Source organism: Telmatherina bonti (assembly GCF_933228915.1).
Source record: "Telmatherina bonti genome assembly, chromosome: 7".
Lineage (NCBI taxonomy): Eukaryota > Metazoa > Chordata > Actinopteri > Atheriniformes > Telmatherinidae > Telmatherina > Telmatherina bonti.
In genome coordinates, this window is record NC_136625.1 from 312,831 (window position 1) to 457,009 (window position 144,179).

General features: G+C 45.5%; 2 protein-coding genes across 2 annotated transcripts in view; one reads left to right on the forward strand and one right to left on the reverse strand.

Annotated features, from left to right (window-relative positions):
- Positions 1–4,478, reverse strand: part of inhbab (inhibin subunit beta Ab) — a gene marked incomplete at both ends in the record, with an annotated part of 7,994 nt that extends 3,516 nt beyond the window's left edge. The window contains one exon of the mRNA XM_079243280.1: positions 4,076–4,478. Coding sequence (XP_079099406.1) covers positions 4,076–4,478 — 403 coding nt within the window. The remainder of the gene's footprint in view (positions 1–4,075) is intronic.
- Positions 4,479–30,318: 25,840 nt separating this feature from the next.
- Positions 30,319–100,339, forward strand: amph (amphiphysin). The gene is made up of 21 exons (XM_079244450.1): positions 30,319–30,410; positions 36,948–37,028; positions 41,246–41,300; positions 41,417–41,511; positions 49,753–49,848; positions 49,919–50,026; positions 61,877–61,962; positions 65,288–65,363; positions 66,343–66,425; positions 76,030–76,168; positions 78,514–78,633; positions 78,708–78,791; positions 80,878–80,904; positions 85,165–85,188; positions 87,159–87,677; positions 91,010–91,051; positions 91,929–91,973; positions 92,994–93,044; positions 93,236–93,424; positions 97,789–97,890; positions 99,891–100,339. Exons 1-21 carry the CDS (start codon positions 30,342–30,344, stop codon positions 99,993–99,995), a joined length of 2,196 nt encoding a protein of 731 aa, XP_079100576.1. The 5' UTR covers positions 30,319–30,341; the 3' UTR covers positions 99,996–100,339.
- The last annotated feature ends 43,840 nt before the right edge of the window (positions 100,340–144,179 follow it).

Genomic DNA, 144,179 nt, shown 5'->3' on the forward strand with positions numbered 1-144,179 from the left:
TTTAATTCTTGATTGTTTCTGCAATTGCAATAAATTTATTCTAGACTATATAAGATTGCTGTGAAGTTGGCATAACCGCTGGAGCGGACAGAGCCGTTCCAAGAGATCTGGAGATTCATTACAAACTGATCAATTATTTATTGTTTAAACAATATAAATATGTTATCTGCAGTGACTGATTTCAACTAACAAACTTGGTAGGAGAGATTGGAGACTTTTATTCCTTTTCTACTCAGGTTATTGTTCAACCGATTGTCTAAATGAACCTGGAAAAATAAAATAACTTAAAAACTGGTAGATCAGATACATTTTTTAGTAACCATGGGCTGGTGTCTGACATAGTCAGTCCACATATTCGCTGCTTTCTGTTCTGCCCGTTTGTCACTAACATTTCTGTTTCCACGGTTACCAACTGGCGTTTGAGCCGGTGCAATGATTTAGATTTATTGGGCTTTTGCAGAAACTTTTTTAAACTGGTGTCCCATATGGAAAGATTAAACAACTTGGAGCCGTGCAATAGATGGTTAGAATGCACGGTGCAAAGTCAGGAACACCATGGAGTGACCTGAACACACCGTGATTGACCTTATTTTACCTCCGTGATGTGCCCTATAACCATCTAATGCACAGTTCAGAGGTGTTTTATCCACTTACACCAACAAGGTCCCACACAGTAAAGATTTTATAAGAAATGTTTATTTCTTTTCTATAACACTTGCTAAATATGTTTAAGTATAGGAACTATTTCATGTTGGCCTCCACATACTTTTTTATACTTAAAAACTGCTGTCAAGGCATTTTTCTCATTCACCTGTCAAAAACAGCTGATCTGAATAAGTTGATTAATGCGTTGCTATGGTGATGCCCCGTAACTTGCCAAACTACCTGTGCGAATATACAGAAATAATGCAGCCAGTTGTCATTAGTATTATCACAAAACATGGTACCTCACTTTTTAACTGACACCTGCAGGGAATCAAAATTGGGTATTCATCCAACCATGGTATAAATGTATATTAATATTTGCTGTACATCCATGCATCCATATATCTTCTGCCACTCATCCGGGGTCGGGTCGCGGGGGCAGCAGCCTAAGCAGGGAAGCCCAGACTTCCCTCTCCCCAGCCACATTTGCCAACTCTGCGGGGGGATCCCGAGGTGTTCCCAGGCCAGCCGTGAGATATAATCCCTCCAGCGTGTCCTGGGTCTTCCCCGGGGTCTCCTCCCAGAGGGACGTGCCTGGAACACCTCACCAGGGAGGTCCAGGAGGCATCCTGACCAGATGCCCGAGCCACCTCAACTGGTTCCTCTCGATGCGGAGGAGCAGCGGCTCTACTCTGATCTCCTCCCGGATGACCGAGCTCCTCACCCTATCTCTAAGGGAGAGCCCGGCCACCCTGCGGAGGAAACCCATTTCAGCCGCCTGTATACGAGATCTCCTTCTTTCGGTCACGACCCACAGCTCATGACCATAGGTGAGGGTAGGAACGTAGATCGACTGGTAAATCGAGAGCTTTGCCTTCTGGCTCAGCTCCTTCTTCACCACGACAGACCGGCGCAGAGTCCGCATTACTGCAGACGCCGCACCGATCCGTCTGTCGATCTCACGCTCCATCCTTCCCTCACTCGTGAACAAGACCCCGAGATATTTAAACTCCTCCACTTGAGGCAGGACCTGACTCCGAACCAAGCTCTGACACCTGTCGTACAGGGACCGGACAGCTCGTACAAGGGGGTCCGGTACCCCATACTCCCGGAGTACCCCCCACAGGAGCCCCTGGGGGACACGGTCGAACGCCTTCTCTAGGTCCACAAAGCACATGTAGACTGGTTGGGCAAACTCCCATGCCCCCTCCAGGACCCCAGAGAGGGTATAGAGCTGGTCCACTGTTCCGCGACCAGGACGAAAACCACACTGCTCCTCCTCAATCCGGGATTCGACTATCTAGCGGACCCTCCTCTCCAGGACCCCTGAATAGACCTTACCAGGGAGGCTGAGGAGTGTGATTCCCCTGTAATTGTAACACACCCTCCAGTCCCCCTTCTTAAAAAGGAGGACCACCACCCCAGTCTGCCAGTCCAGCGGTACTGCCCCCGATGTCCACGCGATGCTGCAGAGGCGTGTCAGCCAGGACAGCCCCACAGCATCCAGAGCCTTAAGGAACTCCGGGCGGATCTCATCCACCCCCGGGACCTTGCCGACAAGGAGCTTTTTGACCACCTCAGCGACTTCAGCCCCAGAGATAGGAGAGTCCACCCCTGAGTCCACCAGCTCTGCTTCCTCATCAGAAGACGTGTTGGTAGGATTGAGGAGGTCTTCGAAGTATTCCCTCCACCGACCCACAACGTCCCGAGTTGAGGTCAGCAGCTCCCCATCTCCACTGTACACAGTATTAATGGAGCACTGCTTCCCCCTCCTGAGCCGCCGGATGGTGGACCAGAATCTCCTCGAAGCCGTCCGGAAGTCTTTCTCCATGGCCTCGCCGAACTCCTCCCATGCCCGAGTTTTTGCCTCGGCGACAGCCGAAGCCGCATGCCGCTTAGCCTGCCGGTACCCATCAGCTGCCTCCAGAGTCCCACAGGCCAAGAAGGCCCGATAGGACTCCTTCTTCAGCTTGACGGCATCCCTCACTGCCACCGGATGCTTGCTCATGTGCCCCACCCCCAGGCCTGGTTCCAGAGGGGGGCCCCAGTAACCCACGCCTGGGCAAGGGAACATTTCCGCCCATGGTCATTGTCATCATGGGGGTCTCATGAGCCACACTTAGTTTGGTCCCTCCCCTAGACACCTGTTAGCCATGGGGGGGACCCTATGAGGGACAGAAAGCCTGGATCTTCAGGACACACAGACACCTCCACCACGATAAAGTAGCGGCTCATATAAAATCTCTTGTATAAAATAATTTATATAAAAAGGCAGATCGCTACTCTGCCGTTTTGCACTTCACAACGGCTACGGTCTACGTACGTTCACAGAGAATTAGTGAACTGTTGCTTCAATCATCATTGGTTGACGTTCCTACCTAGAGGAATGATCCTGCTGGAGAGGCTTAAACAATATCAATGTACACTACTGGTTGTTATGACATACAAAGTTAAATAGTCTGAGGACTGCTATTGAATCATTTAGCTTTGCAAGTTTTTAATGGTGTTTTACTATCTTGATTATGTTAGATTAAGCACGCTCTTACCTGCCTACACATTTAAAGTATTTTTTGTGTGTCTGTCTGCCTCCCAAACTCTGGATCTCATGGCATGTGCCCAGTCTGTACTCATATGATTGCTCACAGTTACGAGTCCACATGGATAGGAGTCTGTACAGTTAAAAGTCTGTTTGTTTTGAATGAATCTTTTTTAGAATGAGTTTGGTTGTCTAGATATAAGACATCTCAGTGTTTAGAAATCTAGATGCACTCTTCATATTTAGTAATTTGGACATTCAGAAGTCCAGATGTTAAGATATTCAATTCTTCAGACATTTAGAATTTTAGAAGTTAGCATGTTTAAAAGTATGTACATTCATCCATCAAGATTTTTAAATATTAAAATGTGTTTTATTTATTTTCTTTTTAGCATTTGTCAACTAAGTTTAAGAATTTTTTAATTATCAACAGAAAAACCCAATTTCAATGATCATTTGGACACAGAAAGGTGAAAGAACTTGAATCAAATCTAAGTTTAGTGCAGAGCAGCCTGACCAGATGTCCATGTGCAATGGAATCCAAAAACAAACTATGAATATTTTAAATATTTCTGATTGAAATGAAATAATATGCCTCGAGCAACTGTGAAATCTGAGTCTTTAAAACACCAAAAATTCAGATTTCTACCAACAATCAAACAGAAAACGTAATGTTTTGGGTTGTGGGGAAAAGTGCAGATGGTTTTCCCCACAACAGTAGTTGTTACTGTAATGGTAGTTAAATTAACTGATAGTAAGCTGTACTGAAGAGCTGCCAACACTCAAATATAACAGGTACCTAGCATTAGTTAAACAGACCCCTTTAACTAGTGCTGGTCTCAATCAGGAAAAAGCTAATAAATCAAAACATTTGTTATTGACTCTTGGACTCACCTGCCTTTCCAAATGTAATGATTTCAGATGCTGACTCAGGTGGTGTTGGGTTTCTGGGACCCTGACTTTCCTCCTGGATCGCCACACTGCCATCATCAGCAACATGGCCAAAATGCAACTTCTTAATGACGTTGAGCAGTGCAGCCCTAGAAACCGGCTGTGTCAGGTTGGGCCGAGCACTCAGGTGCAACATGTTGAGAATGTGATGCTTCACCGCCTCCACCATTTCATTTTGACCTCTGGATGAAGAATTCTTCCTCATCTGAGAAAGCGAGCAAGATGGACAGTCCAGTGATAATGCCTCTTCCTGGAACTGTGATGCCACCTCAGCTGGTGAAGAGACAGTCAGGGAGGTGTCGACCAGAAGAAAGACAAAGAACAATATGGCAAACTGAGAGCACATTGTGATGCTAAGACCTCAGAGCAGAGTAGGTATAGTAAAGTCTCTCAGTGCACTAAGTTAAACCTATTGATGGAAAACACAGCCCCTGTGTGTATAATCTTATCGTCTAATCTAATGGTAGAGTCTGAATCTAGAATCTGAAAGTAATTCTAGTGTCTGACAGTAAAAACTGATGGTAGAATCAGATTCTTGGGTCTGCGAGTAGTATCTGAGTCTAACAGCTTCCAATAGTAAACTGAAAGTAGATTCTGACTGTGGCAGTAAAGTAAGTTGGCAGAATCTGAAAGTAGAATAACAGTAAAGTCAGATGGAGTTGGAGTCTCTTTCAGCTTTTTGAGGAGCTGCTGCGGGAACCAGAAGCAGACGTTGTCCTGATAATCTGATCCTGATCAGTTGAGATCTTCAGACGTTCTGTTTCCCTGGTCTTCCGTCTGGTGGTTTTGGTGCTACTGGTCCCAGTCCTCATTGGTATTGAAGATCTATGCTGAATGAACACTGTAGGGCCACTCTCGTCTCCCTCTCTGCTTTCTGAGAGTAATTATACCTCTCTGCCGGTTTAATCCCTCCCACCGACCACAGAGGTATTTCCCTGAGTCACACAGGGTGACACACAAAGACACAAAGTTAAATCTCAAAATGTCTCAAACTGCTTGTGATGTTTTCTCCTGAGTGGATGTCACGACAGAAGAGGAGGAGGAAGGAATGAGGAGGAAGAGTGTCCCTGATTTATTCATACCACACACAGATTAATCATCCCAGCATCATTGTCACCTCACGTGGAGGAGAAGCTGTTGGTGTGAAAAGAATTTATAGATGGAAGCTGTCATTACAACTAATGGTTATGTCATGTCACACCATCACACACTCCCTGACGTCAGCACGCCCTCTGCTGTTAACAAACAGGAATTACAGGATCACCGGAGAACTGTCTTTCACTCACTTTTCTTTTGTGTTTCTGTAGCAGGACAACAGTGTTCTCCTCATATCAAACCCAGCAGCAGAGATGACTGCGGGTCACTCTGATCAGCAGGTAGCCGTCCTTAAGGTAAGGACAGGCATCTTCCTAATGTTTTTTTCTGCCCAATCTGAGTGGTGTCTAGAAATCAGTGTGTGGTAAAGACAACTAAATACTCTCATTAAAACCTGCTCTGATCAGGAAAGATTCAGTCCACTTTGGATGAAGCAGATCTGGCACAAAGACAAATTGTTCATCATCTAAGTGTAACTCTTTCCCCTTCTCTCAGTAAGTGTGTCTGCCCTCCAGCATCCACATTTTATAAATAAATTACTTGACTTGTTATCATCTTGTTTAATAGTGAATGCAGCTGATTCAATGAAAAGAACTTCAGCTTGTTTACTCTCTCCTTTCTTCGCTGGTTCTCTTCCTGGTGGGACGTCCCTGGAACAAGTCACCCTGGAGGTATCAAGGAGACATCCTGACGAGATGTCCAATCCACCTCATCTGGGTACTCTGCATGTGGAGGAGCAGCAGTTTACTTTATTCATTTTTAAATTATTTTAATTTTATTTGATTTCTTTTTAGCACATTATTGTAAAGTCCTTTTATATGTTTTTTTTTTTTTTATTGCTGTTGATATTAATTCTTCTTTCTGTTTCTAACTCCAGTTTTTCCTAATGGGGATCTAACACATCGGGGGCCCTGCCTGTTTGGTCTGAGGGCTGTTGTCATGGCGACTGCTACTGATTGCATGGCGCAGGGTCCTGCACTGCAGCTTCACGGCTGCGCGGTGGGCCCTTGGCTGCATGGGAGTTGTGCGGTTGCTGTGAAGATGGCCCCAATGAGCATGGGGGGACTGACTCCTGGTGTGGAGGGATCCCTAGGTATCGTTTCCTCACATCAGCACCAAGTCAGAATTTTATCACTCAATATTTTATCTGTTCTATTAATTACACCTGCGTTCGGTTAAAGAGACAGTATTCAGGGAATGATGTTATTTGGGGAATGTGGGGTAGTGGTGGTTACTGTCTGTCCTTGTGTGTGTGTGTGAGTGTGTGGAAAGAGCTTGCATTTTTATTGTTTTTAAATTTCTTGTTATGTACTGTTTTAATCCTTATGAATGGATTTTATCTTGTAAAGCACTTCGTGTTGCCGCGGTGTGAAAAGTGCTCAAGAAATAAAGTTTGATTTGACTTGAAGATACAGGTAAATCCCAGAAACTTAGAATATTGTGAAAAAGTTCAAAATTTTCATGACAGAATGTGAAACCTGTATGTTATATAGATTCATTTACACATAAATGGTTGAAATGTTTCACTCCATTTGTTGAAATGTTGATGATTGTGGCTTATATATAATGAAAACGCAAAATACAGTGTGTCAGAGAATTAGAATATTCCATAAGATCAATGAAAAAAATGATATTTTAAACAGAAATGTCAGGCTTCTGAACAGTATTGTTGTGGTGTAGGACAATACAAGGACCCAAGCGCAGATTAGGTGTAGATTCAAGGAGGGGTTTTATTATTTTCCTGGGCAGAATGACAGGTTGACGGGCAGAGAGGCAAGAATCACGCACACTGATGAAACAACAATCACGCAATGACTGAGGAACTGAGCCGGGCTTTTATTTCGCTGCTGCTGATTGTCAGATGAGAACCTGGTGTGGACATTGTTGCCGAGGGAAAAGGCACACTCACTGCAGCACACGCCAGAGCAGGAACCACAACAAGTATGATCATTTCCATGCCTCAGTACCTGGTTGGGTGTCCTGCATGAATTACTGCATGAACGCGGCGTGGCAATGGAAGCCACCAGCGTGTGGCGCTGCTCAGGTCTAATGCAAGCCCAGGTTGCTTTGATAGCCTTCAGGTCGTCTACATAGTCGGGTCTGGTGTCTCTCATCTTCCTCCTGACAACACAGATCCTCTACGGGGTTCAGATCAGGTGGTCTGTTGGCCGATCCAGCACAGTAACACCGTGGTCATTGGAGCAGCTTTTATACCTTTGGCAGTGCAGGCAGGAGTCCTGCTGGAAATTAAATCTGCATCTCCATAAAGCTTGTCAGCAGAAGGAATGTCTCTAAAATGTCCTGCTAGATGCTGTGTTGACTGTGACCTTCAGAAAACACCGTGGAGCAACACCAGCAGATGACATGGCTCCCAAACCATCCCTGACTGTGGAAACTTCACTCTGGACTTCCAGCAACATGGATTCTGGGCCTCTCCACTCTTCCTCCAGACTCTGGGACCTTGGTTTCCACATGAAATGCAGAATCTGCTTCCATCTGAGAACCAGTCCTTTTCCTCCGTAGTCCAGGTGAGACGCTTCTGTCGGTGTCTCTGGTTCAGGAGAGGCGCGACACGAGGAATGGGACGTCTGTAGTCCATGTCTAGGATCCGTCTGTTCATAGCGGCTCTTGATGAGTCCAGCTTCAGTCCACTCCTTGTGAAGCTCCCAGATTCCTGAATGGATGCTGCTTGACGATCCTCTCCAGGCGGTTCTGCCTTCCGCTGGTGCAGCTTTTCCTTCCACTCAGCTTCCCATTAACATGCTTGGATCCAGCTCTCTGTGAATAATCAGCTTCTTTAGAAATGACCTTTTATGGCTTTCCCTCCTTGTGGAGGGTCAATGATGGTCTTCTGGACTTTTGTCAGGTCAGCAGTCTAAGCTCACATTACCACGTGTCTCCAACCATCCCCGTCTGATACGGGGACAGACCAAGGCCTGTCTCCCACAGACAAGGCAGTCCTCTAGACCTCTCTGGACCACCGTCTCCCACACTGTCCTCATCCTCTGTCACCTCCCGTCTCTGGAACTGTCAGTCCGTAGTAAATAAAACAGAATTCATCAGTTCTCTGATGTCAGTCTCAGACGTTCAGGTCCTGGTCCTGACTGAGACCTGGATCCGTCCAGAAAACACCGCGACTCCTGCTGTCCTCTCCCTTAACGCAGATTTCACCCAGACACCTCGCTCTGCTGGACGAGGAGGTGGAACGGACGTCCTGCTTCCTAAAACATGGAGCTTTACCTCTCTGTGTCCCATGGCTTCCTGCTCATCATGTAATCCAGGTCTCTGCTCCGACCGATACATACATTCTGGTCATATATGGCCTCCAGGAGGCAACATGAACCACTTTATCTCTGAGATGGATGTGTTACTCTCTGACACACCTGATGATGTCACACCCCTAATTGTCATGGGAGACTTAAATATTCACACTGGCAAAACTCAGATCAATGACTTAATGAACCTCCTTCAGTCTCAGACCGGTCCAGACTCCTCCGACACACAAAGCCGGCAGCACTATGGATCTGGTCCTGACCAGGAACTGGTCCACAGCTGATCTGCCAGTCCCCCCCTGCACCTGTCAGACCACCTCCTGGTCACATTCTCAGCCCTCCTTCCTCATGACACTCCGGAGGCTCCAAAGCTGGTTTCCTAGCACAGAAAGCTGAGATCTCTAAGTCTAAACCCTCCCAGTCCATGGCTCACTGAGACGTCACAGAGCAGGTCTCAGGCCAGCAGAAAGAAAAGAAGTCCCTGACTTGTCAGAGTCCCAGCAGAACCTCTCAGTCTTCACATCCAGCCTGACGGCTGCCAACATAGACTTCTATCAGAAGCAGATCCACAATGCTCCCAACACACGGCAGCTGTTAATGGCCTTTAACTGTCTTCTTTCTCCAGCAGCTGCTCAGCCTCCCGCCACGCTGACTGCAGACATGTTGGCTTCCTGTTTTACTGAAAAGGTTGCTACCATCAGGAATCACTTCTCTGAGCCTGACCAGCTCAGTCCACCACATCCAGCTAGTGGTGCCTCACTTTGCTCTTTCTGCCCTCTGAATGAGGACCAAGTCTCTAAACTTCTAGTCAACTCTAAAGCCACTATCTGTCCTCTGGATCCGGTCCCTACCGACATCCTGCAGAGCATTTTACCTCCAATCAATCTGCAGTGACCCATATTATTATCTCCTCTCTGGAATCCGCTGTCTTTCCCTCTGTCTTCCAGCAAGCTCGGGTCACCCCGCTGCTGAAGAAACCCACACTCAACCCAGTCCAGGTTGGAAACTACCGGCTGGTCCCACTGGTGCCGTTCTTGTCCACACTACTGGAGCGGGTCGTCTTCAGTCTCCCAGTTCCTCCATGATAGAAACCAGTTAGATCCACATCAGTCTGGCTTTAGGCGAGGCCATTCCACTGGAACTGGTCTCCTGTCTGCTACTGGTTCCCTCCTGCTGGACCAGATCCACCTGTCAGTCCTGGTCCTGCTGGACCAGATCCACCGGTCAGTCCTGGTCCTGCTGGACCAGATCCACTGGTCAGTCCTGGTCCAGCTGGACCAGATCCACCGGTCAGTCCTGGTCCTGCTGGACCTGTCTGCTGCTTCTGACCCAGCCAACCATCAGGTTCTCCTCTCCGCTCTCTGAGCTCGGGATCTCTGGATCTGTCCTCTCCTGGTCCACGTCCTACCTCTCAGGAAGATCCTTCTTGAAAACAGGGGAGCCTCAGGGATCGGTGCTCGGCCCTCTTCTCTTTCCACCATACACCTCCTCACTCGGTGCAGTTAGAAGCTCTCACGGCTTCTCCTACCACTGCTATGCAGATGACACTCAGCTTTTCCTCTCCTTCCCACCAGACGACACAAGGTTTCACTGAGAATATCAGCTTGCCTTGCTGATATCTCTGCATGGATGAAGGATCGCCACCTTCAGCTCCATCTGTCCAAGACAGAGCTCATTGTCTGTCCAGCCAATCCTTCCTTACATCCGCAGATACGTGTGAAGCTCCACTCTGTCACACTTGTTCCTACGCCTGCTGCCTGGAATCTGGGTGTCATGGTGGATGACCAGCTGACCTTTAAGGTCCATATTGCCTCGCTTGCCTGTACCTGCCGATTTGCTCTCTACAACATCAAGAGAATCAGACGTACCTGACAGAACACACAACTCAGCTTCTGGTTCAGGCTCTGGTCATCTCACGCATCGATTACTGCAGTTCCCTACTGGCAGGTCTGCCTGCATGCTGGTTAAACCTCTGCAGATGATCCAGAACAAGCAGCACGTCTGGTCTTCAACCAGCCCAAACTGGTTCATGTCACTCCGCTGCTAATCGCTCTTCACTGGCTTCCGGTTGCAGCATGCATCAAATTTAAAGTTTTGCTTCTGGTTTACAAAACAATAAGTCAAACAGCTCCCGTCTACCTTCACTCCCTAATCCAGACCTACACTCCCTCTCCACAGCTACGTTCCACCAGTGAAAGACACCTTGTGTTACCACCACAACGTGGGACTAAATCACCATCCAGACTCTTTTCCTCTGTTGTTCCACGATGGTGGAATGATCTCCCAAACTCTGTCCGCTCTGCAGAGTCCCTGTCTACTTTCAGACCCAGCTGAAGACTCAGCTCTTCAAGGAGAACTTCAACACTTACTATAGCTGTATTTGTTGGAAAGTTGGAGAACTTAGTCCAGTTCTTTGTAACAAACTTTTATGGGGTGGAAAGGGAGTCAACAAAAAAACAAAACAGGAAAAGAAGATGCCTGCAGCACTTCATGGAATGACCTGCGTCCAACTGGACAGTCCACTAGCACCTTCCTGCCATGTCCTCTACTGTTTGATTTCCTGCTTGTGTTGTTCTCACTCAGATTTAAGTCGCTTTGGATAAAAGCATCTGCTAAATGACTGTAGAATAGAATAGAATAGAATAGAAGTCCTTTGTCTGAGGCCATAAGAAGGTTTGTTTGTTTGTTTGTTTATTCATTTGTTTCAAACCAAATTCACAATTTGCAAAAACAATTTTACAAAAACAATTTTACAAAAATTTTTTTTTTTTTTTTTTTACAATTTTGGTTTGAAAAGGGGGATGGGAGAAGCAATGCTTATTTTAGTCCACCCCCTTCACACACCACGCAGCATAACACAAAACAAAATTACAAAATTTACACAATAATCAACACAGACAAGACAAGACAAGACAATGACAAAGACAGGCCCAACGCACTCCCGACCGCCCCCCGCTCTTCCCGATCACATGACTTCAATACATTTTAACATGTTGTTATCAACCATGTGTTTTACACAGCAAACATAATCAGGTAATACACTTCTAACACATAATACATAGACAGAAATTTGACACTCGGTGCATGTGCCTGGCCATGAAGTTTTCACTGCCTCATCTCCTCCTGGTACTCACTCATTACCTTCCTTTTAAACATACTTTTAAACAACAAAAGATTTTTACAAGTTTTCATTTCCTCAGATAAGTTGTTCCATAGAGTGACTCCCCTCACAGAAATACACATAGCCTTTAGAGTTGTCCTTACTTTTGTCTGATATAGTTTATGACTTCCTCTCAAATTATATGCATGATGAGCATCTCTATCTTGAAATAAATTTTGAATATTGACAGGCAGAGAATTTGTTGATGCTCTGTACATGATTTGTGCCATTTTATAATTTACCACATCATGTAATTTTAAGTTAAATGTGTTAAGAAAAAGTGGGTTGGTGTGATCATTATATTTAACTTTATGAACAACTCTAATGGCTCTTTTTTGGAGAATGATCAATGGTAACAAATTTGATTTGTAACAATTTCCCCACACTTCGATACAGTAATTTAAATATGACATTATGAAGGAATGGTAAAGGATAAGCAAAGCACTCTGATTCAGTATCAGACTACATCGCTTCATCACACCCACACACTTGGCAACTTTTGAGCGCAAGTAACAGATATGGGGTTTCCAAGACATCTTTTCATCAATAACCACACCTAAAAACACAATTTGCTGTACTCTTTCTATTACTGTATTTTGTATGGTTATTTGTATTGGCATATCCTTTTTCCGGTTACCAAACAGTATAAGCTTCGTCTTTTTTACATTCAATGACAGCTTATTTATATTAAACCAGTTTTTTAATTTATACATTTCTTCATTAACATCTTTCAGAAGTTTCTCCAGGTCATGCCCTGAACATAAAATATTTGTATCATCTGCAAAAAGTATAAATTTCATTATTTCAGATATTTTACAAATATCATTAATGTAAAGTAAAAATAGTGTTGGCCCGAGAATAGAGCCCTGAGGCACACCACACTTTATATTCTTACAATTAGATTTATACTGTTCAACCTGGACAAACTGACGCCTGTCCCTCAGATAACTCCCTATCCATCTATGTGGTAGTCCTCTAATGCCATATTTTTCCAATTTATCTAGTAATATGCTATGATCAATGGTATCAAAAGCCTTTTGTAAATCAATAAAAATTCCCATAATAAATTTAATACCTTGTGATTTCCTCCACTAATTCAATTAAGGCAAGTGATGTTGATCGATTTTGTCTAAAACCATATTGGCTATTAGAGAGCAATTTATTTTTTTCAATAAAAGTATGTAATCTTGAATTAAATAGTTTTTCTAATATTTTTGAAAACTGTGGTAAGAGAGAGACAGGACGGTAGTTTGTAAAGGTGTGTTTATCACCTGCTTTAAATAATGGAACTACTTTTGCAATTTTCATTTGAGAAGGAAATTGTCCATGCTCAAATGATAAGTTGCATATATGTGTAAATGGTTTAACTACAGCCTCTGCAACATTCCTAATTGTTCTCATGTCGATCCCATTAAAATCCTGAGATGTTTTATTACTACATTTTCGTATTGCCTCTAAGACTTCCTTCTCGTCAGTAGGGGTGAGGAACATTGAGTTTATATTTGTTTCTATTAAATTACACACAGGTTCACTATCAGTTGGGATTTTTCCAGCTAGTTCAGGTCCTATATTTACAAAAAAATTATTAAATCTCTCAACAATTTCCTCCTTATTAGCTATAACATTCCCATTCTCCATAAAAAACTCTGGATAACATGAACTTTTAGAACCACCACCAATTATACTTTTTAGTATATTCCACAAACCATGAATATCGCTCCTTTTACTGTTGAGTAATTTAGTATAATAAGCCTTTTTACTTTCTCTTAAAATACTTGTTAGCTTGTTTTTATATAGTTTATATTTCAGCTCCGTTTCACTTGTTCTGTGCTTAAGAAACTGTTTATGTAAATTATTTTTCTTTTTGCATGCATTTAACAGTCCCTTTGTGATCCAAGGAGTTTTTGAGTTATTTTTCTTTCTACATTTTCTAAGTGGACAATTCTTTTCATATAATAAACTGAATATTTCACTGAAAGAATTGTAAGCTGTGTTCACATCTAGCTCCTCATAAATAAAGTTCCAATCATAAGATGCTAAGTCATTCTTTAGGTTAATTAGTGATTGCTCAGTTTTAATCCTATAGTAATTGACACCATCATCCCTGATTGCTTTGCAGTTAACATTGTACACCATAAACACTGGAAGATGATCACTGATATCGTTTAACAACAATCCACTATGAATTTTATTATCTAATATATTAGTAAAAATATTATCAATTAAAGTCGCACTATGTGCTGTTATTCTGGTTGGTCTTAAAATTAATGGATAAAAATTATTACTAAACATCATATCAGTGAAGTCCTCCGTAATTTTGTGATTATTTTTATTTAAAAGGTCTACATTGTAGTCTCCACATAATATAATTTCTTTGTTAATTTTTTTATCGAACAGCCGCTCGATCCAGTCTTTAAAAAGATTAATATCTGAACCTGGGGCCCTGTAAACACAGCTTACAAGAATTCTTCTCCTTTTTTGTAGCACAATTTCCACAGTTATACATTCAAATACATCCTCCACAGCCATTGACATATTTTCTATAATTTTACAACTAATAGCTTCGTCAATATATAAAGCCACACCCCCTCCATTCCTATTCTTTCTGTTCATACAAAACATTTCATAGCCGTTCATCGTAAAGTCCATACCTTTATCCATGTTTATCCATGTTTCTGAGACTGCTATTATATTAAAAGGTGATTTGAATTGGGACAAATAGTCTTTGATACTTTCAAAATTTTTATAAAGACTTCTGCTATTAAAATGGACTATTGATAGCTTGTTATCCAGTGTAATAGTTTCATTAAAAGTTGTGTTAGTGTAGTATGCACAATTATTGTTAATATTTTTAAAAATATTATTGTCAGGATCCATATCATTCAACCCCTTTCGAGATTCATAGTCAGGAAACTGGAAATAGTTTAAATTTAAATCAGAAACATCCTCTAATGAGGACGAATTATCACTATCATAACTGTACATACTACTCTGTCTCAGAAACATAGAACCGGGAAGAGCGGGTACACGATCTGGGAGCAAGGGCCACAAACGAAAAGACAGACAGACAGACAAACGGACAAGGACAAAGACACGCAAAGACAAAAACACACCACAAAACAAAAAACTCACATTTCCACAAACAAACACAAACAGCCACACTACACACATCACACACATAATAGAAAAACAAATCAAGATCATAAACCACAAGGAAAAAGAAAAAAATATATATATATATAAAAAAAAAAGAGGATGCCTGTAGGCACTGACTTTTATGCTAATATATTTATTAGAAATTCATAATGCTGTTCTTTTAAAAAAAAGTTTACAAAAAATAATCACTCACTGAGCAAAAATAGCAAATTATACACCAACAGCTCATAGTCCGCTGCCACTTTGCGACATTCTATCGCAGCACACACGGTTCACAGCAAGCCTTTTACGGCAAACACTGCACTTGCCTAGCCAAGTTGAGTTAAGAAAGTTCACTAACCGGTGTGTTTATCATTATTTAACTTAAACTGCCATTTGCAAAATAGTCAATAGTTCCTGGAACAGACAGTTAAGTACCAGATCGCTCAATCAAAAGTCTTACTTACGTCGCCGATCCAGAGGGAAGATCTCGAAAGAACTGCTCAGCTTCTTTGGAGCAGCGGAAAATTTTTGTCTTTCCTTCCACCACTACCCTCAGCGTACTGGGATAAATCAAGGAGTACTTCACATTTGCGGCACGGAGCTTCTTTTTAACATCATCATATTCACGTCGTTTCTTGGATGTCTGTGGACTAAAATCCGGATAGATGAAGACGGCTGCTCCTCCGTATGAAAGATGTTCCTTCTCCCTGGCCAATCGCAGAATCTTCACCTTATCCTGGAAGTTTGCAAACTTCACCAGGATAGGTCTTGGAGGGCCAGGTCTAGAGGTGTTATTGAATGTCGGTGTGCGGTGCGCCCTCTCCACCACCGGTGTCGAAGGAAAGTTTTCCTTCCCAAGGAGTGAGGGGATCAGTTGCTGACCCACGAAGGCCACCATGTCATCCTGTTCACTTTTCTCTGGAACATTGATAAAGCGAAGATTTAGTAACTTTCACCAATGTCATCTCAGTGCTATGATGAGCTCTAAATCCTGACTGAAACTCTTCAAATAAATTATTTCTGCTCAGGTGGGCATGTAGCTGAGCTGAAACTATTTTCTCCAGAATTTTGGACATAAACGGGAGATTAGATATAAGAATTACTTCAGTCTTATCGGAGTTTAAGAGGAGAAAATTTCTAGACATCCAAGTCTTTATGTCTATGAGACAATTTTGTAGCCTATTGGGCTGATTTGTTTCATCTGGTTTAAAGGATAAGTATATCTGAGTATCATCTGCATAACAATGAAAGTTTATTCCATGCTGTCTAATAATTTTGCCTAAAGGGTGCATATATAGCGTGAAGAGTACTGGTCCAAGTACAGAACCTTGAGGAACTCCATGACTTACTGTAGTTTGTGAGGAGGACTTGTCATTTACATGAACAAACTGAAGTCTATCAGATAAATATGATTTAAACCAGCTTAACGCTGTACCTGTAATTCCAATCACCTGTTCTAGTCTCTGTAACAGAATGTTATGATCGACTGTATCAAATGCAGCACTAAGATCAAGCAAGATAAGTACGGACACAAGTCCTTTGTCTGAGGCCATAAGAAGGTCATTAGTAACTTTCACCAATGCCGTCTCAGTGCTATGATGAGCTCTAAATCCTGACTGAAACTCCTCGCATAAATTATTTCTGCTCAGGTGGGCATGTAGCTGAGCTGAAACTATTTTCTCCAGAATTTTGGACATAAACGGGAGGTTAGATATAGGTCTATAATTTGCTATCACCTCTGGATCCACAGATTGCTTTTTAAGTAAAGGCTTGATTACAGCAGTTTTAAATGATTGTGGTACATATCCTGTCACTAAAGACATATTGATAAGATTTAGTAGTGATGTATTAATTAAAGGGAAAATGTCCTTAAAGAGGCTCGTTGGGAGAGGGTCTAAGATACAGATGGATGGTTTAGATGAAGCTATTATTTTAGTTAATTCAGAGGGTTGGACAGGACAGAAACTATTTAGACACAAGTCAGATCCTGGTTCTAAGGATGCTTCGGAGACCACAACAGGCTCAACATTATAGGTAGAAGGAAGAATATTGTGGATTTGATCTCTAATGGGATCAATTTTATTCCTGAAAAAATACATGAAATCATCACAGCTAAGTGAGAAAGGAATACATGGCTCCACAGCGCTCCGGCTCCTAGTAAGCCTAGCTACAGTGCTGAAAAGAAACCGAGGGTTGTTTTTGTTTTCCTCTATCAATGATGAATAATAAGCTGTTCTTGCCGTACGTAAGGCTTTTTTGTATACGATTAAACTTTCTTTCCAGGTTAAGTGAGACTCCTCTAGTCCTGATGAACGCCATCTGTTTTCCAAACGCCTTGACGCCTGTTTTAGAGCTCGAAGCTGGGAATTAAACCAGGGAGCCTTCATAATCTTACTTAATTTCTTCTTCTTTAGGGGAGCAACATTATCCAAGGTTGTACGCATTGAAGCTGTTATAGTATCAGCATGCTGATCAATCTGAGCAGGAGTAAGGCTTAAAGGGGGACTCTCAGTCATGCTAACACATGGTAGAGGGGAAAAAATCGATTCAATTGATTGTTTAAATTTTGTAATATTATTGTCTGATAAACATCTACTATAGTATAATTTATTTTTGGTCAGTGAGTAATCAAATAAAGTGAATTCAAAGGTTAATAAGAAGTGGTCGGACAAGACAGGGTTTTGAGGAAATACTTTGAGCTTATCAGTCTCAATACCAGATGTTAGAACCAGATCAAGAGTATGACCATGAGAGTGAGTGGCTCCATGGACATTTTGTGAAAACCCAATTGAGTTTAGAATAGAGCTAAAGGAAATGTTTAAACTATCATTTTCATGGTCAACATGAATATTAAAATCACCTAGTACAATGACCTTATCAGTAGTCAGCACTAACTCAGACAAGAGATCAGAGAATTCGGTCAGAAACTCGGAGTAAGGTCCAGGTGGGCGATACACTAATGCTAAAAGGAGCGGTTTCTCTCAATTCCATTTTGGATGAGATAAATTTAATGTCAGGAATTCAAAGGATTTATAGTTAGTTTTGTGTTTAGGACTAATTAAAAATTCTGACTTAAAAATAGCTGCAACACCTCCTCCTCTGCCTGTAGTTCTAGGAATGTGAAAGTTTAAATAGTTAGCTGGCGTAGCTTCATTAATACTAACATAATCCTCTTCCCCACCACCCTGAACTGGATTAGGCAGTTAGGAAAATGAATAAATTATTATCAAAATGTTCAGGATTGAATATTTGAAATGTTTCATGTTATGTGCAATGAATTTATAGAATATATAGGTTTTACATTCTGTAATGAGTGACAAAAAATATTGAACTTTTTCATAATATTCTAATTTTCTTTAATTCTTTAATATTCTAATTTTCTGAAATACCATACCATACCATATTTATTCATAAAGCACTTTAAAAACAACATACAGCTGACCAAAGTGCTGTACAGAAACAGCAAGTGAACCAAAACAGCTTAAGAAAATAAAATAACAACAAAATGGTAAAATAGGAGATACATGAAAAAGAACTGTTAAAAATAAAATACAAGGACACAGATGACAACTCAGTCTTGCTAAAATGCCAAAGAATAAAAATGTGTTTTTAAACGGCTTTTAAAAACGAGTGAGTTCTCCTGCCTGACCTGCAGAGGGAGGCTGGTCCAGATGTTCGGAGCTGGTCCAGATATTTGGAGCTGAAAAGGCTCCTCTGGTTTTTCAGCGTGACGTAGGGACAGTTAAAAGCAACTGGTCTGCTGATCTAAGAGTGTGTGTACCTGTACCTGTATGTATGTACAGCTTTAGCAAATGTACCTGTATTAGGCAAATGATTTAACATGAGTTGCTCTGATGGACCAGCAGAAGATGAACTCTGGTAAAGTCTTCCCTGCTAATATGATTTCTAGGAGGAGCACATAATAAATAGTGAACTAACCCTCCTGAATGTGCCAGCAAAGTGCCCTGGGATGACACTGATATGAAGTGGTTCTATACAAATAAAGCTGAACTGAACTGCATTTAAAATCATATTGCTGGATTGGTAACACTATTTTTAACTTCATAATAATACCAGTGAAGCAGGCAAAACATGCATAAGCCGTGTAGCACTGGATTAAAGACAATGCTATTCATTTCTTTACGGTGATATTTAAACACTTTGTTATACACAATTAAAAATTTTAATTTGCCACTATGCTTTGTTATTACTTTAGAAGAATTTAATTTACCTGTAAGTGACTGACCCAATGATAACCCCAAATATGTAACACTACATGTTTTTAAGAGTGTCTAAACAAACTGACTAAAATTGTCAGTTAAAGTTTTCCTTTTGTCCATTGGGCTAAACTCATCTGTTTATAGATTCCTTTGATTGCATTGGTCCATGTATTCTGCAAGTGATGAATACTTCCCTGTTTTTTTCTTCCTTAGTTTTATACATTTTATACTGTTTTATACTTTCTATTTTTATTTTTTTTACTTGCTCTTTTATTTTATTGCCATTTTATTATCAAGTTTTTATAGTTATAACATCTCACGTTTTGTTTTGTTGTTTTTTTTCTATTTTTATCCTATTTGTGATTATTTTATTTGTATTTTCTGATCCGTGAAGCACAAACAGCAGGAGATGTTTTTAAATGTGCTATATAAATAAATCTGACTTGAATTGAAAATTAGTTTAGGCACCATTTCAGTTCCACACATGACCTTTAAAGTATTACATTTTTCCAGTTGTCTTTTTGGTCCAAACGGGTTCATTCATTTTCTAAACCACTTGTTCCACTTCAGGGTGGCGGGGAAGCTGGAGCCTGGAACACCCTGGACAGCTGGCCGGTCCATCGCAGGGACACACAGATCAGAACTTCTAAGATGTGACGAGAACAGTCAAACAAAAACTGTTTATAACATATATGTGGTAAATTATTTCTCTAAAACCAACGAAAAACCAACCATTGCGTGGATTGAAGAAAGGACTATATGACTGAATGATCAAATGTAGCAAGAATGAAAGGAGGAGAGGAAAGGAGGAGAAAGGAGGAAAAATGAGGAGAGGAAAGGAGGAGAAAGGAGGAAAAATGAGGAGAGGAAAAGAGGAGGAGAGGAGAAAGAGGAGAAAGAGGAGAAAGAGGAAAAGAGGAGAAAGAGGAGAAAGAGGAAAAAGGAGGAGAGGAAAGGAGGAGAAAGGAGGAAAAATGAGGAGAGGAAAAGAGGAGGAGAGGAGAAAGAGGAGAAAGAGGAAAAGAGGAGAAAGAGGAGAAAGAGGAAAAAGGAGGAGAGGAAAGGAGGAGAAAGGAGGAAAAATGAGGAGAGGAAAAGAGGAGGAGAGGAGAAAGAGGAGAAAGAGGAAAAGAGGAGAAAGAGGAGAAAGAGGAAAAAGGAGGAGAGGAGAAAGAGGAAAAGAGGAGAAAGAGGAGAAAGAGGAGGAGAGGAAAAGAGGAGAAAGAGGAGGAGAGGAGGAGAGGAGAAAGAGGAGAAAGAGGAAGAGAGGAGAAAGAGGAGGAGAGGAGAAAGAGGAGGAGAGGAGGAGAGGAGAAAGAGGAGAAAGAGGAGGAGAGGAGAAAGAGGAGAAAGAGGAGGAGAGGAAAAGAGGAATGAGGAGAGAGGAGAAAGAGGAGGAAAAGGAGAAAGAGGAGAAAGAGGAGGAGAGGAGAAAGAGGAGGAGAGGAGAAAGAGGAGAAAGAGGAGGAGAGGAGGAGAGGAAAAGAGGAGAAAGAGGAGGAGAGGAAAAAGAGGAGGAGAGGAGAAAGAGGAGAAAGAGGAGGAGAGGAAAAAGAGGAGGAGAGGAGAAAGAGGAGAAAGAGGAGGAGAGGAAAAGAGGAGAAAGAGGAGGAGAGGAAAAGAGGAGAAAGAGGAGGAGAGGAGAAAGAGGAGAAAGAGGAGGAGAGGAAAAGAGGAGAAAGAGGAAAAGAGGAGAAAGAGGAGGAGAGGAGAAAGAGGAGGAGAGGAAAAGAGGAGAAAGAGGAGGAGAGGAGAAAGAGGAGAAAGAGGAGGAGAGGAGGAGAGGAGAAAGAGGAGAAAGAGGAGAAAGAGGAGAAAGGAGGAAAAATGAGGAGAGGAAAGGAGGAGAAAGGAGGAAAAATGAGGAGAGGAAAAGAGGAAAAGAGGAGAGAGGAGAAAGAGGAGGAGAGGAAAAGAGGAGAGGAGAAAGAGGAGGAGAGGAAAAGAGGAGGAGAGGAGAAAGAGGAGGAGAGGAAAAGAGGAGGAGAGGAGAAAGAGGAGAAAGAGGAAAAGAGGAGAGGAGAAAGAGGAGGAGAGGAAAAGAGGAGGAGAGGAGAAAGAGGAGGAGAGGAAAAGAGGAGGAGAGGAGAAAGAGGAGAAAGAGGAAAAGAGGAGAGGAGAAAGAGGAGGAGAGGAAAAGAGGAGAAAGAGGAAAAGAGGAGAGAGGAGAAAGAGGAGAAAGAGGAAAAGAGGAGGAGAGGAGAAAGAGGAGAAAGAGGAAAAGAGGAGAGGAGAAAGAGGAGGAGAGGAAAAGAGGAGAAAGAGGAAAAGAGGAGAGAGGAGAAAGAGGAGGAGAGGAGAAAGAGGAGGAGAGGAAAAGAGGAGAGAGGAGAAAGAGGAGAGGAGAAAGAGGAGGAGAGGAGAAAGAGGAGAGGAGAAAGAGGAGAAAGAGGAAAAGAGGAGAGAGGAGAAAGAGGAGGAGAGGAGAAAGAGGAGAAAGAGGAGAAAGAGGAGAGGAGAAAGAGGAGGAGAGGAGAAAGAGGAGAGGAGAAAGAGGAAAAGAGGAGAGAGGAGACAGAGGAGGAGAGGAAAAGAGGAGGAGAGGAGAAAGAGGAGAAAGAGGAAAAGAGGAGAAAGAGGAGAAAGAGGAAAAAGGAGGAGAGGAGAAAGAGGAAAAGAGGAGAAAGAGGAGAAAGAGGAGGAGAGGAAAAGAGGAGAAAGAGGAGGAGAGGAGGAGAGGAGAAAGAGGAGAAAGAGGAGGAGAGGAGAAAGAGGAGAAAGAGGAGGAGAGGAGAAAGAGGAGGAGAGGAGGAGAGGAGAAAGAGGAGAAAGAGGAGGAGAGGAGAAAGAGGAGAAAGAGGAGGAGAGGAAAAGAGGAATGAGGAGAGAGGAGAAAGAGGAGGAAAAGGAGAAAGAGGAGAAAGAGGAGGAGAGGAGAAAGAGGAGGAGAGGAGGAGAGGAGAAAGAGGAGAAAGAGGAGGAGAGGAAAAGAGGAGAAAGAGGAGGAGAGGAAAAGAGGAGAAAGAGGAGGAGAGGAGAAAGAGGAGAAAGAGGAGGAGTGGAAAAGAGGAGAAAGAGGAAAAGAGGAGGAGAGGAGAAAGAGGAGGAGAGGAGGAGAGGAGAAAGAGGAGAAAGAGGAGGAGAGGAGGAGAGGAGAAAGAGGAGAAAGAGGAGGAGAGGAAAAGAGGAGAAAGAGGAGGAGAGGAAAAGAGGAGAAAGAGGAAAAGAGGAGGAGAGGAGAAAGAGGAGAAAGAGGAGGAGAGGAGAAAGAGGAGGAGAGGAGAAAGAGGAGAAAGAGGAGGAGAGGAGGAGAGGAGAAAGAGGAGAAAGAGGAGGAGAGGAGAAAGAGGAGAAAGAGGAGGAGAGGAGAAAGAGGAGAAAGAGGAGGAAAAGGAGAAAGAGGAGGAAAAGGAGAAAGAGGAGAAAGAGGAGGAAAAGGAGAAAGAGGAGAAAGAAGAGGAGAGGAGAAAGAGGAGGAGAGGAGAAAGAGGAGAAAGAGGAGGAGAGGAGGAGAGGAGAAAGAGGAGAAAGAGGAGGAGAGGAGAAAGAGGAGAAAGAGGAGGAGAGGAGAAAGAGGAGGAGAGGAGGAGAGGAGAAAGAGGAGAAAGAGGAGGAGAGGAGAAAGAGGAGAAAGAGGAGGAAAAGGAGAAAGAGGAGAAAGAGGAGAAAGAGGAGGAAAAGGAAAAGAGGAGAGAGGAGAAAGAGGAGGAAAAGGAAAAGAGGAGAGAGGAGAAAGAGGAGGAAAAGGAAAAGAGGAGAGAGGAGAAAGAGGAGAAAGAGGAGGAGAGGAGGAAAAGGAAAAGAGGAGAGAGGAGAAAGAGGAGGAAAAGGAAAAGAGGAGAGAGGAGAAAGAGGAGAAAGAGGAGGAAAAGGAGAAAGAGGAGAAAGAGGAGGAAAAGGAAAAGAGGAGAGAGGAGAAAGAGGAGGAAAAGGAAAAGAGGAGAGAGGAGAAAGAGGAGAAAGAGGAGGAAAAGGAGAAAGAGGAGAAAGAGGAGGAAAAGGAAAAGAGGAGAGAGGAGAAAGAGGAGAAAGAGGAGGAAAAGGAGAAAGAGGAGAAAGAGGAGGAAAAGGAAAAGAGGAGAGAGGAGAAAGAGGAGAAAGAGGAGGAAAAGGAAAAGAGGAGAGAGGAGAAAGAGGAGAAAGAGGAGGAAAAGGAGAAAGAGGAGAAAGAGGAGGAAAAGGAAAAGAGGAGAGAGGAGAAAGAGGAGAAAGAGGAGGAAAAGGAGAAAGAGGAGAAAGAGGAGGAGAGGAGGAGAGGAGAAAGAGGAGAAAGAGGAGGAAAAGGAGAAAGAGGAGAAAGAGGAGGAAAAGGAAAAGAGGAAAGAGGAGAAAGAGGAGGAAAAGGAAAAGAGGAGAGAGGAGAAAGAGGAGAAAGAGGAGGAAAAGGAGAAAGAGGAGAAAGAGGAGGAGAGGAGGAGAGGAGAAAGAGGAGAAAGAGGAGGAAAAGGAGAAAGAGGAGAAAGAGGAGGAAAAGGAAAAGAGGAGAGAGGAGAAAGAGGAGGAAAAGGAAAAGAGGAGAAAGAGGAGGAGAGGAGGAGAGGAGAAAGAGGAGAAAGAGGAGGAAAAGGAGAAAGAGGAGAAAGAGGAGGAAAAGGAAAAGAGGAGAGAGGAGAAAGAGGAGAAAGAGGAGGAAAAGGAGAAAGAGGAGAAAGAGGAGGAGAGGAGGAGAGGAGAAAGAGGAGAAAGAGGAGGAAAAGGAGAAAGAGGAGAAAGAGGAGGAAAAGGAAAAGAGGAGAGAGGAGAAAGAGGAGGAAAAGGAAAAGAGGAGAAAGAGGAGGAAAAGGAGAAAGAGGAGAAAGAGGAGGAAAAGGAAAAGAGGAGAGAGGAGAAAGAGGAGGAAAAGGAAAAGAGGAGAGAGGAGAAAGAGGAGAAAGAGGAGGAGAGGAGAAAGAGGAGAAAGAGGAGAAAGAGGAGGAGAGGAGAAAGAGGAGAAAGAGGAGGAAAAGGAAGGGCAGACAGGTAAATTGGGTTTTGTGTGAACCATGGTGTTTTGACTCCTTCCAGAGATTCCTTTGGTCGTCTGTCAGTTTAGGTTTATGTCGTCACAAACGATCTGACCCTCAGTGCTTCCCATCCAGTTGGGAACACTCACAATGTCTCCTGAAACACTGAATTTAAAATATAGCTTTAGTTTTTACAAAATGACCGTTTCATCCATGTGCAGACATGAAAGAAGAAAACTAAAATCTGTCTGTGTTTGTCTGGTGTTAATCATGGAAAAAAGAGCCCTTCAGATTTTCTTTTCTTTTCTAAAGGGGCCTTTCATTGGGTGATAAATTCCCGATATTGGAAACAATGTGCAAATATTATATATTATTTACAAAACTAATCCAGGTGTACAGTTTTCAAGAAGTAGTAAACTCTGTGGAGTAAATGATGTCAGTGTATACCGAGTACAAAAAGCCGTGGACCGGGCTTCATGACGGGTCCACGGCTTACATATATATATATATATATATATATATATATATATATATATATATATATATATCTTTTTAATGATATATATTTCTCCTATAAGAAATATATAAAATTATTTCTTTTTGTAGAGGAAGACAGATTATATATATATATATATATATATATATATATATATATATATATATATATATATATATATATATATATATATATATATATATATATATAATCTGTCTTCCTCTACAAAGGAAGACAGATTATTATTTCTTCCTCTACAAAAAGAAATAATTTTTCTTTTCAGAAAAATTCTCCTTTTTGGCAAGGGTTTCTTTTTTTCTATAAAATTCTAAACTTCCTCTTCAAGAAAGACAATCCCTCTTTTAGAAGAATTCTGTTTCTTGGCAGGTCTTAATCTCAAGTTTTTTTCCCCCTCAATACTATTATATCTTCCTTTTCAGAAAAAAATGCTCTTTTTGTCCAGAAAGAACCACCTTCTCTGCAGGACGAAATCTCCAGAGTTTTTTTTTCTGAAATCCTATCTTCCTTTTCAGAAAGACCACTCTTTCCGTCCGGAAAGAACTATCTTTTCTGCAGGGCTAAAATTTTCAAAGAGTTACAGATCCCACACAATGATAAGTTCTCCATGGTCGTTTCCAATTCAGTCCAATTTCTTCCAAGTGATGCGTTGGGACCGCAGCGGAGCTGCAAAGCCGTCTCTCAGTTCTTTGTCTAAAGTTCTTATACCAAAAATCTAAACTCCACCTTCTAGGAGCATAAATTTCCCGGTTATGTGGAATACTGTAATATGATTTGGTTTCACACAGAAAACTTCACGTTCAAGGGACAATGCATTTTTCGGGCGAACGAGAGAGCGGGAGAGAGGAAGAGAGAGAGTCACACAAAGAAACTTTATTTTTAATGAGCTAAGACGTCTTCTGGACCGGGTGATGCAGAGTTGTCCAGCGATAAGATAAGCGTCTTCCTTCCTCGCCTTCTTCAGGCCAAAGCTGAGAAGTTAGAAGGAGAGTTCCTGCCAGGTGTCCGACGTTATGAAATTCATAGTCTTTAGAACCTGGTTTCAGCCTGAGAAAGGGACCCCGTTATGGCGTTAAGCATTTGAAACTTCATAAAACATGTCAAGTCTGGATGCAGCTTCTTATCTTAAAGTAAGAGCGCTGCGGAGAGGAGGGGGGAATAGGGGTGAATTCTCACCTACTAACTCCTTAAACACACCGTCTATAATACTGTTCTATAATCCTTTATATGGTAAATATAATTTCACAAGAATTACTACTAAAAACCAAAGGTTTATAAAAGTTTACTACAGTTAATTGAGCTATTGTATTCCAAACAGCATAAAACATCTCTATGTTATCCTCTCCACTCTGCAGGGTGAACTACGAGGGGAGATTCCTCTCGCCTCCCCCCACAGCTGCATACAGGGCCTGGAGAGGCTCCACAATCTACTAACATGAATTTATAAAGTTATGAAAGTTACTAAAAAGGATTATAATAAAACTATCCAACTACTGTGTTACAAACAAAATACATACAGTGTTGAAGCTTCTGGTAATCAGAAAACATTTGTTAATCTGCAGTGAAAATATGATTTCAGAGTAACTTAGGGTCAGACCCAATCTCCAGGTCCCCCCAGCGCTCGCAGAACGCTGCAGCCGTCTCCTGGCAAAAACTAAGCGATGGGAGGACTACTCCGGTACTGGTCTGGCTCCACTGGTTCCCAGTCACTTTTACAGTCCAATGAGATTTTATTCATTGTTTTTAAAAGTTTGCATGTCATTACCCCGCCTTATTTACCTGAGCTAGTCCTAACCTCGTTACGCTCCCTGGACCGGTTTAGTCTGGTCTGGAACCCCGTTACGCTCCCTGGACCGGTTTAGTCTGGTCTGGAACCTCGTTACGCTCCCTGGACCGGTTTAGTCTGGTCTGGAACCCCGTTACGCTCCCTGGACCGGTTTAGTCTGGTCTGGAACCCCGTTACGCTCCCTGGACCGGTTTAGTCTGGTCTGGAACCTCGTTACGCTCCCTGGACCGGTTTAGTCTGGTCTGGAACCTCGTTACGCTCCCTGGACCGGTTTAGTCTGGTCTGGAACCCCGTTACGCTCCCTGGACCGGTTTAGTCTGGTCTGGAACCCCGTTACGCTCCCTGGACCGGTTTAGTCTGGTCTGGAACCCCGTTACGCTCCCTGGACCGGTTTAGTCTGGTCTGGAACCCCGTTACGCTCCCTGGAGCGGTTTAGTCTGGTCTGGAACCTCGTTACGCTCCCTGGAGCGGTTTAGTCTGGTCTGGAACCTCGTTACGCTCCCTGGAGCGGTTTAGTCTGGTCTGGAACCTCGTTACGCTCCCTGGACCGGTTTAGTCTGGTCTGGAACCCCGTTACGCTCCCTGGACCGGTTTAGTCTGGTCTGGAACCCCGTTACGCTCCCTGGACCGGTTTAGTCTGGTCTGGAACCTCGTTACGCTCCCTGGACCGGTTTAGTCTGGTCTGGAACCCCGTTACGCTCCCTGGACCGGTTTAGTCTGGTCTGGAACCTCGTTACGCTCCCTGGACCGGTTTAGTCTGGTCTGGAACCCCGTTACGCTCCCTGGAGCGGTTTAGTCTGGTCTGGAACCCCGTTACGCTCCCTGGACCGGTTTAGTCTGGTCTGGAACCCCGTTACGCTCCCTGGACCGGTTTAGTCTGGTCTGGAACCCCGTTACGCTCCCTGGACCGGTTTAGTCTGGTCTGGAACCCCGTTACGCTCCCTGGACCGGTTTAGTCTGGTCTGGAACCCCGTTACGCTCCCTGGACCGGTTTAGTCTGGTCTGGAACCCCGTTACGCTCCCTGGACCGGTTTAGCCTGGTCTGGAACCCCGTTACGCTCCCTGGACCGGTTTAGTCTGGTCGGGAACCTCGTTACGCTCCCTGGACCGGTTTAGTCTGGTCTGGAACCCCGTTACGCTCCCTGGACCGGTTTAGTCTGGTCTGGAACCCCGTTACGCTCCCTGGACCGGTTTAGTCTGGTCTGGAACCCCGTTACGCTCCCTGGACCGGTTTAGTCTGGTCTGGAACCCCGTTACGCTCCCTGGACCGGTTTAGTCTGGTCTGGAACCTCGTTACGCTCCCTGGACCGGTTTAGTCTGGTCTGGAACCCCGTTACGCTCCCTGGACCGGTTTAGTCTGGTCTGGAACCCCGTTACGCTCCCTGGACCGGTTTAGTCTGGTCTGGAACCCCGTTACGCTCCCTGGACCGGTTTAGTCTGGTCTGGAACCCCGTTACGCTCCCTGGACCGGTTTAGTCTGGTCTGGAACCCCGTTACGCTCCCTGGACCGGTTTAGTCTGGTCTGGAACCCCGTTACGCTCCCTGGACCGGTTTAGTCTGGTCTGGAACCCCGTTACGCTCCCTGGACCGGTTTAGTCTGGTCTGGAACCCCGTTACGCTCCCTGGACCGGTTTAGTCTGGTCTGGAACCCCGTTACGCTCCCTGGACCGGTTTAGTCTGGTCTGGAACCCCGTTACGCTCCCTGGACCGGTTTAGTCTGGTCTGGAACCCCGTTACGCTCCCTGGACCGGTTTAGTCTGGTCTGGAACCCCGTTACGCTCCCTGGACCGGTTTAGTCTGGTCTGGAACCCCGTTACGCTCCCTGGACCGGTTTAGTCTGGTCTGGAACCCCGTTACGCTCCCTGGACCGGTTTAGTCTGGTCTGGAACCCCGTTACGCTCCCTGGACCGGTTTAGTCTGGTCTGGAACCCCGTTACGCTCCCTGGACCGGTTTAGTCTGGTCTGGAACCCCGTTACGCTCCCTGGACCGGTTTAGTCTGGTCTGGAACCTCGTTACGCTCCCTGGACCGGTTTAGTCTGGTCTGGAACCCCGTTACGCTCCCTGGACCGGTTTAGTCTGGTCTGGAACCCCGTTACGCTCCCTGGACCGGTTTAGTCTGGTCTGGAACCCCGTTACGCTCCCTGGACCGGTTTAGTCTGGTCTGGAACCCCGTTACGCTCCCTGGACCGGTTTAGTCTGGTCTGGAACCCCGTTACGCTCCCTGGACCGGTTTAGTCTGGTCTGGAACCCCGTTACGCTCCCTGGACCGGTTTAGTCTGGTCTGGAACCCCGTTACGCTCCCTGGACCGGTTTAGTCTGGTCTGGAACCCCGTTACGCTCCCTGGACCGGTTTAGTCTGGTCTGGAACCCCGTTACGCTCCCTGGACCGGTTTAGTCTGGTCTGGAACCCCGTTACGCTCCCTGGACCGGTTTAGTCTGGTCTGGAACCCCGTTACGCTCCCTGGACCGGTTTAGTCTGGTCTGGAACCCCGTTACGCTCCCTGGACCGGTTTAGTCTGGTCTGGAACCCCGTTACGCTCCCTGGACCGGTTTAGTCTGGTCTGGAACCCCGTTACGCTCCCTGGACCGGTTTAGTCTGGTCTGGAACCCCGTTACGCTCCCTGGACCGGTTTAGTCTGGTCTGGAACCTCGTTACGCTCCCTGGACCGGTTTAGTCTGGTCTGGAACCCCGTTACGCTCCCTGGACCGGTTTAGTCTGGTCTGGAACCCCGTTACGCTCCCTGGACTGGTTTAGTCTGGTCTGGAACCCCGTTACGCTCCCTGGACCGGTTTAGTCTGGTCTGGAACCCCGTTACGCTCCCTGGACCGGTTTAGTCTGGTCTGGAACCCCGTTACGCTCCCTGGAGCGGTTTAGTCTGGTCTGGAACCCCGTTACGCTCCCTGGACCGGTTTAGTCTGGTCTGGAACCCCGTTACGCTCCCTGGACCGGTTTAGTCTGGTCTGGAACCCCGCTACGCTCCCTGGACCGGTTTAGTCTGGTCTGGAACCCCGTTACGCTCCCTGGACCGGTTTAGTCTGGTCTGGAACCCCGTTACGCTCCCTGGACCGGTTTAGTCTGGTCTGGAATCCCGTTACGCTCCCTGGACCGGTTTAGTCTGGTCTGGAACCCCGTTACGCTCCCTGGACCGGTTTAGTCTGGTCTGGAACCCCGCTACGCTCCCTGGAGCGGTTTAGTCTGGTCTGGAACCCCGTTACGCTCCCTGGACCGGTTTAGTCTGGTCTGGAACCCCGTTACGCTCCCTGGACCGGTTTAGTCTGGTCTGGAACCCCGTTGCGCTCCCTGGACCGGTTTAGTCTGGTCTGGAACCCCGTTACGCTCCCTGGACCGGTTTAGTCTGGTCTGGAACCCCGTTACGCTCCCTGGACCGGTTTAGTCTGGTCTGGAACCCCGTTACGCTCCCTGGACCGGTTTAGTCTGGTCTGGAACCCCGTTACGCTCCCTGGACCGGTTTAGTCTGGTCTGGAACCCCGTTACGCTCCCTGGACCGGTTTAGTCTGGTCTGGAACCCCGTTACGCTCCCTGGACCGGTTTAGTCTGGTCTGGAACCCCGTTACGCTCCCTGGTCCGGTTTAGTCTGGTCTGGAACCCCGTTACGCTCCCTGGACCGGTTTAGTCTGGTCTGGAACCCCGTTACGCTCCCTGGACCGGTTTAGTCTGGTCTGGAACCCCGTTACGCTCCCTGGACCGGTTTAGTCTGGTCTGGAACCCCGTTACGCTCCCTGGACCCATATTTTATTTTAAACCAAAGATACATTTTAGCGGTATCATTAGTTTGCCTACTTTTAATTTGATTAGAATTTTGCTCAGCCCTTTGGGAACGCAGGGTTAAGGTTAGGGGTTAGTTAAATGTGCTGCGTGAATTACATCTGAAAGGAATTTAATTCCGGTTTATGTTCAGTATTTTTTTGTTTAATTGTGAAATTAAATGGATTTAAAAGACAAACAGGAAGCTGCTGTGACTCCTTTTAATTCACGCGGAGGTTAATGTCCAATCAGCTGATCGCTCTGCGCTCAGCCACGCCCACATACACGCTGGCGCGTGCACACACACGTACGCGCACGTGCTTCCCTCCCCCTCCTGTCATCGCCTGTAATCCTCCGCGGTCTCTGCTGACATCATGGCGGAAATTAAAACGGGAATCTTCGCTAAGAACGTGCAGAAGCGGCTGAACAGGGCGCAGGAGAAGGTAGGAGGTGGCCGGAGAGGAGCTGCGGAGGCCGGGGAGGCGAGGGCAGGATGGGGGGTACGGGTGGAGGCCGCTGGAGGCCAGCAGGATGTGGATGGATGGATGGATGGATGGATGGAGGCCTGCAGGGTCCCTCTCATCATTTCACATCGTTTCATTGATCCTCGTGGAGGATGACGTCACCGGTGAAATTGGCCATAAATACAAAAAACCTTGAAAACGAAAGGAGAGCGTTCTGATTGGCTGGAAATTTCCTTCAGCGGATTACCTGCGTCAGGCCACGGCCTGTGACGTCACATGTGAGAGGTTTTTTATATTGTGACCAAATGTTTACGTTTCTGCTTCAAGGTCGGTGGGAGTCGAATGACGTCATTGCTGACGCGCTAACTGCGTTTTATTAACAGCCAATAAAATGATTGATAACCAAAGTCAACAAAGGTTGTTTGTTTTGATGCTGCAGAAAACTGTAAACATGAAAACTATGTGTAAATATTCTTATTGGCTTCTTCCAGAGAAGATGTGACAGCAGAGTGCAGTCTGTCATACATCAGAGAATACACACACACACACACACACCCTCATGTGTGTGTCTGTGTTAAATGTTGAAAATTAGTGATCTGAATATTTCACATGAGCTCAATGGCAGCAATAAAACAAGTAAAAATCTTTTTCAGCTAATCAAGCTGAGGACCAGTCGGAGCACCTTAGAGAGGTAGAGCCTCTCAGGCCAGAGGACACACAAAGCTGCAGTTTCTGCAAAATGTTTGGTGAAGAAACTGAATCCATCATAAAAACTGAAGTCATAACTGTGAACATTTGGGCTTGATGCTGGAGATCTGTTAACAACAGACACGATTCTCTACTGGAAACCAGTGCATGGACTCAGGAAGCTTCCAGAAACCAGTGTGAAACCAGTTCATGCAGGTTAAAGCTCCATCATATGTGAAGAGGATCCAGAAACACGCCGTCTTCTCTGGACCAAAGCTCATTTAAAATGTTCTGAGTGGAAACCTGGATGAAGATGTGGAATAGTTTGTGGACAGCATGGACGGCGTGTCCTGCAGACTAAAGAGGAGAGGGAGCATCCAGCTTGTTATCAGCCTGCATCTCTGATGGGATGGGGTTGCATTAGTGCCGATGGCGTGGGCAGCTTCCACATCTGGGAAGCTCCATCAATGCTGAAACATCTGCTCCCATCCAGACAACGTCTCTTTCAGGGAAGACCTTCCACCATGCTGGACCACATCCTGATGGTGGAACAGGAGAAACTGGTCCAGCAGGACCAGGCTGGACCACATCCTGATGGTGGAACAGGAGAAACTGGTCCAGCAGGACCAGGCTGGACCACATCCTGATGGTGGAACAGGAGAACTGGTCCAGCAGGACCACGCTGGACCACATCCTGATGGTGGAACAGGAGAACTGGTCCAGCAGGACCACGCTGGACCACATCCTGATGGTGGAACAGGAGAACTGGTCCAGCAGGACCACGCTGGACCACATCCTGATGGTGGAACAGGAGAACTGGTCCAGCAGGACCACGCTGGACCACATCCTGATGGTGGAACAGGAGAACTGGTCCAGCTGAACCACATCCTGATGGTGGAACAGGAGAACTGGTCCACCAGGACCACACTGGACCACATCCTGATGGCGGAACAGGAGAACTGGTCCAGCAGGACCATGCTGAACCACATCCTGATGGTGGAACAGGAGAACTGGTCCAGCAGGACCATGCTGAACCACATCCTGATGGTGGAACAGGAGAACTGGTCCAGCAGGACCACATCCTGATGGTGGAACAGGAGAACTGGTCCACCAGGACCACACTGGACCACATCCTGATGGCGGAACAGGAGAACTGGTCCAGCAGGACCATGCTGAACCACATCCTGATGGTGGAACAGGAGAACTGGTCCAGCAGGACCATGCTGAACCACATCCTGATGGTGGAACAGGAGAACTGGTCCAGCAGGACCACATCCTGATGGTGGAACAGGAGAACTGGTCCAGCAGGACCATGCTGAACCACATCCTGATGGTGGAACAGGAGAACTGGTCCAGCAGGACCACGCTGGACCACATCCTGATGGTGGAACAGGAGAACTGGTCCAGCAGGACCATGCTGGACCACATCCTGATGGTGGAACAGGAGAACTGGTCCAGCAGGACCACATCCTGATGGTGGAACAGGAGAACTGGTCCAGCAGGACCACATCCTGATGGTGGAACAGGAGAACTGGTCCAGCAGGACCACATCCTGATGGTGGAACAGGAGAACTGGTCCAGCAGGACCACATCCTGATGGTGGAACAGGAGAACTGGTCCAGCAGGACCATGCTGAACCACATCCTGATGGTGGAACAGGAGAACTGGTCCAGCAGGACCACATCCTGATGGTGGAACAGGAGAACTGGTCCAGCAGGACCACGCTGGACCACATCCTGATGGCGGAACAGGAGAACTGGTCCAGCAGGACCATGCTGAACCACATCCTGATGGTGGAACAGGAGAACTGGTCCAGCAGGACCATGCTGAACCACATCCTGATGGTGGAACAGGAGAACTGGTCCAGCAGGACCATGCTGAACCACATCCTGATGGTGGAACAGGAGAACTGGTCCAGCAGGACCACATCCTGATGGTGGAACAGGAGAACTGGTCCACCAGGACCACACTGGACCACATCCTGATGGCGGAACAGGAGAACTGGTCCAGCAGGACCATGCTGAACCACATCCTGATGGTGGAACAGGAGAACTGGTCCAGCAGGACCATGCTGAACCACATCCTGATGGTGGAACAGGAGAACTGGTCCAGCAGGACCACATCCTGATGGTGGAACAGGAGAACTGGTCCAGCAGGACCACGCTGGACCACATCCTGATGGCGGAACAGGAGAACTGGTCCAGCAGGACCACGCTGAACCACATCCTGATGGTGGAACAGGAGAACTGGTCCAGCAGGACCACGCTGAACCACATCCTGATGGTGGAACAGGAGAACTGGTCCAGCAGGACCATGCTGAACCACATCCTGATGGTGGAACAGGAGAACTGGTCCAGCAGGACCATGCTGAACCACATCCTGATGGTGGAACAGGAGAACTGGTCCAGCAGGACCATGCTGAACCACATCCTGATGGTGGAACAGGAGAACTGGTCCAGCAGGACCACGCTGAACCACATCCTGATGGTGGAACAGGAGAACTGGTCTACATCAGACCAGCAGCGTGGTGGGACAGGAGAACTGGTCTACATCAGACCAGCAGCATGGTGGGACAGGAGAACTGGTCTACATCAGACCAGCAGCGTGGTGGGACAGGAGAACTGGTCTACATCAGACCAGCAGCGTGGTGGGACAGGAGAACTGGTCTACATCAGACCAGTAGCATGGTGGGACAGGAGAACTGGTCTACATCAGACCAGTAGCACGGTGGGACAGGAGAACTGGTCTACATCAGACCAGTAGCATGGTGGGACAGGTGAACTGGTCTACATCAGACCAGCAGCATGGTGGGACAGGAGAACTGGTCTACATCAGACCAGCAGCACGGTGGGACGAGAGAACTGGTCTACATCAGACCAGTAGCGTGGTGGGACAGGAGAACTGGTCTACATCAGACCAGTAGCACGGTGGGACAGGAGAACTGGTCTACATCAGACCAGTAGCGTGGTGGGACAGGAGAACTGGTCTACATCAGACCAGCAGCGTGGTGGGACAGGAGAACTGGTCTACATCAGACCAGTAGCATGGTGGGACAGGAGAACTGGTCTACATCAGACCAGTAGCATGGTGGGACAGGAGAACTGGTCTACATCAGACCAGTAGCATGGTGGGACAGGAGAACTGGTCTACATCAGACCAGCAGCGTGGTGGGACAGGAGAACTGGTCTACATCAGACCAGCAGCATGGTGGGACAGGAGAACTGGTCTACATCAGACCAGTAGCATGGTGGGACAGGAGAACTGGTCTACATCAGACCAGCAGCGTGGTGGGACAGGAGAACTGGTCTACATCAGACCAGCAGCATGGTGGGACAGGAGAACTGGTCTACATCAGACCAGCAGCGTGGTGGGACAGGAGAACTGGTCTACATCAGACCAGCAGCATGGTGGGACAGGAGAACTGGTCTACATCAGACCAGTAGCATGGTGGGACAGGAGAACTGGTCTACATCAGACCAGCAGCGTGGTGGGACAGGAGAACTGGTCTACATCAGACCAGCAGCATGGTGGGACAGGAGAACTGGTCTACATCAGACCAGCAGCGTGGCTGGACAGGAGAACTGGTCTACATCAGACCAGCAGCGTGGTGGGACAGGAGAACTGGTCTACATCAGACCAGCAGCGTGGTGGGACAGGAGAACTGGTCTACATCAGACCAGTAGCATGGTGGGACAGGAGAACTGGTCTACATCAGACCAGCAGCATGGTGGGACAGGAGAACTGGTCTACATCAGACCAGCAGCATGGTGGGACAGGAGAACTGGTCTACATCAGACCAGCAGCGTGGTGGGACAGGAGAACTGGTCTACATCAGACCAGCAGCGTGGTGGGACAGGAGAACTGGTCTACATCAGACCAGCAGCGTGGCTGGACAGGAGAACTGGTCTACATCAGACCAGCAGCACGGTGGGACAGGAGAACTGGTCTACATCAGACCAGCAGCATGGTGGGACAGGAGAACTGGTCTACATCAGACCAGCAGCGTGGCTGGACAGGAGAACTGGTCTACATCAGACCAGCAGCGTGGTGGGACAGGAGAACTGGTCTACATCAGACCAGCAGCATGGTGGGACAGGAGAACTGGTCTACATCAGACCAGCAGCATGGTGGGACAGGAGAACTGGTCTACATCAGACCAGTAGCATGGTGGGACAGGAGAACTGGTCTACATCAGACCAGCAGCGTGGCTGGACAGGAGAACTGGTCTACATCAGACCAGCAGCACGGTGGGACAGGAGAACTGGTCTACATCAGACCAGCAGCGTGGTGGGACAGGAGAACTGGTCTACATCAGACCAGCAGCGTGGTGGGACAGGAGAACTGGTCTACATCAGACCAGCAGCGTGGCTGGACAGGAGAACTGGTCTACATCAGACCAGCAGCACGGTGGGACAGGAGAACTGGTCTACATCAGACCAGCAGCGTGGCTGGACAGGAGAACTGGTCTACATCAGACCAGCAGCATGGTGGGACAGGAGAACTGGTCTACATCAGACCAGCAGCATGGTGGGACAGGAGAACTGGTCTACATCAGACCAGCAGCGTGGCTGGACAGGAGAACTGGTCTACATCAGACCAGCAGCGTGGTGGGACAGGAGAACTGGTCTACATCAGACCAGCAGCATGGTGGGACAGGAGAACTGGTCTACATCAGACCAGCAGCATGGTGGGACAGGAGAACTGGTCTACATCAGACCAGTAGCATGGTGGGACAGGAGAACTGGTCTACATCAGACCAGCAGCGTGGCTGGACAGGAGAACTGGTCTACATCAGACCAGCAGCACGGTGGGACAGGAGAACTGGTCTACATCAGACCAGCAGCATGGTGGGACAGGAGAACTGGTCTACATCAGACCAGCAGCGTGGCTGGACAGGAGAACTGGTCTACATCAGACCAGCAGCGTGGTGGGACAGGAGAACTGGTCTACATCAGACCAGCAGCATGGTGGGACAGGAGAACTGGTCTACATCAGACCAGCAGCATGGTGGGACAGGAGAACTGGTCTACATCAGACCAGCAGCATGGTGGGACAGGAGAACTGGTCTACATCAGACCAGCAGCATGGTGGGACAGGAGAACTGGTCTACATCAGACCAGCAGCATGGTGGGACAGGAGAACTGGTCTACATCAGACCAGCAGCATGGTGGGACAGGAGAGCTGGTCTACATCAGACCAGCAGCACGGTGGGACAGGAGAACTGGTCTACATCAGACCAGACCTTTCACCATGAAGGTTATTGTCTGCTGTTCTATGTGTGGAAAGTCTTCAGGCTCCTGAAAACAGAATTTCGGGTGACACTTCCTGTTTAGGAAAATGAAAAAAGCTGATCAAAGGTTCTACCTCCAGATTTAGAACCTCTCAGAACCAGAAGTAGACCTACAGTTAGGGAGTAAAGGGATCTTCCGGGCAAATCTGGAGACTTTTCAGAACAATAATCAGGAACTGCCGTAATCCAATCTGGAAGGAGCAGATCTGGGGACCAGTTTTCTTGCATCACTCTAAGACAGGATGTCCTCGTTCTATGAATATTATGTAGCTGAAAGAAGGATGATCCATAAACCTTTTTATATGCAAATCGCAGGACAGACTATGGTCCACAATCAGCCAAAGGTTCCTACGTGTAGACCTGGAAGCCGGGGTAAAAACATCAAGAGTCCCTCAATGGTGGGAAAGTTCGTATTTTAGGCTTCACGTCTAAAGACAAGAATCCTAATGTCAAAAAAAGAAATAATTTCAAACTACTTATAAAACATTTAAGTAATTTTAAATAGGGAGTTTAATTTTTTTTTCTGATTAATTTTTCAGGTCCTGCAGAAGCTGGGAAAAGCAGATGAAACCAAGGATGAGCAGTTTGAACAAGTTGTTATCAACTTCAAACGACAGGAGGTGAGTAATCTCACCGATTTTTGTCAATAATGTCTGAGCAGGTCCAGACCATGGTTCAGGGAAGAGACTCTAGTTCAGTCCCAGCTAAAGCTGGACCAGTGTGAGATCAGCAGAACGTCCATCCATGGAAAAAGACCGGTCCATGGGTGTGGCAAGATGGCGCCGGCGTGTATAGGCAGCTGTCTACCTGCCCTGTTTCAGTTCACTTTTATTGTCCTTCAGGAGGACATTTGGTTTGCTGTGCAGTAAAAAATATATCGTAAAACTCAGTAAAAACCCATACAACCATAACCCAATCATAGACCAATAAGATTCAACTTTTTAAAAAAAAAAAAGTGCAGGCAAATTCCTTTCCTTTCAAAAACTTAAGAGTTGCATTAGCCTTTCTTTTTTATGTTTTGGTGATGGAGTTAGGGGGCTTGCTGTGGCTCTGGGGGGGTATCTGGCCTTCTAAATGGTGATGGAGGAGTTGCTCATGAGATGTTGGCTGACGAGGAGCTTGCTGCAGATGAATGACCCAGCTCAACAATCTCCTAAAGGAACAATATAAGTAGAGATGGAAATCCAATCCAACATCTTTTATGAATGTTCTGTATCAATAAAAAAACATTTGATTTGTTTCCATTTGCACAGCACAATAGAGTAAAAGGGGCCGTCACAAAGTTGGCGAGGAGATACATATCACCATCACGCCAATTTTAGCTTCTCTCCACTGGCTGCCTGGACGTTTTAGAATTGATTTTAAGATCTTATTGTTTGTTTTTAAAGCTTTAAATGGACTGGCCCTTCTATACATTACAGAATGCCTCCAAATTTACACCCCAGTTCGCACCTTGAGGTCTCAGGGCCAGTCCCAGCTTGTGGTGCCGAAGACGAGACCTAAGACTAGAGGGAACAGGGCGTTCTCCATAGTCGGTCCGAGACTCTGGACTCTGCCCCTCCATGTCCAAGCTGCCTCCACAGTGGAGTGCTTCAAGTCTTGTTTAAAGGCCCACTTTTATTCTTTGGCTTTTAACATTGTGTGAGTTGTGTGGTCCTCTGTGTCTTTTATATGTTTTGTTGTTCCTTTTAATTATTTTATTGGGTATTTATTTATTTTTAATTGTTTTACCTATTTTTATTATTTTAACAACATTAATATTTCGTGTTATTTTATATTGTGATATTCACCTTTGTGCAGCACGTTGGCAACATTCTGTTTTTAAAATGTGCTTTATAAATAAAGTGGATTGGATCAGGAGATACATATATATAATTTAATTTGAATGAAAAAGGTAGACATAAATATAGATGGGAGCAGGAAATCTATAAACTCTTGCAACAACTGGAAAGCAGGAGAGACATGATATACAAAAAACAAAGAGTAGAAAAATCAATCAACTATAAAAACAGTCTTAAGAAATAGTGATTACACTGAGTCAACCACATAAATATGAACTACTGCCACTTGTGGTATTGTGGACATTTTATTCACAACATGGGAATTGCACATATATTTTTTTAGTGCGATTGCACATTTGTTGACATATGTGGTGTTCATGCAATTATAAGTTAATATAGGCTTTATAAGAGAAAGTAGCAAAATGACAGGAACATTTTAACAACAAAGTCCCTCCCAAAGTTTTTTCGCCAAATACTTAGACTTCAGGAAATGCTTCTTGTTTTCTGCTTTGTGCCTTTGTGTTTTCGGGCGTCCCTGGTCACAAGACATATGATACAGTTAGCACCGAGCACAAAAATAAGGGCAGTAAAGCAATGATACAACATATCGATGATTGTCACTGAAAGAAAACAGCAACCGTGATTTTATGCATTCATATAATCAGTTCAGCAAATGCAAGCCTGTCGTGCAGGTAGATGTAGTAAACAGCAGCTTTTCACAAAGTTTTATCTGAAGAGTAGATCATCTTGTTATACAAGTGCAAGATGAACTTAACCTAAAACTGTAAATGCCGCGACTTCAATACCATTATTGAGTCATTATTAATGCTGAAAATACTTACATTTGTTGATCGAGTTGTTGCCGGGGAACCCACTGTACGCTGGGAAATTTCTTTTACCCCTGGTCCTGGAAAATCTTCGTTTTAATAAGTGTGTAGATCTCCCCCCCTCCCCCCTTCCCCTTTGTCCAAAGGAGAATTGGGATACCCCTTCCCACCGCATGAACACGCCAAGTGGAGGGGAAAGGCTAAGGGGTAGAAATGGACCTAAAACCCTTTTATAGAATGAGCAAAAATGTTAGTTGATCTGGGTTTCCCCCTCCCTGGAGCTCTGTAATGCAGCTGGATCCCCTTAGAGCAAAGGATAGAAGGAGGCGAGGGAGTAGAAAGGTAGGACTGATGGAGATGAACTGTAGAGTGAAGGCCACTGTAGTGAAGGAACTTCCAAGTCTTCAGATAGAAGTGAGTGGAGCTGGTTCAATTTAAATAAAACACTCAGTATTTCCAGTGTGGCATATCTCGGTTTGTACTTCAGGAATTTCACTGTGAAGAGAGACTCTTATTAAGTTCATAAACACATATAACACATGTATAAAGAAAAACTAATTCAATTCAACTTTATTTATATAGCGTCAAATCACGGCAATGCCATCTCAAGACGCTTTACAGACAGAGGGGAAAACATAATGAAGGCCAATTCATAACAGCCTATATAAGGAAACCAACAGATTGAGTTGAGTCCAACTCAATCTCCCATCCTGAGCAAGCACACTGGCGAGAGTGGGAAGGAAAAAACTCCCTTTTAACAGGAAGGAAACCTCCGGCAGAACCCGGCTCAGGACAGGCAGCCATCTGCCTCTGCTGTGTGGGGGGAAGAGGACAGAAAGACAACAGACAACAGGAACTGCTACTCCCGGCCAGGGAGACCTGCTGAGACAGGAGACATACATGTTAATGATGCTACACTGTTTATGGGGGGGGGGGGGGGGGGAGATAAAGAGAAAAAGAAAGAAGCTCAGTGTATCAGGAAATGTCCCTCAGCAGTCTAAACCTATAGCAGCATAACTAAGGGATGCTAACCATCCCTAGCTATAGGACTTATCAAAAAGATAAGTCTTCAGCCTAGTCTTAAAGGTGGGGAGGGTGTCTGCTTCCCTAACACTAACTGGGAGCTTATTCCATAAGAGAGGGGCCTGATAACCAAAGGCTCTGCCTCCTGCTCGGCTCTTTGAGACTCTAGGAACCACAAGTAAGCCTGCAGTCTGCGAACGAAGTACTCTGCTTGGTATATAAGGAACAATGAGGTCTTTGATATATAGTGGTGCCTGGTTGTGGAGGGCTTTATATGTAAGGAGAAGGATTTTAAATTCTATTCTAGATTCAACAGGCAGCCAATGAAGAGAGGCTAAAACTGGAGAAATATGATCTCTCCTGCTGGTTCTGGTCAGGACTCTGGCTGCAGAATTCTGAATCAGCTGAAGGCTTTTCAGGGCATATTTAGGACAGCCCAGTAATAGAGAGTTACAGTAATCTAGTCTCGAAGTAACAAAAGCGTGAACCAGTTTTTCTGCATCACTCTGAGACAGAATGTCCCTAATTTTGGCTATATTACGTAAATGAAAGAAGGTTGTTTTAGTAACCTGCTTAATATGTGGGCCAAAGGACAGGTCAGGGTCAAATATTACTCCAAGGTTTCTCACTGTAGCACTGGAAGCTAAAGTAATGCCATCCAGGTTCGTTACAAAACCGGAAAATTTAGCTCTGAGTTTTTCAGATCCAACGAGAATTACTTCAGTCTTATCTGAGTTTAAGAGGAGAAAATTTCTAGACATCCAAGTCTTTATGTCTATGAGACAATTTTGTAGCCTATTGGGCTGATTTGTTTCATCTGGTTTAAAGGATAAGTATATCTGAGTATCATCTGCATAACAAGGAAAGTTTAATACAATACGTCCTGATTAATACAATAATGCAAATGAGTAAATATGAATAAAACAGAGTAAATATCAAGAATATATATATTGTAAATGCCAAATTTTCCAGTGATACAAAGGAAAGATGGAGCTTTTTTTAAATGATTATGTTTCATTTAAATGTGACAGTGTTTCATTTCACAATGTTTTCGAGATGAGCTAAAAATAAGAGATTATTAAAAAGTCAAATAAGATTAAAAGAAAACAAAGAACGTCATAACTGTCCATGTTTTAAAGTAAATATTTAATATGATAATTTAATATAATTATTGAGGTTTATATCCTTTTCTCTGTCTTCTGTCAGTCTGAAGGATCTCGCCTGCAGAGGGAGATGAAGGGTTACATGACTGCTATCAAAGGTGATAAAAATGTCATTTGAAGCAGTTACAACAAGTATTTCATTATACTTCTTTAATATCTGGTAGTTTTGCTCTAAAACATTATTTTGGTGAATGTGTCATTTCCTCTCTTCCAGGAATGCAGCAAGCGTCCATCAACCTTACCCAGTCTCTTCATGAGGTCTATGAGCCGGACTGGCATGGAAAAGATGACGTCCTGACTATCGGGAAGGTCAGGACGAATGCTTATCCCCTGAATATGGCATATAAAGTGAGGCAAATAAGTATTTAAATACCCTGTGATTTTTACAGGTCCTTTCACTTAAAAATTATAGAGGGGTCTGAAATTCTTAGGTGCATGTCCATTGTGAGAGAAATAATCTAAAAAAATCTGGAAATCACATTTTAGAATTTTTTAAATTTATTTGTATATTACCACTGCAAAAAGTATTTGAACACCTGAGAAAATCCATGTTAATATTTGGTAAAGTAGCCTATGTTAACAAGATGGTCAAATAGTTGTTTGCCTCACTGTATATTGACTGAGTTTTACTGTAGATATTAGTATGTAGAAAGGACCCAGGTGGTTAAAAATCGTGCCATTTCTTGGAATTTCCCTCCCAATTATAGCAGGTGCCCTGAACTGTCCTGCTGTGATGCCTTTTAAAGGATAGTTAGATGTCTTGGTTTCAATCAAGCTACCACCTAATTGCCCCCACTCTGAATTAAGAGGCAGGTTTCAGCAAGGAATGGTGAGTCATGTCATGGTTTATGTTTTTAAAATCTCCATCATGTCACTTCTTGGTTTGACCTGGAAAAATGGATAAGTGTAAAAAGTCTTTATCTGTAAAGTACCATGGTAACCATGCATTTTTATGTCTGCAACAAAACAGACTTGGTAAGCACTGAGAATACAGACTGAGAGACTAATCATGTTAAAAAAGCAAAGATGCAGTATAAATATATAAACTAAATATCACTGCAAAAAAATATTTCTGTGGTCTGCAAAAAGTGTCTGTGCAAACAGTTCTTTGTAAAGATAAACAGAGGTCGATAACTTAAAGCCTGATGGCTGTTGGGTAGAAGCTGTCACGGAGCCTAACCGTTCTGCATGGCAGGTATCTTCTTCCTGACAGTAACAGAGAGAACAGGTCATGAGAGGGGTGAGTGGGATCCCTGGCGATTCTTGTTGCCCTCGACAGGCAGCACCGCCTCGCCAGGTAACCCCTAACCCTCCCCCAACAGATGGCAGTGTGACCCCAATGATTTGTCCAGTTGTCCTCGCCACTCTCCCCAGTGCTTTCCTGTGTGAGGCTGCTGCTCTCATGCCACAGAGAGATGCTGCTGGATAGCACACTCTCAATAGTGCCTCTGTAGAAGGTGGTGAAGACGGATGGGTTGAGGTGTGTTCTCTTTAGCCGCCGCAGGAAGTGCAGGCGCTGGAACGCCTTATTTACAGTGAAGGAGATATGCAGTGACCAGGTGGGGTTGTCAGCTGTGTGGACCCCCAGGAGCTTGGTGTGTGGGACAATCTCCACAGCAGTGTCCTTGATGTAGAGTGATGTGTGCACAGGTTGTTACTGCTGCACCAGTCTACAAAAAGTTTCACTTCCTCTCTGCAGTGCTTCTCCTCGCCACCCTAGATAAGACACTGTTGTGTCATCCGCATGCTATTTGAGTTGTACTTAGCACAGCAATCGTGGGTCATCAGGGTTAACAGTAGGGGCTGAGGACACACCCCTGCGGAGAGCTTGACGTTGTCAGACCTATCATTCCCTTTGCAAGGGAGTGTCCAGTCCAAGTAGGCCCAGTTTGTTGATCAGGTGATATGGGATGATGCTGTTAAAGACCGAGCTAACAGCATTCGAACCAGTGTGTTTTTATTCTCGAGGTGTTCCAGGCCAGGTGGAGTGTAATGGGTAAGATGGAGGTAATGTGACCTTTGACCAGCCTTTCGAAGCACTTCATGATTATGGATGTTCGTGGTACCGGGCGATACTCATTCAGAGTTGTTACTGTGGGTGTTTTTAGAACCAGGATGATCACAGAGGCTTTATAGCATGAAGGCACAACAGTCTGATGCAGGGAGATGTTAAATATGTCTGTCAGGAGATCCGTCAGTTGTTGAGCACACTCCTTGAGCACGCGGCCTGGTATCTGATCGGGACCAGCAGATTTTCCTGGATTGATCCTCCTTGGGGTCCGGCGGGTCTCAGCTGGATTGAGACACGGCATCTGTTCCTCGTGATGTGCAGTGGCCTTCACTGCAGGTGTGTTAAGCGCCTCAAACTGTCCAAAATAATAGAGTTGATTCAGGAAGGCGATGTTCTCATCACAGGGCTGAGGGGTGATCTTATAGTCCGTAACAGATTTGATTCCCTGCCACAGTCTCCTGCTGTCCCTGTGGTCCTGAAGATGGTCTGGCAATTTGTGACCATGGGCCCTTTTAGCAAGTCTGACTGCTTTGTTCAGCCTGGTTCTTGCTAAGTTGAGAGCAGCCCTGTCTCCAGATTTAAAACCAGTCTCTTTGTTTAACAGGGCTCTCACCTCTGCAGTCATCCACGGTTTCTCATTTCCCCTCACTGTGATGCATTTTGTTTCACAAACATCCTCCATACATTTTTTAATGTAGCCTGATAGTCACAGCATACTCCTCCATATCAACCTCCTGGTCTTTGGTGGGCGCCTCTCTGAACACAGACCAGTCAGGTCATTCAAAGCAGGCCTGCAGTGCTGTCATTGCTTCCTCGGACCACACACTCACCAGTTTTGAGGAGGGCCTTGTTCTCGTGAGCAAGTTCTGTATGTTGGCATCAACTTGACAGAGATGGTGTCTGATGAGCCTAGGTGGGGGCGGGGGACTGCTTTAAATGCTGCTTTGATGTTTGTGTATGCATGATCCAGTATGTTGTCATCTCTGGATGCAAGGTCCACATGATGGTAAAAATGAAGAAGAAGCTTCCTTATGTTGGTCTGGTTGAAATCCCCAGCAACAGTGAAAACTCCCTCAGGATAAGTGTTTTGCAGATCGTTGACGTAGTAGTAGAGAATATCCAAGGCTGCTTTTGTTTCTGCATCAGGGCAAATGTAAACGGCAATGATGAATGTGACTGAGAATTCCTGTTGAAGATTGCATTTGACTGCCAAAACCCCAATGTCTGTTGAGCAGTGTGAGAGAGTCTTTTTTGTGTCCTTGCACCATTTTTTTTTATTGAGGTAGACGCATAAACCTTTGTCCAATTTTTTGCTGCTGAGAGTGCTGCTCCGGTGAGCCCAGTGTGTTGTTAGCCCCGCTATGCTAATAGCATCCTCTGTAACTGTATCGTTCAGCTAGGTCTCAGTGAAAACTAGAGCGCAACAGTCTCTCACCTCCCTCTTTGATGTGATGTCCAGTCTGATGTAGTCCAGTTTATTTTCTGGGAAACGGGTATTCGACAGCAGAGTCAATGGAAATGGTGTTTTGCAAGGGTTAACTTTAGCCCTAGCGCTAGCCCCATTGCAAGCGCCCTGCTTCTGCTTTTGCATACATCGCTGTCTATGTCTCTTCTAGGAGTAGGTGGCACTGTTGGAAGGTGCTGGTGCTGAGCAGGGCTCACCTTGTCTGAGCAGTAGTCCAGGGGATTTTAGTAAATCCATGGTGTGTGAGTCCACGAAGTCTGTTATCCATTCTGCATGTAGTAGCAGAAGGCTGTGCCGATCATAAATCCTTTCACCACTGATCTAGAAGTGGCTAGTTTTTCACTATTTTTGTCGTGAGCCCATGCAGCCGCAGCTGACTTGGTCGCCGCCATATTGGAGAGAGATCACATAAAAGATTACATAAAAGAAGGATGATAACATAATCGGTCCAAGTACAGAACCCTGAGGAAGCCACGACCTACTGTGGTCTGTAATGAAGACTCATCATTTACATTGCCAAACTGAAATATACCATATAAATATGACTGGAACCAGTCTAAAGCGATCCTTTTAATCCCAGTAACATGTTCCAGTCTTTATAGCAGAATGTTGTGATCAATCTCCCTAGCAAGTGCCAACACCAATGTGGTTAAGCCCAAATAGTAAGAACACACTTTCTTTAATTCTTGTGCATCCCGGGGAGGAAAAATAACCTGATGGAGGTCCACTTCTTTGCCTGTTGGGGTAACAGTATTGGAACTAGTGACAAGAACATTCAATCAGCTGATCTGGAAAGCTGATTCATGATTGGCTATAGGCATGAAGATGTTTGATGCCATGGTGGAGAGGAAGACTGATGACAAACTGCTATCTACTGTGGACAACCCTGTCCCCTCTCCACCACACAGTGCTTATCCATGAGACTCATTTAGGTCTGCTAAGATAGCGATCCGGCCTGCTTTAGACCACAGTTCTTTATACCAGTTCTCCACGGTCAGAGACTCCAGACTCACTACCGCTTAACTCTGATTCAGACTTTCTTTTTTCTTCATATACCACTTTACCTTTCATCTGAATGCCATACTTTTCATTATTTGTGTTTTTACTCTGACATCTATTTGTAAGTTTGATTCTTTTCAGTGAGGGTTCTCTGCTCTTTATCACAGATTTTGTTAATAAATTTAATGGGTAGAACTTCCAGGCTCTCCTATGGTATAGCCATCCCCTGGAGGGGCTGTAAGGGTCAGGTACAATGTGAGCTGGGCAGCAGCTGAAGGCGGGGCTTCTGGTGGTCCAATCCTCTGCTGCAGAAACTGTCTCTAGTGACACCATCACCTCTCTGGCAGGGAAGGAGTCTGAGCTGGTGCATGAGGTTGAGCAGTTCTGGCTAGATATAGCTGAACTCACCTTGATGCATGGCTTGGTGTCGGGAACTAATAGTCTCGAGAAGGACTGGACCTTCTCTGGAGCTGCTCCCGGCGAGAGGCGCAGAGTGGGTGTGGGCTTTCTCATTGCCCCCCTTGTTTGGTGCCTTTTCTGGAGTCCTTGGAGGGTGCTCGTACTGGAGATTCCATTGTTCTGCTGGGGGACTTCAGTGCTCACGTGGACAATGACTGTGACACCTGAAGGGGTGTGATTGGGAGGAATGTCCCCCCGATCTGAGCCCAAGTGGTTTATTGTTATTGGTCTTGTGTACTTGTCACAGATTGTCCAGAATAAACATCATGTTCAAGCATAAGCATGTCCATATGTGACTTGACTTTGGCTTTGTAGTCATATTGTCAGAATTGTGGCCATATCTTGGACACTCAGGTGAAGAAAGGGGAAAAGCTGTGAACTGATCACCACCTGGTAATGAATTTGCTCAGGTAGTGGAGGAGGATGCTGGTCAGGTGTGGCAGGCCCAAACACATTTTGCTGGGAATGTATATCAGAGTCCCTTGTCAGAGAGAGCTTCAACTCCCACCTCCAGTAGAGCTTCAACCATGTCCCGAGTGAGACTGGGGCATTGAGTCCAAGTGAACTGTTTTCCATGGCCAGTTTGGGCTGTGGCCGTAAGACCGTTGGTATCTGTCATTGTGGTAATCTCAGAACTCATTGGTGGACACCAGCAGTGTGGGATGTCAAAGTGAAGAAGTTCTATCAGGCATTTTTGGCCTGTAGGACTCTGGATGCAGATGATGGGTATTGGCAGGCTAAGCACAATGCAGCTTTGGCACTCACTGAGGCAAAACCAGTATGTCTAGTCCACCATCTGGCAACTCAGGAGGGGGAAGCAGTGGTCAATCAACAATGTGTACAGTGGGAATGGGGGCTGCTGATCTCGACTCAGGCTGTTGTGGTTCGGTGGAAGGAATACTTTGAAAACCTCATCAATCCTACATTTCTTCTGATGAAGAAAAAGAGCTGGGGTACTCAGGTGGCTCCTCCTATTTCTAGGGTTGAGGTCACTGAGGTTGTTAAAAAGCTGGGCAAGCTATGGCAATGTTCCGGGGGTGGATGAGATACACCGGACTTTCTTAATGTTGTGGGGCTGTCCTGGCTGACACCCCTCTGCAGCTTTGGACACTGGGGACAGTGCCTCTGGACCTGGGTCTGGGTGGTCCCACTGGGTGGTGGTCCCACTTTTAAAGAAGGGGGAACCATGCCGATCACACTCCTCAACCGGTAAGGTCCTGGAGAATAGGGTCCATCGAATAGACTAGTCCTGGATTGACCACTAGAAGGTCCTGGATGAGGCATGCATGACGGTTTGCCTTACCGGTCTACATGTAATTTGTGGACTTGGAGAAGTTGTTTGACTGTGTCCCCCAGAGACTCCAACTGGGGGTACTCCGGGAGCATGGGGTACTGGACTCCCCTGTCCAAGGTGTCCAGTCCCTGCAGGATCGGTGTCAGAGCTTAGTTCGCATTGCTAGCTGTAACTCAAATTTAATTTCAGTAGGGGTTGGACTCCGCCAAGGCTGCTCTTTATGACCGATTTTGTTCAATAGACAGAATTTCTGGGTGCAACTGAGATGTTGATGGGATCTCTTTTGGTGACCTCAGGACTGGGTCTGCTTTTTGGATGATGTGGTTCTGTTGGTTTCATCTGGTTGTGATCTCCAACTCTCTTTGGAGCAATTTGTAGCCGAGTGTGAAGTGGGATCTTCAGGAAGATTACTGCACTGTCTGCAGTGATGACGACTCTGCAATGAAGGTGAAGCTCTGGATTTACTGGTCTACATTCCTACCCTCACCTATGGTTTACCTGTGTGTTGTTACCAAATAGATGAGACCTTAAATACAAGTGGCTGAAATGAGTTTCCTCGTAAGGGTGTGTAGACTGTACCTTAGAAATAGGGTGAGAAGCTCGGTCATCTTGGAGGGGCTCAGAGTATGTCCGCTGCCTTTCCACATCCACAGTTCAAACAGGATGTGTCAAGATGGGCCAAGATGTTTCACTGCCAGCTGTCTGTCACTGTTGTGTGTTCACTGTATGTTTAGTGTTCTGCATGATCTGCCAAGAGGTATTGCTTTTTCTCACCTATGACCGACGAACTTTGACAAAGATTGGATACTCCTTTGTGAAATATAATCCTTTGGCAAGTTCTTTGTGTAACGAGGAAATCCCATCCTTCTTAAGGCGTCCTACCCTCTACTTCACCCACAATAAATGCTGCAGAAGACGTGGTAAACATGGAAGTGTTTGGTGAAAGACTTGGGCTCACTTGAAATCCGTCTGCGTCTGGTTGCTGGAGAAATTTGACTTATTTGGATGATTCTGCTTTTTCCAAATGGAGGATCAGGGATCTATGGATTCAACTGGTGCTCCAAGACATTGAAGGCTTTGACAGTGCCAGCTGTTTGGTGAATCCCGATCAGCTATTGCTACGTCCTGTCGTCTGTTGTGTCCGATCTGGAAAATGCAGTGTGGATTATTGGAACCTCAGCTTGTTGAAGCATGCACTGTCCTCATCTGATACTATCACTGAATTTAGCTCTGCTAAATGCGAGGTCCATCGCAAACAAAACTTTTCTACTGAGTGACTTTATAACTTCTCGCTATTTGGATTTTATGTTCCTGATGGAAATGTGGCCACGTAAAGGTGATCTTTCTCCTTTTTCTGAGCTTATTCCTCCTGGATATAGTTTCCTCAATTTCCCTCATACCACCGGTAAAGGCGGAGGATTGTCATCAATGTTCAGGTCCACCTTCCACTGCCGACTGTGTCCAGCTAACAGGTCTGTTCAAGCTTTGAGCTCCAACTTTTTGAGGTAAACTTCCCCATGACTGTTCTTTGTGCAATGGTTTGTCGCCCACCGAAAGTTAACATTGAGTTTATACATATATGATCACTTTTTGATCATTGGGGATTTCAATGTGCACATTTGCTGTGAGACCAGAACTTTGGTCAGAGATTTTTTGAACATTGATTCTTTAAATCCCACACGGTATGTTTCAGAGTTATATATTGGATCTTGTGTTGTTTTATGGTTTGAATATACAGACAGACAACGGAAATCTGTCATATCTGATCATTTAGCTGTTTTTTTTCCTTCATGGTGCCTTCTGCCCCCTCCAACACTAAAACTCCCATTTGCTGTCTTCTTGTTATTAGCTCTTTAACTCCTGAAAAGTTTTCCACTGCATTTAAAGGCCCTCACTTATATTCTCTGGAGGACCTTGGTAATGTCAGTGTTGATGGATGTATTGGGATGTTCAACTCACACTGTGCTAAGATTTTGGACGCCATCACTCCTGTAACCTTTATGCATGTAAAGCCACAAAAGGACACACTTTCCTGGATGGATCCATTCACGAACTGGGGTGTGCATGTAGACAAGCAGTAAGGAAATGGAAAAAAGATAATCTCTCGGGATCTTCTCTGTGTGTTTCTTGTTAGTTTTCAAAAGGCTGCCAAGATTGTTTATTTTTTATAAGTGGGAAAAAACATTGATCCATATGAAGGTTATTAATAGCTTATTGAGTAGCTGAGATCCACGGATGTGGGTAGAGCATGACTTTTTGGCCTTTCTTAAGACCAGCATATTCTTCTTCGCTAATGGAACAGTGCTTATGTGTTTCTTGTAGGACTGTGATGCATTGTGGGAAGACTTCCATAACAAACTGGTAGACTCAACTCTACTAAACCTGGATGGGTACCTGCAGCAGTTTCCAGACCTGAAGGTAAAAATCTCTTTGCTTTATGGTTAAAGGATATAAAGGAACATGATTTTGTATACGTGTGTGGTTTCAGACACGTGTGGCCAAAAGAAGCCGTAAGCTTATTGACTACGACAGTGCTCGTCATCATGTAGAAACTCTTCAGGCATCTGGGATGAAAAGCGATCGCAAATTAATGAAGGTAAGTCTGATTTTTGTAGTTTAACTTGACATGTGTTGGAGAAAAAAACAGGCAAATGGCCTCGGTCTTCAGAGTTAAATATACAATTCAACCCAGATAAATTATGGAGAACAGTAAAGAGACCTACTGTAAATAGTTAACAGACTGTACAAGTATTGATGCACAAAGTTAAAGAACCACAGTGATATCTGCTAAATCATGGCTAAATAATTTTTCTCGTCTCGTCTCGTCTTCCTGCCACTTATCCGGGGTCGGGTCGCGGGGGCAGCAGCCTAAGCAGGGAAGCCCAGACTTCCCTCTCCCCAGCCACATTTGCCAACTCTGCGGGGGGGATCCCGAGGCGTTCCCAGGCCAGCCGAGAGATATAATCCCTCCAGCGTGTCCTGGGTCTTACCCGGGGTCTCCTCCCAGAGGGACGTGCCTGGAACACCTCACCAGGGAGGTCCAGGAGGCATCCTGACCAGATGCCCGAGCCACCTCAACTGGTTCCTCTCGATGTGGAGGAGCAGCGGCTCTACTCTGATCTCCTCCCGGATGACCGAGCTCCTCACCCTATCTCTAAGGGAGAGCCCGGCCACCCTGCGGAGGAAACTCATTTCAGCCGCCTGTATACGAGATCTCCTTCTTTCGGTCACGACCCACAGCTCATGACCATAGGTGAGGGTAGGAACGTAGATCGACTGGTAAATGGAGAGCTTCGCCTTCTGGCTCAGCTCCTTCTTCACCACGACAGACCGGCTCAGAGTCCGCAGTACTGCAGACGTCGCACCGATCCGTCTGTCGATCTCGCTCTCCATCCTTCCCTCACTCGTGAACAAGACCCCGAGATATTTAAACTCCTCCACTTGAGGCAGGACCTGACCCCCGACCCGGAGAGGGCAATCCACCCTATTCCGGCTGAGGACCATGGTCTCAGATTTGGAGGTGCTGATTCCATCCCAGCCGCTTCACACTCGGCAGCGAATCGCTCAAGTGAGAGCTGGAGATCACGACCAGATGAAGCCAACAGGACCACGTCATCTGCAAAAAGCAGAGACCCAATCCTGAGGCCACCAAGTCGGATCCCCTCAACACCTTGGCTGCACCTAGAAATTCTGTCCATATAAGTTATGAACAGAATCGGTAATAAAGGGCAGCCTTGGCGGAGTCCAACCCTCACCGGAAACGGATCCGACTTACTACCGGCAATGCGGACCAACACCTGTCGTACAGGGACCGGACAACTCGTACAAGGGGGTCCGGTACCCCATACTCCCGTAGTACCAGAGGACAGGGTCAAATGCCTTCTCCAGGTCCACAAAGCACATGTAGACTGGTTGGGCAAACTCCAATGACCCCTCCAGGACCCCAAAGAGGGTATAGAGCTGGTCCACTGTTCCGTGACCAGGACGAAAACCACACTGCTCCTCCTCAATCCGAGATGCGACTATCCGGTGGACCCTCCTCTCCAGGACCCCTGAATAGACCTTACCAGGGAGGCTGAGGAGTGTGATTCCCCTGTAATTGGAACACACCCTCCGGTCCCCCTTCTTAAAAAGGGGGACCACCACCCCAGTCTGCCAGTCCAGCGGTACTGTCCCCGATGTCCACGCGATGCTGCAGAGGCGTGTCAGCCAGGACAGCCCCACAGCATCCAGAGCCTTAAGGAACTCCAGGCGGATCTCATCCACCCCCGGGGCCTTGCCGCCAAGGAGCTTTTTGACCACCTCAGCGACTTCAGCCCCAGAGATAGGAGAGTCCACCCCTGAGTCCACCAGCTCTGCTTCCTCATCGGAAGACGTGTTGGTAGGATTGAGGAGGTCTTCGAAGTACTCCCTCCACCGACCCACAACGTCCCGAGTTGAGGTCAGCAGCTCCCCACCTCCACTGTACACAGTATTGATGGAGCACTGCTTCCCCCTCCTGAGCCGCCGGATGGTGGACCAGAATCGCCTCGAAGCCGTCCGGAAGTCTTTCTCAATGGCCTCACCGAACTCCTCCTATGCCTGAGTTTTTGCCTTGGCGACAACCGAAGCCGCATGCCGCTTAGCCTGTCGGTACCCATCAGCTGCCTCCAGAGTCCCACAGGCCAAGAAGGCCCGATAGGACTCCTTCTTCAGCTTGACGGCATCCCTCACTGCTGGTGTCCACCAACGAGTCCTGGGATTACCGCCACGACAGGCACCAACGACCTTACAGCCACAGCTCCAGCTGGCCGCCTCAACAATAGAGGCACGGAACACAGCCCATTCGGACTCAATGTCCCCCGCCTCACTCGGGACATGGTTGAAGCTCTGCTGAAGGTGGGAGTTGAAGCTCACTCTGACGGGGGACTCAGCCAGACGTTCCCAGCAGACCCTCACAACACATTTGGGCCTGCCAGATCTGACCGGCTTCCTCCCCCACCATCTGAGCCAACTCACCGCCAGGTGGTGATCAGTTGAAGCTCCGCCCCCCTCTTCACCCGAGTGTCCAAGGCATGTGGCCGCAGGTCCGATGATACGACTACAAAATCGATCATGGAACTGCGGCCCAGGGAATCCTGATGCCAGGTGTACATATGGACACTCTTATGTTGGAACATTGTGTTCGTTATAGACAATCCATGACGAGCACAGAAGTCCAATAACAAAACACCATTTGGGTTCAGAGGGGGGGGACCATACCTCCCAATCACTCCCCTCCAGGTCTCACTGTCATTGCCCACGTGAGCATTGAAGTCCCCCAGCAGAACAATGGAGTCCCCAGAAGGAGCACCCTCCAGCACTCCCTCCAAGGACTCCAGAAAGGGTGGGTACTCTGAACTGCTGTTCGGTGCATAAGGACCCGTCCCCCCACCCGGAGGCGGAGGGAAACTACCTTTTCCTCCACCGGGGTAAACCCCAACGTGCAGGCACCAAGCTGGGGGCTGATGAGAATGCCCACACCTGCTCGGCGCCTCTCACCATGAGCAACTCCAGAGTGGAAGAAGGTCCAGCCCCTCTCGAGGGTTCTGGTTCCAGAGCCCAAGCCATGCGTCGAGGTGAGTCCAACTATATCTAGCCGGAACCGCTCAACCTCGCGCACAAGCTCAGGCTCCTTCCCCACCAGAGAGGTGACGTTCCACGTCCCTAGAGCCAGCTTCTGCAGCCGGGGATCGGACCGCCAGGGTCCCCGCCTCTTGCTGCCGCCCAGCTCACACTGCACCCGACCCCTACGGCTTCTCCTGCAGATGGTGAGCCCACGGGAGGTGGGGCCCATGTAACCCTTCCAGGCTGAGCCCGACCGGGCCCCATGGGCGAAGGCCCGGCCACCAGACATTCGCTGTCATACCCCACCCCCAGGCCTGGCTCCAGAGGGGTTCCGGTAACCCACGTCTGGGCAAGGGAACATTCATGCCCAGGTTTGTCGTTGTCATAGGGGTCGATGAGCCGTGCTTGTTCTGGTCCCTCCCCTTGACACCTGTTTGCCATGGTTGACCCTACCAGGGGCATAAAGCCCCCGACAACATAGCTGCTAGGATCTTCGGGACGCACAAACTCCTCCACCACGATAAGGTGACGGCTCAATAATTTTTCTAGATATTAATTAGAATTAGGCTGCATATATGGCCTTGTGGCACACCCCTTGTAACTAAGAGAACACCAGCACAAGGAATTTGATCAGAAAGATGGTATTAGAATCAGCTGACAGTATTAACTGCTAAAGGCGCTCATTTTCATCAATCAATGAACCACTGATTAAAAAGCTTTGCACAGATCAATAAAAAAGACAAACACCACGCTATTAAACGTTCCGACCCAAATGGAGTTGCTCATTTCTTATATTTCCTAAGCTTCTTCTCCCGGCTCCCCTCCTCCCCCTCCAGCAGCCTACCTGATAGCCACAACCTGCATATAAACAGCGTGTTAGGATGAAAATACAAAGTAGTGAAGAAGAAATTCGGAAGGTAAACATGGCTGAGAAAATGCAGGAAGGATTTCCCGACCCGGCTCGGTTTATTTTCCTCCTCCCGGTAAACAGCCGAGAAAGAGAAAATCGTTGGTGGAAAAAGCTGCGAACTAGAAAAACACTCAGAGAGCCAAAACCTCTGCCAAGGCCTTTAGAAAGTTCCTGGATCCAAACGGTGATCTGTCTCTCCACCAAAATTTAATCAGTTCTTCCTTTACACATTTCCAGCAACTCCTGAAATTTCATTAAAATCTGTCCATAAAGTTTTTAGTTATCTTAAACACAAACAGAAAAATAGATAAACACCGGTAAAAACATAACCTCCTTGGTGGAGGAAAGAAATAAGTCTTGGATCACGCAAGGAGCAAAACCAAGGAGGAGGAGCCAAGACAGGGCACCACTTTCACATCTTGCTAGCTCCCCAACTTTACCTACCCTAGCTTTAGGTTGATCATTAATCACATCCCTTTAAATCTTAAATGATGCTGACATTTTGTAAACTAGACTTTAATTATTTAAATCAAAAGGTTCCCCCATTTAAAAATGGGAAATATGAAAGTCCATTTCCATAAGTAAGGAATATCATTTTTCATTTATCTTCAGGTAAAATTTTAAAGTGGGGTAGGAGATGTTTTCCAGGCGCATTTTCTACAATATTGTTTGTAATCCTCTTCGCACCCTGATAGCAGTCAGTTAATTAAACGTTCTAACACATAACTTGAAAAGAATTGTCACCCGTAGAACTGCCGAGACTGGAAAAAGGCCATCCAATCATTTAGGCCATTTGTCCTCGACCAACCCCTCTGCACATGCACCAACTGTGCGCTCAGACGCTTGGAGCAGTAAGATCCAGAGCTTGGCGAGGTCAGACTCCTCTCAATGTATGGCTGCAAATGTGTCTTAATAAAGAGGATAAAGTTATTTTATTTTTCGGTGAACTATTTTTACAGTTGCGACGAAGCACTCATTTGCCAAAAATTTGCTGCTGCTTCTGTGATATTGTTATGACATTCAGATTGTTTATTACCTCTGCCAAGGAGGTTATGTTTTACCCTGTTTTTACTTTTCTTTTACTTCATTACTTTGTTTTCGATACTGGAAGATAACTATTTCAACTCACGCTTATCTTTGACTAGGACTGGATGTCACCGTCATAAAAACAAAAGAAGGAATCTGAAAACCATCTTATTGGTTGAGAGATTGATGGGAAGTCATCGCTGTTTACAACCAACCTCAATATAGAGGTCCGCTAAGTTCCCCTTTTTTAATCACAAAATGTAATAAAACATGAACGTAGTGCAGTGGAATTCACATACAAATTTCCTTAAAAAAAAACAAAAAACACTGCACTTAACAGCTTGATTGAAAACCTTCTTGAAAGGCTAGAATTGTCCCTAGCTTATAAGAGATCACCCAAAGAGTGTGCTTGTAATAGCAATTTTCCCCATTAAGTTTTGTTGTGTGGTTCCTGAGATATTTTGCAGTGTTGATGCTGTTGTGCGTACCAGCTGAGTGGTGTAAATTCTTTACTACTGACGTTTATTATTAATTAGGATATTGCAACAGGACGTTCAGTGTTCTGTACTTCATATTTCTCATCGCCACTGCTACACATAGATATTGCTGGTGAGTTCTTTTTGTTTATTTAGCAATGATGACTTATAAAGTTATGGCCACAGGTGTTCTAGTGTTTTTCACATTTTTCCCGCAATGGTACTGCTACACATTCAATATCACTGGTGTGTTCTTTATGTTTATATAGTTATAAGTTTTAAGATATTAAAACAGGAGATGAAGTGTTGAATTTTTCACATTTTTTGCATCATAACTGCTAGACATCGCAGTTGTTTAAGTTTCTTTGGAAGTTATTTATTACCTCCGCCAAGGAGGTTATGATTTTACTGCCATTTATCTGTTTGTCTGTTTGTTTGTGTTTAAGATAACTCAAAGAGTTGTTGGAAATGTGAAAAAGAAGAAATGATTTAATTTTGGTATGATCAGGGTCACCATTTGGATTCAGGAACTTTTAAAAGGCGGAGGCTTGCGCTCTCTGAGTGCATTTCTAGTTTTTTTTTGTTTGTTTGCTTTTTTTTCTTTTATCGAAAAAAAACCCACAACATATTACCCAAAAGAGTAATCTTTCATTAACCCAATTTTAAATATCCTGTTTAAATCTGTAAATGTAGGCTAGATTTATTTTACTGTCATATGGTACTATCTTGGGCCCACTGTGAGGATTGAACCCCCCCGCCCCAGTTTGGGAAAGGCCGGTTTAACCAGATCAGTAGATCAATGGAACTGGTGGAAAAGTGGCAGGTAAATTATTTAGTTTCTTATGTTATCAGACACTGACTGAAAGTGAACAGAAATTATAGACATGTTGAACTCTTAACGGTAACCGGTTACAGTTTTAGCTGCTCGTTACCACACTCCTGAAAGCTCCGAGGAAATCGGAAACCAGGAGTGTGCTAAAACATTAATAAGCTTCCCGCTGTGACTGTCAGATTACCTGCACATTCAGGTCTTGACCATCACAGCAGACTGAAGGAAATGATCAAGCAATTTAGAGAAAATGTGGATGAATAAAATCTGGGCAATTTCCTTTGTTGGTTTCTAGGCAGTAAAGTGCTTTGTGTACTTCTATCTGTCTGGGTATTGTACCTTTGCAGGTGTCAGCCTATTCTATTCTATTCTATTCTATTCTATTCTTGTCATGATGTGGTGGTTTGTGTTTTTCCTTAGTTCAGGTTTCCTGTTTTATTTTGTAGTGTTTCCTGTTTGGTTCCCTTGTTTGTTGTTTAGCTTTATTGATTTCCTGTTCATTGAGTTCACCTGGTCTTGTTTCAGTTCATTCTGTACACCTGTTTCTTGTTTGGTTCCCCCGTGTATTTATACCCCTCAGTTTCATTCCTTGGTTGCTGGATCATTTTGTTGCGCTACTTTGTCGTAGTTGTTGTTAGTCCCCTGAGTGCCTTTGGTTAGAATAAACCTTCTGGAATCTGCATCCCTGTTTCCCTCATCTCTGCACTTGGGTCCACACCTTCACCAGCCCTCACTGCCACCCCATAACTGTTCTATTCTATTCTATTCTATTGTCATTTAGCAGGGACTTACTTCTGAGAGTGACAACAACACAAGCAGGAAATAAAATAGAAGGGACAAAATGTGAGTCAGGAGGCTCAGAGTCAAGTTGGACAGAGGTGTTACCATGTCATGAAAGAGGCAGTGCAATACTTTTTAAAGCTTGGTCTTGGATTTTGCTGGAGGTGGCGATCCTTCATCCATGCAGAGATATCAGCAAGACAAGCTGATATTCTCAGTGAAACGTTGTGTCGTCTGGTGGGAAGGAGAGGAAAAGCTGAGTGTCATCTGCATAGCAGTGGTAGGAGAAGCCATGAGAGCGTCTAACTGCACAGAGTGAGGAGGTGGATAGTGGAAAGAGAAGAGGGCCGAGCACCGATCCCTGAGGCTCCCCTGTTTTCATGTGATTTGGACACTTCTCCTCACCAGGATACTCTGAAGGATCTTCCCGAGAGGTAGGACGTGGACCAGGAGAGGACAGATCCAGAGATGCTGAGCTCAGAGAGTGGAGAGGAGAATCTGATGGTTGGCTGGGCCAGAAGCAGCAGACAGGTCCAGCAGGACCAGGACTGACCAGTGGATCTGGTCCAGCAGGACCAGGACTGACCGGTGGATCTGGTCTAGCAGGACCAGGACTGACCAGTGGATCTGGTCCAGAAGGACCAGAACTGACCAGTGGATCTGGTCTAGCAGGACCAGGACCAGGACTGACCAGTGGATCTGGTCCAGCAGGACCAGGACTGACCAGTGTATCTGGTCCAGCAGGACCAGGACTGATCAGTGGATCTGGTGGTAGGGAACCAGTAGCAGACAGGAGACTAGTTCCAGACTGATGTGGATCTAACTGGTTTCTATCATGGAGGAACTGGGAGACTGAAGACGACCCGCTCCAGTAGTGTGGACATGAACGGCACCAGTGGGACCAGCCGGTAGTTTCCAACCTGGACTGGGCTGAGTGTGGGTTTCTTCAGCAGCGGGGTGACCCGAGCTTGCTGGAAGACAGAGGGAAACGAGGATGTTGGCTTCTCTGTGACGTCTTAGAACCTCAGTGAGCCATGCACTGGGAAGATTTAGTCTGGCTGCTTTAGACAGCAGAGGACAGAGTTTGTCCAGAGAGGAGCAGAGTGTTTCTGGAGCCTCATTAACAGACAGGAAGGAGGAGTCAAGGAACTCATGTCAGGAGGTAAGGAAGGATCGGCTGGACAGACAATGAGCTCTGTCTTGGACAGATGGAGCTGAAGGAGGCAATCCTTCATCCATGCAGAGATATCAGCAAGGCAAGCTGTAGCTCAGGAGGAAGAGCAGTCGGCTTACAACTGGAAAGTTGGAAGATAGATTCTGGTCTTCCCCTGACAATGTACCGAAGAGACTGAACTCCAAGTTGTCCCCTGATGAGTGTGTATGTAAGTCGCTTTGGATAAAAGCATCTGCTAAATGACTATACAATAGAATATTCTCAGTGAAACGTTGTGTCGTCTGGTGGGAAGGAAAGGAAAAGCTGAGTGTCATTTGCATAGCAGTGGTAGGAGAAGCCGTATTTGGAGCTGCTTGAATGACATGAAGATCAGCTATGGAGGAATTTCTGGTCGGTACCAAATCAATAGTTGCCAGCTTTGTGTGTTAAAGGAGTCAATTAGTTTGACATTGAAAGAGTAGATGAGAGCCAGAAAGTCATTTGACTCTTTTGCTGAGCCATGTATTCCTTTCTCACTTAGCTGTGATGATTTCATGTATTTTTTCAGGAATAAAATTGATACTATTAGAGATCAAATCCACAATATTCTTCCTTCTACCTATAATGTTGAGCCTGTTGTGGTCTCCGAAGCATCCTTAGAACCAGGATCTGACTTGTGTCTAAATAGTTTCTATCCTGTCCAACCCTCTGAATTAACTAAAATAATAGCTTCATCTAAACCATCCACCTGTATCTTAGACCCTCTCCCAACGAGCCTCTTTAAGGACATTTTCCCTTTAATTAATACATCACTACTAAATCTTATCAATATGTCTTTAGTGACAGGATATGTACCACAATCATTTAAAACTGCTGTAATCAAGCCTTTACTTAAAAAGCAATCTCTGGATCCAGAGGTGATAGCAAATTATAGACCTATATCTAACCTCCCGTTTATGTCCAAAATTCTGGAGAAAATAGTTTCAGCTCAGCTACATGCCCACCTGAGCAGAAATAATTTATGCGAGGAGTTTCAGTCAGGATTTAGAGCTCATCATAGTACTGAGACAGCATTGGTGAAAGTTACTAATGACCTTCTTATGGCCTCAGACAAAGGACTTGTGTCCGTACTTATCTTGCTTGATCTTAGTGCTGCATTTGATACAGTCGATCGTAACATTCTGTTACAGAGACTAGAACAGGTGATTGGAATTACAGGTACAGCGTTAAGCTGGTTTAAATCATATTTATCTGATAGACTTCAGTTTGTTCATGTAAATGACAAGTCCTCCTCCCAAACTACAGTAAGTCATGGAGTTCCTCAAGGTTCTGTACTTGGACCAGTACTCTTCACGCTATATATGCTCCCTTTAGGCAAAATTATTAGACAGCATGGAATAAACTTTCATTGTTATGCAGATGATACTCAACTATACTTATCCTTTAAACCAGATGAAACAAATCAGCCCAATAGGCTACAAAATTGTCTCATAGACATAAAGACTTGTCTAGAAATTTTCTCCTCTTAAACTCAGATAAGACTGAAGTAATTCTCGTTGGATCTGAAAAACTCAGAGCTAAATTCTCCAGTTTTGTAATGAACCTGGATGGCATTACTTTAGCTTCCAGTGCTACAGTGAGAAACCTTGGAGTAATATTTGACCCTGACCTGTCCTTTGGCCCACATATTAAGCAGGTTACTAAAACAGCCTTCTTTCATTTACGTAATATAGCCAAAATTAGGGACATTCTGTCTCAGAGTGATGCAGAAAAACTGGTTCACGCTTTTGTTACTTCGAGACTAGATTACTGTAACTCTCTATTACTGGGCTGTCCTAAATATGCCCTGAAAAGCCTTCAGCTGATCCAGAATTCTGCAGCCAGAGTCCTGACCAGAACCAGCATGAGAGATCATATTTCTCCAGTTTTAGCCTCTCTTCATTGGCTGCCTGTTGGATCTAGAATAGAATTTAAAATCCTTCTCCTTACATATAAAGCCCTCCACAACCAGGCACCACTATATATCAAAGACCTCATAGTTCCTTATATACCAAGCAGAGTACTTTGTTCACAGACTGCAGGCTTACTTGTGGTTCCTAGAGTCTCAAAGAGCCGAGCAGGAGGCAGAGCCTTTGGTTATCAGGCCCCTCTCTTATGGAATAAGCTCCCAGTTAGTGTTAGGGAAGCAGACACCCTCCCCACCTTTAAGACTAGGCTGAAGACTTATCTTTTTGATAAGTCCTATAGCTAGGGATGGTTAGCATCCCTTAGTTATGCTGCTATAGGTTTAGACTGCTGAGGGACATTTCCTGATACACTGAGCTTCTTTCTCTTTATCTCTCTCTTTTATCCCACCCCCCCAATAACAGTGTAGCATCATTAACATGTATGTCTCCTGTCTCAGCAGGTCTCCCTGGCCGGGAGTAGCAGTTCCTGTTGTCTGTTGTCTTTCTGTCCTCTTCCCCCCACACAGCAGAGGCAGATGGCTGCCTGTCCTGAGCCGGGTTCTGCCGGAGGTTTCCTTCCTGTTAAAAGGGAGTTTTTTCCTTCCCACTGTCGCCAGTGTGCTTGCTCAGGATGGGAGATTGAGTTGGACTCAACTCAATCTGTTGGTTTCCTTATATAGGCTGTTATGAATTGGCTTTCAATATATTTTCCCCTCTGTGTGTAAAGCGTCTTGAGATGGCATTGCCGTGATTTGACGCTATATAAATAAAGTTGAATTGAATTGAATTGAATTGAATAAATGTTCATGTCTCCCATGACCGTTAGCACTGTGCCATCGTCAGGAATGTCAGAGAATCTTGTCCATTTCAGGGATGAACTGTATTGATGGGTGAGGAGACCTTTACTGCGTTATACTCAAGTGATTATCTGGTAGTCATGGGACGGATTGAATTAAAGTTTGGCTTTTTAAAAATAAAAATGTCCGTTCCGCCTCCAAGTCCAGCAGAGGAAGGTGTTCGGGTGAATTCTGCATTGACAGAAAGGCAGCTGGAGCAGCTGTGTTTTCTGGATGGATCCAGGTCTCAGTCAGGACTAGGAACTGGGTGTTTGAGGGTTTCGTCAGTGAACTGATGAACTCTGTTTTATTTACTACAGACTGACAGCTCCAGAGACTGAAGGTAACAGAGGATGTAGCCAATGTGAATGACATTGGACAGACAGATTTCACAGACTTGTGTTGATCTGTACCCACATCTGACAGGATTGGGTTTGTGGCATATTATGTGTGTCTTGATTGTGAAGACATAGCTTGTGTCTTGCTTGGTGGACTCACACAGGTAGACACTCAGGTCTTTACACCTTGTGGTCTTAACCTGAAGTGGGCCGACACAATGGCTGATGCTTCAGCACATGTGTGGTAAAGTTTCTGGAGCTGACACTGCTGATTTCACTTTGCTTAATTGCAACTGGCTGCTTTGCCTTGAGCAGTAAATGGTAAGTGTGACCGGTGTTGTGGACTGAACTGTTGTTAGATTGTAAAAAGAAGTGGTACAGAGCCAACCAAACTAAATCAACAACCAAAAACCATGACAGAAACTCCTGTAGTAACTCGTTGAAACTAAATGAATCACCATGATTGAGATCAGTGATTGTTACTGTGCAGGTATTGTACCTGAGGAGCTATATGTTGGTGTGTTTAATGCTGTGGCATCAGATAAGTAAAAGGTGTTTGTGTGCAGGCAGAAGAAGAGCTGAAGAAGGCTCAGAGAGTATTTGATGACCTGAACGCTGGTCTGCAGGATGAACTGCCGACGCTCTGGGATTGGTGAGTCAGACCACACACACCTGTCTGACAGGAAAGGGTGAAGGCATTCTTAAATACACGACTCAAAAAACTAAAGGGAACACTAAAGTAACATGTTGTAGATCTGAATTTATTAAATTATTTTATTACATATTTTGTTCTTTCCATAGTAGGCCTGGGCGATTAATCAGATTCAGTACGATCTGGGTTTCCATCGATGATAAAACTAAAAGGGTGTGATTATTTTTCTCTCTGCAGTTTCCTCTCCTGCTGTCTTCAGCTGCTAATCGAGCGTCTCTGGCGTTGCAGCGCTGTGCTGTAAACTCCTCCCACAGCCGCTTTGCTTTCATTCAGACACTGTTGCCAACTTGGCGACTTTCTCGCTAAATCTGGAGACTTTTTTTTTGTTAAAAGCAACAAATCTAGCAGCTTTTACTGGAGTTATTAGAGACTTTTCAGGTGTTTTGGCGACTGACTTGAAGGCACATATTGTTCTGCAGTTACTGTAAGGAAGGAGCAGCGGGAGCCTCTCCCGTCCTAAAGCACTCCCAGGCGGCCAGTCTCAGTCGGCTCCGGCTGCAGGTCCATGTAGAATAACTGCAGTAGGTTGTGGAAGTTCACCTAAACATAGTTTATACCATTGTCAGTGACAACTGGCTGCATTATTTTCCTATACATAGTTCGGCCAGTTAAACACTGTAATATCCCTCCATTACGGGGCGTTACCATACCATACCATAGCTGTGCGGCCCTCCAAAGAAATGCCCCCCCACACCATTACTGACCCACTGCCAAACCGGTCCTGCTGGAGGATGTTGCAGGCAGCAGAACGTTCTCCACGGTGTCTCCAGACTCTGTCACGTCTGTCCCATGTGCTCAGTGTGAACCTGCTTCCATCTGTGAAGAGCTCAGGGCGCCAGTGGAGAATTTACCAATCTTGGTGTTCTCTGGCAAACGCCAAACGTCCTGCACGGTGTTGGGCTGTAAACACAACCCCCACCTGTGGACGTCGGACCCTCATACCACCCTCATGGAGTCTGTTTCTGACTGTTGGAGCAGACACATGCACATTTGTGTCCTGCTGGAGCTCATTCTGCAGGGCTCTGGCAGTGCTCCTCCTGCTCCTCCTTGCACAAAGAAGGAGGTAGCGGTCCTGCTGCTGGGTTGTTGTCCTCCCACGGCCTCCTCCACGTCTCCTGATGTACTGGCCTGTCTCCTGGTAGCGCCTCCATGCTCTGGACACGACGCTGACAGACACAGCAAACCTTCTTGCCACAGCTGGCATTGATGTGCCATCCTGGATGAGCTGCACTACCTGAGCCACTTGTGTGGGTTGTAGACTCCGTCTCATGCTACCACTAGAGTGAAAGCACCGCCAGCATTCAGACCAAAACATCAGCCAGAAAGCATCGGAACTGAGAAGTGGTCTGTGGTCTCCACCTGCAGAACCACTCCTTTATTGGGTGTGTCTTGCTAGTTGCCTATAATTTCCACCTGTTGTCTGTTCCATCTGCACAACAGCAGGTGGAACTGATTGTCAATCGGTGTTGCTTCCTAAGTGGACAGTTCCATTTCACAGAAGTCTGGTTGACTTGGAGTTACATCGTGTTGTTTAGGTGTTCCCTTTATATGTTCAGCGTGTATTTTCCAGGAATGAGTTCCAAGAACCACTAAGGTGCTTGCCAGTCTCTTTTCCGAGGTTAAAGCTGTGTGTCCCCCGATCTCTGTTTGAGCCAAGAATGATTGTCTGACCTGTGAGACAGGTGTACTAAAGGTGACCGATAACCCATTGGTAGTTGTCAAATGTTCTATTTCTTAATTAGTTAAACAAAATTGTTATCTTACACCAGAGTTTAAATAAATCACCAAAGCTCACACTTAAGCGGCAGTCTAGGAAAAATCATGGTTAGAGTGAAGGCAGCATGATCTGACAATGCTTTAGTCGGTTAAAAATGGACCAGTACCAGAAGACGTGTATCAATGAAAAGGTAATGTTTTCTGGAATATATGTGATGGATGTGGAAAAGCAATGAATTACCTCTGTCCTAGAGAAGGAGAACCTCTCACACATTACTGATGCCATAATCAGATCAAAAGGCTTGGATACTTGCTGAACTGCTGTTAGCAGAGGATTGTTCTAGAAATGGGTTCAACTAGAGGTTGAAATCTACCCTAAGAATTAGAAAGTGTGTGTTGAGGCCAGGGAGTAATGAAAAGAGGAATCTTTATTGCTAACTGAAGGAAAGCTGGGTCTCAGCATAGCTTTCATATTAAAGATGGTGTATGCCCAAAAGTCCTCAGCTTTATTAATTGGTATGTTTGTTCTGTAAAGCAGTATTGTGTGAATAATTGGATATCTGATGTGGGCATGGCTACTGTGGAAAAGTGGGTCCCCATTTCACATGATATGACATTCAACAGATAGTTTTAATTATTCAACATGCACACTTTTATTCTTTGCCTTTTAACACTGTGAGTCGTGTGGTCCTCTGTGTCTTCTACTCGTTTTGTTTGTTCTTTTTAGTTATTTTATTGGGTATTGATTCATTTTAAATTGCTTATCCTGTTATTTTAATGACATTATTTGATTTTAATCTTGTGGTATTTGACTATGAAGTACTTTGGAGACATTCTGTTTTTTTATGTGCTTTATAAATAAAGTGGATTGGATTAAATAACAACTGATGGAGGTGGTGAGAAAGTAGGAAAAGGTTTACTGCACATGTGGAAAGACACAAACACCACTGTGCTAACCACCCTGCCCTGCCGTGCACCAAGCTTCTTGTTGAATATGAAATAACCCAGGGGGATCATGCAAGCCAATGTGGGCCACCCCCACCCCAAACAGGTGTTCATCCTCACATCTGTCTTGTGTCCTCTGTATTTATGGCCCAGGTTTTCCTTTATTTGTGACTGGGTTACTGTGAGTTTTTCTTTCCAGTCTTTGAGTTTCAGTTCTCAGATTTTGGTCTGTTGTTTGTTCACTTCCCAGTTTTCATAATTCTGAAGTGTGTTCTGTTTAATTTAAATTGTTTAATCTTCCATTCATCTGGGTCTCTTTGTGTCCTGCTTTTAGGATATTCCAGTTGGCATTCTGCTTCCACAGTCCAAGACAAATGGATCTATAACACCATCATTATTGTAGTCCTCACCTAATCCTGACTCTTTATGCTCAACATGTTTCCGAAACTTTGGGTTTTAAAACAGCTGAAGACTAATTCTCACACAGATTCAAACACAAGCTCCACCGATGATGATGATGATGATCTTCTGAACATGTCTGAAAATAATTCCAGTACCTAACCTTCAGATTTTACTGAAACAAGGTTGTTTTTCCGCTTTGCAGCCGAGTTGGCTTCTACATCAGCACCTTTAAGAGTGTGACGAGTTTGGAGGCAAAGTTCCACCGTGAGATCTCTCTGGTGAGTTTATCATATTTATTCTTTCAAATGAGACAGGAAATGAATGAAAGATGTAAAACTATATTTAGATGTCTATTGTGTGTTCTGTAGTATGAACAGATGCCATCTCTAGCATCATGGAGTTTAGTCTCACCTGAGGGAGGCAATGCAAATTTACCTGTACAGCACAACCCAACAACAGGGTAACTCAGGTGCTTCCAAGAAACATTTCAACTTTAGAAAATGAAAAGCATAACTTGACATTAAAATTAACAGAACTGTGGGAAGATCTGTTTATTCCCTGAACAAGTCAGAGTTTCTATTTGTTGCTTCTGAAGCCACCTGACAGATTCCATGCAAAGAAAAGGAAAAGTTTCAGCTAGGAAGGGTAAACTTCTAAATATCACATTCTCCAGTCTTTAAAAAAAAAAAAAAAAACAACTCTCATTCTGATCATGAAAATAAGCCATTTTCGCAGCATCTGTGTGAAACTGGAAACTTTGGCATTAAGGGGAAATGTTCAAAGGTGCAAAAGGCCAAAGGAATTCATAGGCAAGTCCCAAAAAGAAGAGAGCAAGAAGGAGGGACACTGAAGTGGGAACTGGTGATTTTATTGATCGGTTCAGATTAATCTTCACAATGAAAGGTCTTCATCTGGGAATTTCAAGCATCAATGTCCTGCTCTGGTCTTGGTTGTGCTGATTAGTCCTGATGTTCTGGTCAGGATCCAACATGGACCAGGATCTAGCTGTCATGCTATCAAACAGCGAATTAAAATGGAGTTGTTGGAGCTTTCTGGTAATGGTTCACCATCAGCATCACTTTCATTTCATGGCAAGCCTCTGGGAATTCAACCAATCAGAGCACACCTTCACCACATTGAGTTTCCATGGAGACAATTCTCCAGGGGCAAGATCTCCCTTGTTCTGAAATGGCTTATCTGAGTTAAGATTGTGTCCTTCTATAGGAGATGATACACACCAACTTCTTATCTCTCCAGGTGTGCAAGGAACTTTATGAAGTGATGACCAAACTAGCTGAACAGCATTCTGACAAAATGTTCACGATTCAAGGAGCACCAAGGTAATCTGAAGTTTTCATCTAGTCAATGGAAATCTGTGGCGTGTGTGTTTGTCAGTATATTCTCTGAGTTTGGTGATGAGTGTTGTCAGTGTATAACAGATCAATATTCAATGTTATTGTTGTCATTGCACGACCACAATGAAACTGAAATGTGCACACCGTCCCAAGGGGCTGGTTTTACAAAAAATGATAAAAATGATAAAGTTATAAAAGTACAGAGATAAATATAAACATATTTATCAAGACACAACATCCATCTACCACTAAATGCAATTTGCTCTGTAATGAGTTGTGGCTGCAGGACACTGGCAGCGTTTAGGTTCTGATGAAGCATAAAAACACTTTCTAAGTCTGTTTGTGGTTCTAGTGTCCTGTAGCGTTTACCAGAAGGTAGCAGCTCCAAAGGTTTCTCTCCAGGCTGAGTGGGATCCCAGAGGATCTGTTTAGCCCTCCTGAGGCTGTGCAGATCCTCCAGGGACGCTCCTTCCTGTCTGCAGCTGTGCAGCTGGAGAACCACAGGCTGCTGCAGCAAGTCAGGATGGAGCGTCTGCAGAAGGACCAGCAGAGACGGCTGCTTGTTCCTCAGGAGCCTCATGGTGGCTCTGGTGTGGGCGCTGTAGGTCAGGTCGTCCTCCACGTGCACGCCCAGGGAATGGAAGCCAGACCTCCATGGTCTTAGAGGTGTTGAGGAGGTTATTTATTATTACCAGCCATACGCTCCCCCTCCCTCTGGTATGGAGACTCACCCCCCCCCCCCCCCCCCCAGATGAGCCCCACCACCGTTGTGTCATCTGCAAACTTAATGATGCGAGTGCTGGGGGGGGGGGGTGTGGAGGTGCAGTCATAAGTGTAGAAGTTTAAGAGTAGGGGGCTCAGCACACAGACCTGTGGAGAGCCGGTACCGATGTTGGAGGAAACGTGGGGACCTACTCCCACCTTCTGGGGACGATCCGTCAGGAAGTCTCTCAGGTAGTGGCAGATCTCTGGGAGCAGGATGATGAGAGAGGATTTCAAGCAGGGTGGCACAAAGGCCTGGCTCAGGGACTGGTTAAAGACCTTAGTACAGTACTGCGCAGTCCTTGAGCACCTGACCAGGGACGCTGTCCGGTCCAGCAGCTTTCCTAGGGTTTACAGACCCCAGCGTGTGCCTCACCTGGAACTCTTTGTGATGGGGTTCTATTCGCTATACAATGATGTGGCAAAGTCGTGGCTCCTTTTCTGATGTGGGTTTTATTGTGCGCATCAATCTCCACAGTGCAGTGATCTTTACAGTGACCAGCCAGCTATTTACACAATTTACAAGTTTGTATTTACAATGGCTGCCCGCTCTGCAAACCATCAACACTCCGTTTTTATTACTCACACCAAGTTCTCCGACTAACTCCTCACACTCCGCCCCCGGTCCGCTCTGAATGAGCCTCTTAAAAACACAATGCCCCGCCCCTTCCCATGAACTTCCCATTACTACAAATAAATGGGATTTTCCCCCAAATGTCCCAACAATATATCGACCACCCAGAGAAACCATATCAACAAAGTTCATGAACATATCCCCATACATATTCCCACAGATGAACATAGAAAAACATAATATTACGGTGTATTATTCTGAAAATCCGTTAGTCACGGGGCGATGACGTCTTTGCCGCATTGCAGCATACTCCAGCCATAAAACACAGGTAAACCTCGTAACCCAGTTTTCACCAACCCCCCAGCAGATGAAGATGACACCCCAGTAGTTTTCCCACCCATAACCTGCTCCCAGTATTTGTAGCAAAACCAATAGATGTGCACCCCTATTAGTCTGCTACCTGACAGGTGGCATACCTGAACTAAAGCGACTATGTGGGACTCGGAGAGATTTGCTGGGCCTGACGTCCCGCAACACAGTCAGGTAGGTGGTTGGGGGTGTGGGTGTCTGTGACAAGGCAGCTTTGTCACATCATCCCCCTCCTCTTCTGGGTTGACGATGTACAGCAACCGTGAGAGATAATCTGCAACAATATTTGTCTCCCCTGATCGGTGCCGAATCTGAAATCGGAACGGTTGCAGTGCAAGGTACCATCGGGTAAGTCGACTATTATGGTCCTTCATAGATTGAATCCAGGTTAAGGCACGATGGTCAGTCTCTAAGTCGAACTCACGTCCAAGCAGATAATATCGTAGGCTGTCCAGAGCCCATTTAATAGCCAGCCCCTCCTTCTCAATGACAGAGTAGCGAGTCTCCCTGGGCAGCAGTTGTCGGCTGAGATACAGGATGGGTTGTTCTGCTCCCTCATCGCCCTGAGCCAACACTGCTCCAATACGACTGCTGACGCATCCACCTGCACCAGAAACTTTTTGTTGAAGTCCGGGCTACAAAGAACTGGAGACGAACACAATGCCTCCTTTAGGGAGTTGAAGGCGCGTTCACATTCCTCCGTCCAGGCCACAGGATTTCTCTGGCCCTTGGTGGTGAGTGCAGTGAGCGGGGCAGCCATCGTAGCAAATTGTGGCACAAACCGGCGATACCATCCTGCCAGACCCAAGAAAGACCGCACCTCCTTTTTGGTCCGTGGTCGGGGACAGTTGCGGATGGCCTCCACTTTTTTCCATCTGAGGACACACCTGGCCTTGTCCCAGCTGGTATCCCAGGTATCGTACTTCTTGCCTCGCCCACTCACACTTGGCCATGTTTAGTGTGAGACCCGCCTGCTGAATGGCTTCTAGGACACGTCTGAGATGGAGGAGATGCTCCTCCCAGGTGTCACTGAAAATGACAACGTCATCAAGGTAGGCGGCGCTGATGTCGTCACACCCCTGCAGGACTCGGTCCATCAGCCGCTGAAACATTGCGGGGGCTCCGTGAAGCCCAAACGGCATGACTGTGAACTGATAAAGTCCAGTGGGAGTTCGGAAGGCTGTGTAGGGACGGCAGGATGGTTCCAGCGGTACCTGCTAGTATCCTTTACACAAATCCAGAGTGGTGATGTATGTGGCAGATCCAATCCTTTCCAGCAGCTCATCGATTTGAGGCATTGGATACGCGTCAAACTCTGAGACAGCGTTCAGTTTTCGAAAGTCTATACACGGCCTCAGGGACCCATCCTTCTTTGTGAGTAGGACCATTGTGCTGCACCACTTTGATTCAGATGGCTCAATCACTCCCAACTCCAACATGGTCGTAACCTCTTCCCTCAGTTTCCTCACCAGCATCTGAGGGACCCGATAGGGACGTTGTCGGATTGGTCGGCGCTCCTTCAGACGGATCTGATGCTGGATGACAGAGGTTTGTCCAGGTGTCGGTCCGAACAAGGTGGGCACCTCCTGAAACACCTGCTGCAATTGGGCTACCTGTTCTGAGGAAAGGTGAGACAGTTCCGGCAGACTGGCCTGGGTCAGATTTCCTCACTGGGAATTTCCACTCTCCGGTTTAACTCCTCGTACCACCAAGCCCACAGCCTCTGTCTGGTTGCTAGGTTCTCTCCATTCTTTTAGCAGGTTGACATGGTAGGTTTGTTTCTGTTTCTTTTTCTCTGGATGGAAGACCTCATAAGTAACAGGACCCATCTTCCGAGTGATGGTATAAGGACCTTGCCACTTAGTCAGCAGCTTGCTGGTGGATGATGGCAGGAGCGGGAGCACCTTCTGGCCAGGCTGGAGATCCCGCTGTCGGGCCTGTTGGTCGTACCAGGTTTTTTGTTTCCGCTGCGCTGCCTGTAGATTCAGCTCAGCCTCCTCGCTGTATGTTGCCAGACACTCTCTCATCTCCAGGATATAATGTAACGTCCCTTTCTCACCCGGTCTGCTGACAGTTCCCTCCCAGCTTTTACGTAGAAGGTCTAGAGGCCCCTGGACATCCCACCCATATAGTAGCTCAAATGGGGAAAACCCAGTGGAAGCCTGGGGAACCTCACGGTAGGCGAAGAGAAGAAATGGGAGCCATCGATGCCAGTCCCGCCCGGTATCGGCCACGAATCTCTGCAGCATCCGTTTAGGGTCTGGTTAAATCGTTCCACTAACCCATCCGTCTGCGGATGGTAGGGCGTAGTCTTGATGGTTGTGATGCCCAGCTGCCGGTGGAACTGCTGTATAAGCTGTGAGGTGAAGTTAGTCCCCTGATCGGTCAGAATCTCATCTGGAATTCCCACTCTGGAAAAAAGTTCAATCAGGCAACGCGCTATTGCGGTGGTAGTAATGGTACGGAGTGGAAAGGCTTCCGGGTACCTGGTGGCATAGTCGCAGACAACTAAAATGTACTGATGACCCTGGCTGCTTCTCACCATGGGCCCAACAATGTCCATTGCTAGCCTCCGGAATGGGGTGGAGATGACCGGCAGGGGCTGGAGACACGCACGGTCGGCTCTGCGTGGTGTGCTAGTTTTCTGACATGTGGGGCAGGTCAGGCAGTAATTTTGAATGTCACTATACATCCCGGGCCAGTAAAACCGGGAGCTAACCCGCAGGTAAGTTTTATGTCGGCCTAAATGCCCCGCCCAAGGTACCGTATGAGCTACATGCATCACTACAGAGTGACAATTTTTAGGGAGCACAAGACGTTTCTGTTTTTCATTTTGTACATACAACAGTTCATTCTCAATTAAAAAACAGTCTTTCCCCACATATCGTATATCTCCACCCTCCACCACTTTCTTAAAGAGGGGTTTCAAGGTGTCATCATGTTTTTGTAGCTCAGCCATATTTTCCGGGATTTCCCACCTATCCGTAATATCCAGCCCCTGTGTGTCAGGTGCTGCTACGCCCAGCTGTTTCTCAAAACGACATTGCCTTCGAGGCTTTTTCGGGCCTCTGATGCTGCCTTTGCACAGGCTATCATCCAAGTCCGGGAGAGGCATCACTCCAGCTTGGATCACTACGCCAACCGTGGGTAAATACGGCTGGTCATCCACATACACAGTCACTTCTGCTTGTGGGTACGCATGATTATCTCCGTGAACACACACAATGTCTGTTGTCAGCCTGTAATCCAGATTGCCAACGTGAACCAGCTTTTTATGAATGAGGGAGGTAAAGCTCCCACTGTCTGAGCGCAATAACAGTGTCATTGTTCACCGTTACAGATTTGTGCACTTGTTTTCTTAGTTCCTCATTTTCAGCAGGATCAACTTCATGTCTTGGCACGTAACATGCGCCGGTAATTTTAGTTTTTTTTAGCGGACACAAAGACGCTTTGTGACCAGCCTGTTGACAATAGAAACAAATCAGCGTCTTACCGGATGCTGGCCGTTCAGTAACGGTGCTGGGGATACCTGGCGGAGGACGCGCCGCGGCTCCCCGTCTGGTCCACGTCAACGAAGCCGGAGATGCTGACAGACGTACATCCCCGACGGGACGAGCCATGGTGGTCAGTCGTGAAGACGCTCCTCCCTTCCTTACGTTGAGATACTGCAGGGCCAACTTTGCCGCTTGTAATCCGTCCGCTGGATCGTGTTCTTTCACCCATGTCCGCACCTCCGGAGAGAGGACACGAAGGAGCTGCTCCAGAATGATGATCTCCCCGATCTCTTCCTTGCTGCGTTGCTCGGGCTGGATCCAGCGGCGGTAAAGCCCTGTCAGGCGATGATACGTCTCCGTGGGCGTTTCCCCGGGTGGCACCGATGTGTAGCGAAACTTCTGCCTGTATGTTTCTGGTGAGATGTCATACTTTGCCAATAAAGCCGTTCTCAGTTCCTTGTATGAGTGTGCTTGGTCCTTGTCCATGGCTGTATATGCCTCCAGAGCTTTTCCCGACAGGAGGGGCACCAATCTGCAGGCCCACTCGGTCTCTGGCCATTTCCTGGTTCTAGCAATTCTTTCAAAACGTAATAGGTAATTTTCAATGTCCTCGCCCGCTTGATATGGGGGAATCTTTGGCTGAGTGTGGTATATCGAGGCCATTCTGTGTCGATCTACTGTATCATCATCATCATCACTGAGTGATGGAGACATTCCTGCAGTACGTCGTCGCCCTGCCGGGGTTGGCAGTACCAGCCGCGGGCTACTGGCAGTGTCTGTGCTGGGCGTGTACGCTGCTGCTGCGATGTGAGATGCCGGGGTGGATGCGTGCGGCTGGGGTGCTGGTTGAAGTGCCAGACGGAGACCACGCAGTTCCTGCAGCAGGCCTTCCTCCCTTCTGCTGGGTATCCAAGAAGGTCCTCATAAGGGTAACAAGGTCCATATTTCCTTCTGACGTCCCCGAAATCGGCTGCATGGCGATCTCCTCCTCCTCCAAAGATGCCTCAGTTCTCCAATCCTCGTCCTCTCTCCCCGCTGCTGCGGCTGCCTTATCTAGGCCGTCCCTCGCCTGCGATCGCAGCCCCGTCCTCCTCAGAGGCCGAACCATCCTCCGACCTCGACTTGCCATCCCACTTCTGATACCAACTGTGACGGGGTTCTATTCGCTGTACAATGATGTGGCAAAGTCGTGGCTCCTTTTCTGATGTGGGTTTTATTGTGCGCATCAATCTCCACAGTGCAGTGATCTTTACAGTGACCAGCCAGCTATTTACACAATTTACAAGTTTGTATTTACAATGGCTGCCCGCTCTGCAAACCATCAACACTCCGTTTTTATTACTCACACCAAGTTCTCCGACTAACTCCTCACACTCCGCCCCCGGTCCGCTCTGAATGAGCCTCTTAAAAACACAATGCCCCGCCCCTTCCCATGAACTTCCCATTACTACAAATAAATGGGATTTTCCCCCAAATGTCCCAACAATATATCGACCACCCAAAGAAACCATATCAACAAAGTTCATGAACATATCCCCATACATATTCCCACAGATGAACATAGAAAAACATAATACTACGGTGTATTAATCTGAAAATCCGTTAGTCACGGGACGATGACGTCTTTGCCGCATTGCGGCATACTCCAGCCATAAAACACAGGTAAACCTCTTAACCCAGTTTTCACCAAACCCCCCAGCAGATGAAGATGACACCCCAGTAGTTTTCCCACCCATAACCTGCTCCCAGTATTTGTAGCAAAACCAATAGGTGTGCACCCCTATTAGTCTGCTACCTGACAGATGGCAGAACTGAACTAAAGCGACTATGTGGGACTGCGAGAGATTTGCTGGGCCTGACGACCTGGAACACAGTCAGGTAGGTGGTTGGGGGTGTAGGTGTCAGTGACAAGGCAGCTTTGTCACACTCTTACATCACAAGAGTGCTGCTGCTGCGAGCTGGATGATGTGGGGGGGGGTCAGATCCACTGGTGGAACATCAAAACGAGCGAAGATGCTGTTTAACTTGATCGCTAAAGAGGCGCCACCATCCTCAGTTGAAAGGCTGCAGGGTCTCTGACTGGTTATATGCTGCATACCTGCCTGGCGTTGTTCTTGAAGCAGTCCTCTATCTTTCTGTTGTACGCATCCTTTGCCTCCTGAATACCTCTCCTCAGGTCTGCTCTAGCTTTGCCCCACTGACCTGAAGGCGATGTTCCTCTCCCTCAGCAGGCTCTGTACCTGTCTAGTCATCCAGGGCTTCCTATGTGGATAGACACGGATGTGTTTATCCATAGTTGAGATATCAGTGCAGAATATAATGTAGACCGTTATGATGTGCTGCTGCAGATCTTCGCTGTCAAACACATCCCAGTTTGTTGTCTCAAAGCAGTCTTGCTGAGATGCACCTTCAGGCCAGGTCTTGATAATTCTTGATGTAATTGGAGCCGTTTTCCTAAGGGGAACGTATGAGGATATGAAAAGCAGGGGCATGTGATCTGACTGGCCAAGGTGTGGCTTTGCTATAAAGACTTGTTTAATGTTTGAACACACCTTGTCTTGTGTATTCTCCCCTCTTGTAGCACACTTCACATGCTGATGTAATTTAGGGAACACAGTTTTTAGATCAGCATGGTTGAAGTCTCCTGCTACGATGTGAATAGCTTCAGGATATGTGTTCTGCAGTTTACTAATGATGTCATGTCAAAGTCTGAGAGCTTGGTTAGCATTAGCATCCGGGGAAATGTACACACCAGTGATGAGGACAGAGGTAAACTCCCGAGGCAGGTAGATGGGCCTGCATTTCACCGTGGTGTACTCCACATTGTGAGAGCAGTAGCTGCACAGTGTCTTAGAGTCCCTACACCAGCTGGATATATGTAAACCACAGACTGTATAAAAAGATGGGCGGAGCCTCCGTGACGTCACCCGTAGGTTTCTGAAGAGCTGAATTGAAACTCGGTGGGCGGTTCCTACCACCACCATCTTGGCAGCGTCATGCGTGTCGTCTCACCCAGAAAATACAAATATGGGCAAATAGGCAGAGCTGAGAGGGGGGGCTGTGAGTGTCATGGCGGATGATTGACATTGAGCGAACTCCGACCTTTCTGTAGCTAAGAGCTAACCGAGCTAACCTGGAGATAACAGGAGCTAACCAGCTAACGGAGGTAAGCGGGCTAAAGCTAAGTCACGTTGTTAACCGGCTAAAAAACCGCGGTTGTTCTGCGTTCTTCTGACTTGAAGCAGGAGATCGAGTAGCTGTCAATCAAAAGGACACGCCCCTAAATATGCCGAACTTCGAGATTCAATTACTTTTAAACGGGCGAGAAAAAAATTCACTCCCCTGACAGTTGTCATAAAGGTAAACCTGACCTATTAAACCTAAAATGGATTTTTGAACCAGGCTGTAAACATGTTTATTTCTGCTGTAAACATGTTTATTTCTGCTGAAACATGTTTATTTCTGCTGTAAACGTGTTTATTTCTGCTGTAAACATGTTTATTTCTGCTGTAAACATGTTTATTCCTACTGTAACCATGTTTATTTCTGCTGTGAACATGTTTATTTCTGCTGTAAACATGTTTATTTCTGCTGTGAACATGTTTATTTCTGCTGTAAACATGTTTATTCCTGCTGTGAATTTGGTCTTTTTAACATGGGAGTCTATGGGGATTCGCTCTGTTCTGCAGCCCCTAGTGGATGAAGGGGGAACTGCAGTTTTATGTACTTCCGCATAAGCTTCACTTTAAACCGCCAGAGGATGCTGCTTGATGTAAACACACAGCCCCCCTCCTCTGCTCTTACCAGAGTCAGCAGTCCCGTCCCAGCGGTGCAGCATGCTAGCTCATTGGCTGCATCTGCTGTTGTGGGTTTTAGCTGGGTGTCTGTCAGAATTAACATACAGCAATCTCTGACGTCGTCGTAGGTGGAAACCTGCAGCCTCAGCTCATCTATCTTCAGCGAGGCACCTTGTGTTGGGGAGACGCTGGGAAGCGGTGGTTTGTGCGGCCTCCTGCATAACCTCGCTCGTCCTTCTGCTTCCTCCTTTCACATCGACATCTCTGTCTCCTCTCCCCGGGGATAGTAAACCACGGGGCACTGGGGCTCCTGGCAATGTCGGCACCAACGAACACAGTTGTCACATTTCTCTCGTTTCGTGTTTTTATTTCCAGGAGTTTGAGCTGACTGTAAGCTCTATCTGCCTTCTCACACACACACACACACACACACACACACACACTCATTTCACTCACTAACAACCAGACACACATGAAAAAAGCAGCGTCGAGACGCGCAGCCATCTACACGAACGGCAACACACTACCAATCCATAATACCTGAAATGGGCCAATCAGGAAAAAGCTCTTTGATATTTTGTCACGTTCCACAGCGATTCAGGACCACTGCGTCTAGCAAGAACCCCCTCACCACCAGAAGATGAGAGCCCACCTGAAAGTCCGGAGGCTAGTTCCAATCACATGCTACGTCCCATCTCACCTGGACCACCACGCCCTAAATCCCCAACTCAGGTATCTGTACTTCTAACACGGTCTAGATCCACACAGGCGGATCTGGTATCTGCTAATCTAACTGGGTCTAGTTCCTTGCAGGTTACTAAGTTATTATCAATAGTCAATGAGAGCCGCCAGCAGTCAGTAGGTGATGGCATTTGTTGATTAATGTTTGTGATTAACAGCTAATGCTGACTGGTGACAGATATTGATCATTTCTAGTGTGTTTGACCTTCATAACTCTGTTTTTTTCTTTTCTGCACTCTTGTCTGTTAATGGGTGAGTGAACCTGAAACGTTAGTTCTTTGTTGAGCTGATTCATTTCATCAGTGTTGTCCAGCTTTTAGTTTACAGTTCTACCAACTTGGTGTCTGTGTTGTTGTTTTTTCTGCAGTCATTCATTAAGTTTCTAGTGGGTTCTGGTGGTTCTGGTTCTCTTATTAAGGGACAGCTGGACACTCCAATAAAAGTCCAGCTTTTTTCAGATGGAAAAGCATGTAGATGAGAACATATAAAGATTTAGTTTGAATTCAGCTGCACTTTGTAACGTGATGGTTTTTATTGAGATTTATTTTAGAAAATTTAAGAATTATTAACCATTAAATCTGTTCAAGTTTAGATGTTTAAACAACTAAAAGTGAAATTTAATCTCAGATTTACTCTCAGATCATTTCAACCATCTCATCTGATCAGAAATATTCCTCAATCATCACTGATATGTGTGAAACGTATCCACGTCCAGAAGTTCAGGGTCTTATGAAGGTCCAGGATGTCACTGAAGTCCATCTAGCGAGGGTCTCCCTGGGATAAATGGTGTAAAACCCAATAATCCAGGAGAGTCGTTAGTAGATAAAATAATCTGAACCACTCCTCTTAAAATCAGTGCTTGCTGTTGTCGTCCATCCTGTGCTCAAAGATGTCAGTCAGAGAGACAAAAAGTCAGGCACAAAGCACCTCTGCCTTGCATCATCATGTAATACTAAAAAATTTGTCCCCACCAGAGGGTAGGCTGTAAAACCAAGAGAGGGAGGGGGATCCCCACTAGCAAATCGCACCCTGATTCTGCTTTTTGTTGGCTGAGATATGATGAGGTCATCTGCCCCAAAAAGCGGCGTTTCCCTGTCGTCACAACTTTCATTTCTGGTGTTTGTATCATATTTCTCTTCATCAGTGATGTTGGTGCATCCCACCCAGCTCTTCCACAGTCATGATGCTCTCATGATTGAGGAAACGCCCGTGCTGATTTGTATGTTTTGCCAAGACGACTATTCCTGTTTCAGTTACTACCAACATAAATCCCCATATCCACATTTATATGGTTCATAAAAGACTAAAAATTTATTTGGCAGAATAAACGTCCAAGGATTAAATTTAAGTCCTTGACGTACCCTTTTGAAATAAAACTGCATAAATAAAATGACAATAAAAAGCGAGTGTGATCCGTTTTTTGTTTTGTCAGCAGTGCAAACTGGTGTCTGCAGGACTTTGTAGACTGGATGGCTGGATCAGGATTCATGAAAGCCATATTTGGTTATTAAGACAAAGTTTAAATTTAATCTGCATTTTTGTCAAACATTATTGGCTATTTAACTAATGTCTGAAAGCATATTTTATGTGTTTGAAAAAAAAAAAAAGATACAAATGAGGCGACAAACTCAGGTCTGTTTTCTACAATAAAAGTAAAGAGTTTCAAAAGTAAAATCTTCAGTGGACATTGATTCTGAACAGACTTTTGTTCATGTAGGTTCAAACAAGACCCTCTCATGCACTTTTTAGTCTCATCGGAATGGAGCCTGTGTGTTGTAGGAATGAATCTCCAATGACACCCCATTTCAAGCAAACAATAGGTACATTTAATGTGTTAAGACCATGTATCTATCACTGGGTTTGTGGACAAAAGTTAAACAGTAAATTCTGTCAACGTTTGCAACATAGTCAAAGATTATCACCAAAGAAAAGTCTCAGGTTCAGAACATGTTAATGAATTCAGCCACTGATCTGCATGGAAAAGAGCCGAACTGATTATTAAAGTGACATAAACCGAGCAGCTAACAGATCTGATGTGAGCTGACTGGATGAAGATCAGGTTCTCCTCTTAGTTCTACTACTGATAACTGTTCAGGCATCTGTTTTCATCCACTTCTCTGTTACTGCGGCTAAAATGGCTACATTTACTTTATTTCTAGAACTATTTTCAAAATTCCAGGATGAAACCAGCTGACAATGGTGAAAGTTCATGCTGTCATTAAAACCATAAAAGTTGGAGTATTTAGTAGTGTTGTAGTTTTATGACCAGCTCTCTCTCAAACCCTAAACCATGCTTGATAAAATTTGAAATTTAAGAACTTATTGTCTTCCTGCAGCTGAAAAAGGGACCACCAGTCCCCCCTCCACCAAAAGTGACACCCACCAAGGAGGTGGCAGAGGAGCAGATTATTGACTTGTTTGGTGGAGAATTTCTTCCAGCACCCTCACCATCACAGGTCAGTACAAACGCAACTAATGATTGCTGAATGTTCAGGCCTGTTGATCTTATTCGACCTGCCATTGTCCACAGCCCAACGAACGACCAGGACAGTCTCTGCTGGATCTGGACTTTGATGATTTCCAGCCTGATGAAAGTGTTTCACCCATCCCACAGGTAAATATTTTACAGAACCACATCAGGGATGTAAATAGTCTGAAAGCTTCCAGAAGGAAACATATCAGACCACAAGACTGAATCCAGAAATATTCTGGTCAACATCACACAGCTGGCGTCCTCATGTTCCTTTTGGTTGCTAGCTAGTACATTTGGAAGTGATCCGAGGCCCCCTACTTTTAAGTGGACCAGAGTCTGCTTCTTTGATTGACATCAGAGGGCAGCTGGTGTTTACATGGTACCAAATGAACTGTACTGTCCCTGGAAGTGGACCAGAGTCTGGTTAAAGAGGACCAAACAGCAGCAGTGTGATAAAGTCTGAATGTAGACATGTTATTGAAACATGACCTGGTGGTTGCATGTGATACTATTTGACCTTTGTATGTATGAGGTTCAAGACAGGTGAGAGTGCACCTGCCTGCCTTACAAGGTTTTAATTCTCAGATCAAGCAGCTGTGTATGTATGCATGTATGCACTATACTGTCAAAAGTATTGACTCATCTGCCTTTTCATGCATATGAATTAAGTGATATCTCAGTTTTAATACACAGGGTCTGATATGATGTCGGCCCATATTAGACATCATACAGTATTAGACATTGGTTCACTTTGAAGTTATTGTCTTTTTAATTACTAGCAGGCTGTTAAAGCTGCTAAAACTAAATATTTCTTCTCCCTTGTCTCTAAAAAAGCTCACAAGCCTCAGGTCCTTTTTAATCTAATGGACTCACTAGTGAATCCTTGTGAAGGAATAAAGGAGGAAGACTGATTTGGAAAGTCCTTCATGCTTTTACGACATGGTGCTTGGACTACTGTAACTCCCCGTATGCCGGTATAAGCCGGTCTGAACTTGGCCATCTGCAGCTTGTTCAGAACGCAGCGGCTCGTCTCCTTACCGGGACAAATGGGAGCAACGCCGCTGCTGTCCTCTCCTCACTGGTTCCCACATAGATTCAGAATTCATTTGATGATTCTTTTATCGGTTTTTAAGTCTGAATGGCTCTGCGCCGCAGTATTTATCCTTGTTAAGGTTCATCAACGTCCAGAGCCCTGAGGTCGGCTGTCCAGATGGTCCTGGACGTTCCTCATGACGACTAGAGGAGACCGAGCTCTGCAGTGCTGGCTCCTACATGGTGGAACACGTTGCCTCGTCTGCAAACAGCCTTTTAAGTTTTAAATGCTTCCTAAGACCCACCTGTTCACCCCAGCCTTTGGCTGAGAAGAGTTCATTATTTCTGTTTCTGTCTTTGGCTGGCCGCTGGCTTTTAAAATGTGATTTTAAAATACAAATAAAGCTAACATTGACATTAATGCTTCCGGTTTTCTGGGAAGACTATCTACAAGTTTTAGGAGTGTGTTCATTGTAATTCCTGGCCATTCTTCCAGAAAGAAGATATGGCTCACAGTCTCCCCTCTAATTCACCCCAAAGGTGTTCTGTCCTGTTGAGGTCTGGACCCTGTGCAGGCCAGTCAAGTTTCTCCACACCAAACTGGCTCGTCATGTCCTTATGGAGCTTGTTTTGTGTCATGGTGTGCAGTGTTGTTGGTACAGGAAGGAACCATCCACAAACCCTGCTCTGTCATGTGACGTGTCTGAGCTGCTGCTGTTTTCAGTTGCTTCAGCCGACTGTGGAGGATTTAGTAGAGAGGAAATTTTACCACTTGACATGTTGCACAGGTAGCATCCTATCAAAGTACCACGGTGGAATTCACTGAGCTCTTAAGCTACCTATTCTTTCACATTTGTAGAGGCAGTCTGCAAGCCTAGGTGCTGGATTTTATCCACCTGTGACCTTGACTGTGTTTGGAACACCCAAATTCAATTTTTAATATGGGAGAGTGAATACGTTTGGCAATATAGTGAGATAAGAGTGTGTGCGCACTCTTCAGTGTGTGTGTTTTGCTGCCTGTGCGCAACTGATTTCATCGAAGTTTATTGTAGAGGCAGTGGTTCTTTTTCTGAATATTGGGGGTCACTTTACAAAGCTTGTCTATTCTGTTGCAGTTGGAGGAATGGGACATTTGTTTTAAAATATGTCTTATTAACATTATTTTCATTAGTAATATGTCTTGTGCTCCTTTCAGACAGCTGTACCTTGGGATATGTGGTCGGTGAGTAATGTTGTCTGAACGTCAACATTTGATTTATCTAAATGTTTTTTTAATCTCTGAATCTTCGATGTGTAAAGTGCTTCTTGTAGTGTTCATGCTGATTGTGGAAAATGTAAATAAAAACAGAATTACGTCATTTATATATCTAATTAAACCGTATTTTAGTTGCAGTAAAACATAAATAAAGTATTAGATTCTGAAACTGAGACATTTGACTCTTTCATGGAAAATAGTGATTAAAAAATCTGGAAAAGAATTTGAAATCAAACTGGTTTAACTGGGAACATGTTAGTAATGTGACCGGTTTAACTGGGAACAATTTGATGACATAACTGGGTATAAATGGAGCATTTCAGTCCTTCAGATGGAAAGATAGACAGAGCCTCACCAATCTGACACAAACTGGATCTAAAAACTATAATCTCCCATCCAGACAACGTTTCTTTCAGGGATGACCTTGCACATTTTAGCAGGACTGTGCTGAACCACATCCTGCATCATCACAGCAGCATGGTGGAACAGGAGAACTGGTCTGCGGTAGTCCAGACCTTTCACCAGTACAAAACATCTGGAGCATCATGGAAGCAGAAATCCAGCAACATAGTCCAGAACTCTCAAGCAGCTGGAATTCTGAATCACACCAGAATGGGACAACATTCCTCTTCTAAAACTATTGCAGCTGGGGCTCTCAGGTTAGAAACCCATGCCCTTTCCTCGTGGAGCCTCCACAGTGCAGGACAGGCCAGAATAAGCCATGCCCAGTGCATGCAGTGACTGCAGGTAATGAGCTGCCACCAACCCCAGAAGTCATGACCAATTTAACCTACAGCAGGTAAAAGTGAAGCCAAAGCAGATGTGCCAAAACCTGCATTTCACCCCTCATCCAATAGGGGTCCAAAACAGCGCAAATCCCAATAGGCCATCCATCTTCTGCCACTTATCCGGGGTCGGGTCGCGGGGGCAGCAGCCTAAGCAGGGAAGCCCAGACTTCCCTCTCCCCAGCCACATTTGCCAACTCTGCGGGGGGATCCCGAGGCGTTCCCAGGCCAGCCGTGAGATATAATCCCTCCAGCGTGTCCTGGGTCTTCCCCGGGGTCTCCTCCCAGAGGGACGTGCCTGGAACACCTCACCAGGGAGGTCCAGGAGGCATCCTAACCAGATGCCCGAGCCACCTCAACTGGTTCCTCTCGGACTTGGTGGAGTCCAACCCTCACCGGAAACGAATCCGACTTACTACCGGCAATGTGGACCAAGCTCTGACACCTGTCGTACAGGGACCGGACAGCTCGTACAAGGGCGTCCAGTACCCCATACTCCTGGAGTACCCCCCACAGGAGCCCCCGGGGGACACGGTCGAACGCCTTCTCCAAGTCCACAAAGCACAGGTAGACTGGTTGGGCAAACTCCCATGCCCCCTCCAGGACCCCAAAGAGGGTATAGAGCTGGTCCACTGTTCCGCGACCAGGACGAAAACCACACTGCTCCTCCTCAATCTGAGATTAGACTATCCTGCAGACCCTCCTCTCCAGGACCCCTGAATAGACCTTACCAGGGAGGCTGAGGAGTGTGATTCCCCTGTAATTGGAACACACCCTCCGGTCCCCCTTCTTAAAAAGGGGGACCACCACCCCAGTCTGCCAATCCAGCGGTACTGTCCCCGATGTCCACGCGATGCTGCAGAGGCGTGTCAGCCAGGACAGCCCCACAGCATCCAGAGCCTTAAGGAACTCCGGGCGGATCTCATCCACCCCCGGGGCCTTGCTGCCAAGGAGCTTTTTGACCACCTCAGCGACTTCAGCCCCAGAGATAGGAGAGTCCACCCCTGAGTCCTCCAGCTCTGCTTCCTCATCGGACGTGTTGGTAGGATTGAGGAGGTCTTCGACGTATTCCCTCCACCGACCCACAACGTCCCGAGTTGAGGTCAGCAGCTCCCCATCTCCACTGTACACAGTGTTGATGGAGCACTGCTTCCCCCTCCTGAGCCGCCGGATGGTGGACCAGAATCTCCTCGAAGCCGTCCGGAAGTCTTTCTCCATGGCCTCGCCGAACTCCTCCCATGCCCGAGTTTTTGCCTCGGCAATAGGGCTGGGTGATATATCGAATATTCTCGAGATATCATGGCTAGTCCCCTGTGCGATATAGAAAATGTCTATATTCATCATATTCGAGTATCCTGTTGTCACACAGTTGTTTTTAGCTGTGGGCGGGGTTTTCTCCCTCCTCCTGGACTCTCTGCACCGCTTTACACAGAGAGTTAAAGCAAGTGCACCTAGTTACATACATAACTTAAGCTACGTGCTACATAATGAGAGGCAGCGTGTAGCAGCTTTTCTAGCAGAGAACTCCGGTAGCAGCGCTAGTTACAAAAAATGGAGGAAGAATTTGTTCCGAAGAAAAATAGTACAGTATCCATCATCTGGCGGTGGTTTGGATACCGGAGAGAGGATGTTGACCAAACAACTGTCGTGTGCAAAGTATGTCGCAAAAGTGTCGCCACAAAAGGTAGTAGTACCACGAATTTAAAATTACATGTTTCTGCCACTGCTTTAACTATTCAATAAATACGGGGGGGGGGCTGCCAACTCACCACCAGATCAGTTGACGCTCCGCCCCCCTCTTCACCCGAGTGTCCAAGGCATGTGACCGCAGGTCCGACGATACGACTACAAAATCCATCGTGGAACTGCGGCCCAGGGACTCCTGATGCCAGGTGTACATATGGACACTCTTATGCTGGAACATGGTGTTCGTTATAGACAATCCATGATGAGCACAGAAGTCCAATAACAAAACACCATTTGGGTTCAGAGGGGGGGGACCATGCCTCCCAGTCACTCCCCTCCAGGTCTCACTGTCATTGCCCACGTGAGCATTGAAGTCCCCCAGCAGAACAATGGAGTCCCCAGAAGGAGCACCCTCCAGCACTCCCTCCAAGGACCCCAGAAAGGGTGGGTACTCTGAACTGCTGTTCGGTGCATAAGCACAGACAACAGTCAGGACCCGTCCCCCCACCCGGAGGCGGAGGGAAACTACCCTTTCATCCACCGGGGTAAACCCCAACGTGCAGGCACCAAGCTGGGGGCTGATGAGAATGCCCACACCTGCTCGGCGCCTCTCACCATGAGCAACTCCAGAGTGGAAGAAGGTCCAGCCCCTCTCGAGGGTTCTGGTTCCAGAGCCCAAGCCATGCGTCGAGGTGAGTCCAACTATATCTAGCCGGAACCGCTCAACCTCGCGCACAAGCTCAGGCTCCTTCCCCACCAGAGAGGTGACGTTCCACGTCCCTAGAGCCAGCTTCTGCAGCCGGGGATCGGACCGCCAGGGTCCCCGCCCCTTGCTGCCGCCCAGCTCACACTGCACCCGACCCCTACGGCTCCTCCCGCAGATGGTGAGCCCACGGGAGGTGGGGCCCATCTAACCCTTTCAGGCTGAGCCCGACCGGGCCCCATGGGTAAAGGCCCGGCCACCAGACACTCGCTCTCGTACCCCACCTCCAGGCCTGGCTCCAGAGGGGGTCCCGCTAACCCGCGTCCGGGCAAGGGAACATTTATGTCCAGGTTTGTTGTCATCATAGGGGTCTGTGAGCCGTGCTTGTTCTGGTCCCTCCCCTAGACACCTGTTTGCCATAGGTGATGCTACCAGGGGCATAAAGCCCCCGACAACATAGCTGTTGTAATCTTCGGGACACACAAACCCCTCCACCACGATAAGGTGACGGCTCAGGGAGGGGGCTGTCCCCTTATTGTGGTCACCCATAGGCTTCGATATTAAAAAGACCTGGTACAAAAACAATTTTAGCTTTAATAGGTTAAGTTTACCTTTGTAACAATAAAAGTGAGTGAATTTTTTTGTAACTCATCTCTTTAGAAGTAGGGTTAGGGTTAGGGCTAACTGCCCAATGAGCTTCAGTTCAACTCTTCAGAAACCTACGGGTGATGTCACAGATGCTCTGCCTATCTTTCCAATACAGTCTGTTGGTAAAATTTAAAAAAGTTAGCTTATATTTTCAATGAAATAGCTAAATGTGTCAGTTACAACATCACCATATATTGTTAGTGTTCCACTGGGTATAAATGAAGGCTTTGTGAGATTCTTCTTATATTTGGCTTTTATGAGCCACCAAAGTCGTTATCAATTTGTTTTATATAAAGCTGATGTGATGCAACAACAGGAAGTACTAAGTTTTAGGTAAATGAAATTAAAAGGTGAATGAAAAAATGTCTGCCTCATTTCAAACCATCTTTTACTTTCTGTTTTAAGGCGAACACCCAACCTGCTCAGCCTGTAAGTGCATATTCATTTACAGTTGGACTTCTCCCTGCTTCAGATGTTTCTTTTCTCCATCATCACTTATATAAATGAAAAATTACTATTTTCACTTCACGTTCAACCATTTTAACTAATTATTAACTCCATGTGTTGAAGTAGAGAAACACTGAAGACACGCATATCCCAGTCTACATGGAGACCATGTCCAGAGTAATTCTGCATGTTGCATGAGGATCCGTGATGGAGATCCATGATTCAAATCCTGTTATTTAAATCAGTGGTCAAATAAAATGTGTTAACATATAAATATAAATTTCAATTTGTAAAAGACCATTGAGGTAATTTAAACTTATAAAACTTTAAACATGGATTCAGGCCAATAAATTTAGAGCCCCATGATAGACATCCCATGTGGCCAGATGTTGGTGTTTATATCTGCTTCAGATCATTGCAAAGATTCATTTTAGCCTCTGTGTTTAATTTTTCTCCTCATGATAAAATTTCATTTTTCTTATTTGTTTCAAAGGGTGAGAAAATTAATTTATAATGGTCTGGTCTCATAAGTGATTTCCAAAATGAAAGAATGTAATTGAATTTTGTATCAACCATACCAGTTGAGTCCACAACATGTTAGTCATATTAACGTGATATATTTAATATTTCATCCACATTATTAGACATTAACATCTGAACGCAAACAAGGACAAATCACTTAGTGGTAACTTCAGTCTTATCATGCTGCAGAGGTAGTCACCTCCTGTTCTGACAGCAGTGTGGAGCTGCAGGAGGACTGAGCCCCGTGTTCTTTAGGATGGATGAGGTGTTGCTAACGGATAAGAGAAAACCACACATCCTTTTATTGTTACTCACCTAAAGTCCTCCATATGACCAGAAGAAGCTGCTAGACCTGTTGATGCTCGTTGTCTTTAAATAAACTCAATGACGTGTCTGAACCATCGGTAAATATATCACCAGTTAGTTAGAAGAGGTACCGTGTGCATCAGTGTAATCGGCGTACCAGGAAATTGTGCTCTGAAAAAGGTTCTGCAATCACATTAGTTATATTTTTAATGCATTTATGTTTCTGTAATTAATTTATCGTAATTAAAGCGTTAAAGTTACGTCCCTAGTATGAACACATCTCCCACAATATCTTACCAGATTTATTTTCTTTAAATTAGACAAATATCTCATCCACCATGTTGTCATAAACCTGTCAACTGTTTATCTTCTGCAAAATATCAATATTTATTTAACTTTATTTTTATCAGTAATGTATATTAGAAACTTGTGTAATAGGGTCCATTTAAAAAAAAAGAAAAAAACAAACAAAAAAAAAACAACCCTAGACTTGTTGAACAGTTATTGTTTCAAAAACAGAAATGATTCAACAAACCTCCTCGTTCCGTGTTAGAAAATAACCCCCCCCAGTCTACTGAAACTGGTTGTGTGGTGTTTAAAAGCCTGACAGACAAGTTATCAACCACATGAGCATATTGCACCGGACTTTAGATTTTTCCAGCAGTGCTTTGTGGGCTACAAGAGGAGAGGTATGCACGTCTGGCCCCTCGCTACCTGTCAGACCTGCTGGTGAGGTATTCCCCTACACGCTCTCTGAGGTCCACAGATCAACTTCTGCTTGTGGTTCCTAAGACGAAGCGTAAACTGAGAGGTGACCGAGCTTTTTCTGTTATTGGTCCCAAGTTGTGGAATAAGCTGCCCCTGTACATTAGACAGGCTGAATCGCTTCTTGTTTTTAAGTCTTGTCTGAAGACTCATTTTTTCTCTTTGGCATTTGACTAATTTAAAGGGTTGTTTTACTATTAACAATGTGCTGATGCCCCATTATGATGTAAATATGTATGTTTTATTGTTTCTTCTGTACAGCACTTTGGTCAACTTTGTTGTTTTTAACGGTGCTTTATAAATAAACTGGATTGGATTGGATTGGTTTAATCATCAACTTTCCTTCTTTTCCCTAGCAGGGAGCAGAAGCTGGCTTCGTCGCTGACTGGTCTGCTGACTTTGATTCAGTGCCAGCAAATGGAGATGCTGCTCCAACAGCTAAAGCTCCTGGTGCCTCTGCACCTCCTGCTGCAGGGCTTGAGGGGGATCAGGACGAGGCTCGAGCTGGGGCTCAAGGCTTGCCCCAGGCTGAGGGCTTGCAGCCAGGTGGAGACACAACATTTACCCAGGACAGTGAGTCCACAGCAGCTGAAGATGAGGTTAGCAGCTGGGAGTCTCAAACTAACCCTAACATTCATCCTTTTGAAACTGAATTTGATGAAGATGAGACTGGGCATGCACAGACAGCCAGTGAGAGAATGGGGCAGGAGGGCCGCAGGAAGTCTACACCAGGACTTATTTTCACCAATGAGTATGGTGAAGAGATTGAGGACAGCACAGAGGATAGAGGGGACAAATGGTCTCGGTCTCTAGATGGATCTGGATCGGAATATGAGACTGCCGAAGAATGGGGGGATGTTGGTCAGGGGGGAGGATGGGTAAGCGCTGATGATGATCTGTCATATGATGATCATCCCAAACTGAATGCCTCAGAAGAGTTGAGAGGTGAGGTTGAAAGCACAACAGTGGCTCTGGTTTCAGCCCGGTCTCTTGGAGATGTCCCAGTTTATCCAGGGAGACAAACTGGTCTTAGATTAGATCATTCTGGACATGAAGGAGAAATAACTAGTTGTTCTACCAGAACAGATGATTTTCCCTCATTGGCTGAAGCACAAGGGGGAGGTGCGTTTGATTCAGATCCTTTTGCAGAAACACAGGGTGGAGGTGCGTTTGATTCAGATCCTTTTGCTGAAACACAGGGTGGAGGTGCGTTTGATTCAGATCCTTTTGCAGAAACACAGGGTGGAGGTGCGTTTGATTCAGATCCTTTTGCTGAAACACAGGGTGGAGGTGCGTTTGATTCAGATCCCTTGGCTGAAACACAGGGTGGAGGTGCGTTTGATTCAGATCCTTTTGCAGAAACACAGGGTGGAGGTGCGTTTGATTCAGATCGTTTTGCAGAAACACAGGGTGGAGGTGCGTTTGATTCAGATCGTTTTGCAGAAACACAGGGTGGAGGTGCGTTTGATTCAGATCGTTTTTCAGAAACACAGGGTGGAGGTGCATTTGATTCAGATCGTTTTGCAGAAACACAGGGTGGAGGTGCGTTTGATTCAGATCCCTTGGCTGAAACACAGGGTGGAGGTGCGTTTGATTCAGATCCCTTGGCTGAAACACAGGGTGGAGGTGCGTTTGATTCAGATCCCTTGGCTGAAACACAGGGTGGAGGTGCGTTTGATTCAGATCCCTTGGCTGAAACACAGGGTGGAGGTGCGTTTGATTCAGATCCCTTGGCTGAAACACAGGGTGGAGGTGCGTTTGATTCAGATCCCTTGGCTGAAACACAGGGTGGAGGTGCGTTTGATTCAGATCCTTTTGCAGAAACACAGGGTGGAGGTGCGTTTGATTCAGATCCTTTTGCAGAAACACAGGGTGGAGGTGCGTTTGATTCAGATCCTTTTGCAGAAACACAGGGTGGAGGTGCGTTTGATTCAGATCGTTTTGCAGAAACACAGGGTGGAGGTGCATTTGATTCAGATCGTTTTGCAGAAACACAGGGTGGAGGTGCGTTTGATTCAGATCGTTTTGCAGAAACACAGGGTGGAGGTGCGTTTGATTCAGATCCTTTTGCAGAAACACAGGGTGGAGGTGCGTTTGATTCAGATCCCTTGGCTGAAACACAGGGTGGAGGTGCGTTTGATTCAGATCCTTTTGCAGAAACACAGGGTGGAGGTGCGTTTGATTCAGATCCTTTTGCAGAAACACAGGGTGGAGGTGCGTTTGATTCAGATCGTTTTGCAGAAACACAGGGTGGAGGTGCATTTGATTCAGATCGTTTTGCAGAAACACAGGGTGGAGGTGCGTTTGATTCAGATCCTTTTGCAGAAACACAGGGTGGAGGTGCGTTTGATTCAGATCCCTTGGCTGAAACACAGGGTGGAGGTGCGTTTGATTCAGATCCTTTTGCAGAAACACAGGGTGGAGGTGCGTTTGATTCAGATCCCTTGGCTGAAACACAGGGTGGAGGTGCGTTTGATTCAGATCCTTTTGCAGAAACACAGGGTGGAGGTGCGTTTGATTCAGATCCCTTGGCTGAAACACAGGGTGGAGGTGCGTTTGATTCAGATCCTTTTGCAGAAACACAGGGTGGAGGTGCGTTTGATTCAGATCCCTTGGCTGAAACACAGGGGGGAGGTGCGTTTGATTCAGATCCTTTTGCAGAAACACAGGGTGGAGGTGCGTTTGATTCAGATCCCTTGGCTGAAACACAGGGTGGAGGTGCGTTTGATTCAGATCCTTTTGCAGAAACACAGGGTGGAGGTGCGTTTGATTCAGATCCCTTGGCTGAAACACAGGGTGGAGGTGCGTTTGATTCAGATCCTTTTACTGAAACACAGGGTGGAGGTGCGTTTGATTCAGATCCTTTTACTGAAACACAGGGTGGAGGTGCGTTTGATTCAGATCCTTTTGCAGAAACACAGGGTGGAGGTGTGTTTGTTTCAGATCCTTTTGCAGAAACACAGGGTGGAGGTGCGTTTGATTCAGATCCCTTGGCTGAAACACAGGGTGGAGGTGCGTTTGATTCAGATCCTTTTACTGAAACACAGGGTGTAGGTGCGTTTGATTCAGATCCTTTTGCAGAAACACAGGGTGGAGGTGTGTTTGTTTCAGATCCTTTTGCAGAAACACAGGGTGGAGACAAAAGAGGTGGTTTTGAAGCTGATCACTTCTCTGAAACTTCAAGGGAAGGTGGAGTTGTAGTTAGGGGGGATGGAGGTAACAGGTGGGTTGCAGATCTATTTGCTAACAGCTTCCCAGCAGCAGCATCGGGAACTGGGGGTTCCATTTCCAATACCGCATCCAAGCAAGAAGTTGATGCGAGTCATGGCTTCAGCTCTTCGGTCTCCCAACCAACCTCCATGTGTGGAACAGCAGCAGAGGGAAATAAAAAAGTTCACAAGGCTCGTGTTCACAAAGAAGCAGAAACTTCAGACATGTCTGAAGATGAGGCTGCAAACCGGAGGTTTGGAAAGTTGTACCAAGAGCTAGATACAGAAAAGGAAGAGGTACTTGCCTTCCTTCGGTACGATAGAATAGCATAGAGTAGATCAGATATCAATCCTGTCTTCTGCCCTCACACAAACAACCCTTAATCCCAGCCTGAGCTTGTCCTTCCCCTCCTGTATCATTACTTCATCTGTTGATTTCCCTACCTTTACTCACTTCATATTCAACTCATTTTATTTGCTAAAAGTTTCTAATAAAGGTTTGTTTCTCTGAAATTAAATGTAGGTTTCTGACGAATTTAATGGATTTTCACAGGTAATTTCTGTTTTACTAATTTGAGATTGAAGGTTACTGTTGGATCTACACCTACCCAGAGACTGCAATGTGCTTTTTTTAAGGGGAAATCAAGCTCTTTTGATCATAGTATTAGTCATATTTTTTTAGTTTAGAAATGTTTGCACAGTTTAGTTCACAGGCACGTTGTTCCTATTATTTGAATCAAAATATTTTAAGTTTCCTTATGTGATTTACTTTTAGAAATTCTTGTGTGGAGCAGAGAAGGTAGACAGCATGGCTAGCACAAAGCCTCAGATCACTTGGTATATGTAAAGTATCCTGATGTTTCCATTGCTAGTGTCAATATTATTAAGTCACATCATCAAAAGTCTTTAGATATATATTTTTCAGTGATGGTTTTGTATTGCTTTTTTTTTTTTAAATCCTGATCATAATTTTTTATTCTTTTTCCACTTTGAACCTGTAGGATTCTGCCACGCCATCCTTTTTCGCAGATTTTGATAATATGGTAAGTTTTTTCAGTCTAAGAATTCTTTTGGGTAACTTTTCTTTCATAATGTAGTGAAGCGGAGAATCAAGCATCTCAAGTTGTTTTCAGCTTGGCTTCATTCTACTCTCAGTCTTCTGCATGTAAACTAACTGATTTTGTATAATATGCATCACAGGAAGTGAGTTTAGAAAGTACGAGATTCTTTTAACATTAATGGTTCATGACAGAAAAAATGAGTGGATTTTAGACTGGGATTACTCTTATAATGGGGTTCTTGAAAGGTTGTTGGGAGTTGCAGTGGGATATCTGAACGGTCCCAGAACTGATCAGATGTTTCTTCTCTAAAGAAAAAAATGAACAGTGAATCAAATGAGACTGCTGAAGCACCAGAAACACAAGATCCTGGTCCAACAGGGATAACCGAGGAGCAAAATAAATCTCCAGCTCCCTCTCCTGAAGGAGAGAAGCCAGAAATCCCGGTTGGTGAGGACTTATGCAACCCATTTGTGGAAAAAGAGGTGGAGGAACCAACAGCTGTCCCACCTGGTGACAACATAAAACATGAAGCTCCTCTTGCTGATGAAGAAGAAAAAGGCCCAGAGAGTCTGAAGGAGGAAAATCCACCTGTGAGTGGATGTTGATGAAGCCCTCATTTTGACCCTTCGGTTGGCAACGGTGTCGGTGTAATCATAACCATCACCAATACCTTCTTCATCATCAGCCTCTTTATCATTAGTCCCTTCATTTACATCACCAGCATCATTGTCACCACCACCGCCATTGTTATTGCCATCATCACCATTTCCACCATCATAATCATCCATTTCTGCTACTAAACTCTAGCCAGTAAGTTGATACTTAAACCCAGATGGTTAACTAAAGTTTCTTTCCAAAGGCCAAAGTTGGAAGTTCAGAATCTGGGAGGGTGGAGCTTACTGAGGTATGTATCCTTGTCTTCTGTATTTTTTAATTTTCCAAGAAACAACCGTTTTAATATATATATTCCCATGCAGAGGAGCGGCCGCTCTCCACCTTAGCTGCAAGGCTGATTGGGTGGTCAGCCCCCCTCTGAAAAGACCTATTTCAGCTGCTTAAATCTGCATTTTTCTTCTTTCAGTTCTTACACAAACATCATGAGCAGTGTTAAAACAAAGATGGACAAGCTCTGCTCCTTCTTTCCACGTTTTCTTCCAGCAGGGATGACATTGTTTACATCAAAGTACAACCAATCTTGTTTAAATTTGGCATCACTGATGAACAAGATCATGAGAAATTTATACTCCTGCACTTGAAATGGAGACCCATATCTAACCTAGAGGTTACGATCCAACCTTTATGTTTCGAGCCAGGGTATAATATTAGGAAGACCTGATTTTCATCTTGATGACTTGGCACTTAATTGTAAACGGAGCCAGAGAGTAAGATAAGGATCAGAGGCATGTCATCAGCAAAAAGCGAGGATAAAGTCCTGAAGTGAATCTGTTTTTCAAACGCCTCTCTGAGTCAAATTTTCAACATTTTGGAATAAATTTTAGTAGTGCAAGTAGTGCAAGCTCGCTGCTGTTAAATGCACTCATGAAGATTACCATCCTGGAACCCAAACTGAGTGGCACCATCACAGCCCTACAAAGTTCAGACCCGTCATCATCAGGCAGTGAAAGTCTTCCACCCCACGTACCTTTCCACCACCAAGCTTTCCATCTCCCTTGGCAAACTCTGTCAATGTTATGGATGCACCCTTCTTCAAGTCCTCCTGCTCTGCTTCCTTTATGAAAGACATGTAGACTGGATTAAGGAAACTTTCAGATTATTCTTTCCAGTGAACAACAGCCCCCCCCCCCCCCCATGTATGTTAGTAGTTCTCAACCCAAACCAGGGAAAGGTCCTGTTTTCCATTCCTCTGCTGCCATATTTTTAGGTCAGCAGAAGGTTTTCTCTAACTTTTTTTCTTTGTCAACAGATTCCTCCTGCTGAAGAGCCCAAAACAGCTTTATATGAACTAGCCCCATCGGTAAATATAACATAACTGTATATAAATACTAATAAAAAAGCTAAAAAAAAAAAAAACTACTAAAGCTATATTATATATATATATATATATATAGTAAAACTGAGCCCTAACTATGATCAGTACACACACATGAATTACTAAGTTGTGTGCCAGCTGTATATATCAGAGCAAATGGTGACTGCTGTCTGCAGGAGAACATGCCCATTCCTTCCGTTGTGATTGAACCGGCCTCCAGCAATGAAGGTGATGATGATCGCGATGGTGACATCATATCTCCCACCACAATTAGTGACAACGGTGTGGCATCTGAAAGCCAAACCATCAAACATATGACTTCATCAGGCGGAGTTTCAGGACTTCCTGTTGACTTTCTTTACAAGGTTGGACTTATTAATTTATTAGTTTATTTAAAAAGGAATGGAACACACTGCTAATCATTTCTGTAAATGTGTCAGTGTTAGCTATAGAAATATTTTCAACTGCTGTCGTTGGGCAAAGTATATAGTGTCAAACATGGAAAAGCTACATACACCCATAACAGAATTAGTTCACACAATTCAATATTTCCAAGGAAAATTAAGATACAGGCGTATGGGCAGCTCAAAAATGGAGAACATTTGATTATGATGAAGATATGAAAATTATTTACCTGGTTAAAACACCTCTTGTTCATAAAGTGCAGCCATTTAGATGCTCCTGATACATGCTAGAAATCATGCATCAGTCATCACAAGACCTGCAAAGTTCAAGTGAGTAAGGTTCTGATTTGATTAAAGGCAGCTTTAAGTTGAGTCTTGAAGGTGTTATACACCAGATATTCTCTTGTGGTGTGTGGTACACTGTTCCAGATGTTACAGTCCCTTAGCTGAAACAGCAGGCTGGCCAAAGTAGTCTATAGGGCACTTTACACTCTCAGCCTACTGTGGACTCATTGCTCTGCTAGTGCAAGATTTTAGCTTTATAAATTCCCTTATGCTTGTTTTGCAAACCCATGTAGTGTTTTATATATAGTAAAATCAAAAGTAAGAAGATTGTATGTCTCCAAAATACTGCAGTGGTGATACAAAATGGTTTTCTCGACCAATGTTTTTAATGTTAATCTTTCAAACAATAATTCTATTTGTCTTAATATGGCTCCATTTGTGAAAGAGTAGAAGGAAAAAAATTATTTCTGCTTTGTCATTAATGATTGAATATATGTACAATTGTGAAGGCTGAATATTGTTTTAGAAATTTTCTTAACATGAATTTTGAATTGGAGAAATTAAGAACTACCCCAATGTAGTTAAACTCCTGTATCAGTCCAAGCAATACATATGAACATATATGTAGAAATACATGTGAATTTGCAATTTTTTTCTTTGTTTGGTGAACATCATGCAGATTATCTTTTTGGAATTTATAGGAGACAGTTTTGTAAGGCAACCTTGAACTTGGGCGATTCAGATGTAAAAACTCAGCAGCCTTCTTGTACAGGAGGGTCCACCCCTGAGTCCACCAGCTCTGCTTCCTCATGGGAAGACGTGTTGGTAGGATTGAGGAGGTCTTCGAAGTATTCCTTCCACCGACCCACTACGTCCCGAGTTGAGGTCAGCAGCTCCCCATCTCCACTGTACACAGTGTTGATGGAGCACTGCTTCCCCCCCCTGAGCCGCCGGATGGTGGACCAGAATCTCCTCGAAGCCGTCCGGAAGTCTTTCTCAATGGCCTCACCGAACTCCTCCTATGCCTGAGTTTTTGCCTTGGCGACAACCGAAGCCGCATGCCGCTTAGCCTGTCGGTACCCATCAGCTGCCTCCAGAGTCCCACAGGCCAAGAAGGCCCGATAGGACTCCTTCTTCAGCTTGACGGCATCCCTCACTGCTGGTGTCCACCAACGAGTCCTGGGATTACCGCCATGACAGGCACCAACGACCTTACAGTCACAGCTCCGGCTGGCCGCCTCAGCAATAGAGGCACGGAACACAGCCCATTCGGACTCAATGTCCCCCGCCTCACTCAGGACATGGTTGAAGCTCTGCTGAAGGTGGGAGTTGAAGCTCACTCTGACGGGGGACTCAGCCAGATGTTCCCAGCAGACCCTCACAACACGTTTGGGCCTGCCAGCTCTGACCGGCTTCCTCCCCCACCATCTGAGCCAACTCACCGCCAGGTGGTGATCAGTTGAAGCTCCGCCCCCCTCTTCACCCAAGTGTCCAAGCATGTGGCCGCAGGTCTGACGATACGACTACATGTTGTGTTGGAACATGGTGTTCGTTATGGACAATCCATGACGAGCACAGAAGTCCAATAACAAAACACCATTTGCATTCAGAGAGGGGGGACAATGCCTCCCAATCACTCCCCTCCAGGTCTCACTGTCATTGCCCACATGAGCATTGAAGTCCCCCAGCAGAACAATGGAGTCCCCAGAAGGAGCACCCTCCAGCACTCCCTCCAAGGACTCCAGAAAGGGTGGGTACTCTGAACTGCTGTTCGGTGCATAAGCACAGACAACAGTCAGGACCCGTCCCCCCACCCGGAGGCGGAGGGAAACTACCCTCTCATCCACCGGGGTAAACCCCAACGTGCAGGCACCAAGCTGGGGGCTGATGAGAATGCCCACACCTGCTCGGCGCCTCTCACCATGAGCAACTCCAGAGTGGAAGAAGGTCCAGCCCCTCTCGAGGGTTCTGGTTCCAGAGCCCAAGCCATGCGTCGAGGTGAGTCCAACTATATCTAGCCGGAACCGCTCAACCTCGCGCACAAGCTCAGGCTCCTTCCCCACCAGAGAGGTGACGTTCCACGTCCCTAGAGCCAGCTTCTGCAGCCGGGGATCGGACCACCAGGGTCCCCGCCCCTTGCTGCCGCCCAGCTCACACTGCACCCGACCCCTACGGCTCCTCCCGCAGATGGTGAGCCCACGGGAGGTGGGGCCCATGTAACCCTTTTGGGCTGAGTCCGACCGGGCCCCACGGGCAAAGGCCCGGCCACCAGACACTCGCTCTCGTACCCCACCTCCAGGCCTGGCTCCAGAGGGGGGTCCTGGTAACCCGCGTCCGGGCAAGGGAACATTCATGCCCAGGTTGGTCGTCATCGTAGAGGTCGATGAGCCGTACTTGGTCTGGTCCCTCCCCTAGACACCTGTTTGCCTTGGGTGACCCGACCAGGGGCATAAAGCCCCCGACAACATACCTGCTAGGATCTTCGGGACGCACAAACCCCTCCACCATGATAATTCAATTCAATACTTTATTAGGTCCCCGTAGGGCAATTTGTGTGCAGCCAGTAGCATAAAAGTGCAATCAGTCAACAACAACAAACAACAAAAATAATAAAATAATAAAAGGCAAGTTGATAAGGTGACGGCTCAGGGAGCGGGCTTCTTGGATGATCATTTATGTAAACTGGAAAAATAACACATCCCACTATGGAACGCTGCAGGACCCCTACAGTTTCTGTAGGGGTGATTTGACACCATTTGCCACAACACTGCACTCTCTTGGTAAAATGTAATTCATTCTAGTTTATTGCTTTTTCTGATAAAGTGACTTTGTTTGGACAAGATAATGTTATGGTCAGTGGTGTCAAAAGTTTTCTTTAGGTTGACAAATACTGCACCAACACAACCACTCTTGTCCAGAAACCTTTTAGTTTTTTCTCTTTAAAAAACAGAGCTTGCAATGAACAGGCAACCTGTCCAGGTGTTTCTCCCTCTTCCCTACCAATTGCTGAGATAGGCTCCAGCTTGCCCGTGACCCTGAATTAGAATAAGCTGTATGGAAAAATGGATAGATGGACACTCTCAGAGCACCCTTTGTTAAATGGTGGACTAGAATTTAAGCTGTATTGGCTCTCAAGAATTATGACCCTTATAAAGCTGTCCAGTCAAAGCTCTAGTAGGTAATGTTGCAGAGAGACGTGTTCCTCTGGGTGAAGCGGTTCCTGGTCCTGATAGTAGTCTATATATTCTGTAATCATGAACAATAAGAAATATAGTTAGACTCCTCAGTTTACTGTAAATCTGTAAAAACTCTGACCAATCCAAACGTTCCGAACCCAAATGGAGTTGTTCATTTCTTATATTTCGTAGCTTCTTCTCCTGGCTCCCCTCCTCCCCCTCCAGCAGCGCATACCTGACAGCCACACCCTGCATATAAACAGCGTGTTAGGATGAAAATACAAAGTAGAGAAGAAGAAACTCGGAAGGCAAACATGGCTGAGAAAATGCAGGAAGGTTTTCCCGACCCGGCTCGGTTTATTTGCCTCCTCCTGCTAAACAGCCGAGAAAGAGAAAATCGTTGGTGGAAAAAGCTGCGGATAAAAAAGCCTCGGATCACGCAAGGAGCAGAACCAGAGGGGGAGGAGCCAAGGCAGAGGGAGGAGTCAAGACGGGGATGGGCCAAGACATAAGGAGGGGCCAAAACAGGAGGAGGGGACAAGGAAGGGGGAGGGGCCAAGACAGGGCGCCACTTTCACATCATCCTAGCTCCCCAACATTACTTAATCCAGTTTTAATATGTTCAACTACCCGTTCATCTATTTTTGTAACTATGGCTAAGATGTTATTTGGTCTGTAGTTATGCTTGTTAGTTTTGTCCCCAGTTTTGAAAATTGGACTAAATACACACACTTTTCATGTGGTTTGGACAACAGAGTTTTTTTTCTCACTAAAATAAAATGATTCAAGCAGTTAATTTATGTTTACTTTCACACGATTGCTTGTGTGCTCATGGATCTAATTTAGATTTTTTTTATCCTGTAGGTTGAGACCATGCATGACTTTGAGGCTGCAAATTCAGATGAACTTGAACTAAAGAGAGGTGATATTGTTTTAGTGGTTCCCACAGCTTCAGTGGAGGATCAGGTAAGAACACCTAGTAGCATGTTGATTGTGACAGTTCTGGTGCAGGCTCCAATTTTAGGCCACCTCCACCATAGTACATGAAAAACAAACATTCCTGCGCCACCCCTCCCTTGCCGAATGCCACCTGGGAGCAATAACAAAGGTTTTCCAACTGCCAGTGCAACACAAGCAAAAGAAAGAGGATAAAGATAAGTATTTGAGTTTGTACAGAATTGATGTTTTATTAGGACAGGAAACCGTCCTTGTTTGATCACTAAATGTTCTTAGTAAGGTGATCCATATGGTGACAAAGTGGTAATAACACATCATTCAACTCAATTCAACTTTGTTTGTTTAGTGCAGCTTTCCAACAATGTCATGTCAGGACACTTTACAGACACACCAATTCCATCCAGTTCTTAAATAGCAGCTAAAAGAAACCAACTGATTGCATCAAATCATGACTTGGATCCAATTCTCCATTCTGAGTGGCATGAAATGACAGTGGGAAGGAAAAAACTCCCTTTTAACAGGAAGAAAAAAGCTCCATCAGAACCGTATCAGAGAGGGCGGCCATCTTCTTGGACTGGTTGGGGTGGAGCTTTTATGTACAATGGAGCTTGGTCATGGAGAGCTTTATATGTGAGGAGAAGAATTTTAAACTTTATCCTGGATTTAACAGGGAGCCAGTGTAGAGAGGCTAAAACTGGTGAAATATGATCTCTCCTGCTAGTCCTCATCAGAACCCTCGCTGCAGCATTTTGGATCAGATGGAGACTTTTCAGGACATATGTGGGACAACAGATAAATAAGGAATTGCAGTAATCCAGTCTGGAAGTAATAAAGGCATGGACTCATTTTTTTGCATCTTTCTCTGACAAGATGCTCCTAATTTTTGCAATATTACGCAGGTGGAAGAAGGCGGTTCTAGAAACCTGTTTCAATATGATCTGAAGGACAAATCCTGGTCCAGGAAAACTGCAAGGTTCCTCACTGTGGTACTGGAAGCCAGATTAAAACATCCAGATTAATAACACAGCTGAACAATGTTGTCCAATGTATTTTTTCAGGTCCGAAGACAGAAACCTCAGTCTGTCTGAGTTTAACAGGAGAAAATTCATCCAGGTCTTGATGTCTGTAAGACATCTTTGTAATCTAACAACCTGATTGGTTTCATCTGGCTTCATTGAGAGGTAAATCTGAGTATCATCTGCATAGCAATGACAGTTTCTACCATGCTGCCTGATGATATTACCTCAGGGAAGCATGTAGAATGCTCATCTGCTCATAACTCTATATACATACTGTATTCTTAAATTGAGACCCAGGGAGAGCCACATCCCATAATAATATTGATAATAAAAATTATTTTAAAAAACATAAAGCCCTCCACAGTGTTCAGTGTTTGTCATACAAACAAGTTCCACAGTCTGAATAAAAATCTGACCGAACATCACACAGGATGTAAAATGTTACTATTATGGAGGACACCTGTACATATCCTTCCTGATGCTTGGATGAGAAAAGTAAGTAGCATATGTTGGCACATGTTGCATGTGACATTTAGGGCACCAGATTATTTGTGTATTCTCAAGCTCCTCCCTGAAAAGCAGTAGCTACCGGCTATCTATTACTTTGTAAGGATTTATTTGAAATATCTATTAATTCATATAGTTTCTAACTATTATTTAGAAAAATGTTGAAACCATATTTCTTAATGTTATTTGAAACATGATCCAGATAAGACGGTGTTAAAGAACACTGTTGGCCAAGTTTTTCATTGCATTTATTCCTAAAAATCTACCCAGGTCTGAAATGGAACCTATTAATAAGGTTTTTTTTTCCTAACACTACGGTGCAGGTGACCTGAGAATGGAGCCTGCACTGGAACTGCCCTCATTGTGGACCTCTGCAGCCAGACTGTCTTATGCTGATTAGATGTTGTGGATCTTTTGCAAAATGTGACTTAAATCTGATTTAATATATTATGGTTTTCAATGTTGATTTTCTTCTTCTGTCAGGATGCTGGTTGGCTTACAGGAATGAAGGAAAGTGATTGGTTGACCCTGGGAAATGGTGCTCAAAGAGGACTTTTCCCTGAAAACTTCACCCAGCGTTTAGAGTGAGAAGGTCTTCTGGAAAACGAAGTAAAATTCTGCAATCTGTGCAGGAAATGAAATCAGCATGTAGCCAATACATTTCCTGAAAAAATATGCAGCCAATTGCAGATGTGTTGGGCAACATGAAAGGTCTGTGGTAGATGAAATTGTGCAAAAAGGCTTGGTGACACACACAAGTTTGTTTCCCAGCACAGCTGATTATAAGCATGATGTGAATTTTGTTAAACCCTTTGCCAGTAAATTAAATAAAAAAAAAGACATATATAGTTCATGGTAATGGTTCCAATTCCTACACATACACTTAAGCAAGAAGTTTTCATATTTTTGAAGTTAACTCCAAATACCGTTTGATGTACTTCACACCGTCTGTATTGTTATGATCGTGTCATTTTATTGTGGACTTTAAAAGAAATTAGTGGTGTGTTGTATTTATTCTGTTTTTGTTTAGCTTAGCCATAAAGTTGTTCATGAATTGGTTTTCAGACAGCAATACTTGAACAGTTGTCATTTTCATGTATTTATGTATTATTCAAGTTTAGATGGATTTCTGTGTGATGAGTGCTGCTCACTTTTAAAGGATACAAATTATTATGTGATCTTTATTAGAAATAATCAAGCCAGTACTGTAAATCCAACATGAAACTTAAAATATTAAAGTCATTCTCTATCTAAAGCTCATAACAGTATATCTCAATGTTATATTTGAGCCAACAAAAATGTATCTATAATGTGTCCATTTTAAATTTAATGCAAATGAGAAGAATCTTCCAGACATTCCAGATTGTAATCTGGCTACTGAAATGTGACAAGCATTTATTCCATAGTGACATAGTGTAAACCTTCTTTGTTATTAATGCCATAAAATGGGTTTCAAAACAACTAAAGCTGTTTTCTCAAGAACAAACTCCTTTTTTTGTCTGTAAGCAAAATGTGGGTCCAGATCAAGGGTTAGAGAATTTTGCATGTTGCCACCAATATAGGAGGTGGTATCTGTTCTGACATTTCTCCTGTGTATGAGGCTAAGTCTATGTGTCCTATTCTGGGTGTCCTCCTGCAGTAGTCCGACCATTGTTTGGTCATGTGTGGAAAAGTTCAAACAAGGGGAGAATTAAGTTAACCCAGAAGTAGTTTGGTTTGGGATGGTTGTCCATTTTTATAGGCAGAGTGCCTCTGATTCTGACACTCCTGTCTTTTAACTGGTCTAGTTTGTGGTTTTGGTGCAATAGTAAATTCATATTTTTAGTTACAATCTTACAGTTAAGTGACTTGTTTCTAAACAGAATTTCTGAACCTCTCATCAGTGGTGTACCTTCTGACTCAAGCAGATCGTTTCGGCCTTTTATCACCATACGCTCCTCATCAGAAGGGGGCGCTCTGTGTTGATCAGGCACAGGCAGGTTCAGTGTCCCAATTTTTTTTGATGATTTTGGTGATAAATCTGTTTTAGCTTAATGAGCCTGGAAACATTTGGGAAGAAGGTTAAATTAAAAAAGATTAGTATGTAATAGGTCCTGTTGAACTGGGAGCCTATGTTAATAGGTTTACTCTTTTGTACAGAACTTTTATTTTGAGGAGAAATGTCCTTGCTTTAGGATCTGTTAAGATTTCTCAAGTGTTGGTCAACAATAGTAAACAAAGTCATGGCTTAAGTGGTCTCAAGATGGACTCAGCAGGCACCTCCCGGACTGGAGCCGGTCCCTGGCACGGGCGAGTTAGGTTCAGGTAAGTAACCCAGGGACCAACCCAGGTAAGTAACCCAGGTAGGTATCCCAGGTGAATGCACTGTCCTAGGGACCAACTCCTGGTCCAGGAGTGGCCAGAAAAAATTGGGCTCTCACGTCCCTCCCCGATGTTGTCCCCTTCCTCTAATGAGGCTCGATGCCGGCCGAATTGGCGTTGGTGCTTTGCCTCTGTAGCTACGTTTCGGAGACTATTTGTCCTTCCTCAGGCTATGGCAAAGTGACTGGACTCTCATATTTGTGTTCCTTTTATATCCTTTCCTTTAGGTTTCATCATTTAGTTTCTCTCTGTATTTAGTTTCTGTTGTCCTTAATTTAGGTTTTTAATTTCGGGAGACTATTAGGGTTAGGGTTCCTTCCCCTAGGGTTAGGGTTAGGGTTATGTCCCCTAGGGTTAGGGTTAGGGTTTTTTCCTGGTTGGGGCTTAAGTGGTCTCAAGATGGACTCAGCAGCCACATCCCGGACTGGAGCCGGTCCCTGGCACGGGCGAGTTAGGTTCAGGTAAGTAACCCAGGGACCAACCCAGGTAAGTAACCCAGGTAAGTATCCCAGGTGAATGCACTGTCCTAGGGACCAACTCCTGGTCCAGGAGTGGCCAGAAAAAATTGGGCTCTCACGTCCCTCCCCGATGTTGTCCCCTTCCTCTAATGAGGCTCGATGCCGGCCGAATTGGCGTTGGTGCTTTGCCTCTGTAGCTACGTTTCGGAGACTATTTGTCCTTCCTCAGGCTATGGCAAAGTGACTGGACTCTCATATTTGTGTTCCTTTTATATCCTTTCCTTTAGGTTTCATCATTTAGTTTCTCTCTGTATTTAGTTTCTGTTGTCCTTAATTTAGGTTTTTAATTCCGGGAGACTATTAGGGTTAGGGTTCCTTCCCCTAGGGTTAGGGTTAGGGTTATGTCCCCTAGGGTTAGGGTTATTAGCTCGCCATTCATTCTCTATGTAAAATGGAAGGATTCCATTTTCCCATTGACGCCCCATTCATTCCAAATTCCAGATTCCATGTGGAATTTTCGCAATTTGGAATTCACTAGGGGGCAGTGTTGTACCACCAATGGAAGTTGGAAGATCAAATTGGAAGTTGATTTAAATACATTTTTGGAACCAAATCTAACCAAAATCATCAATTATATTATTTTATCCCCTTTATTAGCCCGAATATGCCTAATGTCCTCTAATCACCTGGAATGTGTGGGAAAGTGATGGGGGACTTCCAATTACCCAAATATAAGCCATGGTTGCATCCAAGCAGCCATATGTAGCTCCACATAACCCTAACCCCCTAACCACATGTGCCAGATGGCTCGCTAGAGGTCCGCAGTGTGTGGGCTGAACATTGTGGGTATTGGTCTGATTACAAAGGCCCACCTATGCAAAGCAGACGGGGGGTCTGTCCCAATGTATTACGAAGAAAAAAAGTTTTGGTGGTAGATATGCAGTGTAACATTCCCCATGGAGCTAGGTTAGTGTATTATTCTGTGTGCTGCATGCCTCCCTCTTTAAAATGCTCCAGGTTTGGAGGAGATCAGACACCTTCCATTTTCAGGGAAGGGTCCAGGGCTGTTGATGAAGATATCTTTGTATAGGTCATTTCGATACGACTGCAGGCATGTTCGAATGAGGCACGTGGGGTCTATGGCTGCGACAGGAGGTGTGACCAAAGTGGGTCAATATCCACATTTTGGGCCCTCATCCTAGAGTGCAGGAAAGGTCTCAGAATAAAATGATTGCATTTCCTAGATCAGTCCATCTAGACCTACAACATACCTGTCGGTGAGGGGCCTGCGGACACTTTTTGGACCAAAGTTGGTCTTGGCCCCAAAACAACTTTGATCGCTCGAAGAGTGAGTCGAGACGTGCTTGGGACTGTTTCAACCATCTCCGTAGGCCCCACGGTCTTTGAGAAATTAAACCAAGAAGTTAGTCCAAAACTGAATGGGGATAAATATGGGAATGGAATTGTGGAAGGACAAAATGGCCGCTAAATTAGGGGTTGGCTTAGGGTTGGGGCAATAAAAAATACAAACATGTAAGCCCTGGAAGGTCCCAGACAAGCCCCCAAGACAGGGGGCCTGTATGTCAGACTTGAAAAATCAATGGATTTCTGCTCCTGAAACTCAACTTCACTGATGGACTGAGAAGGTGGGGGATGGGCAGTCCAAAGCCTAAAAATGTCCAAACTTTGAAGGGGCATATCTCTGCTAAGGAGGGTCGCAGGAGCCATCCAAAGGCATCGACGTGCTCGGGGCGAAGCCCACTACAACATACCTGGGGCCTGAGGGTGTGGCTTAAAGTTTTGGACCAAAGTTGCTCTTGGCCCCAAAACAGCTTTGATCGCTCGAAGAGTGAGTCGAGACGTGCTTGGGACTGTTTCAACCATCTCCGTAGGCCCCACGGTCTTTGAGAAATTAAACCAAGAAGTTAGTCCAAAACTGAATGGGGATAAATATGGGAATGGAATTGTGGAAGGACAAAATGGCCGCTAAATTAGGGGTTGGCTTAGGGTTGGGGCAATAAAAAATACAAACATGTAAGCCCTGGAAGGTCCCAGACAAGCCCCCAAGACAGGGGGCCTGTATGTCAGACTTGAAAAATCAATGGATCTCTGCTCCTGAAATTCTCAGAGCTCAAACTCAACTTCACTGATGGACCAAGAAGGTGGGGGATGGGCAGACAATTCCATGTTCCTATTTAAAAAAGTTTTAAGTCTTACCTCCTGAGAAATCACACGCCGGCTCTCATACCTTGTGAGCCAGGCCTGTGTGTTTGAGATATGTTGGTGTACAGTAAGTCATCTACCAATGCACCAAAATTCAGCCCTCTGACTGCTTCCTGTCGGGTGGTATTGCCCCACATCCACATTCCATTTTCCTATTTATTCAAGATCAGGGCGTCATCCCTAACCTTTTTAGATAGGCATTTGGAATTGTGAAAATGACACTTTTTCTAGTAAAAAACACACCAATCCTGTTAGGCTCGATAACCCGATCGCAGCGGTCACATGGACATTGGTGTATGACAAACAGTCCCAGAGTTACACCCTATCAAGTGAAAACGCCCACTTTTGGGGGCGTGTAACCTTTGAACCATTTGACCGAAACATGAATATGAGGTGTCTATGGAAAGGGAGCAAAAGCCTCGACAACATATCCCAGACACTCGCCTTCACGTGGCATGCTGTTTGAGTAAACTTCCGTAGAGGCTTAGAAATTGTGATTTTTAGGATGGTGGGGGATCTCAAGAATGCGGGGGTGCAGCAGGACAGAGGAGTCATCTTTGGAAGGTACTAGGGACCCCAACCAACAGATATAAACATCAGCTCCATCGGATCCCTCCTTCTTTCTGACCAATGACTCATTTTGCCCAAAAAATGCAGTAAAGATCTAATGGCGTCCATTGCCTACATAAATCGCAGTTCTGGGGATGACATGTCTTTGTTTCAAGGCCGATCGGGACAAGTGAGGGCTCGTTGGAAAGGTCTGGGGACCCTGAATCCAAAGATGTAAGAATGGGGCCTCTGCAGTGTACCATTCAGACGCTAGGTGGTGCCAAAGCCTAAAATTGTCCAAATTTTGAGGGGGCATATCTCCTTAAAGGAGGGTCGCAAGAGCACACCGGAAGCATCTATGCCATCGTGGCAAGGCCCCCTACAACATATTTAGGGCCACTGAGCATAGCTCAAAGTTTTGGCAAAAGTTGTCTGCTCGCCCCCCAAAATCACACCACATATACACCATGTCACTGTGAGCGCAGTCATGGGCCACACGCCCCCCAAGTTTCCTCCTGAGAAATCACACTCCAGCTCTCACACTCTTTGAGCCAGGCCTGTGTGCTTGAGATATGTTGGTGCACAGTAAGTCCTCTACCAATACACCAAAATTCATCCCTCTGACTCCTTCCTGTCAGGTGGTATTGCCCCACATCCACATTCCATTTTCCTATTTATTCAAGGTCAGGGCGTCATCCCTAACCTTTTTAGATAGGCATTTGGAATTGTGAAAATGATACTTTTTCTAGTAAAAAACACACCAATCCTGTTAGGCTCGATAACCCGATCGCAGCGGTCACATGGACATTGGTGTATGACAAACAGTCCCAGAGTTACACCCTATCAAGTGAAAACGCCCACTTTTGGGGGCGTGTAACCTTTGAACCATTTGACCGAAACATGAATATGAGGTGTCTATGGAAAGGGAGCAAAAGCCTCGACAACATATCCCAGACACTCGCCTTCACGTGGCATGCTGTTTGAGTAAACTTCCGTAGAGGCTTAGAAATTGTGATTTTTAGGATGGTGGGGGATCTCAAGAATGTGGGGGTGCAGCAGGACAGAGGAGTCATCTTTGGAAGGTACTAGGGACCCCAACCAACAGATATAAACATCAGCTCCATCGGATCCCTCCTTCTTTCTGACCAATGACTCATTTTGCCCAAAAAATGCAGTAAAGATCTAATGGCGTCCACTGCCTACATAAATCGCAGTTCTGGGGATGACATGTCTTTGTTTCAAGGCCGATCGGGACAAGTGAGGGCTCGTTGGAAAGGTCTGGGGACCCTGAATCCAAAGATGTAAGAATGGGGCCTCTGCAGTGTACCATTCAGACGCTAGGTGGTGCCAAAGCCTAAAATTGTCCAAATTTTGAGGGGGCATATCTCCTTAAAGGAGGGTCGCAAGAGCACACCGGAAGCATCTATGCCATCGTGGCAAGGCCCCCTACAACATATTTAGGGCCACTGAGCATAGCTCAAAGTTTTGGCAAAAGTTGTCTGCTCGCCCCCCAAAATCACACCACATATACACCATGTCACTGTGAGCGCAGTCATGGGCCACACGCCCCCCAAGTTTCCTCCTGAGAAATCACACTCCAGCTCGCACACTCTTTGAGCCAGGCCTGTGTGCTTGAGATATGTTGGTGCACAGTAAGTCCTCTACCAATACACCAAAATTCATCCCTCTGACTCCTTCCTGTCAGGTGGTATTGCCCCACATCCACATTCCATTTTCCTATTTATTCAAGGTCAGGGCGTCATCCCTAACCTTTTTAGATAGGCATTTGGAATTGTGAAAATGATACTTTTTCTAGTAAAAAACACACCAATCCTGTTAGGCTCGATAACCCAATCGCAGCGGTCACATGGACATTGGTGTATGATAAAAAGTCCCAGAATTACACCCTATCAAGTGAAAACGCCCACTTTTGGGGGCGTGTAACCTTTGAACCATTTGACCGAAACATGAATATGAGGTGTCTATGGAAAGGGAGCAAAAGCCTCGACAACATATCCCAGACACTCGCCTTCACGTGGCATGCTGTTTGAGTAAACTTCCGTAGAGGCTTAGAAATTGTGATTTTTAGGATGGTGGGGGATCTCAAGAATGCGGGGGTGCAGCAGGACAGAGGAGTCATCTTTGGAAGGTACTAGGGACCCCAACCAACAGATATAAACATCAGCTCCATCGGATCCCTCCTTCTTTCTGACCAATGACTCATTTTGCCCAAAAAATGCAGTAAAGATCTAATGGCGTCCACTGCCTACATAAATCGCAGTTCTGGGGATGACATGTCTTTGTTTCAAGGCCAATCGGGACAAGTGAGGGCTCGTTGGAAAGGTCTGGGGACCCTGAATCCAAAGATGTAAGAATGGGGCCTCTGCAGTGTACCATTCAGACGCTAGGTGGTGCCAAAGCCTAAAATTGTCCAAATTTTGAGGGGGCATATCTCCTTAAAGGAGGGTCGCAAGAGCACACCGGAAGCATCTATGCCATCGTGGCAAGGCCCCCTACAACATATTTAGGGCCACTGAGCATAGCTCAAAGTTTTGGCAAAAGTTGTCTGCTCGCCCCCCAAAATCACACCACATATACACCATGTCACTGTGAGCGCAGTCATGGGCCACACGCCCCCCAAGTTTCCTCCTGAGAAATCACACTCCAGCTCGCACACTCTTTGAGCCAGGCCTGTGTGCTTGAGATATGTTGGTGCACAGTAAGTCCTCTACCAATACACCAAAATTCATCCCTCTGACTCCTTCCTGTCAGGTGGTATTGCCCCACATCCACATTCCATTTTCCTATTTATTCAAGGTCAGGGCGTCATCCCTAACCTTTTTAGATAGGCATTTGGAATTGTGAAAATGATACTTTTTCTAGTAAAAAACACACCAATCCTGTTAGGCTCGATAACCCGATCGCAGCGGTCACATGGACATTGGTGTATGACAAACAGTCCCAGAGTTACACCCTATCAAGTGAAAACGCCCACTTTTGGGGGCGTGTAACCTTTGAACCATTTGACCGAAACATGAATATGAGGTGTCCATGGAAAGGGAGCAAAAGCCTCGACAACATATCCCAGACACTCGCCTTCACGTGGCATGCTGTTTGAGTAAACTTCCGTAGAGGCTTAGAAATTGTGATTTTTAGGATGGTGGGGGATCTCAAGAATGCGGGGGTGCAGCAGGACAGAGGAGCCATCTTTGGAAGGTACTAGGGACCCCAACCAACAGATATAAACATCAGCTCCATCGGATCCCTCCTTCTTTCTGACCAATGACTCATTTTGCCCAAAAAATGCAGTAAAGATCTAATGGCGTCCACTGCCTACATAAATCGCAGTTCTGGGGATGACATGTCTTTGTTTCAAGGCCGATCGGGACAAGTGAGGGCTCGTTGGAAAGGTCTGGGGACCCTGAATCCAAAGATGTAAGAATGGGGCCTCTGCAGTGTACCATTCAGACGCTAGGTGGTGCCAAAGCCTAAAATTGTCCAAATTTTGAGGGGGCATATCTCCTTAAAGGAGGGTCGCAAGAGCACACCGGAAGCATCTATGCCATCGTGGCAAGGCCCCCTACAACATATTTAGGGCCACTGAGCATAGCTCAAAGTTTTGGCAAAAGTTGTCTGCTCGCCCCCCAAAATCACACCACATATACACCATGTCACTGTGAGCGCAGTCATGGGCCACACGCCCCCCAAGTTTCCTCCTGAGAAATCACACTCCAGCTCGCACACTCTTTGAGCCAGGCCTGTGTGCTTGAAATATGTTGGTGCACAGTAAGTCCTCTACCAATATACCAAAATTCATCCCTCTGACTCCTTCCTGTCAGGTGGTATTGCCCCACATCCACATTCCATTTTCCTATTTATTCAAGGTCAGGGCGTCATCCCTAACCTTTTTAGATAGGCATTTGGAATTGTGAAAATGATACTTTTTCTAGTAAAAAACACACCAATCCTGTTAGGCTCGATAACCCGATCGCAGCGGTCACATGGACATTGGTGTATGACAAACAGTCCCAGAGTTACACCCTATCAAGTGAAAACGCCCACTTTTGGGGGCGTGTAACCTTTGAACCATTTGACCGAAACATGAATATGAGGTGTCTATGGAAAGGGAGCAAAAGCCTCGACAACATATCCCAGACACTCGCCTTCACGTGGCATGCTGTTTGAGTAAACTTCCGTAGAGGCTTAGAAATTGTGATTTTTAGGATGGTGGGGGATCTCAAGAATGTGGGGGTGCAGCAGGACAGAGGAGTCATCTTTGGAAGGTACTAGGGACCCCAACCAACAGATATAAACATCAGCTCCATCGGATCCCTCCTTCTTTCTGACCAATGACTCATTTTGCCCAAAAAATGCAGTAAAGATCTAATGGCGTCCACTGCCTACATAAATCGCAGTTCTGGGGATGACATGTCTTTGTTTCAAGGCCGATCGGGACAAGTGAGGGCTCGTTGGAAAGGTCTGGGGACCCTGAATCCAAAGATGTAAGAATGGGGCCTCTGCAGTGTACCATTCAGACGCTAGGTGGTGCCAAAGCCTAAAATTGTCCAAATTTTGAGGGGGCATATCTCCTTAAAGGAGGGTCGCAAGAGCACACCGGAAGCATCTATGCCATCGTGGCAAGGCCCCCTACAACATATTTAGGGCCACTGAGCATAGCTCAAAGTTTTGGCAAAAGTTGTCTGCTCGCCCCCCAAAATCACACCACATATACACCATGTCACTGTGAGCGCAGTCATGGGCCACACGCCCCCCAAGTTTCCTCCTGAGAAATCACACTCCAGCTCGCACACTCTTTGAGCCAGGCCTGTGTGCTTGAGATATGTTGGTGCACAGTAAGTCCTCTACCAATACACCAAAATTCATCCCTCTGACTCCTTCCTGTCAGGTGGTATTGCCCCACATCCACATTCCATTTTCCTATTTATTCAAGGTCAGGGCGTCATCCCTAACCTTTTTAGATAGGCATTTGGAATTGTGAAAATGATACTTTTTCTAGTAAAAAACACACCAATCCTGTTAGGCTCGATAACCCAATCGCAGCGGTCACATGGACATTGGTGTATGACAAAAAGTCCCAGAATTACACCCTATCAAGTGAAAACGCCCACTTTTGGGGGCGTGTAACCTTTGAACCATTTGACCGAAACATGAATATGAGGTGTCCATGGAAAGGGAGCAAAAGCCTCGACAACATATCCCAGACACTCGCCTTCACGTGGCATGCTGTTTGAGTAAACTTCCGTAGAGGCTTAGAAATTGTGATTTTTAGGATGGTGGGGGATCTCAAGAATGCGGGGGTGCAGCAGGACAGAGGAGTCATCTTTGGAAGGTACTAGGGACCCCAACCAACAGATATAAACATCAGCTCCATCGGATCCCTCCTTCTTTCTGACCAATGACTCATTTTGCCCAAAAAATGCAGTAAAGATCTAATGGCGTCCACTGCCTACATAAATCGCAGTTCTGGGGATGACATGTCTTTGTTTCAAGGCCAATCGGGACAAGTGAGGGCTCGTTGGAAAGGTCTGGGGACCCTGAATCCAAAGATGTAAGAATGGGGCCTCTGCAGTGTACCATTCAGACGCTAGGTGGTGCCAAAGCCTAAAATTGTCCAAATTTTGAGGGGGCATATCTCCTTAAAGGAGGGTCGCAAGAGCACACCGGAAGCATCTATGCCATCGTGGCAAGGCCCCCTACAACATATTTAGGGCCACTGAGCATAGCTCAAAGTTTTGGCAAAAGTTGTCTGCTCGCCCCCCAAAATCACACCACATATACACCATGTCACTGTGAGCGCAGTCATGGGCCACACGCCCCCCAAGTTTCCTCCTGAGAAATCACACTCCAGCTCGCACACTCTTTGAGCCAGGCCTGTGTGCTTGAGATATGTTGGTGCACAGTAAGTCCTCTACCAATACACCAAAATTCATCCCTCTGACTCCTTCCTGTCAGGTGGTATTGCCCCACATCCACATTCCATTTTCCTATTTATTCAAGGTCAGGGCGTCATCCCTAACCTTTTTAGATAGGCATTTGGAATTGTGAAAATGATACTTTTTCTAGTAAAAAACACACCAATCCTGTTAGGCTCGATAACCCGATCGCAGCGGTCACATGGACATTGGTGTATGACAAACAGTCCCAGAGTTACACCCTATCAAGTGAAAACGCCCACTTTTGGGGGCGTGTAACCTTTGAACCATTTGACCGAAACATGAATATGAGGTGTCCATGGAAAGGGAGCAAAAGCCTCGACAACATATCCCAGACACTCGCCTTCACGTGGCATGCTGTTTGAGTAAACTTCCGTAGAGGCTTAGAAATTGTGATTTTTAGGATGGTGGGGGATCTCAAGAATGCGGGGGTGCAGCAGGACAGAGGAGCCATCTTTGGAAGGTACTAGGGACCCCAACCAACAGATATAAACATCAGCTCCATCGGATCCCTCCTTCTTTCTGACCAATGACTCATTTTGCCCAAAAAATGCAGTAAAGATCTAATGGCGTCCACTGCCTACATAAATCGCAGTTCTGGGGATGACATGTCTTTGTTTCAAGGCCGATCGGGACAAGTGAGGGCTCGTTGGAAAGGTCTGGGGACCCTGAATCCGAACATGTAAGAATGGGGCCTCTGCAGTGTACCATTCAGACGCTAGGTGGTGCCAAAGCCTAAAATTGTCCAAATTTTGAGGGGGCATATCTCCTTAAAGGAGGGTCGCAAGAGCACACCGGAAGCATCTATGCGATCGTGGCAAGGCCCCCTACAACATATTTAGGGCCACTGAGCATAGCTCAAAGTTTTGGCAAAAGTTGTCTGCTCGCCCCCCAAAATCACACCACATATACACCATGTCACTGTGAGCGCAGTCATGGGCCACACGCCCCCCAAGTTTCCTCCTGAGAAATCACACTCCAGCTCTCACACTCTTTGAGCCAGGCCTGTGTGCTTGAGATATGTTGGTGCACAGTAAGTCCTCTACCAATACACCAAAATTCATCCCTCTGACTCCTTCCTGTCAGGTGGTATTGCCCCACATCCACATTCCATTTTCCTATTTATTCAAGATCAGGGCGTCATCCCTAACCTTTTTAGATAGGCATTTGGAATTGTGAAAATGATACTTTTTCTAGTAAAAAAACACATCAATCCTGTTAGGCTCGATAACCCGATCGCAGCGGTCACATGGACATTGGTGTATGACAAACAGTCCCAGAGTTACACCCTATCAAGTGAAAACGCCCACTTTTGGGGGTGTGTAACTTTTGAACCATTTGACCGAAACATGTATATGAGGTGTCTATGGAAAGGGGACAAATGCCTCGAACACATATCCCAGACACTCGCCTTCACTTGGTTGGTTGGAAAGGTCTTGGGACCCTGAATCCGAACATGTAAGAATGGGGCCTCTGCAGTGTACCATTCAGACGCTAGGTGGTGCCAAAGCCTAAAATTGTCCAAATTTTGAGGGGGCATATCTCCTTAAAGGAGGGTCGCAAGAGCACACCGGAAGCATCTATGCGATCGTGGCAAGGCCCCCTACAACATATTTAGGGCCACTGAGCATAGCTCAAAGTTTTGGCAAAAGTTGTCTGCTCGCCCCCCAAAATCACACCACATATACACCATGTCACTGTGAGCGCAGTCATGGGCCACACGCCCCCCAAGTTTCCTCCTGAGAAATCACACTCCAGCTCTCACACTCTTTGAGCCAGGCCTGTGTGCTTGAGATATGTTGGTGCACAGTAAGTCCTCTACCAATACACCAAAATTCATCCCTCTGACTCCTTCCTGTCAGGTGGTATTGCCCCACATCCACATTCCATTTTCCTATTTATTCAAGATCAGGGCGTCATCCCTAACCTTTTTAGATAGGCATTTGGAATTGTGAAAATGATACTTTTTCTAGTAAAAAACACACCAATCCTGTTAGGCTCGATAACCCGATCGCAGCGGTCACATGGACATTGGTGTATGACAAACAGTCCCAGAGTTACACCCTATCAAGTGAAAACGCCCACTTTTGGGGGCGTGTAACCTTTGAACCATTTGACCGAAACATGAATATGAGGTGTCTATGGAAAGGGAGCAAAAGCCTCGACAACATATCCCAGACACTCGCCTTCACTTGGTTGGTTGGAAAGGTCTTGGGACCCTGAATCCGAACATGTAAGAATGGGGCCTCTGCAGTGTACCATTCAGACGCTAGGTGGTGCCAAAGCCTAAATTTGTCCAAATTTTGAGGGGGCATATCTCCTTAAAGGAAGGACGCAAGAGCACAACGGAGGCATCTATGCAATCGTGGAAAGGCCCCCTACAACATATTTAGGGCCTCTGAGCATAGCTCAAAGTTTGGCAAAAGTTGTCTGCACGCCCCCCATAATCACACCACATAAACACCATGTCACCATGTCCAGCTCTCACATACTGTGAGCCAGGCCTGTGTGCTTGAGATATGTTGGTGCACAATATGTCCTCTACCAATGCACCAAAATTCAGCCCTCTGACTGCTTCCTGTCGGACGGTATTACCCCAAATCCACATTCCATTTTCCGATTTATTCAAGATCAATGCGTCATCCCTAACCATTTTAGATAGGAATTTGGAATTTTTGCAGAATGTGAATGGAACAGAATAAATGGGAATATGGAAGAAAGGTTAGGAATAAATAGGAATTTGGAATGTTTGCAGAACGTGAATGAAGCAGAATAAATAGGAATATGGAAGAAAGGTTAGGGATAAATAGGAATTTGGAATTTTTGCAGAACGTGAATGAAGCAGAATAAATAGGAATATGGAAGAAAGGTTAGGGATAAATAGGAATTTGGAATTTTTGCAGAACGTGAATGAAGCAGAATAAATAGGAATATGGAAGAAAGGTTAGGGATAAATAGGAATTTGGAATTTTTGCAGAACATGAATGAAACACAATAAATAGAAATATGGAATAAAGGTTAGGGATCAATAGGAATTTGGAATTTTTGCAGAACATGGAAGAAAGGTTAGGGATAAATAGGAATTTGGAATTTTTGCAGAACGTGAATGAAGCAGAATAAATAGGAATATGGAAGAAAGGTTAGGGATAAATAGGAATTTGGAATTTTTGCAGAACATGAATGAAACACAATAAATAGAAATATGGAATAAAGGTTAGGGATAAATAGGAATTTGGAATTTTTGCAGAACATGGAAGAAAGGTTAGGGATAAATAGGAATTTGGAATTTTTGCAGAACGTGAATGAAGCAGAATAAATAGGAATATGGAAGAAAGGTTAGGGATAAATAGAAATTTGGAATTTTTGCAGAATGTGAATGAAGCAGAATAAATACTGAACTGATAAGACTGCTAAAATAACAATTGTCCCCATAGTTTGGGGTCCTCCTGAGTTAACTGGGCATGGTTTAAGCCAATTCTTAGCATCTTCCAAATCTTGCACCATTGGAAATAATAGGACCTGGAAGTTCAAATGTGTGGTAAAGTACTGGTGGGGGAATTTGAAAAAGGTTTGTGAGGGACCTATTTAGGAACACATTTTGAATGATTTAGAGTCGATAGGACCCCACATTGCAGTTGGAATTGGGGGAGTCCCCCATACAAAGAAGATTGAAGGGGTACATAGACTTATTGCCATACTATATCTATGAGCTGGTTGTTGATTTAAAATGTGTAAAACTGCAAAATAACAATTTTCCCTATAGTTTGGAGTCCCCCTGAGTCTACTGGGTGTGGTCAAAGTTGAATCTGAGCATCTTCCAAATCTTGCCCCATTGGAAATAATAGGACTTGGAAGTTGCAATTCTTGGCAAAGTACTGGTTGGGGGATTTGAAAAAGGTTTGTGAGGGACCTATTAAGTAAGGGCCTTTGAGAATAGCTCAAAGTTTTGGCAAAAGTGTTCTTCACACCCCCCAAAATCACACCACATAAACAACATGTCACTGTGAGCGCAGTCATGGGCCACACGCCCCCCAAGTTTCCTCCTGAGAAATCACACTCCAGCTCTCACACCCTGTGAGCCAGGCCTGTGTGCTTGAGATATGTTGGTGCACAGTAAGTCCTCTACCAATACACCAAAATTCATCCCTCTGACTCCTTCCTGTCAGGTGGTATTGCCCCACATCCACATTCCATTTTCCTATTTATTCAAGATCAGGGCGTCATCCCTAACCTTTTTAGATAGGCATTTGGAATTGTGAAAATGATACTTTTTCTAGTAAAAAACACACCAATCCTGTTAGGCTCGATAACCCGATCGCAGCGGTCACATGGACATTGGTGTATGACAAACAGTCCCAGAGTTACACCCTATCAAGTGAAAACGCCCACTTTTGGGGGCGTGTAACCTTTGAACCATTTGACCGAAACATGAATATGAGGTGTCTATGGAAAGGGAGCAAAAGCCTCGACAACATATCCCAGACACTCGCCTTCACTTGGTTGGTTGGAAAGGTCTTGGGACCCTGAATCCGAACATGTAAGAATGGGGCCTCTGCAGTGTACCATTCAGACGCTAGGTGGTGCCAAAGCCTAAATTTGTCCAAATTTTGAGGGGGCATATCTCCTTAAAGGAAGGACGCAAGAGCACAACGGAGGCATCTATGCAATCGTGGAAAGGCCCCCTACAACATATTTAGGGCCTCTGAGCATAGCTCAAAGTTTGGCAAAAGTTGTCTGCACGCCCCCCATAATCACACCACATAAACACCATGTCACCATGTCCAGCTCTCACATACTGTGAGCCAGGCCTGTGTGCTTGAGATATGTTGGTGCACAATATGTCCTCTACCAATGCACCAAAATTCAGCCCTCTGACTGCTTCCTGTCGGACGGTATTACCCCAAATCCACATTCCATTTTCCTATTTATTCAAGATCAATGCGTCATCCCTAACCATTTTAGATAGGAATTTGGAATTTTTGCAGAATGTGAATGGAACAGAATAAATGGGAATATGGAAGAAAGGTTAGGAATAAATAGGAATTTGGAATGTTTGCAGAACGTGAATGAAGCAGAATAAATAGGAATATGGAAGAAAGGTTAGGGATAAATAGGAATTTGGAATTTTTGCAGAACGTGAATGAAGCAGAATAAATAGGAATATGGAAGAAAGGTTAGGGATAAATAGGAATTTGGAATTTTTGCAGAACGTGAATGAAGCAGAATAAATAGGAATATGGAAGAAAGGTTAGGGATAAATAGGAATTTGGAATTTTTGCAGAACATGAATGAAACACAATAAATAGAAATATGGAATAAAGGTTAGGGATCAATAGGAATTTGGAATTTTTGCAGAACATGGAAGAAAGGTTAGGGATAAATAGGAATTTGGAATTTTTGCAGAACGTGAATGAAGCAGAATAAATAGGAATATGGAAGAAAGGTTAGGGATAAATAGGAATTTGGAATTTTTGCAGAACATGAATGAAACACAATAAATAGAAATATGGAATAAAGGTTAGGGATAAATAGGAATTTGGAATTTTTGCAGAACATGGAAGAAAGGTTAGGGATAAATAGGAATTTGGAATTTTTGCAGAACGTGAATGAAGCAGAATAAATAGGAATATGGAAGAAAGGTTAGGGATAAATAGAAATTTGGAATTTTTGCAGAATGTGAATGAAGCAGAATAAATACTGAACTGATAAGACTGCTAAAATAACAATTGTCCCCATAGTTTGGGGTCCTCCTGAGTTAACTGGGCATGGTTTAAGCCAATTCTTAGCATCTTCCAAATCTTGCACCATTGGAAATAATAGGACCTGGAAGTTCAAATGTGTGGTAAAGTACTGGTGGGGGAACTTGAAAAAGGTTTGTGAGGGACCTATTTAGGAACACATTTTGAATGATTTAGAGTCGATAGGACCCCACATTGCAGTTGGAATTGGGGGAGTCCCCCATACAAAGAAGATTGAAGGGGTACATAGACTTATTGCCATACTATATCTATGAGCTGGTTGTTGATTTAAAATGTGTAAAACTGCAAAATAACAATTTTCCCTATAGTTTGGAGTCCCCCTGAGTCTACTGGGTGTGGTCAAAGTTGAATCTGAGCATCTTCCAAATCTTGCCCCATTGGAAATAATAGGACTTGGAAGTTGCAATTCTTGGCAAAGTACTGGTTGGGGGATTTGAAAAAGGTTTGTGAGGGACCTATTAAGTAAGGGCCTTTGAGAATAGCTCAAAGTTTTGGCAAAAGTGTTCTTCACACCCCCCAAAATCACACCACATAAACAACATGTCACTGTGAGCGCAGTCATGGGCCACACGCCCCCCAAGTTTCCTCCTGAGAAATCACACTCCAGCTCTCACACCCTGTGAGCCAGGCCTGTGTGCTTGAGATATGTTGGTGCAGAGTAAGTCCTCTACCAATACACCAAAATTCATCCCTCTGACTCCTTCCTGTCAGGTGGTATTGCCCCACATCCACATTCCATTTTCCTATTTATTCAAGATCAGTGCGTCATCCCTAACCTTTTTAGATAGGCATTTGGAATTGTGAAAATGCTACTTTTTCTAGTAAAAAAACACATCAATCCTGTTAGGCTCGATAACCCGATCGCAGCGGTCACATGGACATTGGTGTATGACAAACAGTCCCAGAGTTACACCCTATCAAGTGAAAACGCCCACTTTTGGGGGTGTGTAACTTTTGAACCATTTGACCGAAACATGTATATGAGGTGTCTATGGAAAGGGGACAAATGCCTCGAACACATATCCCAGACACTCGCCTTCACTTGGTTGGTTGGAAAGGTCTTGGGACCCTGAATCCGAACATGTAAGAATGGGGCCTCTGCAGTGTACCATTCAGACGCTAGGTGGTGCCAAAGCCTAAAATTGTCCAAATTTTGAGGGGGCATATCTCCTTAAAGGAGGGTCGCAAGAGCACACCGGAAGCATCTATGCGATCGTGGCAAGGCCCCCTACAACATATTTAGGGCCACTGAGCATAGCTCAAAGTTTTGGCAAAAGTTGTCTGCTCGCCCCCCAAAATCACACCACATATACACCATGTCACTGTGAGCGCAGTCATGGGCCACACGCCCCCCAAGTTTCCTCCTGAGAAATCACACTCCAGCTCTCACACTCTTTGAGCCAGGCCTGTGTGCTTGAGATATGTTGGTGCACAGTAAGTCCTCTACCAATACACCAAAATTCATCCCTCTGACTCGTTCCTGTCAGGTGGTATGGCCCCACATCCACATTCCATTTTCCTATTTATTCAAGATCAGGGCGTCATCCCTAACCTTTTTAGATAGGCATTTGGAATTGTGAAAATGCTACTTTTTCTAGTAAAAAAACACACCAATCCTGTTAGGCTCGATAACCCGATCGCAGCGGTCACATGGACATTGGTGTATGACAAACAGTCCCAGAGTTACACCCTATCAAGTGAAAACGCCCACTTTTGGGGGCGTGTAACTTTTGAACCATTTTACCGAAACATGTATATGAGGTGTCTATGGAAAGGGGACAAATGCCTCGAACACATATCCCAGACACTCGCCTTCACTTGGTTGGTTGGAAAGGTCTTGGGACCCTGAATCCGAACATGTAAGAATGGGGCCTCTGCAGTGTACCATTCAGACGCTAGGTGGTGCCAAAGCCTAAATTTGTCCAAATTTTGAGGGGGCATATCTCCTTAAAGGAAGGACGCAAGAGCACAACGGAGGCATCTATGCAATCGTGGAAAGGCCCCCTACAACATATTTAGGGCCTCTGAGCATAGCTCAAAGTTTGGCAAAAGTTGTCTGCACGCCCCCCATAATCACACCACATAAACACCATGTCACCATGTCCAGCTCTCACACACTGTGAGCCAGGCCTGTGTGCTTGAGATATGTTGGTGCACAATATGTCCTCTACCAATGCACCAAAATTCATCCCTCTGACTCCTTCCTGTCAGGTGGTATTGCCCCACATCCACATTCCATTTTCCTATTTATTCAAGATCAGTGCGTCATCCCTAACCTTTTTAGATAGGCATTTGGAATTGTGAAAATGATACTTTTTCTAGTAAAAAACACACCAATCCTGTTAGGCTCCATAACCCGATCGCAGCGGTCACATGGACATTGGTGTATGACAAACAGTCCCAGAGTTACACCCTATCAAGTGAAAACGCCCACTTTTGGGGGTGTGTAACTTTTGAACCATTTGACCGAAACATGTATATGAGGTGTCTATGGAAAGGGGACAAATGCCTCGAACACATATCCCAGACACTCGCCTTCACTTGGTTGGTTGGAAAGGTCTTGGGACCCTGAATCCGAACATGTAAGAATGGGGCCTCTGCAGTGTACCATTCAGACGCTAGGTGGTGCCAAAGCCTAAATTTGTCCAAATTTTGAGGGGGCATATCTCCTTAAAGGAAGGACGCAAGAGCACAACGGAGGCATCTATGCAATCGTGGAAAGGCCCCCTACAACATATTTAGGGCCTCTGAGCATAGCTCAAAGTTTGGCAAAAGTTGTCTGCACGCCCCCCATAATCACACCACATAAACACCATGTCACCATGTCCAGCTCTCACACACTGTGAGCCAGGCCTGTGTGCTTGAGATATGTTGGTCCACAGTATGTCCTCTACCAATGCACCAAAATTCAGCCCTCTGACTGCTTCCTGTCGGACGGTATTACCCCAAATCCACATTCCATTTTCCTATTTATTCAAGATCAATGCGTCATCCCTAACCATTTTAGATAGGAATTTGGAATTTTTGCAGAATGTGAATGGAACAGAATAAATGGGAATATGGAAGAAAGGTTAGGAATAAATAGGAATTTGGAATTTTTGCAGAACGTGAATGAAGCAGAATAAATAGGAATATGGAAGAAAGGTTATGGATATATAGGCATCTGGAATTTTTGCAGAACGTGAATGAAGCAGAATAAATAGGAATATGGAAGAAAAGATAGGGATAAATAGGAATTTGGATTTTTTGCAGAACATGATTGCAGCAGAATGAAATGAATATCCGTTAAAGGTTTGGGATAAATAGGAATTTGGAATTTTGGGAGACAAAAACAGTTAAATAGGAATATGGAAGAAAGGTCAGACATGAAAAAATTGGGAATTTTTGGACACCACAAATGTGGCAAAATAAATATGAACTGAAAAAACTGCTAAAATAACAATTTCCCCTACAGTTTGATGTCCTCCTGAGTGAACTGGGCATGGTTTAAGTCAATTATTAACATCTTCCAAATTATACCCCATTGGACATAATAGGACTTGGAAGTTGGAATTTGTATGTGATTGTTTTTTTTTTAGTCAAAGTGAGTAAAACTGCTAAAATAACAATTTTCCCCATAGTGTGGAGTCCCCCTGAGTGTATTGGGCATGGTTAAAGTCAATTCTGACCATCTTCCAAATTATACCCCATTGGATATAATAGGACTTAGAAGTTGGAATTTGTATGTGATTGTTTTTTTTGAGTCAAAGTGAGTAAAACTGCTAAAATAACAATTTTCCCCATGGTTTGGAGTCCCCCTGAGTGTACTGGGCATGGTTAAAGTCAATTCTGACCATCTTCCAAATTATACCCCATTGGATATAATAGGACTTGGAAGTTGGAATTTGTATGCGATTGTTTTTTTTGAGTCAAAGTGAGTAAAACTGCTAAAATAACAATTTTCCCCATGGTTTGGAGTCCCCCTGAGTGTACTGGGCATGGTTAAAGTCAATTCTGACCATCTTCCAAATTATACCCCATTGGATATAATAGGACTTGGAAGTTGGAATTTGTATGTGATTGTTTTTTTCTGAGTCAAAGTGAGTAAAACTGCTAAAATAACAATTTTCCCCATAGTGTGGAGTCCCCCTGGGTGTACTGGGCATGGTTAAAGTCAATTCTGACCATCTTCCAAATTATACCCCATTGGATATAATAGGACTTGGAAGTTGGAATTTGTATGTGATTTTTTTTTTTGAGTCAAAGTGAGTAAAACTGCTAAAATAACAATTTTCCCCATGGTTTGGAGTCCCCCTGAGTGTACTGGGCATGGTTAAAGTCAATTCTGACCATCTTCCAAATTATACCCCATTGGATATAATAGGACTTGGAAGTTGGAATTTGTATGCGATTGTTTTTTTCTGAGTCAAAGTGAGTAAAACTGCTAAAATAATAATTTCACCCATGGTTTGGAGTCCCCCTGAGTGTACTGGGCATGGTTAAAGTCAATTCTGACCATCTTCCAAATTATACCCCATTGGATATAATAGGACTTGGAAGTTGGAATTTGTATGCGATTGTTTTTTTCTGAGTCAAAGTGAGTAAAACTGCTAAAATAATAATTTCACCCATGGTTTGGAGTCCCCCTGAGTGTACTGGGCATGGTTAAAGTCAATTCTGACCATCTTCCAAATTATACCCCATTGGATATAATAGGACTTGGAAGTTGGAATTTGTATGAGATTTTTTTTTTTTGAGTCAAAGTGAGTAAAACTGCTAAAATAACAATTTTCCCCATGGTTTGGAGTCCCCCTGAGTGTACTGGGCATGGTTAAAGTCAATTCTGACCATCTTCCAAATTATACCCCATTGGATATAATAGGACTTAGAAGTTGGAATTTGTATGTGATTGTTTTTTTTGAGTCAAAGTGAGTAAAACTGCTAAAATAACAATTTTCCCCATGGTTTGGAGTCCCCCTGAGTGTACTGGGCATGGTTAAAGTCAATTCTGACCATCTTCCAAATTATACCCCATTGGATATAATAGGACTTGGAAGTTGGAATTTGTATGCGATTGTTTTTTTTGAGTCAAAGTGAGTAAAACTGCTAAAATAACAATTTTCCCCATGGTTTGGAGTCCCCCTGAGTGTACTGGGCATGGTTAAAGTCAATTCTGACCATCTTCCAAATTATACCCCATTGGATATAATAGGACTTGGAAGTTGGAATTTGTATGTGATTGTTTTTTTCTGAGTCAAAGTGAGTAAAACTGCTAAAATAACAATTTTCCCCATAGTGTGGAGTCCCCCTGAGTGTACTGGGCATGGTTAAAGTCAATTCTGACCATCTTCCAAATTATACCCCATTGGATATAATAGGACTTGGAAGTTGGAATTTGTATGTGATTTTTTTTTTTTGAGTCAAAGTGAGTAAAACTGCTAAAATAACAATTTTCCCCATGGTTTGGAGTCCCCCTGAGTGTACTGGGCATGGTTAAAGTCAATTCTGACCATCTTCCAAATTATACCCCATTGGATATAATAGGACTTGGAAGTTGGAATTTGTATGCGATTGTTTTTTTCTGAGTCAAAGTGAGTAAAACTGCTAAAATAATAATTTCACCCATGGTTTGGAGTCCCCCTGAGTGTACTGGGCATGGTTAAAGTCAATTCTGACCATCTTCCAAATTATACCCCATTGGATATAATAGGACTTGGAAGTTGGAATTTGTATGCGATTGTTTTTTTCTGAGTCAAAGTGAGTAAAACTGCTAAAATAATAATTTCACCCATGGTTTGGAGTCCCCCTGAGTGTACTGGGCATGGTTAAAGTCAATTCTGACCATCTTCCAAATTATACCCCATTGGATATAATAGGACTTGGAAGTTGGAATTTGTATGAGATTTTTTTTTTTTGAGTCAAAGTGAGTAAAACTGCTAAAATAACAATTTTCCCCATGGTTTGGAGTCCCCCTGAGTGTACTGGGCATGGTTAAAGTCAATTCTGACCATCTTCCAAATTATACCCCATTGGATATAATAGGACTTAGAAGTTGGAATTTGTATGTGATTGTTTTTTTTGAGTCAAAGTGAGTAAAACTGCTAAAATAACAATTTTCCCCATGGTTTGGAGTCCCCCTGAGTGTACTGGGCATGGTTAAAGTCAATTCTGACCATCTTCCAAATTATACCCCATTGGATATAATAGGACTTGGAAGTTGGAATTTGTATGCGATTGTTTTTTTTGAGTCAAAGTGAGTAAAACTGCTAAAATAACAATTTTCCCCATGGTTTGGAGTCCCCCTGAGTGTACTGGGCATGGTTAAAGTCAATTCTGACCATCTTCCAAATTATACCCCATTGGATATAATAGGACTTGGAAGTTGGAATTTGTATGTGATTGTTTTTTTCTGAGTCAAAGTGAGTAAAACTGCTAAAATAACAATTTTCCCCATAGTGTGGAGTCCCCCTGAGTGTACTGGGCATGGTTAAAGTCAATTCTGACCATCTTCCAAATTATACCCCATTGGATATAATAGGACTTGGAAGTTGGAATTTGTATGTGATTTTTTTTTTTTGAGTCAAAGTGAGTAAAACTGCTAAAATAACAATTTTCCCCATGGTTTGGAGTCCCCCTGAGTGTACTGGGCATGGTTAAAGTCAATTCTGACCATCTTCCAAATTATACCCCATTGGATATAATAGGACTTGGAAGTTGGAATTTGTATGCGATTGTTTTTTTCTGAGTCAAAGTGAGTAAAACTGCTAAAATAATAATTTCACCCATGGTTTGGAGTCCCCCTGAGTGTACTGGGCATGGTTAAAGTCAATTCTGACCATCTTCCAAATTATACCCCATTGGATATAATAAGGACTTGGAAGTTGGAATTTGTATGTGATTGTTGTTTTTGAGTCAAAGTGAGTAAAACTGCTAAAATAACAATTTTCCCCATGGTTTGGAGTCCCCCTGAGTGTACTGGGCATGGTTAAAGTCAATTCTGACCATCTTCCAAATTATACCCCATTGGATATAATAGGACTTGGAAGTTGGAATTTGTATGTGATTTTTTTTTTGAGTCAAAGTGAGTAAAACTGCTAAAATAACAATTTTCCCCATGGTTTGGAGTCCCCCTGAGTGTACTGGGCATGGTTAAAGTCAATTCTGACCATCTTCCAAATTATACCCCATTGGATATAATAGGACTTGGAAGTTGGAATTTGTATGCGATTGTTTTTTTCTGAGTCAAAGTGAGTAAAACTGCTAAAATAACAATTTCCCCCATAGTGTGGAGTCCCCCTGAGTGTACTAGGCATGGTTAAAGTCAATTCTGACCATCTTCCAAATTATACCCCATTGGATATAATAGGACTTGGAAGTTGGAATTTGTATGCGATTGTTGTTTTTCTGAGTCAAAGTGAGTAAAACTGCTAAAATAATAATTTCCCCCATGGTTTGGAGTCCCCCTGAGTGTACTGGGTTAGGGTTAGGGTTAGGGGTTAGGGTTAGGGTTAGGGTTAGGGTTAGGGTTAGGGGTTAGGGTTGGGGTTGGGGTTGGGGTTCAGGGTTACCATGTTTATGGTTTATGGCACTGGCCTACTGACTTGGAAATTATTGCAAGGGTTGTAGTAGTTGTGTAGTGGTTGATATTTAATAGGTGGAGCTGTTGACCATGTTGGTGGCAGAATGGGGCGGGCGCCCGCCAAGAGAGCCAGAGGGACCTGGTTCGATCCCCCGGCACCGTGGCGGAAGCCCGCCCCAGAGAGCCGCACCGAAAGAAAAGGGGGGGCACTGCATCAAAAGAAATAAACAATGTTTTATCTGTAAAGAAGGGGAGAGGAATTATAATGTGAGTGATTGTGGTAAGGGAGCAATGTTGTTGGCCAAATGGGGCAGGTGCCCGCCAGGTGAGCCAGAAGGACCTGGTTCAATCCCCTGGCACAGTGGAGGACACCTGCCCCAGAGAGCTGTACTGTAAGAGGAAAAAAAAAAAAAAAAAAAAAAAAAAAAAAAAAAGGGGCCAAATGGAAGGGAGAATGTGGGGTGGACCTCTCCCAGGTGCACCAGAGGGGATGTTTTGGTCCCCCGGCGCAGCGGGAGATGTCCACCCCTGAGGGGAGGGGCAAAGTGGAGGAGAAAGAAATGCTGAGAGGAGAAAAAAGGAATGACCAAAGGAAGGCACTGTTGAAGTAATGGAGATATCAGAAGATGTTATGATGTTAGGTTCAGTCCATGTGGGGTGAGTGTTGCTAGTGTGTGGATCCAGTGTTTTTCTGCTCTTTTCCGTTGGTATGTAGACCATCTGTCATTAGATTCCAAGCCGGAGATTCTGAGATTGTGAACTGGGTGTAGCTGAAAATGATTGACTAAGGGGGTGGATAGTCTACCTTCCCCAATGTTGTACAGGTGCTGTTTGAGACGGGTGAGGATGGAATGTCGGGTTTCCCCTATGTAAAGTTTATTGCAGACTGTGCAGATGATGGCATAGACTGTATTTCTAGATTGCAAGGAATGGGTGAGAGATACGGGTAGACTTTTGCCACTATGGGGGTTGGAAATAAATTTACGAGAAATGTATAAGTGCTCATATTGTGTGGGGGCCGTTTTTCTATTTTCAGTGAAAGCTGAGTGAACCAGAATGTTTTGGAGATTTGAGTTTTTCCTATAGGCTGTGATGAATCTATAATTATGGACTGGTGGAAATTGGAGTCTCAGGTCCTGGAAGTGGGACTTAATAGTTTTGTGAAGGGTTGTGAATCTGTGAGAGAAGGTGCTGACAAACGGAAGAAGTTTGAGCGGGGAGGTGGAGTGCTGAGGAATGGGGCCGATCCCTTGTGCTGGGGAGCAGCTAGTAAGGGTGAGGGCAATAGGGGTAGGTTGTGTTGGGGAGTGGGATGGGTCCAGGTCAGGTTCTGCAAGGAAGGGGTCAGTGGTAAGGTGCACAGATAGAGAAGGTAAAGGAGGGGAATAATTGGGGTTGGGGGAGGAAAGAGGGAGCGAGGAATGGTTAGGACTAGAAGAGGGGGCCTGATCAGGGGAGTGTTGGGGGATGGAAAGGAGAGGTAAGGAAGGCACGGGGTTAGGAGAGGAAGAAAGGGGTGGGGGGTGGTTAGGGTTAGAAGAGGGGGGCAGGTCAGGGGAGTGTTGGGGGATGGAAAGAAAAGGTAGGGAAGGGTTAGGGTTAGGGGAGGAAGAAGGGGGTGGGGGATGGTTAAGGTTTGAAGAGGGAGGCAGGTCAGGGGAGTGTTGGGGCATGGAAAGGAGAGGTAGGGACGGGAGGGGGTTAGGGGAGCAAGAAGGGGGTGGGGAGTGGTTAGGGTTAGAAAAGGGGGAAGGTAGGTCAGGGGAGTGTGTGGGGATGGAAAAGAGAGGGAGGAAAGGGAGGGGGTTGGGGTCAGGGATGGATTGAAGGGGTGGGGAATGGTTAGGGTTAGAGAAGGGGGGTGGTAGGTCAAGAGAGTGTGTGGGGGTGGAGGAGAAAGGGAAGGAAGGTGGGAGGTTGGGGTTAGGGATGGATGGAAGGGGTGGGTTAGGGTTAGGGTTAGAGAAGGGGGGCGGTAGGTCAAGAGAGTGTGTGGGGGTGGAAGAGAAAGGGAAGGAAGGCAGGAGGTTGGGGTTAGGGATGGATGGAAGGGGTGGGTTAGGGTTAGGGTTAGAGAAGGGGGGCGGTAGGTCAAGAGAGTGTGTGGGGGTGGAAGAGAAAGGGAAGGAAGGCGGGAGGTTGGGGTTGGGGTTGGAGAAGAGGGACGATGGGTCAGCAGAGTGTGTGGGAGTGGAAAAGAGAGGGAGGGGCTTAGGGTTAGGGACAGAGAAAAGGGATGGGAAATGGTTGGGGTTAGTGGAAAAGGGTGTGGAATCGTTGGGTAGTGGTTGCCTCCCCCTGGGGGGGTATGAGTGTTGTGAAGAGTTGGGAGAGTGAATGGGAGCGAGTGCTGCCAAAGTGGCGTTTTTTATTTTTCGCAGAAACCGTTTGGAATAGCCTCTGTGTCTGAGGGCTTTGAAGAGAGTTTGAGTGGCGTGTGAGAAATCCGAGGGTTTGGAACAGATGCGGTGAAAACGGATGATCTGAGATTTGATGATACCCCGGAAGGTGTGTTTGGGATGATAACTGGATTTATGGAGAAGTGCATGTGTGTCCGTAGCCTTGAAGAAAACTTTTGTAAATAGGCGATTGTATGAATTATTGGAGGGTTCGAAATATACTGTAGTGTCAAGAAAATTAACTTGGTGGGGATCAATGGTGGATTTGAGTTTGATGGATGGATGATGGTTATTGAGGATGTCCAAAAACTGTTGGAAGAGAGAAATGTCATGATGCCATATACCTATGATATCATCTAGAAATCTAAGAAAGAGCAGAGGTTTATGGGGACACTTGGCGAGTGCTCCTCGCTCCCACTCACTCATGTAGATGTTTGCATATGAAGGTGCAAATCTTTGGCCCATGGCGGTCCCATGAATCTGTAAGTATAGTTTATTATTGAACGTGAAGTCGTTGTTGGTAAGACAAATTTTGAGGAGGTCCAAAATATGTCTGTCTGGTCTATTGTGGTCTGGGTATCTGTGGAAAATAGAATGAATGGTTTGTAGGCCGTGTTGAGTATTTATGTTTGTGTAAAGGCTATCAATATCCAGGGTAAACAAGAAGGCCTTATTTGGGACCGCCATGGGTCTGATTATGTTGAGAAAATGATAGGTGTCCTTTATATAACTGGGATGTTTTGTGGAGAGGGGGCCTAAAAAGTGGTCTATGTACTGAGAGATGTTGTAAGTGGAGCTACCACAGTCCGAGACAATGGGACGGCCGGGAGGAACCTCAGAGGGAATGGTCCAAGTGGAGGGGTCTTTATGGATTTTTGGTAGAAGGTAAAACTGTCGGGGGCGTGGTTGATCTGGTCCAAATAGATAATCCCTCTGTTTGGCTGTAATGAGTTTGCGCTGATAGAGGGAATGAATGATGCTTCTGATTTGTGACTGGGCGTGTAATTGTACGGTTTCTGTGATGGGTTTATAGTATTTTGAATCCGTGAGTTGTCTATTGGCTTCGAAAAGGTATTGTTGTCTATCTAAAATAACAATTTTAGAACCTTTATCTGCCGGTTTTATGATTATGTTGGGGTTATGGGAAAGCTCTTTCAGAGCTCTCCGCTCATGGGGTGTCAAATTATCCGGAATGTCCCTTTGGGGGTGGTACGAATGAAATGACTGCCTGTCAGATAGAATGAGAGTTTGGATGGCTTTGTTGACCTGGGATAAGGCTGGTTCCCAGGTGGATGGTGATGTGAACAGAGTTTTATTGCTATTAGCTGATTTGTGGAAGTGATCAATGATTTTCAAGCGCCTGTGATATTTATGGAGGTCCCTCTGAAGTTCCTCCCAGTCTGCGTGCTTAGGTTTGGGAATAAAAGAAAGTCCCCTTTCCAGGACGGAGACCTGAGTGGATGAAGGGGTGAATAATTTTGACAAATTCAAGACTGTTGAAGTGGAATCCCATCCTAAATTGAGGGGTGCAAGGGGTGGGGTCCTGTTTGAGACTGTATTGGTTGAGACTGGAGTTGTTGGATGGGGGGTAACGACGGTGCCCTGGTGGGTGGGTTTTTGGGGTGGAAAGAAATGCCGTATATCAGACTGTGAAGTGTGAGCATGAATAGTGACCGGATTGGTTTGGGAAGTATCTATAAATTTAGCTGTTTGCACCAGTGCTGGAAGATGGCTTGGGCAGTTGCGGTAGTCCAGTGGATATTGTCGTCGGCAGTCTGGAATGTATCGTGGGGAATTTCAGCCAAGAACGGAAAGTGGGTTGCAATGGTATTGTTGATTAGCTTGAGGTTTTCCTGTTGTCTGTCTGTAAGGTGAGGTGAAAAGTTAAGTATTGGGAAGTAGATATCTGCATTGGGGAAGGTAGACTGTGCCTGTTTGTAGAGAGCTTTAAGCTGTTTTATAGATGTTTGTTTAGGGTCCTGATCCTTGTTGTTAATTCCTATGGAAAATATTACAATTTTGGTGGCTGGATTGGGTACTGTCTTTTCACATATCTTTACGAAATGATAGAGGTTTGCTCCGGGATAACTGTCCAGTTGAAGGTTGGGGTTGGTGTAATATGGAATCCGTTTAATATTGGAGTCCCCCAGGAAGACTACAGGCCTCCTCACCCTGAAGGACCAGTCCTGTAGCTTCCTGTGGGGTCTGGCCAAGTGTGTTGTTGTTTTGAATTTTGGAGGGGAGGAAAGTAGTGTGGACTGTAAAATGGGGGGGCCCGGGCGGTTGCCGGCCAGGTCCGGCACGGGTTGATCAGTGTGGGAGGGGCCAGAGGAGGCAGGGGCAGTCCGACCGGGCACTGGGACAGGACCAGGGCTAGTCGCAGGGGAGGGTTCAGAGTGGGCATGGGTGGTCATTCTGACCTTCATGGGCCCAATCATCATATGTGTTTCCCCTCCCCTGCGGTTGTTGTAGCCCCGGGAATCTGTTTGCCCATGCACAGTCATCCGGTCCTCCGCCACCTCTGTTGGGGGTGAATCAAAGGAGATGAGATCATTAGCTGTTGTGGAAACATTAGATATTACAGAAGGGGTGGATTTTGACAATGAAATGGTGTCCAAGATTTGATTCTGTATGAATTTAACCTGTTTTGTGGACCTTTCATGGACCTGGGCTGCAACCGCCCGGGCCCTAGTTGGCTCTGTGATAAAGGAATGGTTGGAGTCTGGCTGTGGTTCCTGGTTATTGGGCTGTGGAACAGAAGATGGCGGAAAAGAGCAGTTTATAGATGAAGAAGGTGTAAGTACTGTAATGTGGTTGGTTGCGGGGGAGATGGGAGAAAGTTCTGGATCCAAATAGGTAGACTCAGGCGGTTTCTGTGTATGTAAAGAGAATGTGAGGCGCCTAGGTCTCTGGGGTAGGGGTGTAGAAGCCTGTGGCATGGAAGGAACTGGGGGAGATGTTGCTGTAATTCTGGGTCTGGTAGGGTTGATGGTCTGGTGAGGGAGGCTTTGAGAGGTCTCCCTATATATGGGTAATTGATGTGATGGGGTCTGCCGTGGGGCCTTAACTGTATCAGTATGGTCCTGAGGTGGCTTTAACTTCGCTATGGGTGAGAGGTGATGGGAGGAGCATCTGGGGAGATCTGTCAGGGCTGTGGGTCGAGATAATGGGTTCTGATCCAGTTCTGTTTGTCTAAAATGGCGGGTGAAATCCTCTGTGAGGGTTGGTTTGGGGCCAAGATATAGGGACAGTTTATGGGGAATTTTTGCTCGTGGGAGTGCCGGGAATTCTTCCTCCTCTTCCAAAATGGGGGTGAGGGGTCTGTCTGAGCGGGTGCCTGTGCGGAGAGGAGGTGGTGGGTTGGATATAATCCTAGAAACTGCTGGGTTATGAGGTGGATCCGGTAATGTGTGCGCAGTGTTGATTACAGGTTGTGTGTCCGCAGGGTGAATGTTGAGAATGTCTTCCACTGTTTTTATGGTTGCAGATGTGAGGCGAGTGTAGTATCGTTTCCTAGCCCAGCTGATGGCTATCTGGAGGGCTAGTGGGTTCCGTGGTGTGTCTATCAGGGATGAGATGACAGAAGTATAATGTTCATGTAATATAGTCATATTGTTACGCATCCATACTGTTGTGTTTTGTTTTACCTTAGCTTGAGTGGCTTCGCAGGGCGTAGATGGTTTAATGAAGTCCGTGAGTTTATGGACCTGACGCATCATTCCTACAGGGAATGTTTGGGATGTAATGGAAGTGTCTATGATTTCTTTGTGGTGAACTGCCTGGATGAGTTTGAAGTATTGTTTGGTGATGTTTCGTGTGGCTGGGTCAAGTGTTTGATAGGGTGTGTGTATGGTATGTCTAAGATGGTGTGACGAGGAATGTTGGTGATGGTAAGTATTTTTCTGATGGTATCTATTCACTGTACTAGAGTGTGAGTGGGGGTTTGGGTGTAGTGACATGAGCGGTGGTGGTGGTAACAGTGGTTCGCGTCGTGTTGGTGGTGAGTGTGTCTGAGGCCGAGCATTGGTCCCCCCACTGCTCACCTGGCCTGCCCTGGTCCTGGAAAAAAACATGTTAGTTGCTAGGGGGTGGCCTACCTTAGCACGGAGTCGGTGCGTTGTCCTCTTTTGGTCGGGTCAACATTCCAGGTCGTAGATGGAGTTGATGGCTGATGGTTGTAGGCTATTGCAGCAGACTGATACTCAAAAGAGGATTAGTGAGGCAGATGTAGATCCCACAGGGAGGAGCCCGGGGGCCCAAGGAGGCCGAAACCCCCACTAGCAATTAAAAACTATCTTTATTAATTAAAAAAGGTAAAAAACTGGTAAAAACAAAGTATTAAAACAATTTAAAATAGTGTGTGGTGAAACACACTAAAAGGCTATAAAAAAACCAAGGGTGAGGGTCAGTTGAGCAGTGTGAAACCTGACGTTTCGCAGAGATGCTGCTTCATCAGAGGTATTAAAGGGAATGCTGGCCTCAGTAACTGATATATATAGCCCAGGGATGGGAAATCATAGTGATACCCATCCCCGAACTATGATGATTGGAGGAGGAAGAATTCCCGGGCGGAGCCGTGGTTCAGGCAAGAAGGCCATAGGATAATTGAACCAGTTTGAATTTTGGAGGGAAAATGGTGGGGAGGGATTGGTTAAAAAGGAAAAAAGGGGGGGGAGGGGGGGTTTTGGGAAAAAAGGGGGGGGATTGGAACGGAAAATGGTAATTTGGAGATGTATACTCAATAAGCAATGCACGTGGTAAGATGGGGAAGACATCCGCCTGCCAAGCGGGCAGGACTGGATCGATCCCCATGCCTGGCATGGGATGCCCTCCCCCTCAAAAAAAAGGGAAAAAAAAGGGGGGGGGGGGGAGTGAGGAAGAACAATTTTGGAAAAATCCAGGATGGTGGAGGTTATAGGTGACGACAAAAAAAAAAAAAAAAAAAAAAAAAAAAAAAAAAAGGTTTGGGAGGGAGGGAGGGAGGGAGGGAGGGGGGGGGGGAAAGGAAGCTGATGGCACAGTGGGAAAGACATTCATCACTGGTGCAATTTCCCCAAGTCAAGGTTATTAAACTGAGAGGCATGGATCCAGAACTTTCAGGTAGAATATACAGGAGTTGAGGTTTCTATTTATGGAAAAGATGATAAATAGTGGTATGAACCAGGTCCAAGTCAGTGGCACGGGCTAGGTTAGGGTTGGGGTTGGGGTTGGGGTTCAGGGTTACCATGTTTATGGTTTATGGCACTGGCCTACTGACTTGGAAATTATTGCAAGGGTTGTAGTAGTTGTGTAGTGGTTGATATTTAATAGGTGGAGCTGTTGACCATGTTGGTGGCAGAATGGGGCGGGCGCCCGCCAAGAGAGCCAGAGGGACCTGGTTCGATCCCCCGGCACCGTGGCGGAAGCCCGCCCCAGAGAGCCGCACCGAAAGAAAAGGGGGGGCACTGCATCAAAAGAAATAAACAATGTTTTATCTGTAAAGAAGGGGAGAGGAATTATAATGTGAGTGATTGTGGTAAGGGAGCAATGTTGTTGGCCAAATGGGGCAGGTGCCCGCCAGGTGAGCCAGAAGGACCTGGTTCAATCCCCTGGCACAGTGGAGGACACCTGCCCCAGAGAGCTGTACTGTAAGAGGAAAAAAAAAAAAAAAAAAAAAAAAAAAAAAAAAAGGGGCCAAATGGAAGGGAGAATGTGGGGTGGACCTCTCCCAGGTGCACCAGAGGGGATGTTTTGGTCCCCCGGCGCAGCGGGAGATGTCCACCCCTGAGGGGAGGGGCAAAGTGGAGGAGAAAGAAATGCTGAGAGGAGAAAAAAGGAATGACCAAAGGAAGGCACTGTTGAAGTAATGGAGATATCAGAAGATGTTATGATGTTAGGTTCAGTCCATGTGGGGTGAGTGTTGCTAGTGTGTGGATCCAGTGTTTTTCTGCTCTTTTCCGTTGGTATGTAGACCATCTGTCATTAGATTCCAAGCCGGAGATTCTGAGATTGTGAACTGGGTGTAGCTGAAAATGATTGACTAAGGGGGTGGATAGTCTACCTTCCCCAATGTTGTACAGGTGCTGTTTGAGACGGGTGAGGATGGAATGTCGGGTTTCCCCTATGTAAAGTTTATTGCAGACTGTGCAGATGATGGCATAGACTGTATTTCTAGATTGCAAGGAATGGGTGAGAGATACGGGTAGACTTTTGCCACTATGGGGGTTGGAAATAAATTTACGAGAAATGTATAAGTGCTCATATTGTGTGGGGGCCGTTTTTCTATTTTCAGTGAAAGCTGAGTGAACCAGAATGTTTTGGAGATTTGAGTTTTTCCTATAGGCTGTGATGAATCTATAATTATGGACTGGTGGAAATTGGAGTCTCAGGTCCTGGAAGTGGGACTTAATAGTTTTGTGAAGGGTTGTGAATCTGTGAGAGAAGGTGCTGACAAACGGAAGAAGTTTGAGCGGGGAGGTGGAGTGCTGAGGAATGGGGCCGATCCCTTGTGCTGGGGAGCAGCTAGTAAGGGTGAGGGCAATAGGGGTAGGTTGTGTTGGGGAGTGGGATGGGTCCAGGTCAGGTTCTGCAAGGAAGGGGTCAGTGGTAAGGTGCACAGATAGAGAAGGTAAAGGAGGGGAATAATTGGGGTTGGGGGAGGAAAGAGGGAGCGAGGAATGGTTAGGACTAGAAGAGGGGGCCTGATCAGGGGAGTGTTGGGGGATGGAAAGGAGAGGTAAGGAAGGCACGGGGTTAGGAGAGGAAGAAAGGGGTGGGGGGTGGTTAGGGTTAGAAGAGGGGGGCAGGTCAGGGGAGTGTTGGGGGATGGAAAGAAAAGGTAGGGAAGGGTTAGGGTTAGGGGAGGAAGAAGGGGGTGGGGGATGGTTAAGGTTTGAAGAGGGAGGCAGGTCAGGGGAGTGTTGGGGCATGGAAAGGAGAGGTAGGGACGGGAGGGGGTTAGGGGAGCAAGAAGGGGGTGGGGAGTGGTTAGGGTTAGAAAAGGGGGAAGGTAGGTCAGGGGAGTGTGTGGGGATGGAAAAGAGAGGGAGGAAAGGGAGGGGGTTGGGGTCAGGGATGGATTGAAGGGGTGGGGAATGGTTAGGGTTAGAGAAGGGGGGTGGTAGGTCAAGAGAGTGTGTGGGGGTGGAGGAGAAAGGGAAGGAAGGTGGGAGGTTGGGGTTAGGGATGGATGGAAGGGGTGGGTTAGGGTTAGGGTTAGAGAAGGGGGGCGGTAGGTCAAGAGAGTGTGTGGGGGTGGAAGAGAAAGGGAAGGAAGGCAGGAGGTTGGGGTTAGGGATGGATGGAAGGGGTGGGTTAGGGTTAGGGTTAGAGAAGGGGGGCGGTAGGTCAAGAGAGTGTGTGGGGGTGGAAGAGAAAGGGAAGGAAGGCGGGAGGTTGGGGTTGGGGTTGGAGAAGAGGGACGATGGGTCAGCAGAGTGTGTGGGAGTGGAAAAGAGAGGGAGGGGCTTAGGGTTAGGGACAGAGAAAAGGGATGGGAAATGGTTGGGGTTAGTGGAAAAGGGTGTGGAATCGTTGGGTAGTGGTTGCCTCCCCCTGGGGGGGTATGAGTGTTGTGAAGAGTTGGGAGAGTGAATGGGAGCGAGTGCTGCCAAAGTGGCGTTTTTTATTTTTCGCAGAAACCGTTTGGAATAGCCTCTGTGTCTGAGGGCTTTGAAGAGAGTTTGAGTGGCGTGTGAGAAATCCGAGGGTTTGGAACAGATGCGGTGAAAACGGATGATCTGAGATTTGATGATACCCCGGAAGGTGTGTTTGGGATGATAACTGGATTTATGGAGAAGTGCATGTGTGTCCGTAGCCTTGAAGAAAACTTTTGTAAATAGGCGATTGTATGAATTATTGGAGGGTTCGAAATATACTGTAGTGTCAAGAAAATTAACTTGGTGGGGATCAATGGTGGATTTGAGTTTGATGGATGGATGATGGTTATTGAGGATGTCCAAAAACTGTTGGAAGAGAGAAATGTCATGATGCCATATACCTATGATATCATCTAGAAATCTAAGAAAGAGCAGAGGTTTATGGGGACACTTGGCGAGTGCTCCTCGCTCCCACTCACTCATGTAGATGTTTGCATATGAAGGTGCAAATCTTTGGCCCATGGCGGTCCCATGAATCTGTAAGTATAGTTTATTATTGAACGTGAAGTCGTTGTTGGTAAGACAAATTTTGAGGAGGTCCAAAATATGTCTGTCTGGTCTATTGTGGTCTGGGTATCTGTGGAAAATAGAATGAATGGTTTGTAGGCCGTGTTGAGTATTTATGTTTGTGTAAAGGCTATCAATATCCAGGGTAAACAAGAAGGCCTTATTTGGGACCGCCATGGGTCTGATTATGTTGAGAAAATGATAGGTGTCCTTTATATAACTGGGATGTTTTGTGGAGAGGGGGCCTAAAAAGTGGTCTATGTACTGAGAGATGTTGTAAGTGGAGCTACCACAGTCCGAGACAATGGGACGGCCGGGAGGAACCTCAGAGGGAATGGTCCAAGTGGAGGGGTCTTTATGGATTTTTGGTAGAAGGTAAAACTGTCGGGGGCGTGGTTGATCTGGTCCAAATAGATAATCCCTCTGTTTGGCTGTAATGAGTTTGCGCTGATAGAGGGAATGAATGATGCTTCTGATTTGTGACTGGGCGTGTAATTGTACGGTTTCTGTGATGGGTTTATAGTATTTTGAATCCGTGAGTTGTCTATTGGCTTCGAAAAGGTATTGTTGTCTATCTAAAATAACAATTTTAGAACCTTTATCTGCCGGTTTTATGATTATGTTGGGGTTATGGGAAAGCTCTTTCAGAGCTCTCCGCTCATGGGGTGTCAAATTATCCGGAATGTCCCTTTGGGGGTGGTACGAATGAAATGACTGCCTGTCAGATAGAATGAGAGTTTGGATGGCTTTGTTGACCTGGGATAAGGCTGGTTCCCAGGTGGATGGTGATGTGAACAGAGTTTTATTGCTATTAGCTGATTTGTGGAAGTGATCAATGATTTTCAAGCGCCTGTGATATTTATGGAGGTCCCTCTGAAGTTCCTCCCAGTCTGCGTGCTTAGGTTTGGGAATAAAAGAAAGTCCCCTTTCCAGGACGGAGACCTGAGTGGATGAAGGGGTGAATAATTTTGACAAATTCAAGACTGTTGAAGTGGAATCCCATCCTAAATTGAGGGGTGCAAGGGGTGGGGTCCTGTTTGAGACTGTATTGGTTGAGACTGGAGTTGTTGGATGGGGGGTAACGACGGTGCCCTGGTGGGTGGGTTTTTGGGGTGGAAAGAAATGCCGTATATCAGACTGTGAAGTGTGAGCATGAATAGTGACCGGATTGGTTTGGGAAGTATCTATAAATTTAGCTGTTTGCACCAGTGCTGGAAGATGGCTTGGGCAGTTGCGGTAGTCCAGTGGATATTGTCGTCGGCAGTCTGGAATGTATCGTGGGGAATTTCAGCCAAGAACGGAAAGTGGGTTGCAATGGTATTGTTGATTAGCTTGAGGTTTTCCTGTTGTCTGTCTGTAAGGTGAGGTGAAAAGTTAAGTATTGGGAAGTAGATATCTGCATTGGGGAAGGTAGACTGTGCCTGTTTGTAGAGAGCTTTAAGCTGTTTTATAGATGTTTGTTTAGGGTCCTGATCCTTGTTGTTAATTCCTATGGAAAATATTACAATTTTGGTGGCTGGATTGGGTACTGTCTTTTCACATATCTTTACGAAATGATAGAGGTTTGCTCCGGGATAACTGTCCAGTTGAAGGTTGGGGTTGGTGTAATATGGAATCCGTTTAATATTGGAGTCCCCCAGGAAGACTACAGGCCTCCTCACCCTGAAGGACCAGTCCTGTAGCTTCCTGTGGGGTCTGGCCAAGTGTGTTGTTGTTTTGAATTTTGGAGGGGAGGAAAGTAGTGTGGACTGTAAAATGGGGGGGCCCGGGCGGTTGCCGGCCAGGTCCGGCACGGGTTGATCAGTGTGGGAGGGGCCAGAGGAGGCAGGGGCAGTCCGACCGGGCACTGGGACAGGACCAGGGCTAGTCGCAGGGGAGGGTTCAGAGTGGGCATGGGTGGTCATTCTGACCTTCATGGGCCCAATCATCATATGTGTTTCCCCTCCCCTGCGGTTGTTGTAGCCCCGGGAATCTGTTTGCCCATGCACAGTCATCCGGTCCTCCGCCACCTCTGTTGGGGGTGAATCAAAGGAGATGAGATCATTAGCTGTTGTGGAAACATTAGATATTACAGAAGGGGTGGATTTTGACAATGAAATGGTGTCCAAGATTTGATTCTGTATGAATTTAACCTGTTTTGTGGACCTTTCATGGACCTGGGCTGCAACCGCCCGGGCCCTAGTTGGCTCTGTGATAAAGGAATGGTTGGAGTCTGGCTGTGGTTCCTGGTTATTGGGCTGTGGAACAGAAGATGGCGGAAAAGAGCAGTTTATAGATGAAGAAGGTGTAAGTACTGTAATGTGGTTGGTTGCGGGGGAGATGGGAGAAAGTTCTGGATCCAAATAGGTAGACTCAGGCGGTTTCTGTGTATGTAAAGAGAATGTGAGGCGCCTAGGTCTCTGGGGTAGGGGTGTAGAAGCCTGTGGCATGGAAGGAACTGGGGGAGATGTTGCTGTAATTCTGGGTCTGGTAGGGTTGATGGTCTGGTGAGGGAGGCTTTGAGAGGTCTCCCTATATATGGGTAATTGATGTGATGGGGTCTGCCGTGGGGCCTTAACTGTATCAGTATGGTCCTGAGGTGGCTTTAACTTCGCTATGGGTGAGAGGTGATGGGAGGAGCATCTGGGGAGATCTGTCAGGGCTGTGGGTCGAGATAATGGGTTCTGATCCAGTTCTGTTTGTCTAAAATGGCGGGTGAAATCCTCTGTGAGGGTTGGTTTGGGGCCAAGATATAGGGACAGTTTATGGGGAATTTTTGCTCGTGGGAGTGCCGGGAATTCTTCCTCCTCTTCCAAAATGGGGGTGAGGGGTCTGTCTGAGCGGGTGCCTGTGCGGAGAGGAGGTGGTGGGTTGGATATAATCCTAGAAACTGCTGGGTTATGAGGTGGATCCGGTAATGTGTGCGCAGTGTTGATTACAGGTTGTGTGTCCGCAGGGTGAATGTTGAGAATGTCTTCCACTGTTTTTATGGTTGCAGATGTGAGGCGAGTGTAGTATCGTTTCCTAGCCCAGCTGATGGCTATCTGGAGGGCTAGTGGGTTCCGTGGTGTGTCTATCAGGGATGAGATGACAGAAGTATAATGTTCATGTAATATAGTCATATTGTTACGCATCCATACTGTTGTGTTTTGTTTTACCTTAGCTTGAGTGGCTTCGCAGGGCGTAGATGGTTTAATGAAGTCCGTGAGTTTATGGACCTGACGCATCATTCCTACAGGGAATGTTTGGGATGTAATGGAAGTGTCTATGATTTCTTTGTGGTGAACTGCCTGGATGAGTTTGAAGTATTGTTTGGTGATGTTTCGTGTGGCTGGGTCAAGTGTTTGATAGGGTGTGTGTATGGTATGTCTAAGATGGTGTGACGAGGAATGTTGGTGATGGTAAGTATTTTTCTGATGGTATCTATTCACTGTACTAGAGTGTGAGTGGGGGTTTGGGTGTAGTGACATGAGCGGTGGTGGTGGTAACAGTGGTTCGCGTCGTGTTGGTGGTGAGTGTGTCTGAGGCCGAGCATTGGTCCCCCCACTGCTCACCTGGCCTGCCCTGGTCCTGGAAAAAAACATGTTAGTTGCTAGGGGGTGGCCTACCTTAGCACGGAGTCGGTGCGTTGTCCTCTTTTGGTCGGGTCAACATTCCAGGTCGTAGATGGAGTTGATGGCTGATGGTTGTAGGCTATTGCAGCAGACTGATACTCAAAAGAGGATTAGTGAGGCAGATGTAGATCCCACAGGGAGGAGCCCGGGGGCCCAAGGAGGCCGAAACCCCCACTAGCAATTAAAAACTATCTTTATTAATTAAAAAAGGTAAAAAACTGGTAAAAACAAAGTATTAAAACAATTTAAAATAGTGTGTGGTGAAACACACTAAAAGGCTATAAAAAAACCAAGGGTGAGGGTCAGTTGAGCAGTGTGAAACCTGACGTTTCGCAGAGATGCTGCTTCATCAGAGGTATTAAAGGGAATGCTGGCCTCAGTAACTGATATATATAGCCCAGGGATGGGAAATCATAGTGATACCCATCCCCGAACTATGATGATTGGAGGAGGAAGAATTCCCGGGCGGAGCCGTGGTTCAGGCAAGAAGGCCATAGGATAATTGAACCAGTTTGAATTTTGGAGGGAAAATGGTGGGGAGGGATTGGTTAAAAAGGAAAAAAGGGGGGGGAGGGGGGGTTTTGGGAAAAAAGGGGGGGGATTGGAACGGAAAATGGTAATTTGGAGATGTATACTCAATAAGCAATGCACGTGGTAAGATGGGGAAGACATCCGCCTGCCAAGCGGGCAGGACTGGATCGATCCCCATGCCTGGCATGGGATGCCCTCCCCCTCAAAAAAAAGGGAAAAAAAAGGGGGGGGGGGGGAGTGAGGAAGAACAATTTTGGAAAAATCCAGGATGGTGGAGGTTATAGGTGACGACAAAAAAAAAAAAAAAAAAAAAAAAAAAAAAAAAAAAGGTTTGGGAGGGAGGGAGGGAGGGAGGGGGGGGGGGAAAGGAAGCTGATGGCACAGTGGGAAAGACATTCATCACTGGTGCAATTTCCCCAAGTCAAGGTTATTAAACTGAGAGGCATGGATCCAGAACTTTCAGGTAGAATATACAGGAGTTGAGGTTTCTATTTATGGAAAAGATGATAAATAGTGGTATGAACCAGGTCCAAGTCAGTGGCACGGGCTAGGTTAGGGTTGGGGTTGGGGTTGGGGTTCAGGGTTACCATGTTTATGGTTTATGGCACTGGCCTACTGACTTGGAAATTATTGCAAGGGTTGTAGTAGTTGTGTAGTGGTTGATATTTAATAGGTGGAGCTGTTGACCATGTTGGTGGCAGAATGGGGCGGGCGCCCGCCAAGAGAGCCAGAGGGACCTGGTTCGATCCCCCGGCACCGTGGCGGAAGCCCGCCCCAGAGAGCCGCACCGAAAGAAAAGGGGGGGCACTGCATCAAAAGAAATAAACAATGTTTTATCTGTAAAGAAGGGGAGAGGAATTATAATGTGAGTGATTGTGGTAAGGGAGCAATGTTGTTGGCCAAATGGGGCAGGTGCCCGCCAGGTGAGCCAGAAGGACCTGGTTCAATCCCCTGGCACAGTGGAGGACACCTGCCCCAGAGAGCTGTACTGTAAGAGGAAAAAAAAAAAAAAAAAAAAAAAAAAAAAAAAAAGGGGCCAAATGGAAGGGAGAATGTGGGGTGGACCTCTCCCAGGTGCACCAGAGGGGATGTTTTGGTCCCCCGGCGCAGCGGGAGATGTCCACCCCTGAGGGGAGGGGCAAAGTGGAGGAGAAAGAAATGCTGAGAGGAGAAAAAAGGAATGACCAAAGGAAGGCACTGTTGAAGTAATGGAGATATCAGAAGATGTTATGATGTTAGGTTCAGTCCATGTGGGGTGAGTGTTGCTAGTGTGTGGATCCAGTGTTTTTCTGCTCTTTTCCGTTGGTATGTAGACCATCTGTCATTAGATTCCAAGCCGGAGATTCTGAGATTGTGAACTGGGTGTAGCTGAAAATGATTGACTAAGGGGGTGGATAGTCTACCTTCCCCAATGTTGTACAGGTGCTGTTTGAGACGGGTGAGGATGGAATGTCGGGTTTCCCCTATGTAAAGTTTATTGCAGACTGTGCAGATGATGGCATAGACTGTATTTCTAGATTGCAAGGAATGGGTGAGAGATACGGGTAGACTTTTGCCACTATGGGGGTTGGAAATAAATTTACGAGAAATGTATAAGTGCTCATATTGTGTGGGGGCCGTTTTTCTATTTTCAGTGAAAGCTGAGTGAACCAGAATGTTTTGGAGATTTGAGTTTTTCCTATAGGCTGTGATGAATCTATAATTATGGACTGGTGGAAATTGGAGTCTCAGGTCCTGGAAGTGGGACTTAATAGTTTTGTGAAGGGTTGTGAATCTGTGAGAGAAGGTGCTGACAAACGGAAGAAGTTTGAGCGGGGAGGTGGAGTGCTGAGGAATGGGGCCGATCCCTTGTGCTGGGGAGCAGCTAGTAAGGGTGAGGGCAATAGGGGTAGGTTGTGTTGGGGAGTGGGATGGGTCCAGGTCAGGTTCTGCAAGGAAGGGGTCAGTGGTAAGGTGCACAGATAGAGAAGGTAAAGGAGGGGAATAATTGGGGTTGGGGGAGGAAAGAGGGAGCGAGGAATGGTTAGGACTAGAAGAGGGGGCCTGATCAGGGGAGTGTTGGGGGATGGAAAGGAGAGGTAAGGAAGGCACGGGGTTAGGAGAGGAAGAAAGGGGTGGGGGGTGGTTAGGGTTAGAAGAGGGGGGCAGGTCAGGGGAGTGTTGGGGGATGGAAAGAAAAGGTAGGGAAGGGTTAGGGTTAGGGGAGGAAGAAGGGGGTGGGGGATGGTTAAGGTTTGAAGAGGGAGGCAGGTCAGGGGAGTGTTGGGGCATGGAAAGGAGAGGTAGGGACGGGAGGGGGTTAGGGGAGCAAGAAGGGGGTGGGGAGTGGTTAGGGTTAGAAAAGGGGGAAGGTAGGTCAGGGGAGTGTGTGGGGATGGAAAAGAGAGGGAGGAAAGGGAGGGGGTTGGGGTCAGGGATGGATTGAAGGGGTGGGGAATGGTTAGGGTTAGAGAAGGGGGGTGGTAGGTCAAGAGAGTGTGTGGGGGTGGAGGAGAAAGGGAAGGGTTAGGGTTAGGGTTAGGGGTTAGGGTTAGGGTTAGGGTTAGGGTTAGGGTTAGGGTTAGGGGTTAGGGGTTAGGGTTAGGGTTAGGGTTAGGGTTAGGGTTAAGGGTTAGGGTTAGGGTTAGGGTTAGGGATTGGAGTATTTCTCGATGACTCCCCCTGAGTCAGTTTATTAACCGAAACAGTTTAAGTAGGGAGCCAAAGGCAATGCACGGGCCGTCGCTTGTCACTCTGGGCTCCATTTCTCTGTGTGGTTCAACAAGGAGCATATTATGATTGTGTCGGACCTTTCTTTTGTTGTTTTTAAGGAGTGCAATATTTAGTATTTTGGCCAGTATAAGGTGAGTTTTGCTGTTTTGGGTGAGTATTTTGTCTGTTTTCATGTTCTTTTTCCATTGCTAGACATTGGTAAGTATTTTTTGTCTCTTGATTTAGTTTCTAGTTATTAAAATTGGATTTCTACTACCTTAGTTTTAGGACACATCATCAGTAGTGGACCTCGGGATCACAGGGTGTTTCGGCCATTATCACTAGACACCCTCCCCCAAGGAAGGCCCTGCCGAGGTTGATCAAGCCCCGGAGTGTGTCCAATCGCCAATTGGGGTTAGAGTTGTTTTAAAGTTACACATCTTCTTGTGTTGCTTTAAAGTCTTTCAAATACACATTCTATGTGTCTTTTTCTTAGTTTGCACAAGGATGAGTACTTAGGGTTATGCAAACGTTACTAAGGTAACTAACTGATGAAAGTTTGTTAGGTTTAGGAAAGTATTACAGGGTAAGGTTGTAAGTTCTAGAAAAGTTTATTAGGGTGGAGTTGGTTAGGGTTAGGAAAGGTTTATCGGGCCAGGTAGTTAGTTCTAAAAAGGTGAGTTATGAGGGTGGAGTTGGTTAGGGTTAGGAAAGAATTATTGGGCAAGGTAGTTAGTTCTAAAAGGTTGGGCGATGAGGGTTGAATTGGTTAGGGTTAGGAAAACATTATCGGCAAGGTAGTAAGTTCTAAAAAGGTGAGCTAGGGTTAGGGTTAGGAAAACATTATTGGGTAAGTTCTAAAAGGTGAGTTATGAGGGTGGAATTGGTTAGGGTTAGGAAAACCTTATTGGGCAAGATAGTAAATTATAGGGTGACGAGCTAGGGGATGGCCATTTTAGGGGGAGTTTGACAATTTGAAGGAGTCCAATTAGTTTTTGCCCTTTTGGGGATTGAGGGGCCCCCCCGAAAAGCAGTTTGGACAAGCCCCAGCAAGCTGTTGCCTTCCGTGTGCCCTCAGGTCGTTACGGCCCCCCGTGCCCTTAGGGGTTTAGGGAAAGGGTCAAATGGGTGTCGTGTGTGGTGTAAATGGGCTGTGTATGGGTGAGGCTAAACCTCATAGAAGACTTGGCTACGTTTTAGGTCCTGATGCCCTGGACCACCACACCCTGCGTGCTGTTCCTGGAGTCGGAACCCAGGGGGGCCGCATACTTACTCCCTGCTCGGAACCCTTCAGTAAACAGATCGGTTGTTGACACCGTAAGGTTACTCCGATCTGCCCAAGCAGGGCTGAAGATATTGGTTCTGTCTTTCTTCACAGATGATGTTTTTGGGATCGTTAATCTGGAATGGGGAGCAGAGAGGAGAAAGTGTGAGAAGTGTTGAGGTCGAGGTGTTCAAGCAGAGACAGGGATCAGTGGTGGGAGATGTGGTTACATCTATCAACCATCACCGTGCCGGATTAGGCATACCCTGCATCCTGCCATCCCCTCGACTCTGTGAAGAAACAAGGGGTTGGAGGAGGTGTAGAGGGGAAAAAGTGAGAGAAGAGTTGAAGTCGAGGTTGTTCAAGCAGAGACAGGGATCAGTGGTGGGAGATGTGGTTACATCTATCAACCATCACCGTGCCGGATTAGGCATACCCTGCATCCTGCCATCCCCTCGACTCTGTGAAGAAACAAGGGGTTGGAGGAGGTGTAGAGGGGAAAAAGTGAGAGAAGAGTTGAAGTCGAGGTTGTTCAAGCAGAGACAGGGATCAGTGGTGGGAGATGTGGTTACATCTATCAACCATCACCGTGCCGGATTAGGCATACCCTGTATTCTACCATCCCCTCGATTCTGAAGAAACAAGGGGTTGGAGGAGGTGTAGAGGGGAAAAAGTGAGAGAAGAGTTGAAGTCGAGGTTGTTCAAGCAGAGACAGGGATCAGTGGTGGGAGATGTGGTTACATCTATCAACCATCACCGTGCCGGATTAGGCATACCCTGTATTCTACCATCCCCTCGATTCTGAAGAAACAAGGGGTTGGAGGAGGTGTTCTATCAGTTTGGAATATTGAACCACCTTAGAGTAAAAGGAACTTGGTAGTCCGAAAGGCTCAGGCTGGTTAGGGATTGGAGTATTTCTCGATGACTCCCCCTGAGTCAGTTTATTAACCGAAACAGTTTAAGTAGGGAGCCAAAGGCAATGCACGGGCCGTCGCTTGTCACTCTGGGCTCCATTTCTCTGTGTGGTTCAACAAGGAGCATATTATGATTGTGTCGGACCTTTCTTTTGTTGTTTTTAAGGAGTGCAATATTTAGTATTTTGGCCAGTATAAGGTGAGTTTTGCTGTTTTGGGTGAGTATTTTGTCTGTTTTCATGTTCTTTTTCCATTGCTAGACATTGGTAAGTATTTTTTGTCTCTTGATTTAGTTTCTAGTTATTAAAATTGGATTTCTACTACCTTAGTTTTAGGACACATCATCAGTAGTGGACCTCGGGATCACAGGGTGT

Bases quoted from the DNA above. Each gene is read 5' to 3' on its own strand.
- amph (XM_079244450.1), top strand. From the start codon at position 30,342: ATGGCGGAAATTAAAACGGGAATCTTCGCTAAGAACGTGCAGAAGCGG. The intron at 91,974-92,993 runs GTATGTATCCTT...CTTTGTCAACAG, and splicing joins GGAGGGTGGAGCTTACTGAG to ATTCCTCCTGCTGAAGAGCC. The intron at 93,425-97,788 runs GTTGGACTTATT...TTTATCCTGTAG, and splicing joins CTGTTGACTTTCTTTACAAG to GTTGAGACCATGCATGACTT.